Source organism: Anas platyrhynchos, chromosome 8 (assembly GCF_047663525.1).
Source record: "Anas platyrhynchos isolate ZD024472 breed Pekin duck chromosome 8, IASCAAS_PekinDuck_T2T, whole genome shotgun sequence".
In the NCBI taxonomy this organism is placed as follows: Eukaryota; Metazoa; Chordata; class Aves; order Anseriformes; family Anatidae; genus Anas; species Anas platyrhynchos.
The window spans coordinates 23,325,618-23,469,796 of NC_092594.1; the positions used below are offsets into that span (position 1 = coordinate 23,325,618).

Genomic DNA, 144,179 nt, shown 5'->3' on the forward strand with positions numbered 1-144,179 from the left:
TCCACTGATTAAAGTAAGGTTCAGTTTGGCTTTCCTGATCAGCCATGTCTGAAACCATTCCACCGTAAAACATCCAGCATTGTTCCAGAAAGCCTCAAGCACTACAATAAAGCCTGTACCAGTCTCTGGGAAACAAATTGCCATGCTTGGGCATTCGAGGAACTTGTTCAGTCAATAAGGCTGAATAAAGTAAGAACTTGGGCAATTACTGATCTCTGGAAATAGCCAGAGCTCCATAAAATCTTTGATATGCAATCCATAGGATGCCATGCACTGCCTTCTGATTTCAGGATTTGGGATCAGGTGCTTACTAGTAGATTCTACTTCAGTTGGTCCCATATTGCCCTCTATAATCCCAGCATTTATTGGGGTGGAAAGGGAAGAGGGAAAGATTTAATTGTAAGTGATTACAGAGAGAATTTCGACTTTCATTCTGAAGATGGAAAGTCTATATACCAATGATGACACAGGTCTACCAAAGGCATTAGAATACATATAAATTCCCATGAAGACAGAATATATGGATCCGAAGAATCCTGAAACAACAGCTGAAAGAAGATTTGCCTGATTTTAGTAACGCTACCACCATCCAAGAAAGTAAGCTGTGTGTCATTTTTTATTAGTTATTTAATTTGACCTCTAAGAAGAAATAGAGGTAAGTCTGTAAAACTGGCTCGGAAGGTTCTTATTTTGAAAGATACACAGCTAGCACTTGAACATGTAACATCACCTGCATAGTTTGTTTATTTTTGCCTCCTTCTTTTCAAAACAGAAGAGCCAAACCATGGTTTACCACCACCAAAAAAAAACAAACAAACAAAAAAAACACTATCAGGTACCATCTTGTGTTTCAAGAGATGCTAGAACCTCAAACTCACAGAATATACAATACTTAAAACATATGCATGGATCACTACACACAGCATTTTTTGGGAGGGGGGAGAAAAAAACAAGCTGGGAAGAGAATCATTGCTTTCCCACTTCTGTCAGTACAAGTCCAGGCTGCATTCTGTATTTACCCAGCTCCCCAAAAATCAAACTGGGAGACCTGCAGTGATTCTGTGATTAAGACAAAAGTTTAGTTCTAATTCACACAAGAGTTTCTCTCCTGGCCCAGAACATGAGAACTGCATTGAAAATGGAAGAGCAGAGCATCCATTTTTTCCACACCTTCCTGAAGCAGACATGCCTACTATGCACATTGATACAGATAGCTGGAAGCAAACTCCTGAGCTTTGCATTAAATGCAACATCTCATTTAGGAAATAAAAGAACAGTTCATAGAATTGTAATGCAAAAAAATTTAATTTTTTAAAAAAAAACATTCGCGATACGGAAGGGCACAATACAAAGTTCTCAAACAACACAACACAAACAACTTGAAAAGCCTTTTTTCGATTGGAAGCGATTGTTTAATACAAAGACTAGATGCCAGTACCGCTTATTGTGTAAAGCTTATGACAATGGATTCAGATTGATTCCCTGAAAACCTCCTCTCTTTGAAGAAATACTGAATATTAAGGTCACGGCTGAAATAAATGCAAGAAATTCAGGGTTGTATTTGTCTCTGTCCTCACTTCTAAACATTGGGATTGGGCTTAATGGTAGAAAACAGATAATAAAGGCACACTGTGGATTGAAAGCAAGGCTAGAGATTCTAGCCTTTAAGCTTTCTGGCTTTTCTCTGGGTGTCTTGTAAACAAACATACAGTGAAAAAATCCAACCCTCTTAAAGTGGTGCACATTGAAAAAGATGTCTGAATGAAAAAATGTAAACTACTTAAATTATAAAACATTGTATACTTATGCATTTTTTTTCTTCTACCATTTCCTTAAAGGATTTGAGATTACACATTAGAGAAATGAAGTACCTTTCAAAGTCTGGTGTTATTTCAGTCTGGCAGAACTATCATAAAATGCATACTTAAGATCATTGCTCACCTATCAGTTGTGTTGATTGTGGCAAAGGGCAGATTCACTGCTAAAAAAATGAAGTTATTGGCCAAAACCATGTGTAGAGTTTCCTTGCTTATTCAACTTTTTCAATACAACTTGCCAATTTCAAAAAACCTTTAAAGAAAATACTTGCCTATTTAAAAAAAAAAAAATACTAAGCCGCAAGTCTCAGGTGTCAAATTATGGCATGAAGCATTCCCCAGTGTTAATTTATCAAGTTCTAACAGATCTATTGCAATTATTAACAAAGCTCCAGCCACAGGGGTGCAAATCAGCATACTCCAGTTTAATCGATCACATCTACCATGACTGGCTCCATTTGTGAACCATGTCAATTCCCGTGAACTATTACACAACTCAGATTTAGATGGAAATGGAGCCTGGGAGAGCTACATATGGTTGCTATGAAAGACTATTCCAACTGTACTGATCTGCACATAAAAACAACTAATCAGCTTACACTATTTCTAGAACTACATAAAACATAATTACATATTTTGGTTCCCTGAGAAGAACAGTGCTCTAACTACAGAGGTCTTTGGAATGCCATCAGTACAGTGAATAAAGAGGTACCTCTTGCACTGCTACTGCAGAGACATCTCCTAGTTCCATGTTGATCAGACTCACTTTTGGTATTTTCCTTCAAAATAAACCTTACTCTCCATAGAAGTGTCACTGAAATGGAAGCAAGAGATGACTAGAAACAGTCTAATACTAAAATTGGCTTATCTGTGATTATTTGTTATTGCAAACTGGAATGTATAGTTAGCACACTTGATGACAATGAAGTCTTTAAGAACACAATTTACCACATTTATTTTACTATAATTAAGATTGTTTTTGAAAACTTTAATGTACTACAAGAAGTTTTCAAACCTGTGTTTTTTGGAAAGCATGCTCTTTTTTTTTTTTTTTCTCCAGGGGCAGAACTTCTTAAGTGAGCATAATAAATGTCTGCAGAGTTAAGTCTTCAAGTACAATAAAACAGCGCACAGCAGAAAAATTAATAAAGTCAGGAACCATTTTATTTCCATCCAGCTTTGCAAGTATTAAGGATGGCATGAGAACTTATTTCACCACTGTTAATTATGAAATTATTCCATCCCTTGAAGAGACAAAGTTTATAATGCTTTCCTGGTTTTCCCTCCCAGGTACTTATGAACTGTGTGACTATTTGGTTTGTTTTAACTTTGTTTTTCAGTTCCTATCTAACACATACCTCTTTCTTCCTCTCCTCAGCCACCAAAATACCATAACTGGGCATGGAGAAGCACTGAGGCAGTCAGTAAGTGAGAGGTTATAAAAAACATTAAATAACAACACACATTACACTGACACCTGGGATGCTCACAACACACAGAAGACAGCTTTATAACCTTATCGTGTTCTGTTTGCCATCATTATCTACGAAAATCAGTACTGTAAAATTTGACTAGTACACGTGCACAACAGTTATTCCAGATTCTTCTGGTTCCTCCCAATTTCTAGGCAACATTTTGTACTTACTATATAAGACAAAAATACTGAAACTGATTTCAGATATTATTGCCCAGCTGGTTTTACTAGCAAGACATAAATGGCATCTTCCACAATTATAAAATTAATGCTTAGTACTTGTCAAAAATCTTCAAAAATTAAGGTATCTTGAAAAATGATTTTCAGTATATCCCATGCAACTGAACTGCTCAAATAGCTTAAATTCTCAATTTAAGATATTCTAAGTTAGTGAAGAGTTCACATTTAAAAACTAATTCCAGACAGTTTTTAGGCCTCATATGGCAGGAGATGAAACTGTTTAAAATTGTCACTACCAACAGAAATAAATTCCCCATAAGAAAAAAAAAAAGTATATACACACACTCACTATAACCAGGCAATCAACTCTTCCATTCCAGTACTATCATAAACATTTAACTAAGTTATTTCAAATAGTAGAATCAAACTGGCAATTCATATTTCAGACTTTCCACATATATGATTACCTGTTAAAGGCTGTATTTTTTTGTTCAAGTCCAAACAAATTTTTCTTTTCCAATACAATCAACTCTGTTCAATGCATTTATGTTTAAGACTAATCTGTAAACTGCTATTCTCTCCATCTATACAGATCTTTAGAGAGTATTAAGTGAAAAGGCTTACAGGATGCACTGACGTAGAGTTTCATTTCAAGCTTAGCACTTATCTGAGCATGTCTGCAAACGCTCTCTTACACGAGGTGGAAGCGTTTTTAACAACCTTTCTTCTACGATTAGACTATTCCGTTTTAGGAACTGACATTCTTCTAGCTCAGCGGGAAGTGATTCAAGATAGTTTCCAACGAGCTCTAATTGAACAAGATTCAGTAGCTGACCCACGCAAGGGGACAAATTCATCAGACTGTTATTTCCCAGAAGAAGAAATTGCAGCTTTTTGCACTGAAATAATCCATCAGGCAGCATTTCAATCTAGAAAAAGGAAAAAACAAAAATAACCTATGTTAAAATATGTTAACTTGCACTTAAGCTGCAAGTTTTCACATTTCCCGACTTCATTTTAGGGTAAGAAAGCTCTTAGTTCATGGAGGTACATGGAAAGGATAACTAATGCTTTTATCATTAGATAAGAAAGTGCTTGAGAACGCTACAACGTTTTATATACACTTTTTTGTTAAGGAAATGCTTAGTTACTGGCAGAAGTCAAGGCAGAAGCATGGCATGGGTGAGCATATGCATGTGTGCACACGCAGAATTGTGTACAAACATGTGCATGTGCAGGTGATAGGGGAGATAAATAGACCACCATCTCCTAAGAACAATTTAACGAAGACAAAGCACAGATTCTGTGGAGACACATTAGCAGCTCCAGTGTTGTGAAACCTGTACAAGCAGCACAGTGGTAATTAATCCTGGTCCACACTATTAACATATAAAAACAACCTTACAAGTGAAAGCAATTTGAAACCTGAACAGAAGTCCTCAGGTCATAAACCCTACAATAACAAGCCTCTCAGTTTAGCACTGCTGCTGAGGTTACCAGCTATTTCCCTCCTCCCAGTCAGACAGCTGCGCTGCTCATGAGCTAGCTGCTGATTCACTAAAGCTTTCACTTTGGCCACTTCGGGTAAAAATTTAACACAGATTATTGCCATTATTATACTACATAGGATAGACAGGCACAGGGAAATGGAAGTTACATTTTAGCACCCATCCCAGCCTATGCTATCTGTGATTATGGAACGGAGCCCTGAAGACACTTTAGGACCAAGATAGCACTTAGTATCAAACAAGCTTTCATGATACCGAAGTTCTAGCAAATAAACAAGTACCACATTCTCTCAGCTCCACCTTGTTTACTTCAATCATGAGCACTACAAAAACATTTTGAATCAGGACTGCTCCAGAAGGAACAGGAGGCTAAAGTCAGTATTTGATTTTCTTTTTTTAAGTAGTAATTCAAAGTTCTACTTACATGGTTTTTTGTCAAAGCCAAGTACTGCAGATTGGTCAGATAACTGATTTCTTCAGGTATAGAGGTTAGCTTATTATAGCTAAGATCCAAATATTGCAACTTTTTGCAAAGAAATAGCTGCAATGGAACATTTTTAATATTATTGTAATTTAGATACAGTTGTTCCAGGTTTGATAACGCACCAATCTGCACTGGAACATATGAAATGCTGTTGTGCCACAGTTTTAAGCAAGAAAGGTTCTTAAGATGCTGAAAACTAATTATTTCTTCCACTGTTCTGAGATTATTTTCTTTTAAGTCAATTTCATGCAAATTGTTTAGGGTAAAAATGGAATGGGGTATGCGCTCTAGATCACAGCAGATTAATTCCAAGGTTCTCAGGTTTACCAGCTTCTTCAAGTTATTTAGCACTATCAATTTATTTCCCTCGTTGTTGATAGACAAGTGTTGCAAAGAAGGCAGAAGATCTGTAACCACTTGAGGTATACGGGAAAGGTTGGTTTTTAAGTGAATTGATCTCAGATTTTTTAGTCCCTGAAAGCTTTCATTGTAAATGGAGTTGTGATGATCTAGCACAAAATATCCCGTTAAGCACAATTCTTTAAGGTTTTTCAGATGAAAGACCCAAAAGGGAATTCTTCCCATCTCACTCGATTTCAGACGCAATGTTTTCAGATTTTCTTCTAAAAAGCTCACTGCTGGATAATCCATAGTTAGTGATGAATGATAAACGTTGAGTTCTTTGAGATTGACTAGCTGGGTCACAGCTGAAGGAAGTTTGGCTTCGGGAATAAGTTCCAAGCTTAGGACTTCTATTTCTGTCAGTTCAAATACACTGTCTGGAAGACCGTTTAACATAAAAAGGTTAAGTTCAATATTGTCCTGGGCATTTCTTACTAGTTTATTTTTCAGTTTTTCCACTGACCATTCATTGTTCAGATTAATCTGTTTCAGTTTGTTTTCACTCAAATCAGACAGGAATATTGAGAATCGTTGGGAATAAAGAGGATCATACTGATCTGCCAAGTGGAGAATAAATGCAAAGTCATTCTTTACATCAGGTATATCGCTGTAGTTACTTTTCTCTCTCAGCTTCTCAAAAGAATATTGCTTAAGTGAACTTCTTAACATCCACCACAAACTGTATGTACAAGTTAAGCCATAGAAGATCACTAAAACAACATAAAACGAAGCCAGAACTTTAAAGATTTCTGCTAGTGAATAAACACACTGGTACCTTTTGTAGCCTGTAAAGGCTTGAACATTAACTACACAATCTATTTCAAGTGTAATGAAAGATAAATAATAGGGAACATAAATTATTATTATTACAAACACAATGACTTTGACTATGATCTGTTTCATATACACTTTATATATGACATCCTTCTCTTCAACGTGTACTCTGAATTTCTTCACTTTTTCAAATATAGCTTTAGCTTGTTCCCCTTCTTTTTTGTCAAGAACACTTGAGGAATTTTCTCTTCCAGTTGTTTCCAAGCCAGGCTGCGTATATGGCAGGGACTGTCTGCTAGCCCCTATATCTACTGAACTCCCAGGTGATGAAATCACTGCTTTGGATTTGGATATTGGCAACTTCCTCACAGACTGCTCGGCAACTGTTTCTGAGAGGGCACGCGTTGTCCATGGAGAATCAAAACACTTCTGAAGAATTGCTACGAAGTGCTCAAGCCTGGAACTTGTACTAGGATAGTAAAGCCAGAAATTACTGCAAGCTGCAAAAATAAAGGTATGCAGAAGCACTAGGTATGGAAAAAATTTGGCAAACCAATGAAGCTCTCTCTCATAACATACTGCGTCAATATAGGAATACTGCTGCCGATGGAGATCATTCTGGATTTTAAGCGGGATGATTATCTGTGCTGTAGAGCTAGCAGACATGTTAAGGTTGGTTTTAACTAAATCCCAAGGCACGGCACAATGATTGTCAAATTCTAGCTTGCAAGGAAGACAACACAACACTCTGGTTTGAGTAAGCTGGAGAGCCCCAGCAAGCACAGCAACTAGCAGCATTATCATGGTGAGGTAATACCAGAAGACATCCCACCATGGTTTTAGTATGTGGTAGGATGACTGGGCATCTGCTAAGTATTTGAGTTCTGTTAGCGTGATCATGACTTTCACCTGTGAGAGAACAGCAGCTGGTAGAGGAAAAAAGAAAAGACATCCTTAGAGAATGGTTAAAAACAATTTATTTCACTATTAAACACCTGAAGCTTATCACTGTTTTCATTATTTGTAGATCTAATATGAAATATTGGCCTAGTATTCAAAGTACAGCAAAAGGATCCAAGAATTCCTGGTACTTAACACCATAGCCATGATTTCATTTTATTTTTTATTTTATATTAAAATAGCATCAGAAATTAGGAGAAATGCTTTTTTGCATTTGGGTACTAGTCAAGTAAGAACAAGCAGGTACGAGTTGAGTGCCTGAGATATTACTAGCAGTCCTTGACCTCTATCCTAAGTTTATGTAACTAAAGTTATTTCTCTTTTATTAAGAATGCCAAAAATCAGAGCAGTACGGTAGGTAACAGGACTGCTCTTGTAATTTAGAATTTTCTACTGAATTAAATCATTCCACCCAATTCGTAAAGCATAAAGAGTGAACAAAATTTCTTGAAAGAACAGTTCTGCATTACATATACTTACATATAATTCCCCTTCTCCTACCAAGAGATTTGAAAATGTAGCTTTTCTAACATTTTTATTGTGCATTATTGTCATTCTCATGCACACACATGTATGTAACTGTCAAATTTAACCCCTAGCAGCATACATTTGATTAATACTTACTTTATTAAAGAGAATGAAATATACAGCACCTCTCAGTCAGGAGGTCTACACCTTTTAAAATTCCTTGGACATGCCATCTTTACATTTGTCTTCATTCTGCATGGAAAAATATTGAATATACTTACTTGGGTGAAGCCATTAAAATACAGAGCAAATATTCAGCTTTCAGCACAACTACTGCCTTACTGCAGACATCAGGAGCTGTTAAGCTCTGCACTGCTACAGCTACACAAAATGGAACAGAGCACACTTGGACATGAACATCTTGAGCGTAAAGTCAAAGTTTTACAGCATCATATCAACACAAGAAAAAAGAGCAAACAGCCTACAGCTAACTATTTCACTGGAAAGTATTTTTTTTTTTCAGCCAAACAGCTCTGTGAAAATAAAATACGCAACATACATTACTCTGAGAAATAGTTCAGTCAGTTTTGATACACCAAAGTTTGGCAGAAAGGTAGGTTTCTCAAAAATTGAGGGCCATATTTTACTTAAAACAAATTATCCACTGTCAAAAGCAATACCACAGACACTACCAGTTTTGAAGCAAACTTACTACAAAATTTTGTTAAGCACTACAGATAACAAGGACTGATGATGTTCTGTATTTTTCCTGATGTACTCTTACTGCACTTTTAATTTCCAACACAAGTGACAAGCTGCTATAAAAATACAAATAGCATGACTGAGGCAGAACCCTATTCTTATCCTACATTCACGTTTGAAGAGAGAGGAATGGCTAAAATTAAATTAGCATTTCTTCATTTGACAAGGCCGCTTTTAACAAAATGCAGAAACTTACCAGGCCTGCTCAAGGTAAAACAGCTGAAGAAGGACAGGATGGTTGTAATATGCTCCTGGAGAGAAAAAAGGTTTCATCAGATCATGAAACATTTGGTTCTCCACAACTGACTAATTCAACAGCACTTCAGTAGTCTTTCCACAGCAGTGTTTTAAAAATCTAACATTTAATAAGCCAAAGTTCTAGTTAGAATCCTTTAAGATACCATCCCTGTGAAATATTTACTGGGTCACTAACCAAGCATTGCTTTCCCTGAAGTAGAGATGGAGTAACAGCCCTTGTCATTGTCACCTAAGTGCTAAAAGCCATTTAAGCACAAATGGTTTTGCATTTACATAAGAAGTTGCTACTCCTGCAGCTGAGGTGTTATAACCACAGCTGAGAAATAGCAATTTCTTCATTCACTGCAGCTCAACTTGCAAAAACAGATCTGTAAGTATCTCTAAAATCAGCTCTTTTGGAATAATTCTTTGGCGCTTGGACATAAATTCACAGGTGTAAAAACACAGAAAGGTACTAAACACATCAAATTAAGTCTCTCATTTCACTAAAAGTATCTGGATACTGTCTCTACTCAAGCCATAAGTGCTTGATTTGAATAATGTTCAAAAAAAAAAAACAAAAGTTTTTTTTTTTCCCCATTTCTAACCTAGAATTAAAACAGAACTTTATAATAAAAAGAAGTATTTAGGACCCCTGTTAAAGTTGTAAAGAACACACCAAGAGATTAATATGTTGAAGATGAAACAGAAGTGCAAAAACCATAAGTAGTATATATTTAACAAAGAAAATTTGAAAAGTTAAGGTGATAGCAGAATTGGCTGAGAGTTTGGAATAATGTGAAAAATCATTTGCAGAAGGATGGAAGTATGTTTTTCCTTGCAAACGCATGGACCTTGTCAAGGGCACGGGCGCATACTAACATTTTAAGAAATTGCTTTTATAACTAAGCACCCAGAGAAAGCTACAAGTAATACAACTTAATAATGCATGTGTATTTTGATACATGGAAGAAAACTCTCCTGGTAACAGACTTGTCTTGGGGAATAATCAAGGCACAGAATTCAGAGTATGAAAAAATATTAACTTATACTACAACAATTAACACTGGTTGGTTTTGTTATTTTAGCTTTGTATTTAAATTACAAAGAAAACCAGAAAAACTGAACTTAAGTCAATTCTGCTAAAAACATACTGTCTGTATTTGGGTATATGCATAACCTAGTACATCATCTTCAAGCAATGCTTTAATGCTCAAAGTGGTTTGTGCTTATGTAGTCAGAGAACTCGGAGTGAGACTGAGCCATGTAATTCCGTCAGGTCTGCTTCCTACAAAAATGCTTTGTCATCTCCCTGCCTCACACTAGAAAATTTTTAGTCCCTATCGCATATCCTAGAAAAGAAAAGTTCCTACTGGGGTTTTAGAACAGTTTCTAGCAGAAATTGAGTGTCACAGTATTAAGTGCTTAGATACTTAAACTCCAGTTATCCTAATGACCACTTTTGAAACCACCTGATGAAACGTGTATTTATTACAATTCCATGTATGCAAAATAAACTCCCCTATTGGAGAAATACACAGTATATACAAGTATATCATTAATAATTCACATGTTTATATTAATTTTGCTCAAGACAGTTTTCTTTCAGATCTTATCTGTATGCCAAGACTGACTAATCAAATGGAAAGAAGCTGAAGTGTAATGGGCTTGATGACTCTCATCTCCAGCTGCTTTCAACCCATATCAGAGCCATAAAAGCTTTTCAAAGTGGCCTAATTCAATTGGCACTCTTTCTCAGAAGATGAGAGAAAGAAATTTAGCTCCAAGCTAAGTGATGACTTCAGGAGTTACCCCAGGCTGGAACCATGTCTCAGGCCAGAAAAATAAAATAGTAACATTCACTACTAACTAGGCAATTTTTAATTACTTACAACTTCAATAGAAACAAATCCAGCATATTAATAAGAGGCTATCATTCTGAAAAAATATTACCTATTACCACTAGAAACTCTCTCTTCCCCCAAAAGGTTGCTTAATATTGCATTACTCCACCCCTTGGTCGATGCTTATATAACTGTAGGCACACTTGGTTGGGGTGGCTCTGACACTTGACACTTGTCCCCAGATGATGATGGGCTACAAAAGCCAATACCTGACAGGAGGTTTTGTTTTACACAACTCAAAAAATAATCTTAAGTATTGAACAGATGTTTCTGACACTTAATCAAAATATATTTTATACAACTAAAGCATACTTTGACAGGTATCCCAGTGACACTGGAATAGATAAATAAATAAATCCTCATGAATATTACAAAAGGAGAAGGTGGCACAAACCTTGCTCATTCACCCCCAACATGTCTTTTCTGGTTAGAACTTCCCCATCTATAGGCATGCCACCATCTCCTTTTTTAAGTATCCCAAAACAACAAAAAGCCCAGGTACTGCAAGTGTTCTAGGGCAGCTCAGAATTCATGAAGAACGCGACTGCTGCACAGCCTCAGCAGATGCCTTCACACACCTACTGCTTTTTGTTTCAGCTTTCTACTGAGAAGTGATAGAATACTCAATCCAAGTGATAGAATACTCAATCCAATCCATTTGATATATGGTCTTCCAAAACCTGTACTTTGGCCACTTGCATGCACAGAGATGTAGTTTTAGGATCTTTTAGATGGGGACTGTATTTTTGCATCTGCGTTCCACTGAATGCCAAACAACATGCAAACAAGATTAGAGAAAGCTTCTTTCTAGCTCCTTCTGAAGAAGGTCACAAGTGATGATTAAACTTAAGTGATTATTCTTCTGTATTCAAAATAAGCCTCAAGACACTCCCAAACTCTACAATAAATGTTGCTCAAGCACTGGATGTTCAAGACTACAGTAACAATAGTGTTCAAAGTTTTACAAACTTTCAAACCATTGAATACCTGAAGACCTTTCAAACAGTCTAGGATCTTAACCACAAGTAGGCAACCTCAACTCTCTGCATACAGACCAGCTAGTCCTTAAGCACTGCTGTACTCAGGACAGTACTGCTGAACATAAAATGTGGACCAGTAATTGCAAAGTCTTCCACTGTTTAAGGTAGTCCTTTCTCTCTAGAGAAGGCTACTTATATCAAGCTATTTAGACATTCATTTCTGGGAAGTCAAACATGTTTTTAGTACAAAAATTTAGTAAATTAGGCTATGCTTACACTTTCACTTTACATGGGTTGCCCTCCTTCCCTGCTACTGCTTCAAAGTTAACTGCCTAGCACACAAGCTGATAAAAGAAAAAAAAACCTTGCAAAATTAAACTACTATCTAACACTGCCACTACCAAAACTTCCGTAAGCTGAGAAACTAGATTAGCATGTAACTTGGCAAGGATATAATAAGTAGTTTTCCCAAGTACCCAATAGCTTGAACATTCCTAGGCTCAACACAGAAGGCCTTTGAGCAGGTGAAAAAGGGGGTCTTGAAGGCAGCTTCACCTAAACACAGAATATCAGTGTTGATTTTTATTACTTCCTTTCTCTGCTATGCTTAATTCAAGGGAAATACTTTATCTTGCCACCTAATCTAAATTAGAAGTAAGCTTTATTCCAAATTGACTTGCTTTACAAGCACAAGCCTTATTCTTGAAATCTGACTGAGCAGGATTACCTACATGACATTATACGTTTCCAAGCTATGCTGCAACACTCCTGAAAACACCAATCTTCCTCAAACCATAGGTAGCTAACTTCTCCTTAAATGCCATCAATATGCAAGGATTTAATCTGTTCTGTGTTTAAGAAAGTCCAGTAAAGAATTAGTCTGTGGTATTAAAACAGGTCCCTGGTCAAACACTCACTAGGAGGTGGATCACCTCCCAAAAGTCTGGTCGCACAGCCAGTTCCCGTTACCTGCCCGTAGCCACATGACAATGGATTGCATCAGTGAGGTCTGCCCAAGTGCATGGGGTTACTTGGGCTTAATTCTCGATACTGGATGGGTGGGAGAAACCAAGTTAAATATTTTGAGGGTTAAACTTTCTAATGAAGTCATATTACAAGTCATCAAGATACATACATTTAGGGAAAAACAGTACTTTTAGTGTCATACTAAGTTAGCTTGGAGAACAATTCTAAATACATGCTTCAGCTTTACTAAAAGCACTTCTCCAGCCCTCTCCTCAAGATGTTGCCTTCTAGCCAAACCAGAAGGTCACAACCTATGCTCCTAGAAAGGACTGTACTGCTGAGAAACATTTATGCACGCAAGCTAAAAATAAAAACAAACTACCCAGTTTAAGTCCAAGTTTAAGGCTAGACAGACAGTAGTTGAGAGCTTACAGAAAAATCACTGCAAAACAGAAGAGGCAAGTAGGCACAAAGCTACATTTCTGGATGGGCACGTTTGAGCTGAACAGCAACCTGATGGTAAAGAACATGCAAGGAAATTGAGACGTAGACCTGCTTTGTCTGTCTTGCAAGTCACTGCATCATGACTGACCTCTCTGAAAGTAAGCTTTCTACATTCTGGGCAGTGATCCTCACAGGGATGCTTTCTTACCACGCAGGGTGCTTTCTGAGATCCCTACCAACCCACGCAAAATCTGGACTCTGCATCAATTCTGATTTACTTTTCTAGTGAGTAGTAGTTTGTATAGGTTCAGTGGCCCAGCAATATTTTCAAACTCAGACACATATATTTAAAAATCTATAAATTAAGGTTATATCAGATGGTGATGGTAGTATAACAGAGGAAGGGTTTTCACTAAACTGACAAATGTTAGTGTTGTGGCCTCCACCTTCCTTAAGGAGGCAATGTAAATCTTCAGCCAAGCTGTATGCAGTAACTGCCTTGGACTATGGATTTATTTTCAGCTTGTGCTCTCATCTTTAATTAACAATATAAATACATTAGCTTAAAATTAATAAAATACATATTAGCATCTAAAATATTGATTACAGTCAATATGGAAAAAGCAAAGAAGCCAAATGGTAAATTCACCTAGAGACATGTTTTGTTTCACCCTAATATTTAATTAGTGATTCAACCAACTTATTTAGTTTGTATTCTCACAGGAAACCTGCACTTTTTCCATAGAAAACAGAGTGGGGTTTTTGCACTCCATTAGTCTCCATTTCTTCAGACACTTGTATGTTTCACTTATTTCCCTGTAAAAGGAAATTATAAGTAGCGCACCAAAAGCTTCACATTGGTATTCCAAACTTAAAAGTATCAGCCACTTGAAGATCTACCATCAAGAGTCTGCTTGGCAATTGCTGAAGGAACAGCAAAACCTATTAACGCATGACAAGTAACTGCAGAGTTCCATGGGGCTTTAAATTCTTATTATTTTTATAAATAAATATATATATATATATATATATATATTTAAGTGAGCATAACAAAGTGTAGCACTGCTGACTGGAAGAGAAGGGCATTGGGGAGCCTAGGACCACCCAACAAAAAACAAGTCCCAAATATTTGTTGTGCAGCACCATGCAGTCTAGTCACATTCATTCATTTTCAACACAAAGAGGTCAGTATCCACAGTGAAGCACTGTCTTCCAGCAGCTTCTTTTTCGGCCGTAACATTTTCAAGTAAACAAAATTTTCAGTATTAAGAAAAACATAGGAGAAGGGCATGGATTCTTGCTAGCAAGAGATCTGCTATTTCTGAAGACATACACACTTTTAAGAACCCAAAGAAGTCTATTCTTTTAAGCTTGGCATTAGCCCATAATGACGTACACAACAGAAAAGTCAGTTCACATTAGTCTCAAAAAGGGGACGCAGATACATAAGCAGGATCAGCACCCAAACTGTACACAAGACTCATTTAAATATAAATTTGAAGCCAAGAATGTTCAAAGAATGTATGAAAGATCCCTTTGTAGACAAGCTACCTTTTTGTAAATTGGTAATGGATTTGTGGAATAGGATTGACAGCACTGAGGTACCAGATTGCATTAACCACATCTATGTACTCTCATTATCAACATCACCCTAGAACAGCTCATGCTATCACCCAAGCATACAATCATGAACTTCACATAAACTTTAATAAGTCCACTTAAAAAAACAAACAAAAAACAAACAAACAAACAAAAAACCTCTGAACTATGGTAGTCAACATTGTAGATGTGGAAGCAAGAATTAAATGGAGCTTGCCAGTCCAGCTAGGTGCATTTCTTTGATAAAGTAAATGTTTTTCTAAACAAGCCAAACATAAGAGATTGAATTGAAACAGGCGAAGAACTACATATTTTTGCTGTGACTTGAGCCATGTGTTGGAAGCAACCAGAAGAGAGGAAAAATCCTGCCTGGACTGATCTTTGGTAGGAAAGACACACACCACCAAGGATGCAGCCCTAGGAGCAGGAAAGGCTGTCCTACATTAGTACCAAAGAAAACACTTCCACCATAGAAGGGTAACATCCCTGTACAAACCTCAGTTGCATTATGAAAGATCATTAGCATCTCATTTAGGAAAAAAATACAAAAAAACACAATCAGGACTGCAAGACTAAGAACGCTCAGAGGACTGGTGGTTCTTAAGCAAGTAGATTACAGGAAGCTGTCTTTCTAGTATAGAAGAGATGAGTGAGAAATTACTGGGGGTGAAGAGGCGAGAACAGAACAGCCTGGGAAACACATCTGCCTTCTCAGGACAGATGCACACAGCCCGTCTGTGCTCAGTTAATGCTTATTCCAACCAGCGTGGGAGGAGACCACTCTCTCCAGGGATGACTGCAGGCATGTCAAGCAGTCAGACATTCCAGCCCAAGCGTGCCATGGAAGGTACCAGGGAAGCAGCACAGATTACGCTCTCAAGTGGTGCCTAAAAAGAGGTAAGAATGGGCCTCCTTTGCTGTCCCCTCAAGTCCCAGCTTTGAAATCAGTACTGCAATGCTGAAGACAGAAATTATTTGCCAATACTACAAGCAGTCCGTGATTCTGAGTTCCAAAGAAACATCTGAGCAAGTTTGAAGCAGTAAGTACGAAAAGTCTCCTTGGCTCTTCACCCATGCCTTTGGTGTAATCTTGCTTAGGGAAGAAATCTCAACATGTCTAGACTGGGACCAGTATCTGTGGCATGCTGTACCTTTTATAACTTTCTCAGAAACCATCTTATAGAACAGTACACCAAGTCTTTCATCCCAATACTGACATGGCTAGCACAGTCAGACATCTCCCAACTGCACGGAACTAGATTTTCAAGCTCACTTTTAATGCCTTTTTATTCTTGTATCCACATCCCCGAGTCTTCCTCATGCTGAGAAATATGAATACATAACTGTAAAACAATGGTATCAGCAGGATCCCTCCAGCATACTAAAGGAAGTCTCAATAGTATCTACTTAATTCTGCATACCAAGATAAGTGCTACAATAGAAAATTAATTCTTATCCTCTTAGTTTCCAGAAATCAGACAGATACTCACCATGTCCACTCATTGTGCTGCTATGCTCAGGACATCAGAAAGCAAAGCATACCAAGATAACACTAGAGAATAGTAATTACTTAAATGCTACAAGGTTCCTCTACCAGCAGATTCTTTAATTATAATATAGTTTATTATCTTCAGTCTTCAAGAGCAGTAGAAGTACAAGAGAGGCCAGCTGCATAAAAAAGTTAAGAATACTTAACAAAAGACCATCCTCCCCTGGGAAAAGGCAGGGAATTATGCGTACGTGCCCTTCCATTTTCAGTGTACTTTCCAATAAACTGACTCTTGAAAAAACTATAAATGGCTAGAAAACCTAGTAATATCCAAGATGTTCCCAGTGAGTGTACAGAAATCAAGTCTAAGTAAAGAAGTATTCTGAGAAGGAGGAACCATAGAGTATGTACACACACCTGAGCTAGCTCTGAATTAGTTTTCCAACCAGCACCAGCAGTGCTGCTGTCACAGCACAACAGAGTGGACTACAAATCCTGGTAAGCATTGGGCTAGTTTTGCAATCCACAAGGATATTGTGGTGCTACGGCTAGGCAGCACAGCAGCATACATGCTGCTGTAAATCAGCACTGTGGGTACGGATGCATTCACTAAGCACGGTCATGTTCTGATTTGGTACTTCTGGATAAAGGGCCTAGGAGGAATTCAGCAGCACTGAGAGCTGAGATCAAGAACGAAGTGGCCAACGTGCTACATATGATGGGAAATCTTGCCTGTTTTGCTGAGAGCAGAGTATTGAAATTCAATGTATTTAAGTAATTATTTTATGTTGGGAAAGCTTTTAGTTAGGGAAACTGATGATTTTTCAATAGTTATAGACTGCCAAGACCAAACATGTCCTATCAGGATAACAGATGTTAAAAAAACAGAAGCATCAAGTTAACAAATGAAAAATAAATACAGTCTGCCTGTGCAAGATAATTATTACCACACTTAAACATAAATACGAGACTTAAGAACAAATTTATAAAATGGTGTTTTAGTTTAAAGTTTTCCTGATACTGCGTAAGTTTCAAAAAGAATTTAATTGCATCTAGGAAAACATAATTATCAGGGCAGTCATACAGAAATGCATCTGATTTCACTCCGTTACTTGACATTGGAAAGTTGATTCACATTTTCAGCATGGCTACTATCTCTTCTTAGAAGAAAAAGCATTTCTTCTTGTTTAATTGGAAAGACAGTTACTGCCAAAAGCCAGATGACAAGCTGAAACACTCGATTCTAGATATTCCATCTAAATACCTATAAAAATTAACAAGAACAGATAAATATCCAACATACATCTGATTCAAACTCAGCTACTCTTTGTACTCGAATTCTCCCCAAACCCATCTTGCTAACATTTTATAGAACCTCCACACCTCAAAGTTAAAATTAAAAAAAACAAAACAAAAAAAAAAACAACTTGTGAAGCTCTAATAAAAAACTCCCCTGAAATGGAAGCGGAATAGGTTTTACTAACCATCCAGCAGGGTGCATGCTGACTGCACAATCCCCTCAATCTCCTAAGCATCTTTTCCATCGCTATATTTCTCTGTTATTATCTATTCAACCAAGCAGCCTTTTTTCTTTAATGAAATTAAAGGACTGAAGGACAAGTTTGAAGGACAAGTTTCCACGTTGCATGTCCTATGCAATACTACATTTTCTGAGAACACGTTTGCATGCGATCACTAGAGCTAAAAGCACTATTACAGTTACCTACCAGAAGCATCTCCTAGAACAATGCTCTTTCAGAACAAGGTACAAGTGATCAGTATTGAGCACTACAGTAAATCTGCAGTAATCCTGCTTTGATACCTTGACAGACAGTTAGCTTAGTACTTAAACTTTCTCTTCATACTTCTGTCAAGTTGAAGCGTGCTGCACAACAGTCGTCCACCACACCAAATCCCCTTTATGAGCAGGCTGTCTGAGCAAACCTAACAACTGGCAAGTTTGCTGTTGTTTTTTTTTTTTTTTTTTTTTTTTCCTCCTTCCAGGCAGCATTACTACAAGAACAAATGCCACTTTTCAGTATGAAGCCAAGTGTAGTAACTTCAAAAACAAAAGTCAAGGTTTTACCACTGCTTGAGTCAATTAAGAGCTTTGAAGTGAAAAACAAAACAAAACAAAAAAAAAACTCCACAAACCTCCACCCCCCAGTTTATACGAAACCGAGTTAACAGCTCCAAGCAAAGCCAATGTTACTGAACTCCTGTTTGAAAATGCACTTGAACTGAGCCAGGATGTGCCCGGAGTCAACTAGACGATGTTTTGGTGCTTTCCTGACTTTGAGCCAGTGTCATTGTAAAATTAAACAGCGTTAATGTTTAATAAAAGACATTTACTTAGAAAACAAGTGCCTTTACTTGCAAGGACACTGGCTGAGTAATAATCACTTTCACACTTCCATTTGTTGTGGGTGGAAAGCAATAGATTATCACCCCTGTTAATAATTTAAACAGCCCAGAAACAGGCAGTTTCTGTTGAAGGTTTTCAAGCACCTCCCTTCAAGTATTTCGGATTACACTAGAACTGCATATCAAGATTTTGCCTTCATTCACAAGAAAGAATTTTAAGGATAAATACATTAACAACAGAATCTAAGCTTGCAGTTCTCAAATTCCAGCTCAGTAGACATCTACGTCTGCATGCAGGAGAATTTAACCTACCATAAAATATCTAGATAAATATCTGAAAGCCTCAACTACTCACAAAATACCAATGTTTTCCCCAGCAAACTATAGCAGTAAAGTCTGGGAAACCATGGGTTATATTTCCTAGGTTTTTAAGTGAGAGCATTAAAATTGATGTCACTAATTATTGTTAAATGAACTACATGACCATAGCTTTGTAGTTGTGGCTTTTGTTTAATATGGAAGACAAATTTCAGTTTTATGCAGTAACAACTAAAGTATCTCCCAAGCAAGCAAATAGTGTTTGCAACACAACAACCCAAAACAACTCCTAAGCCCACTAACAATTAGCAACAACAAAAATAGATTGCTTTGCTAACATTTTTTATTGATATCACTGGATTCCTTATTGAAGAGATCAAAAAGGCCAGTTTCCTACACTGAAAGTCCACAATTTATTTATGAGAAACTGCATTCCAGCTTACAATACTAGAATACAATGAAAAGTTGAACACTTCTCATGGAAGTGCACTCACATCATCTAATGCAGACGTGTTACTTTGACACAGAATTGCACCAGTAGGAATTAAATGGAAGACACTCCGTTAGGTGTTCTCTCCGCAATTCCTTTCTGATTGTTGGAAGACCATAGAACCCTCTCTGGTGTACACTGGAGGAGAGCATGCCTGTGTCATGCACCAAACTGCATTTGCAATGGCTTCCTTGATAGCTGTACTGTCTACCTTTCTTGCAAAGTACTACACCAATAGAAACTAGTCTTCTCATACCAATTAACTGGGGAAACTATTCATGTGTATTCTAAAGCTTTAGTTCAACACAGAACACAATTTGATTTCAACAAGTTCAAACCTGAATCCAGAACCAGCACACAGCATGCTAGCATCTCTTGGTGAAAAGCAACAACAAATCCAAGCATAACTATGATGAAATGAAGTCTGCATACCAAGTCTGCTACAACTCTAACTGGGACATAGACACTATATATATATATATATATATATATATATATATATATATATATAGGGAGAGAGAGCACACAAATATGCAATTTAGTTATCAATAAGTTAAGACCACATGATTCATAACAACCTGACATTAATGAGACTGAACATCCACATGGTAACAGGGGTGTGAATATAAAGCTACTTTTATCAGCTACAACAAAGCTGAGTTACGAGCTCCTAGTACGTGGCTCTGAACTCACTCCATACAGAACACAAACCTTTGTCAGATAGGACTTGCCATAGCTTGTCACCAGTTAAGAAGAATCAAGCAAATGTTTCATTAGTTAATTAGCAAATTAAGAATAGATTCCTCTGTTCCTAAAGTAACATAGCCTATCCCACTCAAACATTAACATTCCAGCATATTTAAAGATTCAAATATTAATTCCACTTTACATTCCCTCTCCTTTTACGTAGCTACCCTAGTGATCTAACCAATTATCTCCATAATCATAGCACAGGCTTCTAACTTCTTAAAAAGAAAAAAAGACTGCAACTGGCAGAATAATGCTATTTGCAAGACAACAGCTGAACAGCTGTTGTGAGGATGCCTACAGGAAGAATAAATACAGCCCACAGGTTAGAAGAGGAAATAAAGGCAACACTGTGAAACAGGCAGCTGAGACCAGTACAAACCATGCTGTATCCCCCTTAGTCACATGAAATATCCGTTTCTAATCACAGCAGAGTAAAGCTTTATGGCTTTAGCAGCCTGTAGTAATATTACTAGAGCTACAGCCTCCTTCGCTACCTCTAGTGTGGCAGGCAGGGCAAGTGCAAAAGCAACTTAAAGAAACCCAAGACTTTCTTCCTCCCTCCTCTCATTCAAGAAATCCATTATAAGAATGCTTCTTTGGCAGTGATATACTGCTCTGCGAGGCTCATTTTATAATGCTGAATTACAGATAGATGCCTCTTTAGTATTACTGCTCTGTCTAAAATTTATTCAACATGCTGTCACCAACTTCAAAGAGCACTTGTACAGGTACCTTGTGAGAAACAACAGGAAATTAATTTTACTTTTGTCCCCATGATAATACTATCTTCCTTAAAGAAAAAAGAAAAAAATAATAAATAGTGGTCAGACCAACAACTTTTTTTCTCTCAAGAACATAAGAGAACAAACATGCAAATTTCAATGAATTACGTGAAACCTACTGAAATTGAAATGGTTACTACGTAAAATACATGCTAGCATGAAACTCTGCGATAAGCACTGTTACCTAGCTACAACAGGATGTTTTAAAAACACTAGGGAAAACCCTTAAGAGAACTTGCAGCCTATCCTAACTCCTGGTTCTACACTGCAGCCCTTCTCCCTCCTGCTCTCTCTCCTACCACATCCCTCGCTGTGGTCAGCACCGCAGCTGCTGAAGAAAAGTCCTACTTGGGAGAACTCTTCCATTCCTCCCAGGGCCTGCTGAGCGAAGAAAATGCATACAATTTACGGAGACAATACATAATAAATTATATGAGTGATATATTGTAATGTTACATTACTTAAGCCTTGTGAGCTCTCTCCCTTCCCCCCCAAAAAAACTTTATGAGCGCAGACAAAACAGATAAGCAATCCTTTGACCAGTCGCCCTCCCTGCTAAGCAGGTACAGAGAGGAGACTTGTGAGACACGGGGAAGGGAGCGACGCCTTATCTTATCGCTTCAGCTAGCAGGCAGGGGAAGCCAGGAGTCAGCAGAACACGCCGCTGAAACGCCTGAAAACGCAAGTGAGCACGGAGCTCCCGGCTCGCTGCAGCGTTACCCAGGGCTGCTGCTTGACAGGACCGCACCAGGTGCTAAGGCGAGCACGGCGAGCGGAGCAGCACGGTTAACGGCAGCCTCCACGTAGACCCGAGCCCCGGGGAAGCCCGGTTCGGTGCTTTACCCCCCAGGCCCCGCAGCACGGGCTGACCGTCCCCCGGACACGCCGCCACCGGGCGCCAGGAGGGTTCCCCGGAGCAGCCGGGCCGGGCGGCAGCGCGGAGGCCGCGGCCAGGGCCCAGCGGAGCCCGGGGCGGGGCGGGGCAGGGGCAGGGGCAGGTGCCGCCGCCACACCTGGCCCTGGAGGCGGGCGCGCAGCGGTACCGGCACCGGGCGCGGCGCCTCCTCCCGGCCCCACCCGCACGGCGCCAGCCCCAGCCCCAGCCCCAGCCCCATTCCCCTGGGGCGAGCGGGAGGGCGCGGGGCCGCTCCCCGCAGGCCGTGGCGATGCGGCACCTGCCGGCGGCGGCTGCCCCGCGCTTACCTGGCCGCGCCGCCGAGCCTCGCCTCGCCTGGTCTCTCCTCTCCCCGAGCCGAGCCGCCCCGAGCCGTGCCCACCGCCAGCGCCCGTCAGCCCGCAGCGCAGCGCGAGGCACCGGCTGCAACCGGCGCTCCTCGGCTCCGGACCCGCCCCGCCGCGCGTCACCGCCCGCGCCGCCCAATGGGGCTTGCGGTCGGCGGGCCCGCTGACAGGCCGCGGGGCGGCGGCGGCCCGGGCGGACAAAGGCGGCGCCGCGCACCTGCGGCCCGGCCCGGCCTGAGGGCGGCTCGGCAGGCACCGGGCGGGAGGCTCGGCCGAGGGAAGGGCCCAGCCCCGGAGACCTCCCCGGGGCCCTGTGGGAGCACCCAGGCTCGTCCGGCACCGGTCCTGTCAGCGGGTCGGGTGCGCGCGGTGCCCGTCCTCCTGCTGAGCGGCACAGCCCAGCGCCGCGCTGCTGCGGAGCCAGACCCTACCGCGGCCGGTCAGGTCCAGCCCAAAGCAGGTAACGTTGTACAGAACTCCACAAGTATACACGCTTAAAAAAACAACCCACGCACCATAAGTTTTTTGACTTTCCTGCCTCACTTCCTCTTTCTCCAGCTGACAGTGCTATTCCCACCTTCAGCCCTGTCTGAAAAGCTGCTTCTGCAGGGCTAAATGCGAGAAAGCCTGCAAAAAGGGGCTGATTTCTACCCATATTCCTCTCAATACCTCAGCAAATGGGGTGTTTCTGCCTCTTCTTAGTCACACGCACAAACATCTCGATCTGCTCAAGAAATTTTCCTGCAATATTTTCATTCTTAGCCACCCCACTGCAAAAAATCTATTCAGAAACATATTTACAACATAATTATACTCCTTACATTCATTCTGCTACAATAATGTTTGTTAATTGTCTAGTCACCAGCTAGGAAAAAGGATCTATTTTCAAAATACTGCTTTTCCCCCATAAAATACCAAAACCCTTTTCCTCACAGGTATACAACCCCCCCTTCGTTTAAGCAGCACAGACTCTAGATTTTGTGGAAATAAATTGCAAATTGTATGGAGCACACAATTATCTATTATTATTCAACTTAAGGAAACTATTAAAATACAACATATTTCTGTGCAAAACAAGTTTTGGAACACAAACATTGCCGTTGAGCCAAAACTGAAACTACTTACAAATAAAAGTGAAACTGGTGTTTTAACCCAAACGTACAGACCTGCTAATGCAAATATGTATGTTGTAAAAAAAGCACACATTTGTTTTTCCAGTTTGCAGCCATATTGGTAGCTTAGTAGAGAATGTGTTTGTTTTGCATTTGTTTCAGGCTGATTGGTGTTACTTATGATGATACAATTTGATGAATAGTAATTTAATGTCAGAGGTGACAGTAGCGAGACATTTTCTGCAATTTATTCTCTAAGAAGCATTCTTAAAGTTTGGTAAGCATTAGCTAGGCCAGCCGTCTTCCTAAGAGACCCTTCTGTTTCTTGACCTGCCACCTTCATACCCTTCATGTATCTTGATTTCCACCATCAAGATAAATCATCTGCTCTGCTAGCATTTCCCTGATTAATGATTTCATCCATTTTCCCTTCTTGGAACTGTTTACCCTTTCTGTAAGCAAACTAAATAAAAGTATATCTTATTCTATAATTTTTATTTCTACTTACTTAAAATGAAATGTCTGTCTCTATGATCTGCCACGCTTTTCTTTTTTTGTCAGCAATAGGCTAGGAAGACAAATTAATATTTCATTAAATTATAAAACCAGGAACACTTTGTTGTGCTAAAAATAAAAGGAAAATATTAAGTCAGAACACAGAACCTAATGGCTATAAGGCTCATAATTGCTTGAGTAACAGACTGAAACCTAACTTTCTAGGTTTGGTTTTTATTTACTCCACTGCTGAGTGGCTCCTGGGGATCCACAAGGGGAGCACTCCTCTCACTGATCACTCTCCACAAATCTCCCAGTGATGATACCTGAGCAAAGGCAATATTCTGTTACCCACCTACTCAAAAACAACACTGTTTTTAGCTATGCAGCTCCTGACTGTAAATCCAGCAGATCAAGTTCATCTTCAGAGTTATTTTAGTGCTATTACATTAGGATTAATTTCTTCCAGTCTTTTTCAAGCAGCAGTATCCAGAAAACATTCTTCAAGTTCTAACACCCTTTCTAGTTTTTCGTCACAGACATTTATAAGATACTGAAAAACAACAGCTTGACAATCCAAGAAAAGTTGAGTTTCATTTCACACATCATGCCATCCCTTCATCTTTTTTAACTTGATATTTAGATGTTACAAAACCAGCTTTGAATCTCAAAAGAATTAAGTTTCAAATGCTATGCTCAGTGTGACTAAGGGGTGTCTTGAGCATGTACTTCAGTCCCTCCACATGCACAACTCTGGGAAATATGATGCAGTATGAAAGGGAAAGCTACATGGCAGCGTCCTGTATACTTAAGAGGGTAATATTTGGAATTGAAATATCACTTTAAAATATCTCTAAATAAATATTCTTTCTCAAATCAGACAGGTGATTTTATACTTGACTTTTAACCCTCCAGCACTGCTTGGATTTGCAGGAGCAAAAGCATCGTGATTGACAATTGCTCTGGAAGCAGTTATCTGAAACTGGGCCAGTCCTTTTGAATAGAGCACTCTGTGATGACTTGCCTTGTGATCACCAAGTGGACTCCTGACCATCTGTTTTTCAAGATCCCATCTTTTCATATGAAAGGCTACAGCTTCAAAGTTAGCTGAAGCATGAACCAACACATCATAACCCTTCAACCTCTAAAATGTCATACAAACATTTGTTTTCTTGAAGGGAATAAATACATTTAAGCTCCATAGATCTAAAGATAATTTCATATCAGTCCTTGGCACATCCCAATTGTTACCATGCTTACTGTTTCTGGCATTGCTAAAGCTTTGTCTCCTGCTGAGAATTTATATATCACATATTACACAGGCTCCAGATCACTGATCTCCTGGAGCAGTACTGTGACTTGCAGCTTGTAAATAAGGCATTCACCGCAGGGGTGGGTATTTTAGAACAACACTTCCCTCTGCTGGATCTGTGGGCAGCGACAGCTGTCCCTGCGCTGGAGGGATCTGCCCAAATCCTGTGCCACTAGCTTAGGCAGGATCCCTGCTCCTTCCAGACAGCTTTGGACAGTAAGGCACTAATAAGGGTATTCTTAATTTATCAAATAAATATGATAACAGTTTAATCCAGCATCAGCTGATCAGGAATATAAATTTAATTTCTGTTCAACACAGAACTATCTCAAAGCTGTAGATCAGGAGTCCTAGGGCCTGTCATTTTTTATTCACACTAAAACCCAGACACATTGGATCTTGAGCTGCAATAGTTTATAGAATAAAGAGAGACCAGATAAACTCTGATAATACAAAAACATTTAAGCATAAGAGAACTGGAATAGAAGATGTACCCTTGGCTGGATGTACTTCAATGAAACAGCATTAGGATCTTAGGGCATCCCAAGAAAGACACCATACACAGGACATCCTGCAAAATACAGGGTATTTGAGAAGAAAGCTTGTTCTTCTTCATTCCCTGTTATGTGCTGCTACCTTTTCATCTGTGAGGAAGTGAGCACAGACAAAGCGACAGCAGCGTGTTAACATAATTTTTTGTCCTGTTAGAAAGCCAGCAGCATAAAAAACAGAAACATGTAACATACAGGGCTGTTAGCATGAACCCTGCTTGGTAGACAATGCCTACATATGGATCCATTGTCTGCAAAGACTTTCTTATGCAGCCAGTGCTGATTTTAATTGACAAATTAAGGAGTTTTCATTCTTAAGTGACAAAGGGAGCCTCAGGCCAGATAAAACTAAGTGAAAATACCTTTTACTCAGACAAACAGACATTCTTTTGTAGAGTGTATGTATATACAGCACTACAAGAAAAGGTTAACTTTTTTCAGAGAGAAATATTGGCCGCAGTTTTTATGACTCTGATAGAAACCGAGAAAGAGTGGTACACTGAATTTTAATTGGGTGCTATACTTCCTATCTGGCCATCTGTTCAAAACTGCTAGTAATAACCAGAGTATGACATTTTATGGTAGTTTTTGATGGAAACTACCATATTCAGACACAGCCTGAGTTTGAATCTTACTATTACAGGAACAGTGTCCACAACTGAGGGAGGAGGGAGAGTCAGAAAGAGGGGAGAAAGACGATTGTGGAGACAACTGACTAAAGTTGTGCTTCATTCATGTTCTCCGTGGACAGGAACTGGTCCCAGTGCAATAGTACATGTGCTCCTAACTCACTTGTACAAGCACAACTTAAACTCATAACTAAGCATTCTGCTGCACAAAGATTCCATTCACATACTCTGCCGAATGAAGGATTTTGGTGGATGTCAAAACATAGGAAGATGATGAATAAATGAAACATGGAGGAAGGGGAGTAGACAATACAGATATAATCCTAAAACAATATTCCCAGTCAGAGAAATTTACTTTGAAACAGGAAGCAGAGAAGTTCCCCAGAAAATATCGTCAAAAGATTGGATCAAAGTAGTACTCAGTGTTAAAACGTAGAAGAGGTAACAGTGCTTAAGGCTGAGGTTAAATGGAATAAACGTTCACAAGAAGGCAGGAAACAGGTGATTATACAGTAATTTCTGATTTGTGTTCAGAACAAAGCCTGTACTAAGCATACTGAAGGTCTAGTTAGAAAAGATTGGATAAGAAATATTTTTCATTAAATAAATGTTTTCAAAGAGCGTGGAGAGGAAACAAAAGGCTTGAATAAGGAAGAAACCATAATGGTGGAACCCAGGTGAAATCCTAAGTAACAGCAAGAAGTAAAGGAAATAAAAAAATGTACAGCATAATGTAGCACAGACAATGCTTTTCTAAGCAGGATGTTCTCCAGTCATCACTTATGTTTTAAATGCTGATGAATAAGGATTGCTTTCTGCTTCTCTTCAACAGTATTGCATTCTTGTCTCCTGCTATCTTATTCTTACTGACTAATCGTGAAGTCTTTTCTGATGATTTTCAAGAAAACATATATGAGATGGACTCCTAGTAAACAGAGCAACTAATGATGAGTACTTGCCCCCTAATTGCTTTCAACACAAAGTAAACATTTATTAGCTCTACAAACCCTATAGGCATAAACAGTTCACACATGACACAATACTGCATTACTAATCATTGATGAGTGCCTACTAGATAGTTACTAACAAAATTTTTTTTTTTTTTTTTTTTTTCCCAGTGCTTAGGGATTCCCCTGCCATTCACTTCTGTTGTTTACAAATGCTTTGACTCTACTGTACATTGCAACTACAAGTCAATAAAAATACAATTACGATTCTAGCTCTTGAAACTCTACATCACTTACTTTTCTGCAGAAAACACAGGAAATTCTTATGTAGACTCAGATTTCTCACAAGCATACTAGATCTTACCTTCTTTTACTCTATGCTAGTTTTTGTATTTCACTTTCCTTGTACAGAGATGAAAGAATTTTACACTGAGTAACTATTTCATTAATGTCAGTTTCTGTTTGCTCAGCCCTCTTGCGAAGTCTTGTGTTTCTAGTTAATCCAGAACTTGTCTGGAGACAGCTTTATGCTTACTGTAGAAGTTCACAGACTAGAAATCGGAAATTCTCCAGTAGGAAACTACTTGTTGTGCTGTTTTACGAAATCACTGTTGCTTTAATTGTTAGGCTGCAGACATGCAGCTCTGATTTCAGTTGAGACAACTCAAGACGGTCACCTCCTTCAACTAACTTCCTGCTGCTGCTGGTAGTCCCCGACTATTTTTTCACCAAAAGTTACTTTCAGAACTGCAGTTTTGTTTATGTGTGATGTCACTCCCCAATTTGGTTTGACCAAAACTGATCTGATCAATTAAAGAAACAATTTGGGATCAACCAATATAACATTTTTCCCATTTAACTTGCTCTTACAATAGAGAAGGACTTGCTCTGCACTCTGCAGCCTCAGATCCTCAGAGATCTTGGATCAAATGACCAAAACCAATATCTTTGTCTTTCAGCACACTTTCATTCTGGGCCTTTATTTCTCGGTCATTTCAGTGTGGTTTGGTCAGTGATTTATCTGAAAAATATATTCCCAATGCCCCTACAGAAAGTGAAAACATCAGTTCTGTGCTATTTGCAGCCCCTGACAACAAAAATGCCACAGACTTACTTTCTGGTAGATGATCAGATCCTACATCTCCAGCAGAAACTCCCCTTTTTCTTTCTGGAGAATATGAAAAGGAAAACATGAAAAGGTTGACTTAAGCATCTCTTTCCAAATTTATAAGCAGAGAAGGCACCTGTGGAATTTGTCAGCACATAATCAGCCTTGGCAGTGTGAACAATATACAAATAAATGAATATTAATTTGGATATAGATAATGATAAGAAATGCCAGAATTACCCACCACCTGCTTCACTCTGCAATTGTATTCAATTTTCTCTGAGATATACAAAATGTATGAGGTCATTTAGAATTGAAGCATTCTCAGCACCTGCTAAGATTAGATCTTTAGAGGCAATAAAGCCAGCATAATCTGAACTCCAGGATCAAGCTAATTGGCTATGATGCCTTTTTTAAAACAGTGCCAAGCATATACTGTAGCCACTATCTGATAAGTAAATTGTTCCAGTGCAGCCTACCAGACAAAATAAATAAATAAATAAAAGCACACACAAATCCCAAATATTATTTTTGAATGAGAATCAAAGTAAATAATAAATGCATAAAGCACAGTGTGATATGAGGAGTTCCTTGGCACATAATTGGAATGTTTAATCGTAAAAAAATGTAGTTAGACACGAGTCATACAGCTCACCCCAAATGACTGAAAAGTCTTATGCATTTAATACTGCGTACTGTGAGTAATACAGGAAATTCTCCCTGAAGTATTTCCAGCTTAGTAGAGTCCCCTGATGCAATCCAGTGTTAGTCACACCGTGTGGGAGCACTCAGATAGCCACATCCTCTTCCCTGATTCAGATGCTGGCTGGATTCAGCCTTTAGCAATAAAGCTGTGAGATATTTGGGCTGTATTCCTTCATCTGCCTTATCATACATTTTATTTAAAATAGCTCACTGATTTCTCAGAACATCTCTTTAATAAACAGTTCCTGAAGAAAAGATTCATACTATTTTTCTTGAACAGGGCTTACAACCACAAGGCAAACTGTAAAGTATCAGCTTAGCAATGGGCTGGGAATAAGGAAGGTACCTCCCAGCTGAGAGACTCCAAGTTATTTGTGGTTAAAAGGCATGGGGATGTCCTGCCTAACCTACTGCAGAAGCATGGGTATAGGACTGGGCAATAAACTTCTGCAGACATCAGCATGTCTTCCTGTGCTTTTGCTTGAAAAGCAGGACTGGTAGTACAACATAGTTGTGCAGTCCTGAGGAAGAAGAGGAATAGAAGAAAACACTAAGAACAGAAATGATGAGCAAAGAAAGTCTCTCATCTGCTGTCCAGCTGCTTTTAGGAACAGAAAAACAGGATTATCTTGTTAGCATTCTTGTTATCATTTCTTGTTAGCAAAAAAAAAAAAACGTCAAAGACCTCAATGCCCCATTGGTAATTTAATACTTTTTCCTTTTGTCAAAAAACAAAACAAAACCACAAACTCACAACCTTGGGGTCCCAAATTCACATAAAAAGGAAATTACAACACATATGTGCCTTTTTGAACCATGAAATGAAAAGTTTTATTTTTATGATTTGCATAACACCACCTTGGAAAGCACTGGCAATATCCCAAGGGAAAGCTGATCTACTTTTTTTTTTTTCATCTCTACCTTGATTTGACCAATATCCAGGTTCATTAAAAACTTACGTACTGCAGCTAGGCTAGAAAACTCTAACAGACAAAACTTAGCTGAAATCAGATGATTTTCTATGGACTCTCAGTAGCATTTGTGCATCCAAGTCCTGCCAAGGAATTTTTTCCTTTTCAACTGGGATGCCTCTCACTAATCTTTTTTGAAGTGTAGAGATTCCTGGCCACTGTTCCTCCTTTATAAATAAGACTTACTTGAGTTATATTAAAACAAATTAATCTAAAAATGCACAAATTCTCACTTTCAAAGAATGAGAATGTGTTAAACAGCTAGACCATCCATGCAAGACTTTTATATATATATATATATATATATATATATATATATAAAGAATAGGTCATACAATGCAGTGACAAAATGAATGAGATGACTCTAAATTGAAAGTCAGTATGAGGTAGTTGGGATGCTTAAATAAAGCCAGAACAATTTAATGAGGGTGCTGGGAAAAATAATTATTATTTTAAATATGATGATAAATATTACTTCAAATTCACTTAGGTGAATTTGAAAATGCAAATACCTCACTATGCCTAAATTTATTACTTCAGCTGAGTCTTGTGATGCTGGACAATTTTCATTTTATGAACACTATTGAACGCTGAATTTAAAAGATTTAATGTATTTAATCATTAGGCTCACTCAGTGTCCCCATTTTCCCTGCCATGACAGAACTTGGAAGAGCCTTTAGAGTTAGCAGTCTTTGAAACAGAAGCTTTAGGCCCTCACACTGATGACGCTGTCAAGACTGAACTATTCAATGCATTTCTTTAACACCAGGAAACAGGCCCCTTCAAGACCTGATTGAGATATGAAGTGAGACTTTCCCACTTAAAGCACAAAGTTCCATTAAGTTAAATTAAATTGTAAATTTTGGGTGATAACTTGAAAAAACACTACTCAGTATAGAAGCAACTAAGATTTTCATAGTTGTCTATCATTACAGCAGGCTTTGTTTGTTGCTTAAGTCAGAACTGCTATGATTTTTTCTTATTATTTCAACTGAAATTTAAACCAAAACTGTTGCACCAGATACTACAAAATTAAAACTAAAAAAGCAGACAATATTGCCTTTGCCACATTAATTAACTACGGTGAGTTCTATTAACTCATGTTCTCTTAAGATTCCATTTAATAGATGTGTTGTTTGTTAAAGTCAAATAATCAGATGTCTTGCAAGAGATTAAATGTCAGAATCAGAGAGGAGATGGGGCAGACGAGCCTTTAAAACCCCCTTTATTCTTCACTATATCAGCTGATCTGGTAGACACTAATCATCACTTAAAGGGAGAAAGAATAAAGTAGTGCTTGTTTCATCAGCTGAGGATGAATCAGCAGTATCTTAATAACATCTCTTCAACTATCTGCATCACGGACCTAGAGTAGTGCTGTTGTGCAGAGGTTACCCCAGAGAATATGTCATTGTACGGATTTCCCAATTATGTCTGCTTTGTACAACAAATTAAGTGAAAAATCTGGGCATTAATGTCATGAATGGCCAATGGAAGGCTGAATTTTTCTTGCTTCATTTTTTTTGGAACCTCCTTGTGGTGCGACAAGGTTTGTGATCTGCTGCCCTCCGATGGATACTTACAGAGGTTACGTCTAGAAGAGCAGGACTGTGCAGGCACGGCAGGAGCACCATGCTTGAGACCATTAAACTTCTTTAAAAAGCACTACAGGAAAAAAAAAAAGAAAAAAAAAAAAGTAATAAAGTGCTAATTATATTATATTGGTACATATTATATATATTATATATTGGTACATATTATATGTGGTACATATTGTGTACCACATTTAGCATCAAAAATCATATCTGGGTCTCATTTCTTAATATTGCTATTTATTTATTTATTTATTTTGTCAGGGTACTTTTACATCCAAGTAGACATTTTCTAGTTCATTCTATGACACATCGACCCTTTTCAATCAGCTCTCACTCTTTCATGATTACATATGTAACATAACACATTCAGTAATGATATCCCAGTATTGCATCTGATAATGCAATTAATCTGCCTGCTAATCATCTCTTCATGATTATTATTGATATCCTAGACCTCAGTTTAGCATTAATGTTTAAAAATAAAACCATGAAGACTTGCTAGGTTAAGCGTTTTCTTTCTGTCATGCACAATTCCTCTAAAAATATTTATCTGTATTACCGGATATTTTAGAACAAGAGATGAATTTGACATGTAATGTCTTGCCACTTCCACAGGGCCCCACAGAAATCCGGTGTGTGAGGCTCCCTCAGCTCTGCAGTGATCTAAGACACTGGATGTTAAGATCACCACGTTAAAGAATGCATATGTCCTTTCTTAAAACTCTCTATGGTGATGCTGGTATTAAGGCAAAATGGTTTTGTGAGGGTTATAAAAGCGTAAAAAGGTTGCAAAGAGACATTTGAAACACATTTTCCCTCACTAATTTAGCGATGATGAGGTGCTGATTAAAGGGAACCACATACACCTATTTGGAGCAAGATTCAGGAACAATCTGGGTGTGCCCCAACACGGGTACCAACAGCTCTTTTTCTCCTCTGACCTCAGCCTTCAGTTAAAAATGAAGTAAGTTTCTATTTGCCCTATGTGGATGTGAAAATAATCTTAAAAATGTAAATCCTGTGAATTCGTGGAATACCTTGAGAATCCCGCAAACCCCTTGTTTTCTCAGTAAGGGGTGAACTCTCATATGATACCGTTGTTAACGAGTTAGACGTTTCATTCCTTCCTGACAGAATGTCCCAAGAAGGTACCGAGTTGGGTAACCCGGCCCAGTTTACACCAGCCTAGCACCAATTCTTACATTTTTCGGGACACTGCATGCGTGTGGGTTCACATCAAGAAGTATTGTGCACAAGTTGATTGGGAAAATTATAAATCAAGCTTTGGCCAAAAAAATAAATAAAAAAATCCACCATGTTATATATGGAGTGGTAATTCGTGTCGATAAGATGATTGATATTAATAAAGAAGGGGGAGATGTGGGAGTGTGGCCATGGGAGTCGGAAAGCCCCGTGGTTGATGGTAACATCAGACTCTTAACGATGAGGCCATCAGGAATGTAAAAGAGTTTAGAGGGAACAAAGAAGGGTGATTCAGGAGACTCCATGCAGTCTCGGGTTGCTTGTTCTCTGTTCTCCGGCCGTTGAGGCGTGGAAGTTTCTGGGTGTTTGCTGTTGTTGTTGTATGCAAAGTTGTTTGACCAATGAGAAGTTGTTTTTGAAAAGCATTGCTGTGGGGAGAAGGGTATAAGAGGGGAGCCTGTCCTCGAGATAAAAAAAAAAAAAAAAAAAGGGAAACACGATGAAGTTGCGTCATCAGTAAAGAAGTAGAAAGAAGGAATGAAAAGGAACAGGCTGGCAGAACGGAACGGAGACCAGGACGGGAACAGACACATTGATCGCCTCATGAAGATGGGTTTGGCCACACTCAGCAAACCGCTCAGAGAAGCTCGTACTGAAAGTTGCTGGAAACAGGCGCACCGGAGCTGGGAAGAAGCTCAAGCTGAGAGAAGCGGAGCCGCGCACACAACTGCCCCTCGCTGGTAAGCAGCCGGGCATTATGGGGAATCATACGTCCTTAGGAACAAAGACTGTCCTGGTAGCCTCACAGCTTATTCTCTTTATTAACAATCGGACAGTTAATGATCCTGAAATATGGGACCAAATTGAGGTCAAGGTGTGCGACTCCGCAACTGAAAACGACAAGGTTGCAGTGGGATTTCTTGGCACCTGGCGAGCAGTCCCTGAGGCCTTAAAAGAGCCCTGTGGGACCGCAGTCACAAACGTGTGGTTTGCCAGACAGTGAGGGAGCTGCGGGCTCCTTTACTGATCCTTCTGCTACGCCATGGGGCCCTCTGCCGCTACAGCCACCGAAGGCTTTTGCTGTTACGCCCCCTGGTGACCTGGACGTGCCTTTTGACCCAGGCCCTATTGGCCTTGAAAAGGAGATGGATATGCTTTTCTTCGATCTATGAAGAACGGGATACATAAGGCCTGAAGACCGAGTTGCTTGACAACTTAAAGCAAGACATACTGTTCAAAAGGAATGGAAAATGGAGACTGTTAAGTCATGGAACTTAAAGGATTGTTTGTTACCTTTCCTGATTTTACGTATGTGTAGGCATACTCGGGTTTAGTATGTAAAAGCAATGTTCTGTACATTTAGAATGTTTGATGTTCATGTGTGCGTGTTGGTGGAGTGTAGACTCCCCGCGCACCCAGCGCTGTTTAGTTGCCTTTTATACCTTTTATAAATATTCTTTTATAAATATTCCTAAATTCAGACTGAGTTGAGACTTCATTTATAACAAATTTGTGACCCCGACGTGATCTTCTTGGACTTTGGATCTGCGACCGGTAAAGAGAGGCGCCCCACATAGCGGCCCTTGCCGATAGTGGTGCTACAGTCCAACAAGATTTCGAACATAAGAGGCAAGCAAAGAACCAAGAGCTCTCCCTTTGTGACCCATAATTCTGCGTGCGAAGACCCGAACAAAGATGCTGTTCAGTTGGGTGGGATTTGGTTGTGTGACTGTGTGTAAGGGTGTGACTGAGACAGTACTTAGTTCCAATCGAGCGCGGAGGTCTTCTAACCGCGGTTCTGATCTCCTGTGAGGGCCTCAGTCAGTGAAGGACCTAAGCGATTGCTCTAGGAATTCGTGGGTGGGCTAACCACTTGCAAGGCACCTCTAGACACAGGCACAGCCAGGGATTCGAAACCTCTTTGAGGGTTCCAGGGACTCGGAACTTATTTGAAAGTTCCAGGATGGGTCAGGTGAAAAGGGACCCATAACAGGAACTTGGAAGATTGAGTCTACTCCTGGAGATTTGAAAGTTAGGCTTAAAAGAACTTGAAGTATATCGGGGCATAGCTCCCCCCGTTGGATGCTAATTGTAGTGATCGAAGTAATAGGTGGGAAGTATACCTAGAGGATTGGTTATTTATTTTGATCAATCGAATTTGATGTGTATGGTGCTGCTAGTGATGATTATTATACACTCCATGGAATGAGTTGGGTGAAATATTATTCCAACCATTGCTAAAAACTTGTTTCTAAATCTTGCTGAGAATATTGTGAAAGCATTCTTTTATGGTTCAATTGGACTTGGCCAAATTTGAAGCCAAGACACGAATTAATGATATTCAAAAGAAGAGGGATTGTTATATATGGAGTATACTCCCTATATAGCACTCCTGATTTGTATGTATGTATAGGCATACTCGGTTTTAGTATGTAAAGCAATGTTCTGTATATTTAGAATGTTTGATGTTCGTGTGTGTGTGTTGGTGGAGCGTAGACTCCCCGCACACCCAGCGCTGTTTAGTTGCCTTTTATACCTTTTATAAATATTCTTTTATAAATATTCCTAAATTCAGACTGAGTTGAGACTTCATTTACAACAACCAGAACTTGAAAATTCAGATCCTTTTCTAAAAGGTTCAGCCAAGCTGATTGCGTCTTTGCGAGCCTTTCCCCAGCCTTTCACCCGCTATTTCACCACACACCGCTGAGCCCCGTGTGCAGTCCCACTCAGTTGCCTGTCGCCACGTCCCGAGCCATTGCGCGCTCCCCGCCCACCTTCTCCTCGGGAGGGAAACCTCCGGCCCCACAGCCCCCGCTTCCCCGGCTCCTCAGGGCCGTGCCGGTGACCGGCTCCGCCCTGGCGGCTCCGCGCCCTCCCCTAGCGGGCGGGAGCGCGGCGGCTACGGGCGGTGAGTTGTGGCGGCGGGCTGCGGCCCGGCCCGGCGGGGGAAGGGGCCCCGGAGCGAGCTGGGCCTCGTAGTCCGCTCCCGGCCGGGTGGGGTGGCGGCCGGCTGCTGCCCCGTGCAGGGAGCGGGGCTTGGAGCCCTCGGGGCGGCTTCGGTCCGTCCTGAGTCGTGTCGCTGCGCCGGGCGCGTGCCTTTTCCCCAAAGCCCAGCCGGAGCCGATGGAGCAGGGCCCGTCAGGGAGGGAGGGAGGTCCGCTAGTGGCTGGCGCTTTGTGGCCTTTCAGACTTCGTACTGTGAACGCGGAGTGCTCCGAGCTGCCAGTGAAAGCATGCCAAGTGCCGTGTAAAATGTCCGAGTGCCACAGCTGCAGCATGAGGGAGAAGAGTAAAACAAAACCTGATCCATTTCCTCCCTTTACATTGTAAAGTTTGTTTTTCCATGCTTGGTTGTCTCTATTTCGTGGAGGCTACAGAAGGTGAAGTGACGAAATACCGTAGTGTGGCAAATCTCCGCATACGGCACTTTTTAAGTTCAGTGTCCTTAGTAAGAATAAGCAGCTTCCCTCAGGCCAGCGTGATTAACAAGTTCTGTTGGCTTGTCCTGTCAGGAATTAGTTTTATGTGGCACAAAAAGCTGTGGAGAAGGGCCGGTGAGATGGCACCATTTCCTTCTCTGAAGCTTTTGCACTCTGGGCACGTATGAAGATGCAGTCCTTCAAAGACTTCACAAAGTTTGGCTGAGAAACTTCTACGTTTGCATATCCAATGGGTATTAAATCCAACACAAGCATAATAGTGATTGCATTTAGATTACTGTGGTGGCTGAAGGACTGGTGCTGGTTTTAATACCTTGATTGTTACTGAGAGTGCAGAGTAAATGAGACTACGTTCTGCATGGAGAAAATGCACCAGCTGAAGAGAGCTGACAAGTTTTTCAAACTCAAAGGCATTATTATAGAGATGGTATAACTGAAGTTCAAAAATTAAGGGACAGTGGCATTTGGTACAGTTTCAACAGGGAAAAAAATGACTTAATCAGAAACATGTAACTTCACAAAAGATTTTCCAGTGCTACAGCAGCATCACAGGTTAGGGCACTGTATGGCCAGGAACCTGTGCAGCTGCTGTAAAGTGAGTTAGAGACCCTACAACTCTGAGGCTGTCTCTATTTGAGTGCTTATAAAGCGCAGCATGAGCTAAATGGTTGTTAATGCACAGATATATTCTCAGAGTTCACATGACAAAGTCTTCTTGCATATTCTAGGTTGGTTGAAATCACCAAATCTCCTGAGTTTAAACCAGATTGACAACCAGAATCAAAACCACATGTATCTTCCTCCCAGCCCCACTAAAAACATCATGTTGGTCTTTCTAATAGCCTTCTTAGCTTCTCAACCCTGAATAAATAAATAAATAAAAATAAAGGAAGCTGCAGGAATAGTCATTTTTTATCCTTCTTTCCCTAGTATGTTGACTTTCCTGTTTTCTGTACGACTATGCAAGCCTAAATTCCAGAAGGACTGACTATGACTAAAAGCATGAAGGCTTTAGAGCACTGAAAATTAGAATGGGATGAAAAGTATTCCTAAACGTTAATTTCTGAATTTCAGACATGACTCTTGGTCAAAAAGTTTGTGTCTGGTTCCAAGATTGAAAAAGGAAACATTCAGAAAGAAAAAATTAATACCTTTCCCCACAAAGACCAGTGTGTTGTCTGTGTTTGAAGAACCTTACAAATTTTTAGAAGAGTTGAATAGGATTTGCAACACCCTTGTAGCAGTCACGCACTGTGTAACTTTCCTGAAGTGGAAGAAACTTTCTGTTTGGATGAGAAAAACTTACCATAGGACATTATAAAACATCCCATTGACAAAACGCGTCGAGGTAATAATTAAGCATGCAATCATCCTAAAAGTAACAATAATTCTCTTGACCCTGTAGTATGTGTTAATATGTCATATAAAATAATAGTGTGAATGTGTGTGCGTGGAAAAAAAGAGCGGGTCGTGCTTGCTTTTTGACATCAGTGTGGGTAATTGTCTGGGTATATTAAGGAGGCCTTTGCCTTTACTTCCTTGAGTAGCTTAAATGGAAGCATTCAGTGTTGCAGAACTGCAGAGAGAAGAGTATTTCCTGGAAAAGCATCATAAAGATTTAAATGCAGCAGGACAAATTTTCCATACTGGGGCCTGGACTTGGCTTTTTGAGGTTGTTCTACAAAATATTTTTTCCATTATGTTCCTTATAAAGTTTTGACAATTTCTACAGTTCTGTGGAGTTAAACGTGGATATCAGTTTTTAGCTCAGGTGTTCCAGGTACCTTCAGAGATTGGCGTGATACGGATCTGGTGCCCCTCATGCAATGTGGTTTTGTGTGATTGCCTCACATGAAACAATGACCTGTCACATACCATATTTTCATGCAGCAATAATGTGAGAAATATTTACAGATTTTTATTTTTATTTTTTAATTAAGGTTGCAAGTTAGTTTTGTTTGGAAAATTCTGATTTCATTTTGCTACTCCTCAGTACAAAATGAAAGAGGTAAAGATACGCATGTTTGTCACACTGCAGTAACTACTGCAGTTATTTGCAGTACAAGTAAGGCTGACTCTTGGAAGAACAGCACTGTTGCAGTTACATTATAAGATAAGATAATATCCATACATTATGCAAGTAGTTTTTGTCAAAATATGCAGTGAGAAAGGCTTCACTCTGTACTTGTGAGAGATTATGTCAAATATACCAAGTGCATATTGGTGTATTATTAAAACTGTATTATTAAAAGTGACCTAAAATGTATTTGCAGGTCTTATAAAACATATATTTATTTTGTTTCTTTCAGAGTATCTGCTGACTAGTGTAAAATATTCAATTCTTGTTTATTTTTGCTACTCGTTAGGCCAGCAGAGTTGAGGAAAATAATAGTGTTTCTCCTTTTGAAGGAAATGTCAGTGAATTGCATACTTGCAGGTCACTAAGTGGGCATACACTGATATTACTGAGGATCTAATTGAGTTAGCTACAACTCAGTAGTGTGTGGGAAAGCCTGTATTTTCAGAGCTGAGGCTGAGTTTGTAGCACTGGTGTAAAAGAGGCAAAATGAACATACTTTTACAACTTAACTCATTCAATGAGGCACCTTTAAAAGGAATATTTGTGGACCTTTTATGTTAGCTTACATTTAAAATAGAAGGAACACTTTCTTGTTGTAATAAATCAATTCTTCATGAAAAAGTAATGCTGTACTATTATATTTAATTACCCTCTCAGCTTCTCTCTGCAAAGCTTGCATGGTATTGTTTTACAGGTGACAATGTTAATATTTTCTAATAAAAGTAGTGTATTATTTTTTCTTTTTTAATTTTCTTTCTGTTTTCAGGTAGCAAAGTCTGGAGGGAAGTGGGGGCTGCCTATTCCTAAATAAGTAAGCTTTGGAAAACAAATTTAATAATCGTATATCTGTGCCTACTGTATTTCTAATTTAGGTGTATGGGTTATATATTTTTCTCTTACAAATTCCAGTCATTTTGACAACATCATCCAATGCACATGTTTAAACATACATCCTGAAAGCAGTTAACTTAAGTCCTAGCTCTTACTTCTTTTTTATGGTTATTGATTAACAGGGTTCGTTTTCTGTAGTCCGTGAATGACCCATTACACCACATGGAACATCTTTCGTAGCTCTCTGTTTTCTCCCTTTTGATGTTTGCCCAGTCATTGAGGCAAAACTTAGAATAGTTACATAAATTGTGTAGGCCTGCATCTGCAGTGTGATCTTGAGTATCTCAGTTGCAAAGTGCATGATTTTAAACACTTGAAAATTGAGACCAGTTTTAATGGGGTGTGACTTAAAAAAAAAAAAAAAGATTCTTTTTATTTCGCGTCTTAACTGGCAACTCGGATAACAAATTTTATTACACAAACATATTTTCACAATTCTAACAGAGACTTTGAAATGCATTTAGTCTTAATTTTCATCCAAAGGAAAACAATGACAACAACAAAACAGCATTTTCAGATAGAGGAAACTTTTCCTTTGTATGACATTCAGAAACATTTTTAAGCCCTGGTAATAATTTACTAGAACTGATTTCAATGAAAGAAAATTTCTGAAAGGAGGAAAAGAAGGTCTTATCTTTTAAAATTACTTAGTGATTCTTTAGTTTACTTAGGTTTCCTTAGTTTAGGAAACTTGTTCCTGGAATCTGTAAGTTTTTTTCAGGTTATATACTTATTATACAGGCATGCTATGTGCTTCACGAAGCTTCAGTTACCTTGGCATTAGAACATACCAGCTACGAGCAGATTTGCTTTCTAGATCTATCAAGCTTTCAGCCTCTGATGTAAGTATTCCATCAACTTCATAGATAAAACTATTTAACGCAATATTTTAGAGATGCACTGATTTTGTAATGTTGCCAATAAACATATATTAGCTGTACTTTCTTTACTTCTTGTTACATTGACTCAAACTTTTAACATTAAGACTACAGTAAGTTATTCCTACCAGTGAAATATTTAGCCACACTAGCACAACAGTTCGGCAATCATGGCTTTGTGTATCCTTTTCAGTCTTTAAAGTCAGAGCTGCAGGTACCAGGCCAGGAGGATCGCCTAGTTGTTAGGGCACTAGCCTGAAATATAGGAGACTGATTCGATCCCACCTTTATCACAGACTCTTGGTAAGTCAGTTAATTCTTTTGTCAGTTTTCTGCTAATGAAACGCAAGTAGTATTGCTTCTTGATGCTGCAATAACAAGGGATGTATAAGTACCTCAAACTTAATTTTATACAGAATCTTCTTCATTTCCCAGCTTAACTGCTTATGAGGTTGTGTAACTCCAGTTTAAGTCTTTCAGTTTTGTTGAGAGAAAAAAGCATTGCAACACGATGGGTGGCTGCAGGTCATGCTCTGCATTGCATGTAGAAGACTGGATTGTAAATTGTCCTCTGAGGTCAGAACAGGAGTTCATCTAGTCAGCAGCTTGGGTCAACCAACGCACATGTGAGATTGTCCAAAACAGGTGTTGAAACTATTATGCAGACAACCGTAGAATAGTTGGCTTATATGAGAGGCTTCTTTTAACATACAAGCCACTTTGGGGGCTGGATTTTACCTGAGTCAGTTTTTCGTTTTCTGTAAGTATTTGTATTCTACTTAATGTACCTGGATATTCTTACTGACTATGCTGAAATCTAATCCTGTTTTTCTTTTTGAATTTACTTAAGATTTTGGCTTCAGCTGTAGTTTTCAACATTGAATTTCACAGTTTAATTATATACCATGTAAAAGTATTTACTTTTGTCATTAAACATATTCCCATTCAATTTAATCATGAGTTTCTTTGTATTATGAGGAAAGATAAATACAAGTAGCATCTGACTTTCCATCTAAAGCAATCAGTGATAGGGAAAGCAGGAGGTCAGAATTAGAACTTGATGAGGACATGCCTGTCTTGTTTAATGCTGATCTTAAAGTCATGGAAATCCTATCCTTGTGCCTAAAAATGGCTTGAAGACGATCAAGCTATGATGTAACAAGGTTAAAGCAAAAAAGATTCTTAAGGAGAGAATCTCTTCTGGGAGAAAGAATGCTTCTTAGGGTATCATTTATAAATGCAAGGTATTTTGCTTACTTTCTCAAGGTAATGGGTGGCTCTGAAGTCTGCTGTATGTTGAACCCCTGATGACTAATGCAGGTCCAGCTATTCCATTTTAAAGCTAGTTTCAAGGAACAAGAAAAACTAAATAGGAAGACATAAAATACTAAGTATTTAAACTTAAAATAGTATGAGGGCTGTAACACTCAAAGGCTTTTTTTCTTAACTACTTTTTTGGCAAGGGAAAGTTAGTTACTGCAATTAAAATTTCTGTTACATTTAAGGATAAAATCCTACAGTGTGGATAAGTCTTTAGCTTTCAGTAGATTGAAACAATTTCAAGAAGAGTTTGTCAACAGAACAAATTTCCCATGGTACTATACAGAATTCTCATTTTTTAACTGTGAAGATTCAAGGTGAGATTTCCTTTTCCTTGTAGTGTGAGTAGTGATCTGGTATGTGGAAAAAAAAAAAGTGTGCGTTAGAGAGGCTCAGACTAATACTTGTGTTACTGATACTTACATAATACAGCCAGGGGTTAATTTACTAAGACAAACGTTGGAAAATTGGATTCATCTTTTAAACCATGTGTTTTTCAATAGATGCAGTACAGATCACCTACTCAGAACTCTCTCTTAACTGTGTTGTATGTTCCATATCAGGAAGTACAACTTCACCTGTCTAGTTACTTCAAATATATATTTTTTCTTCCTGAGGATAAATGAAAGATGTCACTGTTTGGTTCCTCTGGTACTTACGTATTACGGATGAGGTCAGAATTAAATCTGTACAGAAGACGTACAGTAAGTAGAGAAATATCTGTTAGCTTAGTAATATGATTTTCCGTTTTTCAAAACATTCCATATGTGGTAGTTTTTTTATTTTTATTTTTACTGTAAACAGGTTGAGCACAAATGTGTGCCTGTGTAATACTTCAACTACGAGTTAATTCCATCGATTCAAAGTTGAAACTTTGAGTGTAATGGCAACTTAGACATCTCACAGTGTGCTAGCTGGAGTATGCTTTTTTAAAATTTCTCACAGCATAATAGCAAGCAGTCTTACATGAAAGCCACTAAAACGAGTAGTCTGACTAAAAGAAACAGCAGTATTCTGGAGTTTTGGGGGACTTGTTTTCTGTGTGATTTTTTTTTTTTTTTTTCTCCTCAGTATCTAGCTGGTTTACAGATAGAAACGGGCATGCACTGCTTTTTTGTTGTTGTTGTTTGTACATACAAATAAATCTGTTGATTTTATATTCATTTTTTCTTTCTTAGCTTAAATATACCTGAACTGTCAGTAAGTTTTGCTCTGCCTTTATAGGGAGGACTCAGTAAAAGGCTATTCTAATGATGTTTTCTAAGGCCTTAGCTAAAGTTCAGAATATACAGCAAAAAAAACATGCTCTAATGTGATTTTGCTGTGTTGTAATTAAATACTTAAAAGTGTTGAAAGTCTGAATGAAAACATGAAATGTCTCTCCTATTTTCTTGTTAGCTACCAATTTAACAAATAAAATTGCATAGAAAACACACTTCCCAAACTGGATTGGGCTAGAAATAAATTAGTCTTTAAATCCTTAGTGTATCATACAAAAGAAGAAGAACGAATGTATCCTTTTTTAATTATTTTATTTTTAGGTCATCTTCTCAAGTTATTGACCTACATTATGCCTCTGCTCCATTCTTGCTGCAAGTTCAGTGGGTTTAGATGATAATGAATGAGAATTTAGGACATTTTTGTGTATTTTCTTCTTAGTCCGTATTCAAGCTATTATAGAAGCTTTAATGAAAGACTATGTCTATAATTCTGTGTAACAACTGAATGCAACTGGCAATGCTGTATTTGAGAAAGCATGAAAGAGGGTTTGTCCTGCATAATCCAACAATAAAGTATTTTGTCTTTCTTAACAAAACCCTTATGTCTGTATATCTCGATCTTGCAGACAATGGCCTTCAGACACAAAAACACAAGACGAATTGAAGGCCTTGACAGCAATGTGTGGTAAGTAAAAGGAAAATATCAGCAAATTCAGAAAATATCTTTGGTGGATATATTTTCTTTCCAAATTCATAGTTACTACTAATAAGAACATGCATAGCACTTGCTGTCTCTGCTGAAATATATTTGGCATCTGTTTAAGACAGAAGCAATTAATTAAATTCTGTTAAAGCTCAAAAATAATAATTTAATTTACCTTTTAACATTAGGCTTAGGATTCTGTGTATTTAGTAAACCATATGAGAGAAGGATGGCTCTTGGGTGTGGTAGTATTTCTGGCTTTCAAATTTAAATGCGAGTATTGTTGAGTAATTATTTCACTTACACTCGCTTTTTGTTTCCCAAATTAATCTGATTTTATTTTTAAACCATTATAATTGCCTTGATAATTTAAATCATTCATTTCAATACGCTTTTTTTTTTGTAGGTATTAAATTGGTCTCAAAGCACTATTGCCATCACTGGTAAAGATGGGATTTTGTTAGATGATGATAATGATGTTTTGGGCTTACATTAGTGTGTATGTATGTGTGCGTATGTTACACATGTAAGGTATTTTGTCATCTGTCCTCAAACTCATTTTTAGCAGTTTGTTTTTGATTGAACTGTGATGCATTTTTTGTTGTTGTTGTTTTTTTCTTTTTTTTACTAGTCTTTAATGTGTATAAGGGTGAAATGTAAGACTCCTTCATGAAACGAGGAAAAAAGTAGTTGTTCAAGAATCCTAACATTAGTTTCTGGCAGGGAACTAGTAACAGTTAATAAAGAGCTTGCAGCAGTTTGTTCTCTAAAATCACACACAAAATTATAGTGCTCTGAGATGACTCGACAGTTTAAGTGACACCTTCACTTGACGGTATCTAACCTTTAAATCATTTAACATACCTGTTCTAATTGGGTCTACTTCATTTTGCGAAGAGGGTAGTATTTCATTTCTGCCCATGTCCAGAGATACCACGCATCCAAGCACAGTTCTGCTGGCAAGAAAGTTATTCTGTGGAGGCAGGAAATAAACCGTTTACTGGGTTCCTGTGTGACTCCTCTGCTTACTTAACATTGTCCCAACACCCATCTTGCACTCTACATAAAGATGTTTACACTGCTGTGAGTTTGGCAAAGCAAAATATTTTTTTTGTCTTCTAATGTTGATGAAGGAGAAGATAATTCTGTTTGGTATGTTAAATTTAAGCTGTTTTTTTCCCTTTAGGGTTGAATTTACAAAGGTGGCAGCAGATCCCTCAATTGTTAATCTTGGTCAAGGCCTTCCTGATATATCCCCTCCCAGCTATGTTAAAGAAGAGCTGGCAAATGTAGCAGCAGTTGACAGACTGAACCAGTACACACGAGGCTTTGTAAGTACTGTGGAACTGGAGGATCCAAGTTCAGGGAGAAAATTTAAGACTTTAACTTGGTTTTACCAGTAGTTTGTACTCTTATGCCCCTAGTTTTCTTAACAGATTTATCAGTTACTAACCAGCGTCCTCTGTGTAGGCTTCTTCAAGGCAGAAACTTTTAGCAAGAGCAAAATGGTAGAGCATGAAATTGCATGACCCTTCAAAGATGATATAAATCAATGCAAAGGTTAAAGATCGTAAATTACACATTTACTGCTGATTATGGTCAGTGTAAACATGAGTTAGATAGGCTAAACCTAGAATGAGACAGAAGTACTTGATATCAGCTGAGACAACCTCCTGGATCAAGAAAAGATTCACCCATAACATTAGTAGAAATGAGGAAGTGATTGAAAGAGTAAGGTTTTGCCTCTGGAGGACAGTCACTACACGTTGGATAAGTTGTCTTGTAGCATTTAAGTCCTGAGCTGGGTGTGAATGTGTGGCATTTGTCATTGTCCAAGGCAGGGCAATGCCTGTTACTCTCTTTTAGTGTGATTGTTTTCTTGTTCCTGTTTGGTTTGTCTTTCTCACTTTTTGTGGTAAAGATAAACCATACTGCCCAACTGAGAATCATGTGTTAGGGTTGCTACAAGATCCTAAGGAGTCAATCTAATGTTTTTCTAGATGATCACATGATGTAGCAGTGGGAGGAAAGCATTGTACAGACTGGTAAGCCAGTGATTGAGTTGGTACTTGTAGCGTCATTGCTCATATATTCCAATATAACCTGTTGCCTGTTTTCTGAGGATCTGCATGTATTAGAACTGGGAGGGAGCAGCAATGGCCAGCAGCTCCCTCAGGGACAAACTATCACAACGAGCGGAGTAGAGGCTGCATCAGCCAGGGCCCAGTGCTGTGGTACCTGAGCAAGGCAGGCCAGGAGGTGGTAGCTGAGGTGAGGTGAGCCCAGATGGCCAGGAAGCTTGTGGTGGTGAGATGGTCTGAGGTCAAGCCAGGGGGTCAGCACACAAACCAGGCCCAGCAGTGTTAACCACGGTTAGACACAACCCAGTGGTTGCTGGGCAGGTCTAGAGGAAGAAGGCAGGTGCAAGTTCAAGCCACGAGATCAGCCCGCAGGTAGGGGCCTAGGATCAACAGGGGCTGTGGACAGGTACAGGCATGGCTGTAACAATTGCAGGCCAGCAAATGCAAAAGCATAGCACTTACATGGAGCCTTTGGACCAGGAGCAGTTGTTTGGGTAGAGGATACAGGTGAGGCTGGTGAGGGTCATTAAGGGATATTAGGGCACTTGGAACTCTGATAAGAATAGAACAAAAAATTCTGTACTTAATACAGTCTCATTGTCATCCCTATTTGGGTCACTTTGTTTAGTCACCTTTAGCTGATGGCAAGTGTGTGTGTGTGTGTGTGTATGTGTAAATCTCAAAAGTGTAAAGCCATTGTTTCATGGCACTCAGAAGACAGCTGGAATTTAGTGACCTTCTGGACTAAACGTGAATATGTTTACCAGCCACAATAAGTTAACTGAAAAGTCTATGCTTGCCAGCCAGACTGCGTTATGGAGGAGCCGTGGCACAGAATTGTTACAGACAGAATGGGCTACGGTCCCCTGTTGAGCAAATAACCACAGAACAATTCCCTAAAACAATTAGTGAGTTAAGCATAAATATAATTTTTCCACTGTGTGCAATTATTCAGTATTTAGTTGTATTTAGTTCTGTCCTTTTGCTCCTTACTTCTAAATTCCCTTGATATTTATGAACATTTGCAGTTGTTATACTGTGAATAGTAATTAAAGAGGATTTTTTAACCAATATTCTCATCTTCTGCTTTTGTGCATTCTCTACAAACTCCTGCAATTCTAAGTTTTTTTTGAACACAAGTATTTGTGGATAGCAAACGTGGGAGGGATGAATATGAATGATGCACATCCATCTGATAATTGAGACATTGTCCCAAGTGTCTGCAGCACTTGGGCCTCTTGTTGCCTGTGGGGCTGTGACCTAATGTGAGCTGGGTGGTGCAGCATTCCTGTGCAGTTGACACGCTCATGGGAAGAAATGGCTGTCATTTGAATCAGCAATGATTTGCAAGCCTTAATTCGTGGTAATGTTTTTGTTTACAGAGGGGTTCATGATTTTTTACCTTACATGTGGAGGTACAATATTCAATATTTTAGCGAAGGGCTTTTTTGTTACATAGCTGCATTTTCCTACAGAGCTGTTTTTTCATACTTGGTATAAAGATAGAAAAGATAAGAGATTTTCAGAACAGGAAAACTCTAGTCCTCCTGAGTAAACAGAAGTGTGCCGCCTTATTTATATGTTGTAGGTGGTCTTTGTTTTATTGTTTTCTTGTTCTTTGCACATTTTGGGAAGAATACATTAATGACTGTGTTCCTGCAGGAGACAAATGGTAAATGGTGCTCTGAGGTTTGGAGTATCATTATAGGAATCGTAATTTTGATCACAAGTGCTGTTTATCAGGAGTTTATAAAAAGGTTTAAAAAAATTTCCCTTGCACCAAAAAAAACTTCGTTGAAAGAAAACAAAAGAAACAGAAGGAGCTTCAGATGGAGATATGGTCAGGTAGGAAAAAAAGACTCTAAAAGGAATGAGGATGAACTAGTATTTGCTTCTCTCTTCCTATCTCTTGTTCTAGCTCTTCTGTAGGCTACCTGAAGCTATCCTGAGCTTCAGACAAATAACAAGACAAAAATTCAAAAGAACTAGATAAAAAAAATCCCCAAAGATACAAATAAAATCAAATAACTTTTCTTCCCCATGTATAAAAATTTTAAACCATACCACCTGTTGAAAACTATTAATACTGAGCATCCATCTCTCATTCTTATGCTCCAAAATGTATAATTTCCTTCCATGTTGGGAGGGGAAAAAACAGCAAAAAATGTGTTGCATTCCTGAGAATGTACAAAGCCCATCAGTTGCATTTCTTTGCTTTGGACAGGGGCATCCGTTGCTGGTGAAAGCCTTGTCTCAAGTGTATGAGAGAGTTTGTGGAAGAAAGATTGACCCTCTCACAGATATCCTGGTGACAGTAGGAGGTTATGGATCTCTCTTTAGTACAATACAGGCTTTAATTGAAGAGGGAGATGAAGTAAGTTTTTTATTTAAAATTCTCACTGAAATGACAATTTCTATGCCTTTTTGATAATGATACTGAAATTAATGGGGGGGGGGGATATTTCCTTGTGCCTACAGTGGACAAGAGTTTGTTGTTGCATTTTGCTTTCAGCGTTTCGTCAGTTTCATTTGTATATTGTATTCTCATCTGTATCCTTTATTCCTTTTTTGTTGCTCTGATAGTCACTTTTTTTTTCTTTAACAGTTCTCTGATCTTAGCTCTTCATGTTTGTTTGTTTATCTGCCATCTTTGGTTATCTCCCATCTTTGTCTGGCACTTTCACATCTCTGTGCAAGATCCAAGCAACCCTGATGTTATATGTTGACATCTGTAAAGTAACTAGAGAACAGCCTGTGTCTGTCAAAAAAAAAAAAAAAAAAAAAAAGAGTCGTGCTTATCATACTTAAACTGAGGGCATTTTATATGAAGTTATGTGATGGAAGAGGAACGTTCTGCAATTTTAAAACCAGGCAGGAGTGCCAGAAACATTATCAAGTTATATTACCAAAGCAAATCTGGAAATATGATGGCATCACACACTGAAGATTTTCTGTTTCTGATACTCATGATTATAATTTCAGGTAATAATAATAGAGCCGTTTTATGACTGTTATGAACCAATGGTAAAGATGGCGGGTGCGAAGCCTGTTTTTATTCCTTTGAGAAATGTGAGTAGCTTTTAAAAATATATTTATTATATGCAACTGTTCTTCCATACCTAATACAGTTTGATGAACACCTTGTAGGAGATGCTTTTCTCTATAGTTTTTCATAATATCCAATTATATAAAAATGAGATAGACTCACGCTATAGTGATCTAAAGTGATGATAATCCAAAGCAGGTAAAATATTTTCCTGGTATTAGTAAAAGTAGGACAACATTTCTCATTTAGTGTAATCAGCTTTCAGAACGCACAAGTTAATGTTCCTTTGTTTGGATGTGATCAGAAAATGTTTTCAGTAGAAATACAGGAAGGATGATCATATCAGTGATCATTCTGTATCTGCCACATCTCAAAATGTTCGGTTTCTGATGCCTTCAGCAACTTGTATAGTGATAGAATGTAATTTCTTTTCTAAAATCCACTTACTAAATAAGCATTTATGTGGTAGACATCTTCCTTATTGGCATCTTGGAAGGATTTTTATGGATGCAAAGTGTTGATGCTGTTAATGGAGGAGGGCTGAGGGGCTGTTTATGCAGTACTGGAGGGAGTAGGTGAGACTACTCCTTGTGGTGCCCTCCTTCTTAGGAATGGGGTTCCTCCATGGATTTTCTGTTTCATGCTTTCTTTGTTTGTTTGGCCCTCTCCCAGTAATGCACAGGTGTCAGAAAGTTATTACTGCCAGGCTCATTGTTCTCAGCAGAAGCAGACCCAAACTTTTGTCGTCCTCATGTAATGCCTCAGTGGAATGTATTTTTAACTGTTAGGCTGTTTTCCTGTAGATTAGGAAGGAAAGAGCTGATGTCCTAGTCCAGCAGGCAGTGATAAGTCTTTCCAGCCAAACATACACACACTTGTTCTAGTGTATGAGAAGGCCATAAACTCTCCTGTTGTGTGACTTCCTGCATTACACGCTATATGGTCAGTGTATGGGTAAGACAGACAGTGGCCAGGAGAAGACTGTTGCTGTCATAGAAATGTATCTTGCTCTTGGCCTCACTGCCTGTTCCTGGAGGGTGCCCCCTCCCAGGAGAACAGGACAAGTGGGATAAGTTGTGTGTGGTTAGTAAAGTGTCAGACGGTGATAACTTGAGCATCTCTGTTTAGTCTGTAACATGTTGCATCCCAGTAATGCATGTTAAGTTCTTGTTTATTTATTTTTAAGAAAAATGATGGAAACTCTGCATCTAGTGCTGATTGGGTCTTGGATCCTGCTGAACTTGCAAAGAAATTTAACTCCAAAACAAAAGCGATTATTCTGAATACCCCACACAACCCTATAGGCAAGGTAAGAGTCCTCTTTTAATGCTATTGTAATTTCAGAGCATGTCTTAAAGACTATGATTAATGCATTGCCCTTGCTTTCTTGCATTCTAGGTATTTACTAGAGAAGAGCTCCAGGTAATAGCTGATCTCTGCATTAAACATGATACCCTGTGCATCAGTGATGAGGTGTATGAATGGCTGGTGTACAAAGGAAAAAAGCACATCAAAATAGGTACTGATTTTTTTTTTTGTGTGTGGTATTGTAGAAGTGGCTGTGGAATGGTATTTTCTCCATTTAGTGAGGGCTATAGTAGGAGCATGGCATTACTGTAGAAATTGATTCTTAAAAATAACAAAAAAAAATACATATCTAAATGACCTTGCAGTGCTCAGCTACAGAGCTGCTGATCATACAGCTGTACTATGCTGATTGGATTGGCCATGCATGGGCTGAGTCTGTTTTGAAAGGCCTGTCTTCATGGCTGTTGTGGTGGCTTGATAGAGATACCTTCATGCGATTGTAATCTGAGTTAGTGCATCATACGAAGTTACCACAGTAACTGGTGCTTTATCCTGTCCCAATTACAAAGTAAAATGAGTTAGATTAAAGCTTTCTTGGTGGACTTAGCAGGTGGTTCATGCAAATAGCCGTCTTTAGAACCAAAGTCTCTGTGGGTGGTGCAAGGTAATCCATTTTCCTTTGCCATGGCAGCAGGTTTGAACACTGATGTTGTCAGTTGCACTTTGTCTTAGTAGACAGGTGGTGAATTCTTAAAACACAGTAACTTCATTGTTCATTAGTGTCAGTATTGTCATGTTAATGCTTCAAACCAAAACATTTACAGTTGAACAAAAGACATTCTGTAGTTTAGCAGAAAATGTAAAAATCCCTTGTAATGATAATGCACGTTAAAGCCTGGAAAGTTAGTCAACTTGGTTTTGGTATATACTCTGTAATGGATCCCATGACATTACCTTTTAACTTCATTGTTAAAATGACCGTACAACTTTCAGGATAAAACTGTGAAAAATAGCATTATTTCAGTAAAAGAAACAAGATCTATTAACTTCAGTTTCTTAGGCTTCTTTAAATCTACAAAAAGATAATACAAGAAAAAAATGAATGTTATGTCTCTAAAAGCTCCTGTTTCCATATTAACCTTTACATGTTCCATCAAATGCAATGACATTTCCTTTGTGAGATGCAAAATGGTTATTGCATCAATTTAGTGTCTGATTTGTTAAGTTATATTAAGAAATCATGGAGTTGCTAGCCACAGGTCATGAAATTAGTGCAGTCTTTGCTGTCACTGAGGCAGTTTTCTGCTGTGCGGAGCACTCAGTCATGTTTCTCATCGTTATCCAACTTCTGTAAAAACAGTGAACCTCCTCTAAGTAATGATTAGTGTTGCACTGGCAGATTTAGGGGTTCCGTGTTGTAACTGAGGATTCAAAACAAGCATCCCAACAAGCTGAGTGCAAGCCCAGGTAACAGACTTATGTGTGTCGGTTTGCGCTTTGTTAGTTATAAATTGTAATCAGAGTTGGTTGTGGTGTCATATAATGATGTGTCATGAAAGAATTTGCCTATTTAAAACCTGCTGCTTGTAAAAGTGATGGAGCTGATCTTTCCCCTGTGCCCTTTTGCTGCAGCTATTGTTCGAAATGATTTCTGTCTCCCAGGTTGAATTCCTATGACTGTGTGGCAAAACAGTATCACTAGAGGGCATTTGCTTTGAAATTCAAGTCTTCTGCAGTTTGTGAGAACTAGTTTGGTCATCTTTGGGAAGTGATGTATATACTCTTGACCTAGCTAGCTAGAAGATGCATCTGTTCAAACTGCCTTTCAGTTTTCAAGGTCACAGAGCAGTTAAGTGAATATGGGTGAGCTAATAAGAATATGAGTCTCTTTCCTGCTAATTGTTTTGGTTCTTTTATTGGCAAGTGTGCTCAAAAGAGTACAATGCATGTTTTCAAATAATTGCGAAGACCTGTACCATGCTAATGAATGTAACTGCTGCAAAAACTTCCTTATGAAAATCAGCGTTTGTGTTTGGAAAAATCTGTGTTCACTGGTTTCCCCAGAGAGGGAATTTAACAATTGACAAATTCACTGGTAGCATTGTAATATACAAGCGTGGTGGAGTCAGGTGGTGTTGAGCACTGTAACTGCAGCTGCAGTAATGTTATGACCTTATTTAGTTTTTTCTCTCAGACTTAAGTGTGTCTTGATTTACCTGTTTCTACTGAAAACAAGTTGAGTTAGAGTCCAAACTGTGAAGCAATATACAAAAGAAAATTGCAAGCTGACAGAAAAGACTTTTGCTCTGTCACCTCCTTTGAAAGAAAGCAGAGGGGTTTAGTCTCCTACAAGATACAAATACAGAGATGGAGATAGGCCTCCATGAATCCCTTAATCCTTGCAGACATCCTTAGCTGGCTTTTATTGCTTGTCAGTCCCAGACCTGTTGAACAAAACGTAATGTCTCTCTGCTGAGTTTCTGATTTTTGTGGCATTTGGTTCTGGGTTAGACGTCTTTAGAAACTTTCTGATTTCTGAGATATCCATTGCTGAACTGTTTGCTAAACAAGTCTGTTAAGATGGCTGTGAGTACTTGAGTTCATGTTGTGTATAGTGTTGTTACCAGGCATCAGAAATAATGCTGTACTGAGATGAATGTGTAGCACTTACTAGATCGTATCTCTTATGAATAATTTTGCATCTTAGCTGAGAAAAACTAAGATAGAAAAATAGAGGCACAGTTAGTGAAAACTTTCTCTTTCTCCTTTCCTTAATTCTGATCTTATTTTTATACCAGAATCATTGGCCCATATGTTCTTTCTCACTTGTTACAGTTGCCGTAATTTTAGAATGTTCTCCCTGCAATGGTGTATGAACATACTGTAGTTCTTAGCTAGGGGCAGTACAGTTTTTCTAATTACATGGAATATGTGAGTGTACATATAACCAATTAATCTTATTTTATATACAGCTACATTGCCGGGTATGTGGGAAAGAACAATAACTATAGGAAGTGCTGGAAAAACTTACAGTGTAACTGGCTGGAAGGTAAGAAGAATCAATAGAAAAGAATTATGTTATATGAATTACAAAATGCATCTATCATGCTCTGTTTTTGTTACCTGTCTTTTGAAAGCGTTTGGCAAATATTTGTGTCTCCAAAAAGTGAAGATAACATTCAATTGGAACAACTGTCTACTTAGAACATCCATGTTTTAAGTCTATTCTTACCTCTTGATTAATATTTTATTGTGAGAAAATAATAATTTAAAAAAAACACTGCATGGTTTGTTCAAAATCAATCAAAATTAATGGAGAACACTCTCATATTTTAATATTCCAGTTTTGTGGAATTTCAGATTGAGGTAGTATTTTCAGATTGAAAAGGTAGCTATTTTCAGATTGAGGTAGTATTTTAGAATGGTTTATATTTCTGTAAATATTTAATAATAATGTTTTGCTTGACTTTAAAATACGTATCAGAAAGTAAACAAAATATTTAAACGTTTGGCGGCTAAATTCTTTCTTTATCACCACCTGTGGTCCAACTGACATGATATTTGAGTTATATCTGGTTAAGAGTTTGATTCAATAGCAAGCTCTTGTTTTAAGCTCAAAATACCCTGGATGTGGACCCCTGTGAGATGGAAAGATCCTAAACCAATAAGGAATAGTTCCTAATGAAAACTTTGTTTTAATTCTTCGTATAGCAGGGTTTAGAAATCAAAGTTTGCTTAGTACCATTTGAGAGATGTGGGTAGGTGAAGCTGTAACTGTTGCCTCACATTTAGACTTTCTTAATGGCATCATTCAGCAAAGTTTGGGTAAGCTAGCCCTTTTCTGGATTCTTTATCAAAACTATTTTATGACTAATTCTGAAAAAAAGAAAAACTCAAGATGTTTGTTAACTTTAATGTTAATTTGAAGTAACAGCATTGCTGTAAGTATAACTTAAGCATGTTTTCTTCCCTTAGCTTGGTTGGTCTATTGGTCCCCAGAACCTGATTAAGCATTTGCAAGTTGTTCATCAAAATACACTGTATACTTGCCCAACTCCATTACAGGTAGGTACAGATGAAGCCGAGGAGGTTATTTTTCTGAGCATAGCAAATCTGTAGGCCTATGGTAAAACAATCTATGGTAAAACAATCTATGGTAAAACAATCACAGCGATTAATTTTCTGGGGTGCTAAAAGAGGAAGATAAACTCAATCAGCTCACCAAATGTTTTAAAGAACAACAGAACTTTCAGTTACAAACTGCTGCTTGTTGCATAAGACAAACATGACAATCTTTGTAGTTTTCTACCAAATAGAAGTAAAAGTGGTTGCAATAAGGTCTTGTTTTACTGAGCATTGTCTCTACCTGCTAGATCACATTTTTTTATTAGTATTATGTATATGATTACTGACTAGTGAGTACTTGGGTGCTTGGGATGTTGCCACAGTATAAAGAGACAAACAAATGATGCTACTGGATGTAGCTTGTCTAATTTGCTGATTTGCTTAATAAGGGCCAGATCCTGCTACAGGATCAGGGAAAAATCTGTATGATTTCAGTAGGAGGCGTGTGTGTCTGAGTGTTTTTGAACATTTGTGTTTCCAGGAGGCTTTGGCACGAGCATTTTGGATAGACTATAAACGCATGGATGACCCAGACTGCTATTTTTACTCACTGTCTCGAGAGCTGGAAAGCAAGCGTGATCGGATGGCTCAGCTACTTCAAGAAGTTGGACTGAAGCCTGTCATTCCAGATGGAGGATACTTTATGATTGCCGATGTTTCTACATTAAGTTAGTAAAAAGCTTATTAAAAAATGTGTGGAAAGCAATTGGGTAGTTAGTTCAAAATGAAAGCTGCATTTTCAGCTTAACTTCTCTTTTCATATTCACATAACGCTTGTCAGAAATACTAACTGAGACTGGAATTTTCTATTTGACTTCAGCCAGGAGCTAGATTTTACAAGCTTTAGCAAAACATTTGTGATTCTAACTACTGTCCTTGTTTTGCAAAGCTTAGGTAAAGTTTTAGGAAGGGCAAAGGAGATCGATTAAAAACAATTTCTATTTTTTTAGAAGTCTGTGATTATGAAAAGTTTGGGAGCCAAGCACCTGGCTTTATATCCTGAGTTTGTACTCAATTAATTGTTATATGATTTTATTTAAAAATATTATTAAATTATATCTTTACTCTGTAGCATTAACTGTAAGAGTGCCTTCCCACCGGAGTCTAGGAAATCTTACAATACAATGTCTGTTTTAAACTTATTTTTTTTTAGATGTGGATCTCTCTGATGAAGATGGGAATCAACCTTATGATTATAAATTTGTCAGATGGATGATAAAATCTAAGGTAAGGTATCCTAGTTGTACTCTGTTTTTAGAAATGCTTTTCTAATGAAACCAAGAGCAGTGCAACCATGCTTACTCAATAACATAGTAGGGATACTACATCCAAAATATTGTTTGTTTATACTAACTGCTGGAAATGTTGTGGCTAAAATATTGCTAAGCATGCTTTGTGTTAAGTCCCAGCACTTGTTCTTTCTCCGGGCTTAGATGCTAGTTGTAGAAAAGTACCTTTAATCTGTTTTGCCTAAGAAAAGTAATTTGAATTTAGTTAAGCCTAGTTAGTAAATACAAAATCCAACCTTGTATTTCCTTTTAATGTTTGGAGAGTTACAGAAATGAAATAGTAAAGTCATGCTTAAAACTATTTTTAAGTATGTATGTATAAACAAATAATATTTCTGTTTTATTTTCCAGAAACTCTCAGCGATTCCTCTTTCAGCGTTCTGTGGTCCTGAGACAAAAGGGAAGTTTGAAAAATATATACGTTTTTGCTTCATTAAGGTAAATATGTGTTGTGGGAAGACCTGAGGCTCAAAAATCAGTGCAGTACCAAAACTGTAAGAGGCTATTTGTTACGTTTTTGCCCAGGATCTGAGTTGGATGGTTTTTGAGGCAGAAAGTTAGTTTGGTGTAAAATTCAGCACAAATTAGCTTCAGCTTCCCCCCCCCCCCCTCCAAGAGACTTGAAACCATAAATATGGGCAGCATGGTTAAGAAGGGCAGCTGCCAGAAAACAACTTGGTGGTTAGTCTTTTAGCTTTTTCTACTGATTTGTAAAACATTCTTGACTTATGGTGACCGTGAAAATGTATGAGGCAGGTATGCTATCAATTAAGGTGGATTCTCTAATCTAGAACGAATAACAATGCATAAGAGATCTGTATACCGCATGTCCATTCAGTTTCCAAAAACAAAAATAGTAAGTAGGTCACCTTCAAGTTTAGCTCACTTACCTGAAAATACCAAGGATTTTTCAGAGGCTGCAAATTACAAAAAAAACACAAAGACACAGGGAGGAATCTCACCCATTTTTGTTTTTGAAGAAAACAGAAATTGTGACTTGGCTGACATCTGCCATTTTGTGAGCACTTGCTTTTCACATTTTCTTAACTCCTGTTTCACCTGCTTCTGTTCTTGAAAAGAAAGACTTTGGGGATGTGCATAAGCTTTGATAAACTGACTGCCCTAAGAGATGTTTCTCCTATTGCTTTGTCACAGACTTAACATGATGGAATGTGTGCAGACTCTTTTACTTCTACTAGTATAGACTTGTAGCTATAACTGTTAATGGGAAAACTGACTGGGATATTTACAGGATATAAGTGACACTGCCAAATACTGATTTGGGATCATGTAATTGTGACTGCTACTTTGTTTTCAAGAACTCTGTACTTGTAGTAATAGTGGTATTCCATTTTTTTGCAGGAAGACAGCACACTGGATGCAGCTGAAGTGATCCTGAAGAACTGGACTAAACAGAAAAATTGATATATGTATATATATACATTAATTAACTCTTCCATCTGGTATAATTATCTTACACTAGAGTTTTTTTATTGCAAATTTAAGATTTAATTATTAAATAATTTACAGTATAGAATTAATGATATTGCAAATAACTGTGTTACCACCTGCTGAGGAGTTAAAATGCGGATTTACTGAAATGTATAATGCAGCTGTCCTGGTTTCAGTTAGGATAGAGTTAATTTTCCTCCTAGTAGCTGGTAGGGTGTTCTGTTTTGGCTTAGGATGAGAAGAGTGCTGATAACACACTGATGTTTTAGTTGTTGCAGAGCAGTGCTTACATCAAGCTAAGGACTTTTCACCTTCTTGCTCTGTCCTTCCAGTGGCAGGCTGGGGGTGCGGCAGGAGCTGGGAGGGGACAGACCCAGGACAGAAACTCAAGTTATTTTCAGTCTTTTCAAAATTATTTTTTCCTTAATAAAAAAAAAAAAAAAAGTAATATTCACATCGTTTACTGAAATACAAAGATTTCTGGGATCATGTAAGAATAAATACATGATACAGGTATTCTAAAATTTTGGTATGGGGTTATATATAGGAATTATGGGTGAGACTTCAACATTGTGATTTGTGAAACCCTATAGCTTGCAGTGGAGGAAAACTAAGACATCACAAATAAGGTAATTGCAGTACCTTTCGGCAATTTCTGCAAAGTACCTGCCTACCATATCTGTGCACAAAAGGCATCAGTTTAGGTAAAGTGATTGAGTTAAATCAATATAGTGTTTATATATAGGCAAGATATAAAATGCTAAGTTGCATAATCACTATTTCATTTTCTCTCAGTAGTCGTGCTGTTCGGAAGGTATTCATTCCTCAATAAAATTACAAAAGTGACATCTAGAATAGGAATTTTTTTCTTTATGTCTACCCTCTTGTTTACTATGTGGATGAACCTACAAAGAGAAATAAAAGAACTTGCTATAGAGGCTCCTTCACAATCAGATGTACAGTGAGAAAATTAATCCTGTAATCTCTTTTCCGCTCTTTGCATGTTCACAAAAGCTATTGGTAACTTCACACCAAATTTATTTTAAACAGTTAAGATCTAGGAACATGGAGATGAACCTAATATTGTGCTATGGAGATCCATTTTTGACTATTTCAATCTGAGTGGATAAAGGACTGATTCAAAAGAGATCAATGTGGAGAATTCTTTCATTGTTCCCTCCTGTCCGATCTTCTTAATCTCTGGATGGTTTCCCACTAGCAGAAGCAATCCAGGTAGGTAAGCTTTTAAGTCTGTGTTAATGTTCTTCACGTTATTTTACATTGTTCCCACAGGCCTTATGGTAGAAAGTCTAAACAAACTCAATAGCTAGTTTTTGCAGCTATTCTGTGGTCACAGAGCTGGAATCTAGTGGAATTCCATTAGTCTGTGACTATGGCAAGGCCTAAAAATAAAGGATGGAAACTGGGCTGCGAGAACAGCTGCTAGGCTGCTTTGTTGGGAGTTCTTTGACTTTTTGAGGCCAGGAGCTGGGAGTTCTGTAGTCTTTTTTCATTTGTCTTGCACTGCCATTCCCCAGATCTCACCAGAAAATTGTTACCTGATATTTTCAAGGGAGCCTGTAGTCTTTGTGTAGAAAAATAAATATAGTAATTAAAATGACTTGAATGAAATTTCAGCATGAATTTCACATGGAAATTACTATACAAAATCCCAGAAATTCCAGGAAGAATATGTTGTTTTAAGATACTGCATTTCTGTGAAATTTACACTGTTTTACCGGGCCTTTAAAATCCATTTGTATAAGTTGCACTAGAGAGTTGTGGTGTTGCAAGAACTAAGGGGGTAGCCCAAGTCCGTTGAGCTGCATGATGATTTGGGCAAAGAAAATGTAAGGTGGACTACCATTTTAATTGAAAAGTGAATACTCATAACATTAAACAAATCTTTGCTAGCATAAATGCAAATTTAAAACGTAGGTCTTTTATGAAATGTTTTCAGTTATGATCATGTGAATCAAAACTTCCCAGCTGATTAGCCTCTCATTTGATACAAAATAATAAATATTTGAATTTTGTTTTCTTGTCTATGGAAGCAGTGCTTTGCAATGCAATTAAATCTTATGCCAGTAATGTTATTTTTGTCATTATGCTTGTCTTAAATATAGCAGCTACAGAACACAGTTCTCTAAGTATTTTTAAAACCCCATTTGTGCTATCTAAGGTTTCCCAGAAAGAGATAGTTGTTAGCGTGTGAGCACCCATAAAAACTAGGTTATGTATCCTCACAAAAGTAGAAAGGTACCAAGGGTTCTTCTAGTCACCTCTTCACTGTGTTTTCATTGCCCTTTAAACAAAAGCCCCTCTGCTTCCAAAAGACTTAATCCAACAAGACTATTAATATCTCTGCTTATATTACTCTCATTGGCAAATGGGATATCGTGTAAAATCAGTCTAGAATATGCATGAAAGAAAAATGACATGCAGGGCTCAAGAGGAAATTAAGGAAAGTACAGCAAAATGATTGGTTTTCTACTGCTACATCTTACTGTGTTTCAAACACTTCATTGGTATGCTAATAACTCGTATGCTAAAGCACCAAATCTGAGTGGGGACACACAGGTGGCTGATATTTGAAGATACCTCTGCATTTTGTACGGGTCCAGAGACTTTCTCACGCTATGGGACCCATTGTATTAGTCTTCAGTTAGTTTTATTTTTTTCCCATGTTGTCCAGGTGCTGTTAATGTGCTAATCTTTTTGTTTCATCAAAGGTTTGAACATGTAAGATAGAGTACAGAGATGAATTAATGTACCAAGCATAATTCAGCTGCTCTGGCTGTCTATTGTTTTCTTCGTTTGTTCCTTTGAGACATTTGACTGACATCTGCTATTTGAACAAAATGAACATCAGATAACTCAACAAACCAATTTCAAAGGACTTTTAGATAAACAAGTAAGATCTGATGACTTATTTTCATTAATGTACTATTCATTGTGTTCACAAAGGCAGCTGAATATCTTGTTGCATTCTTGATGGAATGATGCTGGTATTGTTAGTAATGTAAGAATTGCAATTTAATTACGCTGACAGTAGCCACCATGAGATAACTTTGGATGAAATTTTAAGAAACCCCAGAATGACCAGTGAAGTAGAATGGTTTAAAAATAGGATTATTGTTGCGACTACAGCAATGAGAAACAACAGAAACAGCTGGGGATAGCAAGGTGAACTTTCCAGAAGCTATGAAAACAGTCTGTTGTTGAGACTGTCAATAGTGCTGTTCTGATCTGCCATATCAACCACTATTTTTGGCTGCTTGGGGACAAAGCACTTGAAAAATTGCTGCAGACAGGAAATACAGAAGTGCTGAGATATGATCTATTGTATTTTTTGCAACAGTTCTAAAACTGATTGTCTTTCTGTACTGGAAATTAAACTCTTTCAATTCTCGTTAATGACAATATGGTCAGGAAGGACCTGCTGTTGACAGTGGTTGTCAGCAGAAGACCTTTTTCAAAGAGCAGATTATATGAAAAGCCATGACAAACCTTGAAAGCTTGATGGGACTGACAGTGCTGATGTGGTACAGCTGTTGGAGACAGCTACACCCAAATTTCAGAAGTTACAGGGAAATGTAATATAGGAAGACGTGTTTAGCAGGGGAGATGAGGTGGAAACGGAACACAACTTCTTAAGTACTATTTAATCTTTTGGTTTTATCGAGGATTTGTGAAAAGGGTCATTGCAAAGGGGAAGAAGTAAATTTTAAATTTGTCTAAGTGTCCGTATCTTCTAGTAGTTCATCTTCTTTTTATCCTAAAGCTTCTGTTTATTTATCTAAAGTAAAAAGAGGCTCTTGGCAAATCCACCCTGAGCTCAGTGTGTGCACACTACCGTGCAGTCTGGGGCAGGGGTGTTCTCCAAACGGAAGCCCTGCTGTCCAGTTTTAAAATGAAAACTGAAAGTGTGTGTTTGGGTGTGGTTGCTGTTTGGGGGCTCTGTTCTGCGTTAAACTGATCTCAGAGTTGTATCAGGTCTTTAATTTAGTAAGGCATTTAAGTTAACGTTGAATACGAGCTTCAGGAAGTATTTACCCCTCACACCAAGAATAAAAAGAAGTGCAATTTTATTACACACTTATAATTTCTACCTCTTTGTTTCTATTAGTGAAATATATGTTGGTAAGCACAATAAAGCTCTGTTTAGGGCTAAGTGAAGGTTCTTCCTCTGTCTTCTTTACCACAGGACTTTGCCGCACCTGGACAGAGCCCTAAGCAGAAGGGTGCCCAGCAGTTGTGTGAATAGTGGTGGTAGCAGCAGGGCTTTCCAGCCTTGCTGCATTTCCTTTGAGCTACCCACGGGCAAAATACTCCACTTCGACCTCCTCAGGGCTGTGAGCAGCCCCCTGGGGTATCCCCCGGCCCCCCCCGGCTGTCTCAGCCCCGCCGCGGCCCTGTCACCGAGCCCCCCCCCGCGGTGTGTGCCCTGGCGCGGCCCGTAGCGAGCGGGCTGGCCCCGCCCCCCGGCGGCGCTACATAAGGGGCAGCGCTGCGCGGCCGCCTGACTCCACGCACCGCTGCGGCCGGGCGCTGACATGGCGTCCACCAGCCGGTGAGCGCCGGGACGGGCGGGGGGGGCCATTTGGGAAGGGGGGGGGCGCTGCGCCACGTCCCCGCGGCACAAAATGGCCGCAGCGCCCCGCTGAGCCGAGGAGCCGCGGGGCCGGCTTGGGGCCGCTCCGGCTGGCGGCCGGCCGGGCCTCCGCGGCCTTGACCCTGCGAAACGGGCTGGGGGGGGGGGTGCCGGAGGGGGGGCGCGGTGTGAGGGGCATCGCTCCCGGCGGCTGGGCCCAGGCCTCTCCCTGCGGGCTCGCCGCTGCCCTCCCGCGCCAGGAGCGGGCCCAGGCCGCGTCTCGCCGGGAGCCGGCCTGCGGAGGCGGCGCCGCGCTGAGCGGCTGCTGGGCCCCCGGCCTGGTCTGTCCCGGTAACGCGGTTACTGCTCGCACAGGAAAGCCCCTTTGTGGCAGCAGTTTGCGGAGGTGAAGCCTCAACGCAGCGCTCTTCGGGCTCCCTGAAGCTGTTTAGGGTTTCTTCTCCCCCTTATCGCGTCGCTGATATTTTGCATGACGCCGAGCGCCAGGTGCCGGGCACGGCGCTTTGTCAGCAGCGCTGTGTGTGTGGTGTGTGTGTGTGTGTGTCTGTGTGTGTGACCCGGCCGCCCGGAGAGGAGCAGCGAAGTGAGGGGGTGCAGGCGGGTTTGGTGCGCTGCTTCCAGCGCAGTTTGCATCGGAGTGGCCTGCACGAACACGTCCTTTCCGCAGGTTTTTAATATTAATGCTGCTGCTGCTGTTCTTCGGTTTTGGTTGGAGTTTTCTGAAGAGCCATTGGGTTAAAATGTTAGAGTGTTGTTTTTCTCTTTTTGACATATCAGAAATACCTAAAACACAAAAACTAAGATGGGGCTGTACACGGATTAGGCTGAAGTAACGAGCTACTGGGAAGGGGGAAGCTCAGATTAACCAAATTTTTTAATAGGACATTTTCTACAGTTTAAAAGATGAGTAGACATTTTATGACACAGTCACGTTTAGGTTGGCAAGTACCTGTGAGAAGTTTTCTTGTGCGATTGCTCTCTGTATCCGGTGTTTTCAGCTCAAGGAGAATGGCTTTGTTGAATGTAATTGTAAATGATTACACCTGGAAGCAGAGATGGTTTTATTTTTTTAAAGGAGACATTTCTAGTGGAATTACTGAGGGGTCACTATTAATTTGAAGGAGCCATTTGCTGTTAAAACATCTGACTAGAAACAATTGGTCACTGATCTAGCCAGTAACTAAAGTTGTTGTGTTTATGCATGCGTTAAATAATGCTAATGTTTTATGGGAACGTTTTTATATCTGCTGTAGCTCTTGAATGTGCATGGGTGTGCAAGAAGCAGTTCCCTGTTCTCAGAATTTGTTTTCATGCAGTCCCTTTTGTGAGCTGATGGTTTTTCTGTGAAGATCTCACAAGTAATGGCTTGCCTAGTTTGCATGATCTAGTTCTAATTTTATTTAAAATGGATGTTTTTCTTTAAATGTTTAAAAAAATAAGGTCAGAATCATGTATTCTCTTTTTGTCTTAAAAAAAAAAAAAAAAAAAAGTTGTATGTGTGCGTTACTTGCTGATTAGAGAACCTGATAAGTAATATTGGTCTGATAAGGATGAGTAGGAACACTCATTTAGAGTGAAGCAATCACCACTGACTTCCTGGGGACCTTTATTTAGTGGTAGACTGTGAGTTAGACTACACTTAATCATGTCTGTATTTAAGTTTTTGATGTTCTATTTGGAGGCATTTTGTTTCTGATACGAGTTTCATTGCAAAAATTCTGGAATTTAAGATGACCTGAAGTCTTGATTGTCAAATGTAGTGCTACAGCCTTTGAATAGAAGGTGAAGTTCAGGTGTTTGGGTTAACATACTATGATTCAAAACATAGTAAATCCAATATTACTAAATCATTCTTTTTTGCGGAGGAACTCATACTTTGGATATGCAACCTGCTCGATTAAACATGATTAAGAATTAATTTTTTTTTTTTTTTTTCTTAGTTTGGATGTGCTTCCACGAGTGACTTGTCCCAACCATCCGGACTCCATTTTGGTAGAGGATTACAGAGCCGGTGATATGATCTGTTCTGAGTGTGGGCTAGTAGTAGGTAAGTAGGTATTCATGTTTTCATGACTTACCATGTAACTTAAATTTCGCATGTAGATCTGTTTTTTCCCCAAGATTGGTGTATAGTTTCAGTATTAAAAGCTTTTTTTCTTGATACCTAAATGTTTGCTTTTATGATGTTGTGTTGACTAAGAGCGTGCTATTTTGAATTGTCCATCTTCTAGTAACTTGCATTATGGTGAAAAAAACACTTGCTTTAAAGATTGAAAACTTGAAGTATTTTGCAATTTGAGCTAGAATATTGTGCTGTCTAGTCCAGTACTTGGTCTTTAATCACGACTGCCGTTTTCAGATAGGAAAGTAAAAGAACTGTAATCAAAGCTCTTAGTCAAATACCTTGCTTATAAAATAAAAAAAAAAATATGTTCCTAGGTTATCTTCTGCCCTGAAGGATGATTCTTTATATCATTGCTTGTTTTTGTTAATTACTTCTCCAAAGGCTTTTAACGCTATCCGAAGTAAATATCCAGTTTTTCTCCTGGAATTTTGCTCATCTCTTTTACTTAATTCATGTGGCAGCAACTTTCACAGGCTAAACTGTATTTATAAGTATAACACATATTTAAAATGAAAGGCTTTTCAGGCATTGTCTTTATTTGAATGATAGAGAAAATTGTATCATAAAATATGTTGTATATTCATTTTTATGCATCTCTCTTTGTGGGAAAACTGTTTGTGCTTGTGTTATAGTCATTCTTTAAACATCGTTTATGTCTATTAAGTTTTATTTAGAGATGCGGTGACCAAAAGAAAGTACTCTGTCTTTGGGGGTGTGTGTTCAATAATTAATGTTCAATCAATTCAATAGTACAAAAATTTTCTGATAGCATCATAACCCTTTCTCCTAGACTGTAATGATTTTATGCTGGTTCTACTCTTGCAATGAAGTTCTTGTACAGCTTCTAGCATGAAGCTAAAGGCTTAATAAATTGCAACAAATGCAGCACTAACTTAGCCAGGTGACTAAAATACACATTTTTGTTCACGCAGAAAATAATATATTTTATTAAAACAGTTGTTAAAATATTTTAACTTGGGTACCAGTTTTATTTAAAATGATGAACCCATATAAAAGGTTGAAAAAGCCCCACTGTTACTTGCATTATTACAGAAAGGCTGGTTTAGATTGCGTGAATTCTGATGAAAATGTATGAACTATGATAAATCTGCTGTTAGAAAACACAAATATCCACAACAGTATTTCCTGTTAAAACATAGTATCATGTTCTTAAGCTGTTGTTTACAATAATTTGGTCTGTGTTAAGCTCTTGGCACAGCCACTCTGGAAGTTGAACCGAAGTTTAGAAGTCCATCTCGATCGGTTCATAACTTCTAAGATAATACTTGCTTTAGAAGAAGAGGGGGAAAGGTTTTGCTTGCCTGTTGTTACATTTCTTTTTCAGGAACTTTTGAAATATGAGAAACCTTGCTTTCACATATTTTCTTGTTATCTAGTCACAAGGTTTTTGTGCTTTAGAGATTTGCTCTTTGTTCTCTTCTGATTCAGTAGCTTTGCAGCTTTTCTTAGTTGAAATGCTCGGTATTCTTGGACAAAATCCTTAGACTAGTAATGCAGCCTTTCACTAAGCTGAATTATCAAAATGTGTTTAAAGAAGACTAGGTTCAGTTTAGAGCTAACGTTGCTGGTAGGGCAAAAAAAGTGTTTGTTTTTTTTTTTTTTTTCTGTAAGCATGGAGGTTTTTTTAAGCAGGTCTTTGTATGGATTTATCATTAAAATGTTTTAACATTTTCTCTTGTCCTGATTGCTCTTGTTTAGTTTTCCATCCTTGAGTAATTGAGTCTTCCTGCATATGTCCAATTCATGAGCTGGTGTATCTAGCAGCTAGTTTGGAAAACTAATTAAAGGAGATGAAGGTAAATAATTGAAGAGTGCATGACTAAACAGAGGTGTGAACATTGCACATTTCTTCTGGTTTGTTAGCAAATTCAGTGAAGGAGAAGAACAGCTCCTACTGTTGATGCCTGTTTTTCTTGAGGTTCATGGTATAGCGATGTTTTCTAGGATGTGTAAAGTGAAGACAAAATTTTGTTTCAAAATGGTAAAACTTCTATACATTTGTTGCAGGTTCCCCTTAGAGAGTTGTGATTTCACTTCCTGTTCCTACACAGTGAAGTCATGTATTTGTGTTCAGATTTCTTCAGACTTGTGGTCAGGATGTGTAGCTGATGGGAGTTAAGTCTGCCTCGTATGTTTGGATGGAGGTGGGTTCAGAGTTGGGGAGATCACTGGAAGGGATCTGTTAGAAAGGTTAAAGAAAGGGAAAGATCTGATACACTCTGTGTTCAAAGAAATGTTCCAGTTTCACTTAAAAATACTCTGGTTTTGGTGCCTGGGGAGTGCTGCCAGTGTACTGGTGTGGCAGAAGGGTACATACTAAACGTGTGCGTATTCTACTGCCATAAAGTATGTAGTATGTGACTTGACTGATTTTTAGTACAGTTTGGCTGGAAATGAGATCAAAGAATCTTTTGACTAAACTAAGTGTGTTTCCACTTGATGTTTTTCTTGCTTGTTGTGGTGAGATGATCATTTTTCACATATTTGAGGAAAAAGTTGGGTTGTTGTTGTTATTTAAAACAGTGTGTCCGTGGTTAAAGCAGCTGGTACATCAATTCCAAAGTTTGAAAACTCTCTTTTCTGGGAGTGTGAGGTGAAATCAGTACTACTAGTGTTATGGCTGAGGTTACATTTATGGGGTATGTAGCTGAAAGGGAGTAGTGAAGCAACAGGAGAAGGTTTTTTACCTGGTGTTGTTATGTACTCATCAGGTGGTCTTAGTGTCTTAATGAGAGTGCAAATTTAAGTTAAATCTTGTATGGTGCTTTTTCTTTGCACAGTAATTTTCACTTGTTCTAAATAAACCGTACTGCTTCACTGTGCAGCATTAAAGTAATCAAATTGTTTAAGAACATTTTAAGTGAAGCTGATGGTTGTTTTATTGTGGCTTCAAAATATAGCTTCTGTCTATGAAAAACTTCCATCTACCTTCTTACTGCAGCTTTTTTTCTGCCATAGCATGTGTTCTGTCTTTTCCTGGTAACTGTTTTGAACTTGCTAACTTCCCCCATTAGATACTTTGTTTTTTTGCATGAAAATCAATCAGAGATTAAATTGCAATTATCTGTGGTGTTTTTGCATTCTGGATTGACATAAATCTGAATTGTGACAAGTGTGTGTCCTAGATTATTTGCTGTTGTGTGTCTGGTGTTTCATTAAATTTCTCAAATCATTCTGGGATGTGTAGTACAGTAATTGTTAATGTGCTGGCTCAACAGCTCACAAACACAGTTCTTAGGCTTTGGAGGAATAAATAGCTCTGTGTTAATTTAGAAATATTGACCCTATGTCATTCTTCAGGTACACTTTGTGGGGGGGAAGTCTTTTGTTCAAGAACAAAGGCTAGTAAACTAGTAAATCCTCTTCCTTGACAGGTAAATATTTTGCTTGCTACCTTTTAGGCAGTAAAAAGGCTGGAAGTCAGCTGACACCAGAAGGGGTGGAAGAAAGCAGAACAGAAGTGGAATATGAAGCACTGACTTCTTGCTGCAGGGAAGTGATGAGCTGGCTTTCAGAGGGTGATTAAGTCTGGTAGCCTGTGCAGCTGTGTAGCTTCTCGGGTAGGTAGGAGTACTTCTGAGGACTTTCCTTAAACTACTGTGTCAAAGTTTGCAGGAGTTGCAGCTGTGAGCAGTAAGTTGTTCTTGAACTGGTTAGCTCCTTCTGCTTCAGGAGGCAGGTATGGCATAGAGAAGAACAAGCTCGTGTATGGAGTCTTCCTGGATAACCTTCTTAAAATTAAAAAAAAAAAAAAAAGCTGAAGCCTGTCTTCACCTGATGGGAATCTTTGGATGCATAGCAACTTGTTAAAGGTTTGAATCAGATTATGACCTATATTCAGACATTTGTGCCTGAATACTTAGTTTTGAGGAAAAAGGTTCAATGGCTTTTGGTCAGAGAGGTAATGCTGTTATAAAATTGACACGTTATTAGTTGGCTAACGTTGGTCAAGAGTTCAAGATCTAAATGGTGTGTCTTAAGTTCAGGTGTAGTCTGTGTGGTAAACGTAAGATTTAACTTTGCCACAGATATTTTTTCTTCACAATATAGGATGAAATGGGTTTCATGATTGTCTGGTGGCCTGACTGTTACTCTGTTATGATGTCTATTGTCAGGGATAAGATTGATTGCATATGTACATAGATGCTGCTTTTCTAAAATAAACCAAATAACTTTTTATTATTTATATAATTATTTTTTTTTTGGAGCAACCTGTGAAGGAACGTAAGTACTTCTGACTTAGGTCCAGTAGATGGCACTTATGGCTATTCTAATACCTTTATACCTCAAAATGGTGAGAGTCTTTTTCATATCTCTGTGTTTTTTATGGCTACCTCTTTCTGTAAGTATTATTAACATTTAAAAATGAAGATTTTAATTTAAGATTTAACATGTTACATGAACAGTCAAAAACATTTAGTTATGGATGCTGCGTTAGCGTCTGGTTACTGCTTTTGCACTTGGTGTCCAGAGCACTAAAAAGTGTTTGACAAGTTTGTGCGTGCAAGTAAACTGCTTTGCATCCACAGAAAAGCTCATTATAAGGTATGCTTATACTTGCAGAAATTCTGAGTAGTTGAATGCATGGGTATTCGTGGCTGCCTAATTTACATAGGTGATTTGTATTACCAAAAGAACCATCCATTACCCTTTAGCAGTAAGCATTTCAAATAGTTTGTCTTAAGTCTAACCCATTTCAGCTGTGTGTCTGCTGGAAGCAGGGTAAGTTTCCACAAATCTCTTCACAAGTCTCTTGGCACTCTTGAAAGTCTTCACAATTCTCCTTGGCTTGTAGTCTGCCACCTAAGTTTTAAATTGTACTCTGTCTCAGCATGTCAGTACTTTCCTTAATAAGGAGCTGACAGAAATTAATTATAATTCTTATATATTTTTAAATTTAACATTGTAAAATGTGTTTCCATATATATGTTCACTAGATGGCAGCAGATTCCTTAACTAACTGTAAGAATGAAACAAACATTCTGTTCAAGTGGTGTAGGTATTTTAAAGTGCAAATAAATATAATACTGTATTTAAGATTGAAGTACTAATTGTTAATGTTTGTAACTTGATTTAATGTACAGCTAATGTTATAGTCCTCTTCAGAAGACTTAAGGCATACTTCTCAGAACTGCTTCGAGACTGAATATGGAGGATAACATTGGAGGCTTGAATTTCATCCCACTTGTTTTGGTTAAGCATCTTCAGATGGCAGCTTTATTTTATTTATATAAAAAAATGCGAAATGCAAATAGAGAATAAAATACATATGTATCATGAGTGGAGTGTGACACTAAAATAGCTTTTATTATTTCTCTGAAAATATGTAACTGAGTTTAGAGCTTGTTGAGTGAAAATGCTTCCCTTTCATACAGCACTTTCTATTGGGGGAGGAAGTAAACAAACATAATTGGTGATGTGTACACATTTAAAACTAATTATTAAAATCTGTTCAAAATGACATTTAAATTTTTGATACTGGTCTGAATTTACTCTTGCACTTCTGTGGCAGTTGCTTGTTGCATCTGGCAGTTATAAAGAAAAGTAACTTTGGTCTGAGGTCTTCTCTTCTGAGTAACAGCAGCTTTGTGTTTCACTAACTGGTTTTTTCAATGGTGGGTAACTCCAGTCACTGAAGGTTGCTGTGGTTATTTCCAGTACGGTTCACATGTTAGTCAACCAGACTGTAATTTTAAAGAGTAGCTCTATACTGGAAGAACAGCATACAAAATGAAATGAGATGGGGCAGTGAAGAAAAACTCACATGTTCGTAAAGATGCTTCATGCTGTTAGTCTGGAGGTGGGTTTCCACAAGGATTCAGTCCTGTACACTGTGTTTTTGTCCCTTCAGGAGAGGAAAGGATGAACTCATCTCTTTTTTGAAAATTAAGAAAAGATATGTGTAATATCACCATATCTGGTGGATTTTATTTCTGTTCAAAAGGAAGCAGTGAAGGGAATATTCAACCACTCCCATCCTTAATCATAGCTGGATACAGTTGCCAAAACCCATATAATAGTAATGGGAGAAAGCAGAAAATTTAGGTGGTGGTTCTGGGGAGCTTTTGTTACTCTGGCGTTTGCCACTCCAGACCCATTTTCCAGGTGCTTTGGGACAGCCAGTCGGTAGGGTATGACCCAGGAAATGCAGCTCAGAGCTTGAAATGACAGCTTAGTGAGCAGTGTGTAAGGCTCATTCTCTGAACGCTACTGTTTTGCACTACTTCTGAGAGGACTGACTTTAGTATATTAAGGTTTTGTTTTTGTCACTTACAGGTGGGCCTTAAGTGCATCTATACTAACAGGACAGTTCCAAAGTGAATTTTATTTTTTGAAAAGTTAAAAATAGTAAATGCCGTGCTTTTTTGAGCGTGTAGAATTGGATAATTAGTTGCTTGTAGTTGAATATGTTTTCCATTTGTGGAAATATTTGGCGTATTTGTTGCATTTTTGTTGGTATTTCTAGCTTGTGTCACACTTTTATAGAAGCCTTCTGAAAGGTGGAATGCAATCCCTAGGATCTCTGTATATTTTAAGTAAAACAGAATATACAGAAGAACCATTTTTCTGCAATATTAGATGTCTTGGCAAAGTAAAGGTATTTGCATACCTCATCCTCACACATGTTTTGTACCCAGCGATTTGTTCTGCTTAATCTTTTCTCACTCTGAAATAGTAGTCTCAATCCTCTGTTTGTAATACATTTGCCAAAGCAGGCAGTGATATAACACTTTTTTGTTAGAGCAGGAATGGTTCATAACTCACAAGAGGCAGATCCTTGAGTGAGTCATTTAGGTCATTCCCACTTGTGTGGAAAAAATATTACATCATTGCTCTGTACTCAGTGTTCTATTTATACCATGCCAGAATTTTAAGTACATTTTGCTTTTTTTAGATGCTGTAAACAGTATTGGGGGGTTGTCTTAAAGTAAAGTTACTGCTAGGCCATAGAAGGAGCATTACTGAATCAAATATTTACAGAGAGTCTGGGAGCCAGAGGAGCATGCCGTCTGCTAATTTAACCTTGCAAGGCAGAGACCTTCATGGTGGAAAGAATGGATCTGTGCCCCCTTGCTATCTTCTTGATCTTCTAGCTTTTGGTATTTCCACAACCTCTCTTGGTCTTCATTAGAGCATTAAATAAATAAAGTTGGAACATAGCTGTGGGTATAGTGGACAAACACTGGTGAGAACACTTCTAATCTGAATTTATTCTTTTTAGTCTGTGGTGATCTCTTACGGTTCAGTCACGCTTTTCAATTTCAAACATACTCCTTGCATCATCATTTGTTATGAATAATATTCCTCAGATTCAGATATTTATTTTTCCACCAGTAATTTTGCAGTTACACTGCTCTGTCCATTGCTCTTGCATTTTTTCCCCACTTCATATCTTTTATATTATCATTGTTTGGTGGAGAGTTCTTTTGTCTGACGGCTTATGTTTTCACTAGGATAAACCAGCCTTTGTGGGTTCATATTTGGACTTCATACCAGAAGTTTTTCTTGCTGTCAGTGCTATTTATTTCTTGCAAATGTTCCCTTCATGACACACTTAAGCATTGATGAAGGTAGTGAATTTTCCCTCAGGTTTAGCAAAGCAGAGGTGACAATTACATTGAAGTTTCTACTGATATCCTTTCCTTCACAGAGCTGTAATCTGTTTAACTGCGAAACACACACCAAAAAAAAAGTGTTCTTTTAGTGCTTTTTTGTACATGCATTCCTAAAAACTCTGTAGTATTGTAATACTGCTCTGGAGACCTCACCTTTGAGATGCAGGTTTTACCAGACCTGTGGATAGAATGAATAGAATGAACTGATTTTTTTTTTAAATTAGTCATTGTGATTTTTTTTTTTTTTTTGTGCTGGTATCAGAGTGTTGATTAGAGACATTTGTCAACGTGAATAGCTGCTGCTGGGAACGTTTAGATGAATCGGAGAGGACTTGAGGAAAGTTTTCATTCATTCAGAGACTGGGGCTTTAGTGCTTTTTCTGCTTGTTCTGAATTTGTATTTAAACTCTTCCAGATACAATTCTAGGGGTAGCTCAAGTTTAAGAAAGGGTTGTGTGTATGGATTTTGAGTTCATTCTGTCAAGTATCATAAATGGAGTTGGGCAGGGTAAGAACTCCCTTAAGGAACAAAATTGAGCTACAAAATGGTATCGTGGGTTAGAGGTGGCGCATACGTTTTGGAGTACCAAGGACCTGGAGCTCACGCACAGAACTGATTTGCTACAGCTTGATGACGTGGTGCTTGGTAATTCACAAGCACTTGTATCACTTGGAAAATGTAAGATAACTTACTCACTTGTGTAAGCGCTGAGGATGTCCATAGGCAACTGTAAGCTGCAGCTGGAAATCAAGGTCTTGATTCTTATTTTGTATTGAAGATAACCTGTTGTATTCGTCAGGTATGGCTGTAACTCCTGGTGTTCTGGATGCATCTCTCTAGATATTTAATTTTTTCTATACAGCTCCTGTTGCATATTTTTTTTTCTATTGCCTTCTACTTAACTTGGAAAGCCTAAACATTTTGGTACATTGTCCTGCAAGTTACTGTTCTGTTTGCAAATGACAAAGGCTGCGTTTTTATAACTGAGGGATCAGATGCTTGACTTGATGTTTCAGAATAATACATTAATGCAAACTATTGCTTTCTGTGATCTCAGGTGACCGGGTCATAGACGTTGGGTCAGAATGGAGAACTTTCAGCAATGACAAAGCGACAAAAGACCCATCTCGAGTTGGGGATACCCAGAATCCTTTGTTGAGTGATGGTGACTTGAGTACAATGATTGGCAAGGTAAAATTTCAAATACAGAATTCTACTGAGTTTGAACATTTTAATGTCAAGTACGTATTTGTATGTCCATACCGAAACTATTCAGAGAATGTATTTACAGAAGCGTTCTGTCTAAATGGTACACTTGCATTTCAGTGGTGTGTAACAGGGGCTGGCTCTGGCTGGTAGCAGGAAGGGGCTGAACACTTCAAGAAGAGTTTTAAGTGCTGTGGTGTTAGTTGCCACCCGTTGATATGCTGCTATAAATAGAAGAGCTGATGTTGTAATGTTTAATTACAACCAACAAAACAACAAATACTGTGACTTAGCATTCTAATACTTGGTGTATTTGAGGTAATTGTGAATTAACAGAGACATAGTTTTGAGGTCTCAATGGCTTGTACTGCCAACTCGAGCTATCTTTTTGTAATTAAATCTATATTGGATGAGAACCTGAGAGCTACATGCATGTTGTACCTTCTCTCTCAGTTAATATTAAAGCACTAAATGTAGAATTTTCTATAGCATAACTGCTGCAGAAGAAAGTACTCGATGCATGTTTCGCTTGAAGTTTTGTGATACAGCCTTATCCTGATGTTTCCCATAAGAAAGAGAGAGCAAGATTAATAGCACAAATACACTGCCCTTAATGAAATAGTGACCCAGATAAGCTTTCATTGTTGTACTTTGTTATATTTCCTACTGCAAGTTGCAAATTCATATTTATGCATTTCTTGAATGTTTCTTTCTGTCTAATCTTTACAGATGTCATCTGATATCTTTCCCAATAACTTAATGAAATGAGCATATGCAATTCTAGCCTGTTTTTAGTAGAGTATTTCCATTTAATTTTAAGTAAGTGTCCATTTCGTAGATATTCCTACATGTCAGGGAGATGGTCTTCAGCCATTAATTGGGATCCTGTAATACTTAATGATTACCAAAGAAACACAGTTATTTTCTTAAAACTGTGCAAAGTTTGGGTAATCTTCTAGTAACTGAGTGAATTTCCTGCAGTCCTAGAAAGAATCAGATAATTGTGCAATACATATACGTATTGACCACTCTGGTAGCAGTCAGGTGGGTGCTTACAGAGAGTCATTACCACCTTTATGAATGATGTTAGTTCTCTTTTCAATAAATCCTAATGGAAAAATGAGTCATTGGAGTTTTAATGGTTCCTTAATAGATCCACGAAGATTATAATCCTCAGGACTTGGATTTCTGTCATAGATTTGGTGGGCTATGGTAAAGATCAGAAATGCACCTTTATAAACAGGCAGAGAAAGAGACAGTTTGCTCTGGGTTCACACAGGGTTGTCTTATTTCTGGGACTGTGCCAATACAGGGTTTGTTTCTGGGAACTTGGTTTGATTCGTTAGGTAGGATGACCTTCTCAGAACCTGCATGTTGGAGAAGACAAAAAATGTTTCCACTAGAGAGCATTCATATCCGTATCACTAACAGTAATAGTAGCCTCAATGAGAGAATTAAAGACCTAGAGAAACACCTGTGAAAGTTTGTTTTTTCAATAAAAAAATAAAAATGATCAGAGATGAAGATTGAATGAATGAAACAGCTTTGCCATTAAACCAGAACAGCCCAGGACAGACGTGACTAAACTAGCAACCTATGAGACATACAACCTATGAGAACTGTGAGTGAAAGTGTCCAAGCACTAGAACTGCCATGGAGAATTTTGGGGTACAGTCTGTCTTGCTGTGCGTATTTCATTTAGAAGGGGAGGAACCAAAGAAGAGTCGTTGTTTTCTACAGGAAATTGTGACAAACCAGGATATGTTCTGGACAAGAGTTCCTGTCTTTGTGTTGCCACTGAACCAGGAGCTCTGGAATGTCAGCTCACTGATGTGAACTTTGTATCAGGAGCTGCCTTCTTCATCAGTTATTTGGAAGGAAGAGGATGGTTCATCAGAAGATGCTGAAGATTTCTGTCAGTGCAGGAAGAGTGAATTTTGCAGCAAAAATAACTAAACCAAGCAAGTAGCACACTTTTAAAGCAGTCTTCCGGAGTCTGCACCAGCAGTAGTCTGGTGTGAGGATTGACCTGAATGTGTAGAGTGGTCAAGCAATGAAATTGGTTTAATCAAGAGGAAGGTAAATACTATCCGAAAGAAGAAAGAACAGCCTTCAGGAATTCCAGGCAATGAAGCAGGATGAGATCCTGTTTTCTTGGTTAATAACAATTCCTAGAATGGCTTGGAGTGGACTTCAGATGTCTGTGTCTGAAATCCCTTTAGCCTTTCACATGAGGCAGGAAACAGCTATTTCTGTCTGCTTGGGGTAGAGCTGTTGGCAATGGAATTGTCAAAACAAGCGAATAAAACAACAGCAACAGAAATAAAAACTGTGTTATGGAAAAGCCAGAAGTGAAGATTAATTATTTTATATGTAGCAAATAACAAAACACATCCATTGCAAACTTCTGAGGATATAGGGGAAAATGGAGTCTGAACCACTTGCCAGTTACAATGGAACTTGAAATAGTAAAAGAAGGGGGTCAGTTCTGTTTCTCAGAATGGTTTGCTAGTCCTTTCTCTTTGGAGCCAGGAGGTCCTGCTCTGGGACTCCTGCTGCGGGAGTGTGGTCTGTGTCTGCTAGCAGCAGGAGAGAGGCTGTTCTGCCCGTACAAATGGATTAATTCCTAATTGGTTTTAGTACTTATGGGACCCATCTGTCTGAAGTAGCAAAAGCCTGTGCTGGAAGAAAGATTAATTTGTCTGTGAAGAGGAGGATGAATAGCATAGCTGGCTGTGGTGGAAGTGGCTGGCATTCTTCAGACAGATCTTTAGGGTATTGACACAGAACTGTATGCCTCTGAAGCAGTGTGCTGCGATTGATTCTGTGACACTGCAGATCAATTGGAGGCGTGGTGAGGTCTGGTGTCGTGACTCGATTGCCAGGATATCGTGGTTATTTCTAAAATCTTCATGCAAAATTCAAGAGCAGTAACTGAGCAAACAGCTTAAATACATCAGCCTCTTTTCCCCGAGTCTAAAAAGAAAACTTGCAGTTTTGCTACCGATCTTGTGGGAGAAGTTGTCTTTTGTCATGCTTTGTTATTAATTTAGTCCTTTTTGTAGTGACTGCAGGTACAAGAGAATGTAGGTTGGCTGAACAGGAAACTAATGCATTCTCTTAGTATAGAATTCCTATCCTTTGATCAGGTGCCTCTGAAAGGAAGCTGGATGTTGTCAGACGGCGTGGCCTGGATCTCAAAGTGTCGTATTGATAAGCAGTGGCAAGATATCAAGGGCTGATGAATGTGAAAGAAGAAAGGATCCATGGTTACCTCCAGACTGTATAATGAGCTGGTTATACTGGGCAAGCAGACTGCCTGATATGGGTGCATTCCTTGGTGCTGTGGATAGCCTCAAGTCAGTGATGCTGGAGATACTTCTCCCTTCTGCTCTTAAAGGGGATGTACTAGGCTGCAAAGCTGTTGGATGCCAGTGCTGTAAACCTAACCTCCACTGAGCGTCTCCAGAGATCACCGCTGTTTACTGAACTGGTTTTTGACTCCAGCTGTCTTAGAGGCAGTTTTCAGGACAGAAAAATAGTGCATGAAGGTTTCAGCTCTGTTTGAAAGCCAAAAAGTTGGAACTCCTGACTTTCACACCTTTCTTGCTGAGGTTTGAGTAGACATCTTATAAAGGACATGGCCAAAAGATGCTTAATTCTTAAAGCTTATTGGATTTCAGTTAAAACTCTATGGCTTCTGGTTTTGCCCATGTAGGGGAAGGGACTCCTAACATGGTTGTCAGGAGCTGAAGCCAATGAAGCATTGTCCCTCAATTGAAGGATTCAGAAGGAAAGTAGATGATGCATTTAAATAGCAAATGCAGGGAGAATTGCTGTGGTTTAACTTAAGCGGTTGAAATGGAAGAGTATTTTCCAACCCTTTTATAGTTGCGAGCTGTATGTTGGGGATTGCTCTTGGAATCACTCTTGGAAGGTGTTGATGCAGTCAGGGCGAAGTCCTCTGGCTAGCAGTACTTGCATGTGGCTGCACTGGTGGTTTGGTACGTGTAAGCAGACATTCAAAGGAAAAAGTAACTAACCAGAAAGTTAAAAATGGGGAGGTTAACAAGAACATTAAAAAAAAAAGCAAACAACAACGTATATATATTTCATGTGCTGTATGGCGGACTGGTGAAAATCCCTGTGGTGACAGGATGTACTTCATGGCACGAGAACAGAGCACTATTTCCTAAGGGTTACCTGGTGTGAGGTCTGAATGAACAGGGACTAGGGACCTTTGGCTGTGGCCATTACTCTATTATTCACAAGATTTTGAGCAAATGCCATTCCGGTAAGTATTTCTGCATAGCACTAGGCCAGGAGGCTGTGATGCATGGGAATGTTGTAGGGAGCAGGGACGTGAGCAATGACCAGGAAGGAGTCTTTTGACCAGAGACGTGTTCTGGGCCAAGGAGTGTTGTTCTGGCATGGGTTCTAAAAGAAAGGGCTAGTGCTGCAGATGTGTTTGTAAAGCTCTTTAAAGGCCTGAACAGGCCTGAAGGCTGTTGTGCCCTCTTTGTGCTCATTGTTTACCTTTAAACCTTTCTGGGAACCTTTGCGTAGCTGGAGGTATTCACCCAGTCAGGGAAGTAGGATTGCCTTTGGAGCTCCCTCTGCTGTGTTGGTGCCAGGATTGTTTCTCTGTGGTTCTTTAATTGGCAAGGATGTTTGAAGGAGTAGGAAAAAAGCCAAGAACAGTCTCGGGATCTAACAGCTGTCATAGAAGGCCTGTTCAAGGGGCTAACCTATAGGGAAACTTGAGAAAGAGGTTTCTTAGCTAGAGCCCTAGCTTTCCACCGTATGTGTGCACCAGAGATGTGGGTCTTGATGACAGAGGGATGAGCTGAGCTTGCTGAGAATGGAATGTAGCTGGAGTCCTCAGTATAGCGAAGTGGAACAGCGTAAGTGAATGTAAGGAGCAAGCATTGTTAGTGTCAGCCAAAGAACGTATATTATGTGCAGATATACCAAGGGGAGAGGACGGAATTAGAGGCTGCTTTAAAATAGAGCAGCAGCTCCAGAGAGCTTGGGTTGGGAAAGAAGACATGAGTGCTCTGGTTCTGCCTGGGCAGCTCAGGGGAGTAAGGTGGTGCCAGGGTGTGGTGCAATTACGGAGATTGCTCCCCTGAACTCACAGGCCGCATTGTTGTTATCAGCCATTGCTAATCTGACATGGCTTTATTTGTTAAAGGCATATTTCAGCACGATAAGTAATTGAACACCTTAAACATTTTAAACCCTCTTAGCTGGATAGAGTTGGGAGTTTTCAGAAGTATGTGATTTGCACTGTCAGTTACAAGGTACAAGACAATGCCTGTCGGAACCTTGTTTTGAAGCTCCTGGGTTGAGTTGGTGGCTTTTACTTCTCCTAAGACTTGAAGCTTTTCTTTTAAGAAGTCCTTCGGTTGTATTGTAAAGGCAGAATATATGGGTTTTTACATTTGCCACAACGAACACTTGCTACTGCTTGTAGGCAAAGCCTCAAATTAGTTTTGAATTGGTCATTGATTTGGATGTTCTCTTGGGTCACGCCTTCACTACCATATTTGAGTTGTCATTGTAACAAGTGGTCTCCGGTTGGCCATAAAGTTTTGTTTTTCTCAATTGCCAGTCTGCCATGCTGCAGATGTAGCCCAGTGACACATGGGTTGCATAAAACTGAGTCTTGGACCTCAGCGTTGGTGATTGGAGTATTGAAATGCGTATGCTGGCTATGCGTTGCTCATATTTTAAGCCATTGTTACATTAGGAAAGAAAAATACTTGCATAATTGGTAGTCCTTGGAAATCAATTCATGATTCGAGACTTGTGCATCGTATAGAGCGTGATGGTTGGCACAGTGCTCAATTGTATGATTTACTTCAGTCGTGTATTTGTGCAGTTGTTCCAACCGAATGTCATGAATTGGGATTTATAAAGCTGGAACTTGTTCGTTCTTGAAATGAGGAGGAAGTTGATTATGTTTTACTGACAATAAAATTTTTCTTTTCAGGGCACAGGTGCAGCAAGTTTTGATGAATTTGGGAATTCAAAGTACCAGAATCGTAGAACTATGAGTAGCTCTGATCGTGCAATGATGAACGCTTTTAAAGAAATCACGAATATGGCAGACAGAATCAACCTCCCTAGAAATATAGTTGTAAGTTCATGTCTCTCTTTCTTTAATTGTTCTGGCATTGACTTAGTTAGCATAATATAATGAGCACATGAATTTTTGATATTGCTGCTAATTAAATGGCCTAGAGTTAATTAAATTTTGTCTTTTTGCTTTGAAGGATAGAACAAATAATTTATTCAAGCAAGTGTATGAGCAGAAGAGCCTGAAGGGAAGGAGTAATGATGCTATTGCTTCTGCTTGTCTCTACATAGCCTGTAGGCAAGAGGGTGTTCCAAGAACATTTAAAGGTAAGCTTTCAGTGATACAGATTCAATTTTGCTGTGAACTATCCAGTCATTGTTACTGAAGCAAGGTAATTCTCTTATTTCTGGACTTTGCTGAATTGGTTGTTCTCCACTGTAGTACACCTTGTTTGAGGGGGGGGGGGGGCAGTCTAGAAAAAAATTGCTATGTTCATAAGGCTTTCAGGCACGGGATTTTTGGTGATAATGCATTTAAAAATTGGCACCTGAGGGTCACTCTGATTGTCGGTGAAATTTAAGATATTGCTTGATCTGAGGACATTGGGGACTTTTCCAACTGAATTTGAACCAACAGCTCTGCAGTAAGTATGTGCAAGCTGTCAAGCTAAAGTTCATTTTTTTTTCTTTGTTTAGAAATATGTGCAGTGTCCCGGATTTCAAAGAAGGAAATAGGCCGGTGTTTTAAACTCATTTTGAAAGCTCTGGAAACCAGTGTTGATCTGATTACAACTGGAGACTTCATGTCAAGATTCTGTTCAAATCTGGGTCTTCCGAAACAAGTGCAAATGGCAGCCACGCACATTGCCCGTAAGGCCGTAGAATTAGATTTGGTTCCTGGGAGAAGCCCTATCTCCGTAGCAGCTGCAGCGATTTATATGGCATCGCAAGCTTCTGCAGAGAAAAGGACACAAAAAGGTAAAACTTCACTGTATTCAATGTCTTACGGCTCAAAAGAGAATTTGAGGTTACTGTAGAACTTGAGTGAAGTCACTGGAGGTAGTGGTAAGCTGGTGTTATAGCAGCATGAGGCAGAGACCAAACCAGAATGTCTCTTCTGCCCTCCCCCCAATAAAAATGGAACGGTGAGCTGTGCTTAGTGAAACTGAATTCACATTATCTGGCACTAGGAGTTGGATTCTTACTGCTCTGCTGCATTTCAGTATGTTCACATGAGCATAACTTGTAACTTCACCCATGCTAACGTTGGTATGTGTGCATTCTGCTGCTCCAAAATACTCCAAATGCAAACTCTGTGGCAGTTGTAGCTAGTAGTGAGGCCTTAGCTTACACTCCTGGTCTCAAATCACTCTGGCAGCCCCAGATCACCTAGATTGTGGGGCAGCTTGGCCATAGATCACCTCAGCATTATCCTCTTCTGGTAGGGTAGCCCTTAGAAAGCCAGTGAAGAGCTCAGGCCTGTTCCTGAGCTTCAGAACAGCAGCGATTGGACTGTGGCTTGCAAGAGAACTGGGCCCGTGTGGGGAGGGAAGGGAACAACGGCTGCCTTGGTTAGGACTTGGTGTGGTGCATGGATAGAAGCTCTGTCACTTTGTCTGGTCCAGTTCAGATCAGAGATGTTAAAAACTTAGCAATCCTTTAGAGGAGAGATTCTTTTAGGTAAGTAATAGTCTTTATCTGTTGGTTTGTGATGTTCTGTTCTGTGTTGAGTGCTGTTCATTCTGTCCCTGGGACTTTCACTGTGTTGACAGTTTCCTGGGCATGGGAGTAATCTAGAACCCAAGCAGTACTGTGCCTTCATCCTTGCTCACCTCGAGCTATTTGATTATCTCTTAAGAGTCTTTGTTAAATGAGAATAAATCTGTCTGCAGTTGACACATACGTGCCTCATATTCCTGCAGAGTCCTGGGATGATGCTGGGGCTTTCAGTCATCTCAAGGTTTGAAATTTCAACCCTTGTTAAATCTTGAATCAATTTAAGTTCCTTTTGTAAATGGTGGTGTTTGCTGTTTTCTTCAATAAAAATGGCAACAAAATAAAAACTGTTAATCATTTTTTTGCTTTTTGTCTTAGAAATTGGTGATATAGCTGGTGTGGCTGATGTTACGATCAGACAGTCGTACAGGCTGATCTATCCTCGGGCTCCTGATCTCTTCCCAGCAGACTTCAAGTTCGATACCCCAGTAGACAAGCTACCACAGCTGTGAGATTGCTGAAGGCTCCTTTAATTTCTATTAACAAAAAGAAAAACTTCTGATTTTTTTTTTTTTTTTTTGCCTATAATAAAGGATGTACAAAGTGTTAATATTGAGTCTTCATGTTGTGGAACTGGAGGATACTGCCAGAACGCAGCACACATTCCAAGGGTAAACAAGCTCGTTGTGTGGCATTTTGTATGTATATATTAGTGGAAGTAAATATTTAATGACTTGCAACAAACTTAATTTCATATTGTTGTACTTACTTAGATTTCTTTTGTAGGGATCTAGTAAAATGTATTTTGGAAAATTGAAAATATTCTGTAATTCCTGAATAAACTGTTTTCCAAAAACACTTACATCTTGTGAATATCACTCCAAGTGGACGTGCACGTGCTGTTCTGCATACTGAGAACTGGAATGCAGGCCAGAGAATGGTTGAGCTAGCTTCATGCTTACAGACTTAGTCACAAGGCTCACCTTCCTCACAATTTTAAATGTCTGCAGTGGCTTTAATATTTGTAGTGAGCTACAATTTATGGGAGACTTAACCCAGAGTGCAAACAGTTGGTGAAAAGCAGTTTGAATATTTGCACAACTGCTGCTGAAGGTCTCTAACCTTGTATTGAAATATCAGTCACATCCTGGCACACTCTCCTTGACTTTCACTGATGTCTTGGTGCTTTGCTTCTCTGAATTTGTAATGACAAAACAGGCTTAGTTTTCGTTGAATTCCTGGCAATTTTGTGGTGCTTCATTTCATACAAAGGAAGATCCAAAATATTTTTGATACTGCTGTTCAGTGTTCTGACATGTCTTTTTGCCTTGTGGTCTGGCTGGCCAGTGGTTAAGCTTTGGCACTGTTACGTTCTACTTGAGCACTTGACTCTTGTGAAATAATGCACCAGATGCGAAAAAGCAAAGGCCAGAAATTGTTCAGCCCTTCCCAAACTGTAATAGCTCTGAAAACTGGCTGCTTCTTGACAGTGTTCCTTTTGTGTGCAAAGCAACAAATGTCCTTAACTGGGAGTCTTCTGGTTCCTGAACTAATTTTGCCTCACAGGTGCAAATTCATTTTAATTTCCAAACTGAACAGCTGAGGGGTCAGCTTGCTTCACATCTGGTCCTGAGCCATCCAGAGGGAGGGCTTTGTGTCCAAAGCTAACAGCACTGACTGTCAACAGGCCGTGCTGTTTTCCTGATGGTTTGGTTTTAATCCTGTTCTGCCAAGCGAGACTACTGAAACGTGGCAGCTCACCATTTTTTCTTAAATCACAAAGGCTGTGCAGTTGTTTTACAGCACCGAGGTGGTTGGTTGCAGTCATGAAAAATGATTGTGGTGCAGATGTGAAAGGTGGCATTCCTGTTGTTGGGAGGGTTCTAATGTCATCTATTTCCTTAACCTTGGTTGCAGCTTTTTCTGTTACCTGGGCTTTCCTGGTCTTGGTTAGTGATGCTTCTGCTGCCTCCTTTGTGGGATCAGGCGTGATGCTTTGAGTGGACAGGGTCCTGCCTTAAGTGCCCTGTTAGAGCTTGGAAATGCAGAGGTGAAAGGCCTCTTACATGGAGTACTTTTCCTGAAACCTTATGTTTATGATAATGCTCTTACTAGAAATGCTTTCAGGTATTATGAATGATCAGTTGACACGTGAGGGGTGAGTGCAGTTTGTTACATACAGCAGAAGCTGTCTGGATTGAAATTTAAAAGGGAATATAGTAGATAGAGGCAGGGATATGCTGTCCTGGCTGGGCCCTGCCTCCTCCTGCACTTGTGCAGGCAGTTCAGGTGCTGCCTGTGCTGTGGAGATGGCACTGACTGCAGCCTGAAGAGGTGTAATGAGGAATATGCTTGAAGGGGCTGTATGCTCTGGGAAAACAGTTACTTCTTATCCCAATAGACTAAACTTAATGTATAGCATTTTAGGGGAAAAAAATAATACAACTTTGAATTCATTTTGGAGCAGTTATGACCACTTTAGTAAGCTGCTTTAATGAAGGTAAGAAATTTGTCTTTTCTCACAGAAGCCTTTCCTTCAGGAATGAGCTCTTTGTGTTCCTGGATGTTCCCCCTCAGCAGTTCTCAGTGCAGGGAAAGGTGCAAGCTGCTGGAGGCAAGGTTTTTGTTCTGTAAGTAAGCTCTGTGGCTTCTGGGAGCTCTGCTGCACTCTTGTAGCTGTTGTAATTGCCTCTGACCTCTGGAGCTGTGACACCTTGTCTTGTAGTTGAAGGCCCTGTGCTGAAGGGTGACATCCTTCCTCTTCTGGGTTTTGGGCAATGCAGCGCTTTGGGATGCTCTGTGGGCAGGTTCTTCCAAGGCCTTCAGCTGGAGAAGATGCAAATGTTGCATCTTCTGGTTGAAAGGGAGGTGTGTTCTTACCTTGTGTCAATTGGAAATTGTATAAAGGAAGAGATGATTGAGGCTATAGCAACAGAAACTGAGAGCAGCTTTGGTCCAGCAGAGACTGCTGTTAATAGTCACAAATTGGAAGCCTCCAATCACTCAAAGGCAGCTTTGGTCTGGGCAGTAGTCATAGCTCCTTGAAAAAACACTCTAAGCATCTGTTGGCATCTTAAATCTCCTTAAAGCCACAAGCGATAGCTGTGTATCTTCAGATTGAGTTTAAACTTTACACATGTCCCTGAGGCAAGCTACCATACTTTCTCATATGTGTTTTATCTAGGTCAGACACTTCTTGCCTTTGAAGAGAGACTCAGTTGCTGTGAACTGGACTGGTGGTAGCTGGACGTGAGGCTGAAGAGATGCTGTTCTGTGAGAACCTTTCTACTGGGACTCGAGCTGTCCTGGTAGGCTCAGTGTGGCACGGGAGCCAGCTGGCTCTGTGTGGTCACTCGATAGATGGAGAACAGGCACACGTGCTTGCTTGTCTGCGTTTTGCTATTAAGGACACGGCCCCAGACTGTCTTCCTCCAGGAACTGCAAGCAGTGAGTAATGCTGTTTTTTTAGGAACAGCAAAAAGAGCCCATTATTGGGGTGCCAGACTTCCTGGTGGACAATCTGAGTACTGAGCTAAACACAGAAGGCGACCACTTGCTAGATGATGAGGCTGCTCTCTTCCTATTTCCCAAATAAAAGCAGCAAGGGAAAAGGCTAGTGGGGGTGGATGGCAGGAAGAGCCACTCTATGATGGCGTAGCAGGAGCCGTGCCTTCTTGGTGGTGTGCTTCTGAGCTGGGTGTTTACTGTTAGTGGGAAGAATCATGGCACCTCAGCAGCCTGATTTGGGGTGCGTTCCCAGGTTCAAAGAGGTCTCTGAGCACTTCCAGGCTGCTAGCTAACTACCTTGTATTACTGAAGCCAAGCTGCCACCAAGCCTGTATGATGAGCAGAGTCTAAAGAGCATGGCAAGGAGGCCAGCAGCAGGTAGGGGTGGTGGTAGGCTTTGGGTACTCCGCTAAGAAGTACAGGTGGTAGCTGTGGGGAGCCTGCTACCACCTTGGTAGGGACAAGACAGGTGAGCTGAAGGATTGCATTCTGCACAGACAACAAAGGACATGGCATGGTATCTTTAGGTGCTTCCTATGTTAATTTAACTGTAATTCAGACTATTTAAAACTCCCTGTAATCTTCTATTTGTATCCAGCCCTTTCGGGAATGACTGCTTAGCTAAGTACTGAAGGTAGGTGGCTCTAAGCAATAGCCTTATGAAACCTTAGCTTGTTATTAAAAGTTGTAGAAAAGATTTATTGTCTAAATGAACTCAGAAAATAAAGTTTTGTTCTTGCTTAAAGAAGAGGTTTACTGGGGGTTCTGTGCAGGCTTTTGTTTGTTTACAGAGCTGCCTTCTATAACGGGGGGAAAATAATGAAGAAATACCCAGGAGGGAGGGTTGTCTCCCCTTTTGAGGGAAGAAGGCCAAGTCAAACTGGCTAATCTAACGTATGGGATCTTATGCTCCCTTCAGCACTGCTCACCCAAACAAGAGAAGAGGGCTTTCCTTCAGTTTCAAAGAAGGTATGTTCAGAGCTGGTCACTTACTCAGACTGAAAAAAAAAAGGGGGGGGGAGGAATGTAGAGGGGGGGCCAGAGGACACTGAACTAGCCCTAGGAGACTGGTTTTCTGTCAGTCCCTTCCTGAGTGCAAATTCTTTTCTGAAGTTACCTGTAGAAAAAAACAGGACTTGTCACTTCAAGAAAGAGCAAAATCATGTTTGGGACACAATTTACAAATTACTCTATTTAAAACTTTAATTTGTGATATTAATGACTGCAAAACACTTAAAATGACGTTGTTAAAGGCACATTTCATTTTAATGCATAGTGTACCATTCTAAAATATCCTAATTTCCTTACAAAGTGCTTGAGCAGCCACATACAGATAAAGTATAGCAAAATATATTTACAATCTAGGGTTTAAAATCTTAATCTGCCTAAAAATATTTAAAAAACTACAGAGATAAAATTAGTGCTTTCTTTCAGCTTAACTGGGTGAACATACCCTGCCATCTAATTTTTTTTTTTTTAGTGATTTACTTAGATTAAAAAAAAAAAAGATTTCTGTACAAGATGTAGTTACAAAAAAAGGTATTTTTCAGGATACTTTCATAAGAGTTAAGCACCCTGTTAGATGCTCATATGTATACTTGGGAACAAAAAAGGGGTAAGCTGACTGTACCTCAAAAGTATTTAGCATTTAGTTTCCACTTGATATAGGAACACAATTTGTTTCTTATTTATTGTAATTCGGAAAGAAGTAATGCTGAAAAGTTCATTCCCTCTTCCTGACATGATTTGTAGAGCTGGTGAAGATGCCTTCCTGCTTTCTAGGGTGGGGCAAGCCTGATTTAGAACTACTACCCCTTTTTCTTAAGCCTTTCTTCTGCCTGACCCTGCAGGTCTGTCCAGCATCAGAATTTTAAACAACCACCTTAGTGTTGCACACTCAAGTGGTTTCCATTTTTTCTTTGAATGAACAGAATTTGGGATTTTGAATTCATTTGAGTGCTCATTCTCACTGTCTTAGCCCACCAACAGCAAACTCCAGGCTAGGATGCACCTGTGAGATTGAATACACAAACTCTGAATGGTGTGAGAGCTAAGGACATCATGAAAATTTATTTTCTAACAATTCATGGTTGCCTGCGGAACACCAGGTGCCAAAAACAGGTCTTGGTTTCCAAGTACACACAGTGTCTGGTCTAAACTGTTTTCCAACTTTTGAGGTACAGCTTTAGTGTTAGGAAGTTTATAAAATATACAGTTTTTATCAAAAATATTTATACATTCTGTTACAACATATTGCTTTTACCCTTGGTAACTGCCAATCTAAGTTCTGGAGTTCAGTGGCCTAAAGGTATATGAGCATTTTTTTCACTTGAGTTCTATGTTTTTCAGATGGCCACTGTGCAAAATTAATGAAGTGGTATAATTAAATTACTTGCCTGGACATAAGAATACATTACAACTTCCAAATATACATGTTCACAGCATGTATACATTGAAAATCCTTATGTTTTCTAAAGGTGATATGATTTGTACAGCAGATACAGGATGATTTAGGTGGTTAAATACAGAATGGTTAACTTATCTGTCCACTCCAGGAGTGGAAAAGGCCTAAGTTTGAGTATAGAAGTGGATGGGCTTGGGAAATGCATATGCTTTGCTCTTTGTGGTTAGACTGAGCAACATCCTCGTTACATTCTTCATTTCAACCAGGGTTTTAAGCCGTGCTTAAAAAGCTTGAAGGCAAAACTGTTTGGCAAGTGGCTTTGGTAAACTTCCTGGGTCTTTCCTCAATTTTTCTTTTCAGTGGAAGCACTTACACTGTTGTTATCTCAGAGGCAAGGCATTTAACATTTTTCCTAATAAATACCATAGAAAATTTATAAAACAAGGCATAGCTGTTCTCAATACCGTTATTTTAAGAACACAAGAGGAAGGTGTACATAGAAATGTGTAGTTTTATAGACTGCACAAGATAATATTTAACTGAAATCGTTTGCCTTCTCCAGATAGAACCATGTTCTGTGAGAGTGTCATCAGTATCCCAAACTTCTATTTCAATGTGGCTGAGTAGAGTTAAGTGATTACCTAGCTCAAAGTCTGCTTTTCCCACTTCAGGCAGATACTTAAAAACAATGTAATCTGCCGTAGAAGAGTGAGAGAAAGTACAGATCCAAGGGTGCCCATGTGCGGGAAGCTCAATACAGCCTGAATTCACCCACTCAGCTTAAGAACTCCATAGAACTGCTTTCCAGTGCTCAGATAAAAAACAATATACAAAGAGGCCACTCTTCACAAGAGTGTTAAAACAGTACTTAAAAGGGTCTTCATGTGATTTAAAAAAAAAAAAGCTACAGGTGGCACAGAGAGCAATTGAAGGGTTGGTATTCTTCTGAGAGAGGCATTCTTGTGAGCCAGTCAGCTAGGATTTCACAGTGTCTAGAAGTTAACACCAATCAGCAATGTAATCAAAATCTCTGAACATCTCCTGCTCTTCTTCTGAAAGTATCCTTGGTTCCCGAGGTGGAGTGAGGATAGGTGCTTCAGAGGTAAATTCATCATCGAAATTACTAACATCTTCTCGTCCTCTAATGGTAGGTACAAAAGGAGGTTTCACTTTCTTGGCCAGTAAAGCATTCCAATCTATTAGCTGTAAAATAATCCAATTGATGTTTAGTTTCCCATCTCTACTCATTAATGTCCTCAGAAATAACACTAGCTTGGACTTACCCGGAAGAAGTGATGCTTTTTCACATCCTCAGCATCTTTCTCTCCAGCTCCAAGACGCCGCTCTGGATTTCTTCGTAGCAGCTGACAAAATACGTGATATTTTAGTGTGAAAATTCATGGGTAGTGCTACTGTGTAAGAGTCAACACTAAGACTGGATGGACAGTGCTGTTCATACTGCCTGACCGATGAAAAACTCTTAGTCCTCAAAAGAAAGGTAAGAACAAAGCTGTACACAGAGACAGCAGTATTCTTTTAGAGACACCTGGATCGCAGCAAGATTCCACAAGCAGCCTAGCTCTGAATGTGTACTGAGCAGACTCACCTGTCTTACTCTGCAAATATGCACTGCATCTTAGAACCTGCGGTAATCTGTGGGGCTCGCATTCAGCACAGAGAGATTAAGTGTGATTTCTGCTGGAGAGGACAGAGAATCTATATAAGCTGGTATTTCAGCTTGCTTGGCTCAAGAGAGACTAGGCTGTTGTCTGCTGTGTTCAGCTATTTCACAGCAGTTGATTTACCAGGAGAGGGGTGGATACTGCTTTGTACACCCAAATACAACAGTTTTCTGGGTAGCCTCTAGTTGAGGCTACCTCATCACTGCAGACTTTTTCTACAATGGAATCAAAGTAACATGAAATTGTAGACGAAGGGCCCCATGAAAGCCCACTATTTGAGAGTATAGGATTGGCTCAGATGGAAACAGTACACAGAGATAAAACTAGCAAACTGTAAACGCAAAGTTCCCTTTGTGCACATTCTGGGTGCAGTATAGCAGTATGTTCTCCACCTGCCAATATAGAGAGAGGCACTTCACGATAAAACTACCTTTTTCCAGTACTGCCTTAAAGCTGTATTATTTTTCCTTACTCTAGAAAAACAATCTGAAAGGAAGCACGCATTTTGAACTATATTTATGCTCTAACTTAAATAGTAAGTAACAGTAGTTACTGTGACATGCTTTAACTTTCATGCTGTTTCATGTTGCTGAACCGGGTGCTAGACTGACAATATTCAGTGGCTTAAGCAAAAAGACTGCTTCCCAAGACTTGGAACCCTCCCCAGGAAATGCCTTTCCATCAACTGAGATAAGCCTCTGAGACATTTAAAGATGATGTCTGAAGCTAATAGAGACATTACAATAAGGAATAGCACTAATAAAAATCAAAATCAGCCTTTCTTTGCCAAGAACAGAGCTGTAGATGCCACGTGTATAAAGTTCCCTACCCTAGTTGGAATGAAACCAAAAAGAGTTCTAAAGTCTTTGAATTAAAATGTTCATGTGACTACGTTAATCTACCAAGCAGGTCAATGCAGCAGTATTCTGCTAGAAGACGAAACTGGAACTTCTCTAGTTAGATATGACGTTGAAACTTAGTTCAGGGAGAAAATTGATCTTAGTGTTTCATATTTCAAAAAGAAAAACTGGTTCCTGAATAATCAAGTGAAATGGCACTGAGATTACATTTAAGGCAAAAAAAAAAAAGTAAAATGGTGATAGGCAGCATGGCACAGCATAAATGAAGCAAGTCTGAAATTTAATTGTAGCAAAGATTGTTGCATATAGGTTCTTAAGAGTACTTTGTTCTTCATAAAAGCGATTAATTTTCTTAAGGTAGGAGACAAAACAGGGTAATAGGGGAATAATGTAATATATTTTATTATTTTCTTACCCGTCTCATTATAGAGATGGCTTCTGTGGACAGAAAGCGTGGATATCTTACTTCATCATTTACAATACTGTCAAACACCTCTTCTTCATCATCTCCAGGGAAAGGAGACTATAACGTAAGTAATAAAAAACACACAACTATTAAACAGGCTTAAAAATCATTTACAATTTAAAACAAGATATTCAGATGACAACTTGGAGTTAGACTCCCTAAAATTAAACTTTCCTTTGTCCCAGAAATATACAGTCCTTTTCCATACAGAAAAGAGCAAAGTCATTATCCTCATCCCTTCTTTTTTTAAGTAAAGGACTATGCTTTAAAGTGTGCTTGTAAAAGTAGTAAAACCTATAAGTAGTATATTTTTTGAACTCTGACACAAGATACACAGGAAATATGGAAGGCCTCTATTAGCTTTTCTGTGAGACGAGTAACATGTGGAAGACTTTATTTTTGTAATACCTCTAGCACGTTATAGCTTAAGAACAGAAACTACTATAAGGTAGCTTGAAAGATGCAGCGCACACTCTTTTTCTCCTTCTCCCCTCCCCCCCCCAGACCTGAAAAGAGGTGTGGGTAACCAAGACCAAATGTCTTGGTTATCATCAAAGACAAAAATGGAGATACCGTGGAGATAACTCCATGATATCAGGAGGCCAGGTTATGTACGCAGTAGCAGTAAACAATTGAGTAGTTATTTATCATCTCATTTACACGGAACAGGGGCATTCTGTTTTAGTGCATGTGCAATTCTAATCGTAAGTAACTTTGCATTCAGCATAGTCTTTCACAACTATCCAGTTCTATGAATTAAGGTTTATGTGCATTCAAGCTGCACAAGTTAAGGAGTTGGTTTTCTTCCCTAGAACATTTAAAAGCAGAAGCCTGCTATAAACTGTGCGCATCCAAATTTGCCAATAACAGACAAGGAAACTGAAATCAAAGTTAGGATTGCTGTGCCCTGCATGCAAGAAACTGAGCTCCCCCATCCAGATGTGCTGTTTTCTTGTTTAGATTCACTGGCATTAATATACTATTACCATCATATGATTTTAAGGTGTAATGACGTAATTAAAAGCAAAACAAAAAAATCTAGAGATCAAGTCTTAGACCAACTATGACTAATCCACTTCCACAGCAGCTGGTAACTCAAGCCCCTGACATGACTGATCGATTTCTATAGCATTATAGTAGCTAGTATCAGATAAAGAGCTGCTCAGAATTTATTCCTACTTAATGAAAATAGAATGTTCATGATAAAACTAGGTATGCCTACACATACTGTTATGACATATAGGGGCATATTAGATGTTGACAGGATGATAGTTTTGTAACATTTTTAACATATATTTGTCTTATGACTGTGTTGTATCTTTACTAGAACTTACCTCACCCACTAGCATCTCATAGATAAGTACACCAAGACCCCACCAGTCTACAGCTCTTGTATAGGAAGTTTCTGTCAGCACTTCTGGAGCAAGAAATTCTGGTGTGCCACAGAATGTGCTTGTTCTGTCTCCAAATCCCATTCCTGAAAGGTTACAATTAATGAAAAGCAAGCAGCATTTTCTGTAAGTCCACAAACTATTCCTTCAGCAAGTAAAACCTCTAACACAACTTCACCGAAGTAATACTGAGGTTCCATGGTCTGTCTCAGTTACCTCACTCTAAACAAGGAAAATAAAACATTTTCCCCAACCCTTCTCTCTCATGTCCTTGTTCCAAGTGTACTTCAGTATAAGCTTTTCTATCCCTATACAAGGAGCCAAATCAAGCTTCCAATTACAGTTTTGTCACCCAGTTATCTTTGCTTTGAAATATACAAACAATTTTATGCTATGTTTTTATTAGCTTGTACAGGAAAATGTGGTACCCTAGTTCAGTCAAACATGCATACTGCAGATCCTTCTGCAATGGCAAGACTACACACAGTAAAGTAAACCAGGGAGTGCAGTGAAACAACCTTGAGCAAAATGAGCCCTGTGCAAGAGAGGCACAGTTAGAAACAGCAGCACAAGCACTGATGTGCCACTATGTGAGTGGAAATGTTACGGAGAGCTTAAGATAGCCAGTTATAGCAGCAGTCAGTAAACTAAAGAGCTTTTTTGGTCCTCATCTCCTTTCATCATTTATGGAATTTTATGGAATTTGTAGCTGAACTCACAACTTGCCCTATGATATTAAAAGCAATAATCATGTTTGACCACCAACCAAATTTACAAAATTCCTCTCCCTCTTAGGCTAACTAAAAGAGGAACATTTGGGAGACAGGCTATACAAACTGGAGAAGGAAGTATACCTTGTCAGATCTTCTCTCCCCATATCCGCCAATGGGATTTGACAAAGGCACTTTCCTCAATGCAGAAAAATAATTTATTTTGTCGTATTTGAAAGGTAGTTGCCAGTAGCTGGATGCTTGAGAGTTACTTTCTAGCATCTAAGCTTCCCTTTTGGAGTAAGTTTCTCATTTTTAGCTATAGTATATTTAGCCTGTCATTTCTATATACTTATATGCAACTATTTGAGAGTAAAGAAAAACAAACCACTGTAAAAGTTGAGGTGTGGTTTGATTTCATTGTCAACTTAGCTTTAGAATGAAGAAAATTATTTAAGAGTCAGAATAGCTGTTTGTCACAACTGAGATAAAAAAAGCTATGCTCCGATGTTCTTGGTATTTTCCCACTAAGGAACTTCCTTCTATCTCCCCCTGTGTACAATCAGAGGTGATGTATTTTTCCTTCTGTATACATTTGGCAGTTCACAAATCTCACAGAACAGTCAACAGCAAGTAAGATGACAGAACTTTCCTAGGAATAAAGAAAGAAATTTAAGAGCCATTACCTTCTTTGCAAAGACCAAAGTCAGCGATTTTCACAAAGCCTTCTGTGTCCAGCAATAAGTTATCCAACTTCAGATCTCTAAATGAACATTCAAGAAAGAATCTTTTAGTAGTATTCTGAATAGCTGAAACTCATCTGTTAGAAATGCATCAATCACTACTTACCTATATACTATTTTGTGCTCATGTAAATACTGAAGTCCAAGAACAACACATGCAGCATAGAATCTGTTGAAAAAGTTTAAAGTTTTAATGAATTCTAGCCCTGTTTTTCAGAATGTGAAGGTCATCATAATTTATCTTTTATTAGCCATCCTCTGAAGATTATACGTTTTGCCTTTTCAGCTACAGCTTAGAATTAGAGAATCATAGAATCATTAAGGTTGGAAAAGACCTTCAAGATCATCTGATTTAACCGTCCCCCTACCACTACTACCCACTACATTAGCTTTATAGAGGGTCAGGATTCTGAAGTCAAATATTGAAAATATTTAAACTTGCAGCTTTCAAGTTGGAAGGTAAGTTTTCCTGTAGTGTTCATTGCCACGCCACTGAAGAATTTTTAATTTGTCTCACTTTTTTTGCCTGTTATTTTAATTATTGTTTTAAGTTTTTAATATAATCTTTGCCAAAAGAAGTATTATAAACATTAATTATATACCATTTTTGCATTCAACTTAGCTTCAGGAACATTAAACCTGCATATGTATTTTTCTAATAAAATCAGTTAGAATCTTTGCCCTTTTTAAAAACTGAACAGTATTTTCTGAAGTGACGTAACACAGAGGTGCATGGTGATGTACATTTCAGTTCTTGTTCGCTGAAACAAGAAAATGCCCTTCCATTAATTCCACAAAAATGGAATACTCACACTGCTCTTGGTTCAGAGAAGACATCAGTATGAATGTGCATCATCAGATCCCCACCAGCAGCATATTCCATTACAAAGCAAACATGGTCTTTGGTTTGGAAACAAGCAAAAAGGTTTACCAGGAAGGGATGCCTTACACTATTCACAGTTTCAAATATTCGCTTTTCACACATCAAGCTGCAAACAGAAAAATCAGTAAAATTTAAAGCTGAATCCCAAACCACAGATCTTATGCTTTTTCCTCTATTCCTCAAAGATAAGAATATTTTCCCTTTTAGGAGAGAACTCTTAATATTTCCACACATAGTAAGTTGCTGCTAGGATATTCAAGAAGTTGCATTTGTCTTTCACAAATGAAGTAGGCAACCCAGTGTTCCACAAAGACTAAATCCTGCTAGTTTTCCTTCCAAATCAGTATGCATCAATGTCGTGTGGCATTAGTATTTAATTTTATTTGAACTGCATATATATATATATATATATATATATATATATATATATATATATATATATATATATAATAATATAGTCAAAAAAGTAATGATATTACAGATATCTGTAATAATAATTCAATAATCAATAATAAAATCATTCCTGATTATTTCTCTGTAAGCCAATTGGTTAATTTGTAGCTTATTCTTAATACTGTTATCTGTCTTCCTACAATTCAAATTAAAACAGTGATTATTAAACAGTTGTAAAAGCATCTACTTGCAATGAACCTAGACCGTTTTCTAACTGCCATTTCATTCCAGACAGAGAAGGATTATATTTCTTGGGCAAAGAGATTAAAAACATAATAGTGGAATATACATGGGACTTAAGGCAAAATATGATGGACAGAGTATGACAGTATGTTACAGGTTGAGAAATACCATCATATGTTTCTGCCAGCAAAGAAAACATAGTCACTGTCCTCCTGGAATGTGATGGAAGTCTATAAAACAAGTAATTAGAAGTAATGATTACAAGAGAATCTGAATGGATGAAAAAATTAAAGATACAGGCATGGTAAGAGGGGTACTAAAGTAATCAGCACTACTTGCCCCAGAACAAGGGCTAAGGGTCTGTAACAGCGAACTATGCAGGAAGATGACTTGTTTTGCTCTTTCATGGAATTTAACTACCGTTTGGTAGGGCTTATACTTGTGTTGCATGCAGAAAGAAAGCAATTGATTCAGGTAATCCACGTATTAAATTTTACAAACTGACCTGTCTACTTCATCACGAGCGACAATATCTCCTTTCTTTAAGGCTTTAATAGCGAACATCTCATTTGTGTTTTTGTACTCTGCCAGCAGCACCTAAAACAAAAGATAAGTGATTTATTTAAGTCTTATATCTAGTTTTTGATATAATCTTGACATTTGATACAGCCTTTTGACATTTACCTTTCCAAAATGTCCTCTACCCAGTACAGCACAACACCTGAAATCCTTCAGACTGAACTGAAACCGTTGTTGTGTTCTGTATAAATAAATAAATAAGCGTTAAAAAAAAAAGTCTTCTAGTTTGTTAACTTTAACAAACGTTCATAATCAACACTAAAAATATTGTATTTTTACCTTCTATCTTCAGGCTCTCGGACGTTGCTGTATTTTATGTCTGAATGTGGAACATCAGGCTCACAGATTATTTCAGGCTGGAGTTTTGGAACGATACTATTTCTGCCATTTTCAAAATCAAAAGCTGTTACTTCATCCTGGAAAGGAAAATAAGTCTGAAGATTACTAAAGTAAACAGATAAAGAAATTCTTAACTCAAGAATTATCTAAGCTAAAACGTTGTACCACAAGATGATATAGGTAAACAAGGTTTTCACAGAATGATGAAACCTGTTCCTCCAATTATTCTGCCCTTTGTTAATAAAACCGCTTTTTCCCTGAATACTCTGATGGATTTAATATTTTTTTTCCCTGATGGAAAAAAATGGCATGGAAAGTTAAACACACCAACCATGGAAACAAGTAATCAGGGCATCCATAACTTGCACATACAGAATTCTCTCAACAGGGAGCATAACAATGAAGTGCACAGGAAAAAGTCCATCATAAAGATACCAATATTACAATTTTGTTAAACTATATAGCCCCAAATTCTTAAATTGACTTACCTGAGCTGGCATATCAGGAGCCTTCATCTCAGAGGAAGATTCACATATTTCACCAAGGGAAGATGCACGGGGTGGAGCAGGTGGAGGCTCGGGCTCAAGTTCGAAGTCCAATTTAGCTACAGGAGAGTCACTGGCAAGAAAATAAATAAATCCTCACTATACAGCAAGGAAAGTTTTAGTAATATGAAAACCAACTTAAAAACATGTTACTTGTATTTCTCCTAGAGCACATCCTGTGTGTGTATGTCTGTAGAATGGGTTTTAAGATGTATTTTACATACATCAGTGTGTAAACATTTCACCATTACTCTTACTCATAAAAGTACTTTAAAATGGCAGATATGCCTACCTGGCTGGCAGTGCTAGTTCAGGAATGCGTACATCAACCACTGGCACTGTAGCAGGCACTGGTGCTTGAGGGCTGAAGGTGCCAGAGTGATTTACTGTAGGAATAGCTCTTCTCACCAGCCTTCCCCAAGTGGCTATATTAATATTCATTTGAGGAGCTCTGAGAAATGTTTTGCCTGTGGATATTGTGAAAAAAGAAAGAGTGCAAGTAATTTCCTTACTTATTACAAAAAGCTATAATTAAAAACAAAAATTCATATTCATTAGTTTATAGTTTATGAAGAACCAACTGAATGTCATATTCCTTAGCAATTCCTAATTATTCAGTATTAAATGCTAATGCATAATAAGGAATTCTAAACCAAAACATTTCTAAGTGCAATACGAAATACTTGATTATCAGCCATTTTATTCACAGACAAACATTAAGTCTCCCTAAAAAAAAATCATTAATTTATATTAAACAATTACCTTGCTGTTTTGAAAAAATTTTCTTCTGCCTCTGGAGTTTCGGTCTTCTTTCAATAACTGGATTAAAAAATGTAACCTGCAGTTCAAATAATGCACATCATAATTTAAGTTTTAGAACAAAACGTGTTCTTAAGTGTTTAAGAAAAATGCTTGCACTATTTTGCAAGGTAATAGCTGCACGTATACCCAAGTGTTTCAATGAAATGTTCTTACCTCTGCAAACAGAGTGCCCTGGGGTTCGAGATAGAGACACATGCCATGTCGTTGGTTATCCAGAAAGTCTTCCAACCTCAGAAACTTCACTGCACACAGAGATCTCCAGTCACGCCAATAAACGGAGATTTCCAGTTCACGTGACTATGACAGTAAACACACACAGGAAATTACTTATTAGTAATTGTTCTGCTATAGTTACCTCTCCACAGTCATAAGATATAGTACCTCAAGGATCAAGATGCAGAGTTTTTACTTTGGAAAAAAAGTGTCAAGGCTAACTAACTGTACAGAGCAAACTCTCACTTTGCTTCAGTTCAAATGTGATACCCAGTTTACAAATAAGAATCGTAAGTGTAATACTCCCAAAAATAGAAGGAGAGAGGCACAAACACACACACTTTTTCAGTCAAAAGTGCTAATTGAATGCATCTTAGCTTAAGCTCCAGGAAGAGATTTTTAAATGTGTTTAGAAAGGTCAGCTTTTCTAGTTTTCCATCTAATTAACAAGTATAAATTGTATTTCATGGTTGTACAGTGGCACTTTTGTATCTGGATATACATCATGATGCAAGACTACACAGTATCTGTAGAAACAAATGCTTTTTTTTTTTTTTTTTAACCTGGTCATGAAGAGGGGCCAAAAACTTTAAGAAGAACTGCTTCTGTATCTTGCTGTTGAGATTATATGTTCTTAAGAGCGTCATAGGCTTGTTACAAAAGCTGCTACAAACTGCAAGAACTCCTACAGCACCATACATCAGCATTGCATAGTACTAATATCAGTTAGCATAACTTAATTTCATCACAATGCATCAACTTACTATCCTATGTGCTAGGTGTAGGTTTTCAAAGAAACGAAAGTTAAAAGGAAGCAACAGATACAAACATGATGCAGTTGGGAACATGGGTCTCAACCATGGGAAGATACGTTGCCATGCCCAACAAGAAGATTCTTTTCCAGCACCAAAAAGCCACTTCATATTTAGAGTTCTTAGATAGAGGACCCATATGAGGCTCGTAAGAGCAACTACTAAACTTTAACTAGTTCTAGTCTTAAACTGAAAATAAATCAAGACTTCAGGACTCCACAACTGCTACTTTTGTTCTGCAGTACTAACAGGAAACTGAACGTCACTAGCTACAGGTCTAAATCTGCTTCCTTCCTACATGGAAGGAGTTTGGTCTGGGGCTCAGAGTGGTGGGGTGAGTTGGGTTGTGGAGAGAGAAATACTGGTCAATATATAACCAGGGAGAGGTAGGGATGATTTTTTGTTGCTGTTGTTCACTTGTTCTAAATATATTCCTGAGGCACATATCTTAATATTCAGCCTACTTTAAACACTGATGAAAAAAAGTCCTTGTATTCCCTTATGATAGCATAAGTATCAGGTATCTATAAAAAAATACTTAAACCTACGTGACAGAAATTCTCTTCTAAAGGTGTGTCAAGAAGAGCATCATTCTATATACTTAAGTCCATACAAATAACATTTAAAGTTGTAGGAAACCAAATTCACTAATAGTGTTTATTACTCCTGAAAAAGGAATCGATCTGCCTCACATGAGAACATGTTTAGTATTTATGGATAAATACTAAAAAAAATCTATGATACAACTTTCCCAAAATATCTAAACTCCATCAAATATAAGAAGTTCCTGATGAACAAAGAAAAGTTGATGATGATGATCTGATTAAAAATTTAAGCACCTTCATTACAGACTAAAAAGATCTCAAGTGTTACGTCTTAGACAAAAATATTATGTCTCTTCACATTTCAGAAGAGGTAAAAAATGTAGAATGGCAACCCAGCAAATCAGCTTATCTCCAGGGAACTCATTCTGTTAAGCACAGGAATACTTGCACATGTGAAATTTGCACATAATCACAACAACAGGAAAAAATGATAGAAAGCAACATGACGCTAATCTACATAATCAACTATAGCTGTCAATGAAGTAAGACCACATCTTTACCCTGTCTAGTTCCAGTGTAAATTTCTGATCCCATGACTGATTGGAAATAGGTTTCCAGCTGGTTTGACCAACCACAGTGTTATCCAGCTTCAGTACAGCACAGACTTCATCTGTAAGTAAAGTACACAAATTCAGATTAAAGTTATAAGAGGATTTTCTTCAAACAAAAATCTTCAGTAAGTTTCCTTCAAAAAGAAAAAAAAAGAAAAAGAAAAAAGTACTCATATTTAATTGGTTCTTATGGGCATAATAGCGTGGGCTTTCGTTGCTTTTTTTTTTTTTTAAATCCATCACAACATGACAGCTGAAGGAACAGCTATGTTTGAAGTCTCAAAACAACTTAGTATTTTTAATTAAAGAATACAGCATGTACATTAAAGTGTAAATAAAAGATAAGCATAAAAATACGAGAAGTAAGAGTATACTGAACTGGACAAGTCGTCAGTTTTCAGAAGGTTTCTACTACTCCCACTTTTACTTTTACTGGTTCTGCTCATGAAAGATGATCTGGCTTCATTTGGACTCCAACCAGGTAGTGTAATCGAGGTGGCTTTTGATCGACCAGGGACATTTTCTAAAATGTCTTGGCAACCCATTAGCCTAACTTCCAGGGTACCTAGGACAAGACACACAATTATTTGTCAAAAAACAAAAACAAATCTTTGCTCAAGTGTGCAAAGTGAATGATTAATGATTGATTTTAGAGCAATAGCTCATATTCTAACCCCTGCTGGGTATAACGGAAATATCAGACAAAATCAAGAGATAGACTCAAGAAAGACAAACCTACTGAAAATAAGCATTAAAAAAGGTCAAACGTGGAAGTCAACCTTCTAAAAGGAGCGACAGTTTACTACAACGCCACACAATAAATTTTTGTCCTACAATGTTAGCCTCTGAAATACTTCTCTTCGGAATCTAACTGACACCGGTTCAAGTTGTAAGTGATGTCATTTTTTAAAATGAGAAGTTAAAGTGATGGGTCTCCTTGCTGATGGGAGAATATTAGTTTTTCCATGAGCCTTACATAACCACGTAATATTGGATAAATCACTTAGATAATTAAAATGAACATATTGACTACGCATTTGTTTAAAACAAATAAATCAAATTTGCTTGCTTAATGCTGAAGTCAAATAGGAGTTAGTACGTAATTTCCAATCATTGAATTGTTCTAACATGACTGAATCTGGCTTTATAAAAGCTGAGACAGGAAGCTACTCTTCAACTTTTTCAAACAGATGAGGTATAGAGCCTCAGTTTTAATTTGAAAGAGCTTCCTCCAGCAGTACAGAAGCATCTGAACATAACAGATGGTTTCAAGAATGGTAGGCTTACCTCATCATGCAAAGACATTATCTGTACAACTATGACACCACTAACAGGAATAAAACTGATCAAAAAAGGTGAAATTAGTCAGTTCAAAATCATATAGTCATCTAGAAACACAGCTACTAGGGTAATGCAGCTCCTGTGCTAGACGTACGTAACTGCAAAACCTAGAAGTAATCTTTTGTAACAGAAACTTAAGTTGGGCCTGACCTACAAATGGCCTGGCAACACTAAAGTGCACAGAACAGACACTGACAAACCAGTTCGAGAAGAAATCCAATCTTGTAAGGAACTAACAATCATAAGTGACAGCTCTAAATATTATGCTATGAGGACATAATAAAAGACATAGCAAAAGAGATTCTACTGGCTCTCAAAACAGGCTAAAAGGCAAAAGAAAACTTCATTCCAAATCTCTGCTTATTTTCCTAAGAATTTAATAAACAGAAAGGTTGTAATCTTGTAAAAGGAGTGGATACATATCAGAAAGTCCTGTTAGCGCATTTTAAAAAGTATGACAGTAGCATTGATCTATTTTTCACAATATGTTAGACACAAAATACCAAGACACTTTTCATTTAAATCCAGTTCAATACAAATGTATTTTTGTCTAGCTAATAGGAAAGTGAAACCATTAAGAACTTTACAAGCATGTAGCTCTGTTCTGATAGTTCTGATTAGAAAGTGCTAATATATATCCTAATATGTATCAGTTGATCCACTTTCAAGAGGAATTATTTGTTACTATGATTATGTATTACAAGAAAAGACAAAAAAAAAAAGCTGTTTTAAAACAAAGGCATGATACTTTGTGCCTGCCCATGGTTACTGATCATCTGAGGGGATTTTTTTTTTTTTTTTGTTAGATGGTATTTCCCCACTCTGCATCTTCACAAGGGCTCTTGTCTGAGGTTCTGATATTTTTACCCTGTGTTACTCATCTTACTGAACCAAAATGTAAGACAGGTAGACTTCCTCCGTTGTATTATTGTTGCAGCTTGGCAGAAGAGTTCCTCTTTTTTCTTTTAAAATATAACCTTACTTCAGAACTAAATTCTGATGTCAGTTATACACATGTAAAGAGAGTTAACATCTAAATTAGAGATTTTAGCAAACTTTCTCTGTTGGCAGTTGGTGTAAGAGTTGCATACACAACTTTTTAGGACACAAAACAAAACGAACACTACTGGTACAAGCGATTCCTATGTGAACACTTATTAAATAAATTTAGTAAACCAACATACTCTCAAAGCGGTCCAAAGTATTGCTTTTTCTTTAAGAACATCAGAAGGTAAATATTTAAAAAATTTGTTAAAGTATGGCTCATCTTTTAAAATCGTTTACTTCTAATGAAGGACAATTCCAGGTGAACCCAACTATGAAAAATTGTGTTACATCTTGTAAATATGTTCCCTTGCAGTAAATTAAATCTATCCCTAAACCAAGCAGGTTGATAGCTCTGTGCACTTTTGTTAATTATATTTATAAACCAAAGAGGGAGATCCTAAGTTTCTAGTAGCATAAATCACCTTCTAGGAAGCCAGTATGGTCCAGGGGGTAAAATAGGGAGTGGAAGGACATATGGTACTTATTTCCAGCTCTGCCATACTAGGTGTATGACCAGGGACTAGTCATTTAACCCTTTTGCGCCAGTTACCCCACCTGTAAAATGGGGTTAATGATACTTATTCACCTTTTAAAGTCCTTGATAATCGAAAGATAAAAAAAAAAAAAAAGTCAACACTATTTAATATTATTCCCTACTGACCTAACTGAAGGGCAGAACCTCACTTTTTTCCAACAAGATCATAAAACAGTCAACAAGTAAATCTAGGAAACTTTTCTGCATTTTTTGGTTCATAGATGCTTGAAAATTCTAAATGCCTTAGTCTAGAAAAAGAACAATGAAGAATATCCAGAAAGACATCAAAGTTGGCACTAAAGACTTCTTCTAAATCCTCTAACAAAAACAAAGAACTCCATAAATCATACCTGTTAAAGCTGCTGGCTTGGACAGTGTACTGTATTGGTTCTGAGTAGATATTACACTTTGACGGGGACTTAATGTGGGCGAAGAGACCAATGAAAGTTCCTCGATAATTATACCGCTTTTGGGATGGTTTTTAGGAAGTTCATTCAATCTCTGTTCCAGTGAATACTTTAAGAGGTCCAACTTCTGACTTGATTCATTAAATCTTGCTTGTGCCTTTTTAAAATACAAAAATTAAAAAATATATTTTTTTCCTTTCTTGAAAGAACATTTTAAGTAAATTTTCAGAAATTGTAATGACATAAATTACTTCTGAAAGTGCCTTTCTGTCGGTAACCTTCCCAGATCCAAGTAATTTCATCACATTTTTTGCACCTTCTGCTACAGCATACTCTATCCTAAAATGATGCCGTAATTCTTCCATTCGGAGTTCAAGAGGGCTTATTACAGGTTTTGCTGCAAAGAAATAGAAACAGACTTCATTGAAGACCATGACCTTGTTTAATTTGTATGTACTAACCCCTCCCCCATGCACAAAGAGGGGAAAATAATGCAGATTTGGTAGATCAAGTAAAAGTATGCCATAAAAGCAATAGTAAAATGTTAAGCATCTGCATTTTGAAGAAATAAAGAAGTAATCAAGATTCAGTCCAAAAACCAGATACTACTCCTTGCAGGGCTATAATTGCTAGAAGATGCAAGAAATAGAAGATGTCATTAGGGGAGTTATGGGGCAAATGCCTTTGTATAAAGCCAAACCTCCCTTACATCACTCATCTGGCAAAAGAGAGGTTTTGAGACTTACACATTTCCAAATCATGTTCTGAGGATTTCTCTCTCACACTACTCTGTAGCTACTTATATTCCTGATATATGTATACTTACACATACATCTAAATCTCAGGCTATCTGGTTGTGCAAGCAGGGAGGATGTAAGGTCTCATACAATGCCTTACCCAAACAGTTTGGGTTAAGAACTTAAATATCCACTTTTAATGGTGTTAATATTTAAAAACAGAATTAGAAAAGATTTCCTATCTCTTACTGTTTGTGTTCCTACTGTTCTTAGAACAGGCATTTGAAAGCCCTTTCTAGCTGTAACGCATAATACAGATACAACAATATACAGCTTCATTGATGCACACTTTGTCCTGCTCATGCTGCTAATTTTCTTGCAAGTCTGTGTTGAAAAGAGGGCTATACGTTTTGAGGATTTTTTGTTTTTCTCTTGAACAAATGACATGCATAATCCATGTACTAACATGGGGTGTTACAAAGGCCAGAAGCCTCATAAGTGTGAAAACAAATGAAACAAAGCCAACTCCACAAAACAAAACAAACACACGCATTTCAGTACCTAGGACACATTGAGGCCCTGATTACAAGCATCATTATACAACTTCAGTACTCAGAGATGCATACAAATGAAGTTCAAAACATAGAGATGTACCAATATGCCCACAACTTTTAGTACACTCATGCTATTATAGCTCAAGGTTAGTTTTTGTTTGCCTTTTTTAAAATAAAGATAAGCAATTTTAAAAATATTTTTGAATGCAGTATACCTGTTTCAAATCAGACATCTTTTTAGAAAAATATTTTTTTTGAGAAGGTGAATATTTCTCAGTCAAGCCTAAATACTAATATAAAGATAGTAAAAGTTTCCCTGTAACTGTGTTCCCACTAGTAGAAGCAAGGTCAACCTATTCAAGTATGACAGGCTTTATACCTGTGTCAGAACTTATTTTTAGGACAGTGAAAAAATTAAATAAAAACTTTAAATAAACTTTAAATAAAATTGCTAGTTATTGTCAAGACAAAAGAAGACATACATAGAGCAAGAATGAAGACCACAAAGCAAGATTGGACTGTGTAAGGTATAAAGAAGATGAAGAGAAATTGTATTTCTGGTCCTTAAGCTTCAAGGTATTTTGCTTTAAGTCTGATGCATTTAGCATCCTAACACTGGTATGCCTGGTCTCTGATTACTTTCGGTTCATGCAAGTTTTGTCTAACCTTCCCACTAGAAATTTATCATTGCTCTGTGTGCATATGGGTACATATCTATGTGGCATTTGACATTAACAAGATTAATATTTCTTCTCTACTCCATCACCATTATCAAAAGCCAATTCATTGGTCTGAACTGCCTGAAGAATCTGCATCCTTATAACTTCTATTTTTGTCTTGCTGTCTTGGAGCATCTGTTGAGCTGTGGCAAGAAGTTTTCGATCCTATTAAAACAAAAAAGTTAAAACTGTAAACTCTTCATGTAACAAAACCCATCAAAAGCTTTAAAACCCACATGCTTAGGGAATAGGAACTAAGTCTATGTACTTCATGAGGTATAGCAGACCAATTTAACTAACCACACTGAGATACTAGACGAAATTAAGTTAGGACAGATGCATTTTCAGATTGATTAAAGACTACAAACCACTCCTATGGAGACTGTATCTGTTTAAAGCTGAATAAAAGAGGCATGATCTAGAAACGCCACGTGCGTAGATGAATATTTTGTAAGCTGATTCTAAAGACAGAACATGATACTAAGTGCAAAATACCTCCTCCATGCTATGGAGGATGACTCAAGTGTACAGTGAAGATGATGAGAACTCTTCTAATAACTCTTCCAACAGACACATTTGCTAGACTGAATCCATAAAAAAGTAACTGTACTAATAATTTTGAGATTGAAATTAAACTCAAGTGAATAAATATGAAATCAGCTCACAATTTAACTACACAGAGCTCCACTATGACCTTGTACCTGATGTATTTTACTCACTCTGTTATTTTTAAGCTATCCTATGTTCTGCAGGGTACATACACCACCACAAGATACATGGGAAGAAGCTTTGACTGCATTGGAAGAAATTATGCACCACTGCATATGGTAGTATAAGAACTCTCATTTTTAGGTTTTAATATTAATCAATATTTCATAATAATACTCTGCTAGCTTTCATATTTAGGCCTTTAGAGTCCTTATGCTGAGGATTCCATATTAGCTATCTAATTATTTAATCAGTACACTGAATTTCTTAAAGCAATGGCTTCTCAAATACAAATATCAACTTTTGAAATAAACACTGCCTACAGCAGAGTATAGGATCTAACTAACAGATTAGAAAGAACTCTGGAATACTGTTTTAAACCTTATTTATGCATCATTCCGATGCACACAAACTCTAAGCGTTTCTTGCCTGTGTCTTCATTTTAATTTTTATCTTATTTTTCATCTTGCTGCACTTGATCACCTCCCACATCCTGTCACTCAAATTGATTTGCTTGCTTGGGGCAACTTCAATGTGTAAAATGGAGGTAATTCAGGATTATAGAGATATCCCTACACAAGAAAAAGAAAATCCTATCCACATCATCAGAACGGATGCATTATACTTAGCAGCTCTTTCAGTTGGGGCCTGAAAAAAAATATTTCAAGGCATCTTCTTTGCACAGAAGAACTGACAGTGCCTGTTACATTGGTAAGTTAAACATTTACCAATTGCAAGTACTAGATTCAATCAAGAATTTTAATTACATACCTCAATCATAAAGCAAGCTAGAATTTATCTCTTCTACCTAGTCTGATCAAAGCTTGCTAACCATGTCTAATATTATAGCCTGAGTGTTTAGTTAATTTTTTTCAGGATGTTATAAGGTTACGTACTGAGGGCTTATTAGGGATATAATGCATGTATGCCTTTTGATCCATTTGGATCAGCTGATTATTATTTTTAAGCGTACCTGATGTTAAGTATACTGCCCCAGAGGATGCAGACTCCAGGTTTTCCAGGATCTGGGGACTGCAGTGCAAGGACAGCATTCCCAGGCCATTAGTCATAAGGTGCACTCCAGATTATTTCTTCCACCTGCCCCAGGCTAGTAGGTGACAGGTCACTTTCAACTAAGACTACCAGCATACCAGCTGGCTCAGAAGTGCTGCTGGGACAGAATGAACTTGATGGTACTTATGATCCATCTAGTCTAAAATGATTTTTTGGGGAGTGAGCATAGCAGTGCCTGTGGTTTTTGAAAGGTACAAGCAGGCAGGTACAAAGTCATCTGCCTCTCCGCCAGTCCCTGGCAGAAATTCATCCAGAAACATGAAGTTCCTTGCCAATACTTTTTGGTTAGTATCAATTAACAGCTGGTAGCAATACAATTTACAGATGTCTGCTCTTCTAATTAAAGATTTCTTTTGAATAAGTTCACTGACTCAGCGACATGTTGGGCCTGCCAGTTAGGAACTTCCAATGTCTCAATTGTATTTGCTGTCTTCTGGACAGAAATAGCTAACCAAGCCACTGTGTATTATTTGCTATACCTATGTTTGTTTTTCCCCCTTAGTTTGAGGATGCACTTCATCTCCTTAAAGATCTAATAAAAGTAAATGGAAAAAAAAGGTAATGAGTAACTAATGAAGACAGAAGGGTCTGTAAGTAGGGACCCCCTCAACACATATACAGTTTTACTCATTTGAGAACTGTGACTCCCTCATACTCAGAAAGTACGTCTCTCCCTCCTGCCCCCATTTAAAATGTTTGGTTAGTCTTTCAGAGTGGAGTTAAAGGACTCTTTTAGTGTCTGATGAATTTTATTACCTAGGTCAGACTGTGTAACAAGTCAGACCCATTTAGGAGTTAGCAAGCCCCTTTTCCCTGTATTCTTCCCCGCCCCTTGGAGAACTCATAGTTTCACTTTGATGCTATCAGATACTACTTCTAGAATACCCTCTTCTGTTAAAAAAAAAAAAAAAAAAGGGGAGAGGGAAAGTGTATTTTAACAAAGTATTTTATGCATCTGTGTTCTAATGGTGATTATAATAACTATCTGAATATTATGCATTTCTTATTACAAGGGATTTTTGGTACAAGTCTTTTTACTGCCAACTAAAACTAGACAACCATTTCAGAAGCATATTTGGCAGTGCCACCTTTTATGTAATTGTCATGCACATTACAGCTTTAAATTAATGGATCTTTTTTTCAGTTGAGCTAGAAAAAGCATCAGCCTCCATGCCATGTCACACTGAGCTTTGCTGCTTTGTAAATCACACATGATCAAAGATTACTAGAGGTACTAAATTTAGTAAGCCGGATTTATCACTTAAGTTGAACTGCATGTGGACAAATTGATAAAAACAACCACATTTAACAAGCATCCTGAGTGGGTATCAAAGGACAACAAAAACAGTGTAACAATTTGTAGCTGACTTTACAGTGCTACTTAACAACAAAGAATAAACCAACTCTAAAACACCAACACTGCATACAGTTTATACATCGTATGTTCACACCACAGCAATATGAAAATCCACAATTATTTTCATGTTCCTTAAGCGTTCCAAAGCCTTACCTTTGAAGAGCCATTTGAGTACATCTGTATCATATTTTCTGCTCCTTGTTTTACCTTCAGTTCTATATCCAATTGCTTCTTTAAGGCCATCAATCTGTTGTTAGTAGAAAAACGAGGATCGCTATTTGGAGTATCAGGAGTCCTAGGACAATCTGTGAATTAAATGCAATATGTAATGTGTGCAGCAAGGAAAAAAAGAAAAAAAAAACAAACAAAACCACCACCACCACTGCTCAAAACAAAAGAAAAAGCCAACAAAAACGTATCTATTCTATTAAGTTATAGATTAAACAAAGCTGGAACATCACACTTAAGACTGACCGTCCTGTCCTGAGCTACTTTGCAAATGCGCCTTAGCATGAAAAGCCTGGCAAAGGCAGAGCGACTCCCACACCCGTCCCAGTTCCCATGAATCACTTCCGGGAGCAGTAATGCAGGCAGCCTGGCTGCGAGGTCTGCTCTTCGTTCACACATTCATTTCTTCTGCCATGTCTCAAGTCACTTAAAGATTCAGTTTACCATTGACCTTTCTTACACTCCTGATTTGAAATATATAACAAACCAACTTGGACGATGATATTCAGTACCAGTAAACACAGCCTAAATAAAGATTCATTTCCTCATTGATTTGAATGTATTATTTCAGCTAGCACCACTGCAGACGGAGCTTATGACAGAATTAAGAATAATGTATTTTCTTTTCCTTAAAGAATGCAGACATAGGACTGAACGATTTTTGCTCTGCAATCCTAACCAAATCACAGGGTAATTGGATATACAGGCAGTTAATTGAACGGCTATGATTTGCGGGAAGGTGTTTTTTTTTTTTGTTTGAGACTACCCATCTTGCTGATGGATCTCCATCTTGCTGGATTAAACAGAATGCAAGCTAGCTTTCAATCAAATTGCATACTCAAAATCCTTAACTTTGCTACTGTCCTCCAGAAAAGTCTGTTAATCACTGGTTCATATTTCAGCTTCTGCATCATGACCTGTTAATGAACTGAGAATAAGTGGTCACCAGACTGTTTCCTAGTGGTTAACTATTCTGTAATTTCCAACAAAACCAGCCTTTCAGCTATAGCTGATTATCTTCCCGAACAGCCCCAATGGCATCTCCTTCAAACTTTTACAAAAAGGAGGATAAATTATGTCCAACTACAGTAATGTTTTTTTGTTGTTGTTGTTGTTGTTCATGATTTCTTTTACCCTAACAATTGAGAGAATACCTTCGCTACACACAAAGGACATTAGTTGGTCTCCTGGAAGATAATATTTATCTGACATCAACAGTATGGTCTTTTTAAATTTTAATTAATTTTCTTTGAATTAAAACTAGGATAATAGATCAAGTTCCTGAAATCCTCAATTATTAGAAAACACAGGCATTGCACCAATAACTTACAAATTATTAATGGTGAGTTATCAGGGGGATGGGGGTGTCTTATCTGCCATTTCATATTTCTTCTACAGAAGCTTCTAATAACTAATTTTTGAGATTTAATACATTTTACTTTCAAGTTTGCCATGTAATTTCCTTCTTTTAATTTGCAGTCTTTGACAAGGCTGAACACTGATTTCATGTAAGGAGAACTTTTAATTTCCTCTGCTGTTAATTCACTCTTCAGTTCAAGCTACTTTAAGACTCTTCCTGCACACTCACTACTTAACGGTAGTACAGAAAACTCCAAATGTTTTAAAGAAACACCCGCCTATGCTATTCTGCATCTGTTTTCTCATTCTTCCTCTCTGCATTTTGGCATGGTTTGTGAAACACTGCACTTGCACAGATTTAGCTTAAATCTGTTATTAATAAAACAAAGATTAACAACACACTTTTCCCCCATTTATGTCTTCACATTTAACCAATCCTTACCTAATAATCTGTTCAAAATTAAAACAAACATGAAACTTGAAAGTCACAGTGTCAGGTCTCCTTATAAAGTAAATTAATTGTGTAAATGAATATTTACCAACTTTAGATTTATGATGCAGGCCTCCGCCATTTAAAGATCCCAGTCCTCTGATGATGCATGTGGAAGATTGTGGTGCTCCTGAAGTCTGTTTTCATAGCTTTTAAAGATGCAAACCAGCACTCTTCCTTTGCATTAAAACAACACCCAGTTGCAAGTCAAGCACTAATTAGAGATACCACGATTCAGGCTGCCCATGCAGCTGTTATTATCTCCCTTTGCCTGTCTGCACTGTGAAGGTCTAACCACATCACTTACCTGGGTCATCTAAAGAGTGGGTCTGCACTTGTGGACCTAAATTCCCCTCTATCATTTACTTTAAATGGAGCTACTGAATGTTTTGTTAGTAACCAGCAGCAATTTTTTTTTTTTTTAAACGCATTTGCAGACCTAATAGCTGCTCGCCAAACTCCTAAATATGGAAAAATATATTTATTTGTAAATTTATTTACTATAATTTTTCAGAAATGGCTTCCAAGTGACTCCTCCTCTCCCCCCCCACCTCTCCGACCCCATTACAATAAACAGCCTGAGGCTGAATTCAGATTAAAGTTTAAGTCAGCCAGTCTAACTGGTCCTATTATGGAAAGTGTTGACAATCTTAGTAGCAGCACTACAAGCTACATCTGTTCCCCTCTCTTTGTATGTCTGCTTCGGTTGTAAGAGATAACTAGCCATACCAAAGCGATTATCTATTTGTGTAAAGCACCATACAGAGGGTCTTGAATCTCATCTGGAGACATTTAGTCATCATCCTAATACAAACAAGCAATACATTCATCCAGGTTAAGCGCAAGCAATGGGATTTTATGTACATGCTTAAAAGTTCAACGAGAGTTAAGTACTCACAGCAGATTGATACTTCACACTAGCAGGTATGTAGGGAATAGGGAAAATGACAGATCCTTTAGTTTGCCAAGCTTGTTGGTCAGTAAGAACAGTATAGGACTAGTCACTTTGGATGTGACATTCAAGTCTAACTTTGTATAAAACAGTAATAGCTTTGCTGGGCTATGGATTAGTGCCCCTAGGCATTTTCTGCTTGACACTGTGAATATGAAATGAAATAACATGTATTTCAAGTGAACTAGACTTCATTTCATAGAACTAGGTTACTTTTGCTGAACAGCTATGAATATTGCTGCTTAATACTAAGGGTTTTTTTTTTGCAGCCTGGTAACGCACATCCAGGCTGCTGGAAGAGCAGTGATGCTACATCCCTAGCACCTGTGATATCCTATTTTCATGGAAATATAAGACTTAACTTAAAAGTGATGCTTAATATGCTTAATGGATTTATTTATTTATTTATTTTTAAGTGTCTGGACTGCATCAGGATAATGGCAGTTCTCAGTTTGAAATGTTTATCTTGCTCTTCTGAAAACCTCTTCAGTTTGACTGAGTCTATGCATAATGCTTACTAGCATATACTCCTTGCTTCTAAATTGCCTTTTACCAACATTCCCATCTAAACTATATTTATTAGAGTAGTGACAACCGTATTTTTTCTAGACTGCTTCTCATTTCTCTAGGGACTCTTCCCCACATGGTAGGTACACGATTTTTGTTTGACAAGCTCAGTGTGAAATCCAGGATCCCATGTAACTGAGTTTTGGTTCCCACACTGCTATGCTATTCAATTAGCAGCAAGTTGGTAAATAGTTAATTTTAATTTATTTGAGGACTTTTAATTGTAGTGTCTTAACCAACAGGAATACCTGTGATGCATTCAGGCATTGCTAGGGAAAAACAAACAAACAAGCAAACCACCAAAAAAAAAAAACAACAAAAACATCTTCAGCATGCATGTCTCAGGGAGTCAGATGGTTTCAACAGCACTTGAACTAAGCTGTCTGTAAGTCCAAGATGACGTACACACACAGAGAACATTAGCACTGACCTGAAAACAGCTGAAGTCAAACTGAATTTTGATTGGGTAACAGTAAATTTTAACAACTGAGAAAGCAACAGCTGATTGACTCACACTCCTTCAAGAACATTATCCCACACTAAGGTTTCCAGGAATTACCGTGACATTTCTATGGTTATCAGCATTGTAGGTAGCATCTTCTGTCTAAGTAAGTCACTACCCTGACCAACTTGCTTGCTACCTCATCAATTTTCAAGAACTGGTCTTTTATATGGGCTTTTTGGATAAAAAAAAAAAAAAAAAGTCTCTCTTCTGTTAGCTACTCATTGAATCATATTCAAAAGCCCAGTCTCTACTGTTATTTTTTAGACATATGAAAATAATATCAATTTAATCCATGCTACTCTGTAGAAGTACATTTTCAAGATATGAAATGCCTTCATGTCTAGTGTGAAGTAATCATCCCCATGTTATATATTCAAATAAGTCTCAGATACTCAGCAGTAGTGGTCACTAGGCTTGTCCTACTTTGTTATTGTTGCACTCTGCTTCCCTTTTAAGTGGTGACCTACAAATTCTAAAGCCCTGCATCCTAGTATGACTAATGCACTGCATGATAAGGACAGGCCTGGGTACAAAGACTCACTTCTAAAACATATCTAGATTTACCAACAACCCCATAATGGAAAGTAAACCTACATTATGGTCATAGTTGTTTCTGAATCATACATCAGTAATACAGCTTTTTTGGCATATTGAACTTTAAACAAAAAGTACAGTACCAATTCAAGTGGTTGTGAAAATAATTTCCTATGGCATTAGGACATGGGAAGCTTTCAATTCTGGGCAAGCTACCACCAAAATATCTTAACTTACTTGAAATGGGCTGATATTAACACATTTTTCTACAGCAGATTATTTAAGATTACATTTAATGGTTTTAACATACGTTGATAACACTGTAGTGATTACAAAATAGTCGGACTACAAATTAGTGGTTTGTTTTAAAAAAAAAAAAAAAAAAAAAAAAAAAAGTAATGTAAGCCACCGCCTGATACCCTAAGCAACATTAAGAGTCACAATAGCTTGTCTGACACTTCCCAGCTCTAAATCTGGAGTACTTCACAAACATGTTCACACCTACTTTTCAAATACTGGAGCTGGAAAAGAATAAATGACTTCTCCAAGCTGGCACTAATTGTCATTGAAAACAACTGAAACAGTCCAAGAATCTTCAAAGGTCAGGCCTGACAGGTCAAAAGGATCATCATCTTACAGGCATTCTCAGTGTTACTTATCAATGGATTTCAGTCCTGACCTCACTACTTAGAGCCCTCCATAACCTACCTAACATACTGCAGAAGACTAGGAAAACCTAGGACCACACACACACACACACACACAAAATTATAACTATATAAAGACAATACAAGCCTTGACTCCCAGAGTTCTTGAACCCTTTTTACCTTATTTTCATATTACCATATTTTCAGTATTTATGCTTTGCACAGTCTAGAAGTTTCCCATATACGTCCTTATCTTTTAAAAAAGATTTTAACTGAATCAGAAGAAGGTCAAATACAAGCTAAAGTGAAAAGCTGTAACTCAAAATAGAGCTAACCTCTGGAAATAACTCACTTATACTTGGGAAACTCACATATTCAGCAATAAACGGTTTTTAAATTCACTGTATCACTCTGGAGGAAAAGCAACAATTACCAGACAGAAAGCTGTGACCTCTCCACAGAGCTGTACTGACAGATGACAGGGATGTTTAGGGCCATATCTCTGTATTTGTTGAATATTGTATAAATATTTTATACTTAAGCCAACTCTGCATGTGTATCATAAATCTTATGCTACTAAACTTATTTTATAAGGGCCTATCTCACTAATATCTCAAGTCAAAACTAGGATTTCAGTATTAAAATCAGAATATCACCTAGATGACATGCAGACATTAGTTTGAAATTAGATCAAATGTTTAGTGATAGCATACCTCCCCCACGAGTTAGTGACCACGAATGAAGAAGGAGACAGGCAATTAAATTATAAAGCAAACGGTACACAAAATCTCAATCATTTCTACTTTGGAGGTTTTAGATCATTGATCTAAAAAAAGATATATATGTATTTTTTAAGTAGGTTGTGAAGTATATTGTATTAAAATGGGTCTTATATAGGAATACCTGATCTGATACTAAATAATTAATACAAAGATCTCCACAAAGTTTTAAGTTTCTTTTTAATAAATTTGTAACCTGCAATAATTGAAGTATTAAAGAAATAATGTACTTTTCTCAGGGCACATTTTAATAATTAAGGTTGTAAAGACTTTCTGCCAACAATGCTTTGAACAGAATACAAGTTAAAATATAGTATTAAGGGGCTTAGTATGCATCAAAAGCACTTAGAAGCACGTAAGATTATCATCTTTGATCTCTTCCATAAGCCCTTCACGAAGGCTCTGGTTGTTGAGCACAAGGCTGGCTGAGCCTGGCTGCTGCTGTTTTCCCAAAAGCCATGGGCACTGCCGGCTTTTTCAGCCACGTACTGCAGCTCTGAACAGCATCATTTAATTATTTATTTGCACCCAAAGACCTCAATCTCTTTAGAACTAAGTGCTTTCTTAGGGTCTATTGTATTTCCTGAGCCATGTACATGGACAATATTGCTGATTAACTCATTGGGGCAAATTTTAAAATGCTGCACTGAAAGGGGTGCTCCAATGTGCCATCATCCTGTGCCATCTACTTTTCAAATTCCACTACTACAGTAACTTCACACATTTATATCCATACAGACTTTTATATTTGTTTCTACAGAAATTGCACCCAATTTTATTTCTTCTCCCTTTTTCCTGTTCGTTTAAAGGCCCCACTACTTTCAACACCAAAGATGACTTTCATAAACCTCGGCCAATATGAAACCAAATGCTTCATGTCTACTAAAAAAAAACAAACCATGTGGCTATCTATGAAGCATGTTATCTGTATTCCTATCTCATGCTGCAGCAACTACTCTGCCTCACTAGTTCCATTCCCTCCTGAATTGTCTCTCTCAAACCTCAAAAGCAACAAATGCAGAGAACACTGTGCAAGTCTACCATAGACACTTCAACACTTCTGTAGCATGTCACAGGGCCAGATTATATGAATTCCTGATACTATGTGCCAATACTTTCCTAATTTCTCACTGTATCCAAGCTTACTTCAAAAATAATGATCATGCAGTCTATTAACTCTATTGTCCAAGCTTCTTAAGGCTTGGCATTCACTTTACAAACGCCTTCAATGGCATGTGTACATTTATTAAGTTTTTGCCAAGAAGAGTCTGTGTAATGTGAAATCAGCAGGCTGGCAACACCTCCTAAGTCATTCCGTAAAACTTAAAAAAGGACTGTTTACTTTTACAACATTCCATCTTAAAACACCAGGACTGGTATGTAAAAAAAAAAAGTCTATTCAAAATTAATATCAAGCCATCATCAAGCCACAGAAAATACTAATTAAAACAACTGTAAAATATTTGAAAAATGGCAACCCCACAGTGGTTATTTCACACCAAAATTTGTTCTTACATAGTGAAAAGCTACTAGAAAATACTACAAAGATTGAGAAAATATTTTAATATGGTAATAGCCAAAGTGAAGAACTAGCACAGGTTAAGTTAGTCTTTAGAGCACCATCAAATAGCCTGTGAACACTGCTCCCCCCAAAAAATATGTAAAACTGAAAGAGACTAGGCATTTCTGTGTGAGTCAAAATAAATAAGCACACATTGGTGAACAAACTCTCCACCTTATTTGCTTATTCCCCGAGCAGCTTTTTCAAGTGAAATGGGCTACAGTTTATCTAAGCTAAGAAAAAACAATTTCACTGTGACTTACAGTACCTGTAACATCTTCTGGATCCGTTACAACAATGTGTGCATTTAACTCCTGTAACTTATGATGCAAGTCTTCTAACTTCTTATTTGATTTTTTCAAAATGTTGTCCACATATGCCAAGTTCTTTTTATCCGTTGTGACCTTCCTGAGGTTCTCAGCTCCCTCCTTGATTTTAAGTTCCTTCCTTATTTCCCGTTTGATTTGGTCCTTTATTTCATCCAGCTTCTGCTGTACCATTGTATCTGAAAAGTCCAACTTTTGGCCAGTGCTCAGATTCTCAGAGACTAGAAGACTCTTGGCATCCCCCTAGAAAGAAAAACATTAATATAACTACCAGAAAATGTGGTTACTTGACAACACATGCTGAAAAATGGAAGTGACTAGACTTTTGGCCTCTGTATATTAAATGCTCACTTTGTTAAGACCATTTATTGACCATGGGTCTCCATTCATGTTGCCCTAAAGCAACATTATCAAAAGACATTACAAGTTAACTGGAGTTACATTTTACACCAGATTTATTTTAAATTTAGTGACATCTTTACTGTGCCTATTTTTAACAGCAAGAGATTTAAATACTTCTGGATTTGTCGTGGCTGCCTGCCTGGCATTTATATGCCTCAGAGCTAATGACTCACATTTGTAATTTTCTAGATTTAATTGTGTGCTTTAATAGAGCAATGGATATAGGAATTAAGACTAAATTCTAACAATTATTAACTACAATGAATTTCTATACATTCATTAGAATGTATTTCTTTAGTAAGAAAAGGAAAAAGGAAAAAAACTTTCATGATGCTTACAAATGTTTAAGTACTGGCATCTTTATAGACAATAAAGATATATCAAGATGTTACTTGAAAGTAAGCTTGCTAAGCTTTTTCTTTAAACACTCAAATAAAGCCTTTCACTTAAAAACAATAATTAAAAAAATACTTCTTTTCTTTGTGCAGGCAAACTAGGCTGAAATAATATCAATAATAATAAATCCAATGATGAGTAGGAGTTGCTGTAATAAGAGAATAGGGAATGAAGTGCCCGGTACCGCTGGAGGTCATGCTTGTGCCTCACAAGTACGAAGAGCGTGATTATAGAACCTACACAGAGACAACGACACGTAGTAATTCTTCCTGTGTGTCGTCTTCTACACGGAGTCTGTACAACAAGCAGACACTAGGTCCCACCCACAGCCATAGCGAAGGCTAGCTAAGTGAGTGATGATCAACGTGTCTCTCTCCTGAACTCTGAATGTGATCCACTGTTGATTCAGGATGTATTTAGTGTACATGTGGCCTGATCTGCAAGCTCACTAACTGAAAGACCAAAATTCCTGTAGATTTTCCTAGACACGATAAAGGAATCGCCTAGATACTTGGACAGACAGTGAGGTATATGAAGGGATAATTAGAAAAGTTTTTGGTGTAAATTATTTGTCATCACTACTTGCTGCCAGAAATACCACCATTTAGAAAGGAATTCAAAAAGAACAGCATCAGTATAATAAACCATAATGAGGTCCCAGAACACATGATCTCTAGATATAGTTTACAGCTATTTGTATCTTTTAGACTACAGACATGCATCTTTCTTCAAAAAAAACAAAGCAAAACCCATCCAAAACAAATAAACCCCACATGAATAATTAAGAAATATTTATAAAAGTCATCATTATAAAAGTCACATTTGTATGTTGATAGAAAGTCAGAATGGTATTCAGTGATTTCAAGCACTGATAGATTCATTTCAAAAAATGAAAGAAGTGGGAAAGCTCTGAGGTTCTGGTTCTATGACTAACAGCCATAAGGAACCCCCTGCAGCTTTGTGTTATGTACTTCAGGGTTTGCTTTTGTAATAATCTGGGGAAATGAAGGTCGTGAAGGTTCTGCCTGGGCCATGCATGTCAACAGATAATGCTAGTCAAAATATTTAGATCTGCGCATATTCCACTGATAATGCCTTCTGCAAGTAAGATCCAATCTACTAATCTGTAAGCATAGTTATAGAAGTTTACTAACTCATCTTTAGACCCCCTGTTATTAAGACATCTACAGCTGTCACTTTTAATACGAAGTTAGTAATTGAAAGATTCTTAACTATTAAAAGTAGCTGGAATCACTACCTTGCCATGGGATTTGTCTGTTTGTGAAAGAGACAGCAAACAAGCCATTTAGAAATGACAAACCAAGTGAGACATGCAAAGGGCAAAAAATCATGCAAATATATATTTAAAGGGCACTCGTGATTCCTGCAAGTACACTTTTGTCAGTGCAGATTAAAATAAATAATTTATTATGCATATGTAGAGAGGCTATTAATAGCTGTACTGGGAAATACATGACATTGCTTCCATATATAGTCATATGGAGATTGTTATTTTTTAGAATAATCAATAGCAATTAGCAACTAGTACAAAGGTTTGCATCAATCACAAAGAAAACCAACAACCACATGTTGAACGGTGCATGTTGAGAAACAACTGAAACTGAAAATAAATGTGTATAGCAATTGTTACATAATGTGTTGGTATTTAAATGAGTACGTCCAAATTAGATTGCTATCTCTGATTTCCCTGTTTGCTCTAACAGATAAAAACTTAGGGATGTAAAATAAACAAAAAAGATTAAAGACTGGCATACCACTATTTAGCCTTTACAAACCAGAATCAAAACTGCTTGTAAATACGAAAACTGTATTTTTTAAGTCATGACAGTTTACACTTGCTCTGCAAGAATCCTAGATATAAACTTATCATCTTACTGCCTTCAAAGCATGATATCCCACTTTTCAAAGCTCACAGGAAGAAAGGTACATGTAAGACAAAACTAAAAACCTTTTTCCCATAGTAGCACCTAAAGTATGCTAAGAATATGCCAAGAACATGCACTTCTCAAACAGAACAATGTAATTAAAATATAAATAATTCACAAATATTCTAGACTAGGGTTTCCCAAAGTGACTTGAGTTAATTGTTTATCTATCGAACAATAAGATATTTTGTTACAGGGCAGGTTTTTAATCCCTCTTTGGCCCCACATCCCACCTGTTAAAGAGGTTATGCTCTTCAGTAAAGAGGTTTATGCAGCCCCTGTTCCAGATGCTTAGTGTCTCTAACAAGTCTTCAATTCAATTCACTCTTCACGTTCATCAGGAATTTGCATTCCAGATTTCTAGTACCTAACATAAAGTTTTCCTCAGTTTGAGCAGTCTCAGCACACCCTCTATTCCTAGACTTGGATTTTCAGGACGCAGAAGCTTTAAAGCTTTAACCTGCTTCAGAGACACCAGCAGCATGGATGTGGACACAGGTAGCAGGTCACAGTCTGTGCATTTGAGCTGATCCCACAGCAACGACTTTCAACAAGCTTTATGAGCTGAGGCTATTTCAATGTTGTTACAAAATTTTATAAGGAACTAAGTATTTATACATATCTATATATAATATTGCTTATCTCTATACATATCTATTATATATACATCTCTATTGCTTATCCATATACACAGACACTACCACCACGTGCCTGCCAATGCCTCGGGATGCAGTGTTTCAAGCAAAGTCCAACAAGCTTGCTATGCTACAAGACCATAAACTTTTTAGAGCTACTACGAGAAAACCCCAAGCAAAACCATGGATGATACTGTCTTGTCATCCTGAGTTAACAGCACTTTTGAACTGAAAGCATCCTGTCACCTAGTTATCTAGACATCTCACTGGGCACAAAGGTCACTGGGAAGCAAACAGGCTTCAGAGGAGGAAAGCACGGACTCAGCAACACTGAACAGAGCAGGAGGGCGTTCTGCAAGTAAAGTCACACCACTGCTGCTCCAACACGTTTTGCTGTGAGGTGCAACAAGGGCTGGAGACAGGACCTTGTTCCAGAGGGATGAGCACCCTCAGCAGTGCTCCATCTCAAAATGGAGCTGATACCGAGATGAACACCACTGGGCAGAACATCTCAGAGTTGAGAAAGAGCAGTAAGATTTTTTCCTTTGAGGAAGGCATCTGCCCAACCCCCCAGCTGAAACTCTATTAAACTGAGAAATTACTTAAAACACAGGGTTCTCCAGCATTATTTGATGGTACCTGAATTAACCTATTACAAAAGCTTCTTGTTAGAGTTGAATTATTTTATTTTATTCTATTTTTAAATTCTTTCTCCCCATTTGGATGAATTCCCTCCCAGGCTGAGCCTCACATCCTTCAGAAGACAGCTGTTCTGTGCTCTCAGCCTGAAAATTCAGTAATTGGAAAGAAAGATCAGCTGGGGGTGGGGACCAGCTCCTTTCCTTTGCACTGTTCAGATAGGCAGGGGTGCAAAGATGAAAAAAAATCATTCACATTTTCTACACCAAGAAGCCATCTTTTTTTTTTTTTTTTTTTTTTTTTTTTTTATGGCTACTTCCTTTACTCTCCCTCCCAGAATCACTTAATGTGAAACATCAGAGCATTTCCTCTCTTAAGAGGCAAGTAATGATTAAACCACTCCTGCTGGCCTAACAAAGTTAGATTTTTAAAGCAGTGGGACCTGCTCTAAGACAAAAGAATGGGCAGCCAGTTTTTGATGCTTAGTTTCCTTTCTTGACTTCTGGTCATGCCCTGACTGCTGGCTAGAAGGGAGCAGCCATTCCCCACTGGGTGGTCCCAGGATTGGCCCCCTGGCAGCACACTGTCCTCCCCCCCCCAGTGCCATACCACCTGCCCAGGACCACTGCTTTGCACCAGCAGCAGCGAAGGGCAGCGGTGCTCCGTGCTGCTCCCAACAACCTGCTCCTGGGCTGCTGCAGGGAAAGCAGTTCCAGGCAGCAAGGCACACTTAGCAGTGGGAAAATACATGCTTAGGAGCCAGACTGGAGATTTCTGAAATATTTCGGAGTGTAATAAAACTGAAGCTATGTTTAATGCAATGAACTATCAAGAACCACAAATTAGATATTAGTGCTCTAAAAAGAGGAAGTGTGTGTGAGAGAAACAGACGAGGAAACCACATATGTAGCTGTCCTATTGCAATGGTCTAAGGCTCAACCTCACTTTGATTGCTGGCTCAAAGACCAGCTACTTGCACAGACGAATGCTAGATGCCAGCCTTCAATTTCTGTACTCTTGGGAAATGTTTTAAGTATAGTTGCTGAAAATACTGGGTAGTGGTCTGGGCACGTCTTCTAATAATACACAAAGTCTGTTTTGGCTGATGTGGTGAGAGACACCAGCAATGCTTACAAAAATCCATCAAGTCCCTGCACTTTTTCTCAGGTCAACTCTTAACCAAATAACGGATGAGGCAACTGCCTTGACAAACTGAATTTGTCTCAATGATGGAACTTGATACCGCTGAACAGAAGAAATTACCACGAAGGTGAATATATGCAACTGAAAGGGATTGTCTGATAAACTGAATGACTTCCAATTTAAAAGGAGATCCTCAAATTGCCACAACTTAGGAAAAGATAACCCTAAAATCCTGGGCATTAATAACTGCCGAAGACTTGCTTCTAACAGCACTGTACAGCGGCACTGGGTGATCCGGTGTTCACCTGAGAAAATACCAGACAGGGTAAGAATTCAGATTGCTCAATTTTGGTAGGAATTCTTATGAAACCTAAGTGGGGCCTTAAACTACAGCATGCTTGACACCTGCTGAGTACTTATGCACAATATTATTTACACTTCACGATGACTTGCTACTAACATGCACCCAATCTGCCTTCAGGAAAAAAAAAAAGCCATATCAGAACTCACAGTAAAACTGAGTACATTTTTCCTAAAAGTATTACCATTCATTTTTATATACCTTTGAATTATAGGTTCCATTTTTTTTGTCTATTACAGTCTGTTGAAAGAATAAGAAATCCTGTTTGACATGTACAGTCAAAAATGTTTGGTTGTTTAATGCAAGCATATTCATTTCAAACAAAGATGAAAATAATCTCATGTATAATTTAAAAAGTTACCATAATCCAGAAAGACTAAATGTTTATTCATTTTTCATTTCATTTTGAGGAGCTGGAAATACAGATTTAGAACTATTAGGTCTCTTAGTATAATTTTCTGAATAATCTTTTTTTGAGGGGTGGGGTTGGAGTTGTTTTTCTGAACTAACTGCCAAAGGTCCCTGAAGCCCTCTAAGAGTAATTTCTGAAACTACCGTAGTCTTTGATTTTAAGAACAATGTTAATCAATTGCAAACCTTGTCCTTCCCCCCTTCCCCTAAAGTCATTCAGAAAACCAGATGTGACGGCTTGTCTGGATTACTGGAACTACATGGACTATTTCCTCCTGCCCAGAAGCAAATGTGATTGTGGTCAAGATCTCAGCACTCACCCAATGTCAAGAACAAAAAAACCTTGAAGGCTTAATAGATTTTGGCATTAGTTTGCTGTGCTAACATGTCGCAAATCAGGATTTAAATTTAATCCAAGTCACAGTTCTCTTCTTTGTAACAAGAGGCTGCTTAAGGTACAAATAACTGCAGTGCATTGCATTACACATGGATAAATTCAAGTAGGACATTCATTAAATGGAGTTCAGTTCCTTGGTGCACACAGTGAGGGCCTGGCTGCACCTATCAGAGATGTTATATGTACAAAGCCTGTTTGTTCAAATAGGGATGTCCCACCGACAGCCTTCAATCAGCAGGTCCTGTCTGCCCCTCTCCCATGTTGCCCCCATGAACATCCAGTAGGGAAGCCTGGCAGCGGCAGGGCTGCAGCCAACAGCCTCAGCTTGCACCGACAGTCCTGCCTCAGCCCCACCATCACGCCCAGACAGGTATTAAAGTTCTCTATGATGCTGTTCACCATGTGAACACTACACTTGGAGGGTAAGAAACAACTGCTGGTGCTCCCAAAGCCACCTTCTCAAGTGGTATTTTTTCCTTACCTTCTATGTCTGAAAAACACTCCAAAACAAAACCAAAACTAAACATTCAGCAATTGTTTGTGCAGGGTTCCTTGCTACTGCCTAGGCTGCCAGCCACAAGCGATGTCTGACTAGGCCAAAGCTTACTGACTCGAGAAGTACGCTCCCCAAAAGGTTCGCATGCAGAGCTGGAAGTTGTGCCAGCACCGTGCCAACGGCAATCACAGCAAGCAGCAGAAGAGAGCTTCCTTTCTGTGGCAGGGGAAGGAAACGTTTTAAAAAACATTGCCTTCAGCTGCTTCTCACTGCAGCAGCTCCTGGAGACCTTACACTAAAAGGACCTGCAAGAAGGCTTGCAAAGAAATGACATTAAAAGAACCACCCCCAGTTTCCTTCCTCACGATAGCAAGAACTTGACAAAGGCTCTGGTACAGCACGAACAGTGAGCACCTGAATCTGAAATCTGCAGATGGCCACACTGTCCAAGAAACATGACTGCAAATTCTGCCAACAGGCACGGTACAGATACTCCAGCAGCTTTCCAACTTCTGTCTATAACTTGCAGCTCCCAACAAAGAAGTGCCAGGGAGCCTGGCAGAGTGGAACCGAACCTTACCCTGCCTACTGTCAGATGAAGGGCAGAAATGGCACAAACTTCGGATACAATGAATACAGCCTGCTGTCACAGCTTTCATTACGTGTGTCCAGGAACAAGGTCAGGTTATGAAATTGAGCCTGTAATAACGTCATTCCTCCATTCTGTTATGGGACCTTGCTATCTTAGTTTTAATTTAGCTTCTCATTTTTAGGTGCACGTGAAACACTGATGATATCAGGGGTGCTACTGTAACTGAATCAGCATAACAAGACAAAGAAGCTGAACACATTCAGAGGAAAATTACATTTAGCATACCTAATATGGTTTCAAACAGACCACACACTACTAGAAGCTCTATTAAATGCCAAAAATATAAACTAGTTCTTCCAAGATAAAGGGAAAATGACTTTCTAAACTGTTAATGCCATACTGTATGCTGAAAGTATCTCCAATAATTATTTACCATAGAATTGTGCCCAGGAGACTGAAGTAATTCCCCTGAAATGCAGCCTCACACAGATGCATTCAGTAAAAACATTGAAATAATGATTTTTCATCTAATTCCTGTAACATTATCATAGCATGTATTGATAATTCGATAAATGCACACACTCTGGTTTAAAAGATGAGGAAAAGCAGGTAGATTAAATGACAGTTTGATAAATGAAAGAGAAGCAAGTTCAAACAAGCATATGCATTTTAAGAAGAAAAGAAGTCCCTTCGTCACAGATTCTGAACTACAGCTGGATATTTCACATACTGGACTGGGAAGCAAAAATGGGCTTACATGCATGTCATATCTCCTATGGACAACACATGAATTCCATGCATCTTGCATTTTCCAAATTTAAACTGAAAAATATAATCTTTTTTTCTGACAGAATATGGTAAAAATATATTAATATCTATTTCACAAATAAACTAAAGACTGGTAAGTGGCAGAGAAATCAACATTTCTGTGTGTGTGACAGTGAGGCTACTTTGAAAAGATTTTTCTATTTTAAAACTAATAGTAAAAGTAATCACTGAAAGAAGGTTATTTTTAAAAAAAAAAACACTTTCAGATAAACAGGGAGTCATTGCTTTCTTCACGAGACCATCTGTAATTTCTGTTTTTTATATATATATATATATGTATATAAAATTTTATTTATTTATATATATATATATATATATATATATATATATATATAAAAACACATCTTCATCCTAATGGCCTGGAATTATTTATTGAATATATACTATATGGACTTCTAAAATAAGGTCTGTATTTTAGTATTTTTGCCAGACAAATACAACATACAGGTGTGTATGGCATCTATTTCTTTCAGAAATTAATATGCATTCTGAACAACTGTTAGAGATGAAAAGTTATTTGAGAGAAATTCTTATCACTGGATTTGTCTCAATTTGACATGATTGATTTCCCTATAGTTACATGAAGCTCAGGTTTGGTGCAAGCAGTTATTTTACTGCTCTGAAATGCTTTAAGTTCAAATACAATTCTGAAGTAACAGAACTATTTGATATGAAATTAAGTTAATGCAGATGTTGTACAGAGAATTTGCCTCTAAGTCCATGTAATACAGAAGCTAGTAACCTGTCCACAAAAGATAACCAGTCTCCCCATTCCCCAAATGAGCAATTACTACAGTCAAGTATCTGTTGAAGTAGGTGTTGAAATAAACACCTAAGATAAAGCATTCCTGCTGCTACAGAAAGTTAATAATTGTTTTACTTCACCCCAATATAAATACTCTTATTGATGTTTCAGAGAAAAATATTTATCTAATTTTGTCTAACATTCAAAGCCAAGTAACATTATATATATAGGTCAAGTTGTTAAGAAAAAATAGTAATACTATATCATACAAGCTACAGGATATGATATTTTACTTGGTGGAAGAGATTTTGAAGGGTGAAAAGGTCAGTTAATAGACATGAGTCATAATCATGCCTTATGACTTTGGTAACTCCTCCTCAAATACAATGTACGCTGTACAAAGGTTATACACTTGGGCACGCATCCAAAGCATATACTCACCTTAATGCAAAGTTACCATTGCAACCACCCATTTTCAGTGGCTGGAATGTTAGCATTAAGATAAACATGTAAGCTTAAATTTTTTACTTGTGAGGTTTTAATCACTAAGCAGAAATAACAAAATCGCACAGTATAAAAGCAAAAAAAAAAAAAAAAATCAAAACCCCAGTTATTAGTACTTAATGACAAGCAGGCCTAGTCCCATTTGTAAGGTGGTTTTCTTGTATTATGGTAAAAATGAATTAAATAATTGTAGTTATTATTTAATTAAAACGTATTATTATCTAGCTCAGATAATTCAACACTGACCATTCTGCCCACCCACAAATTACAATATCAACTGTTAACACGTCTTGTAAGTTGCGGTACATAGAAGTGTTCCATGTCCCAACTAAACTGCTGGAGAAGAATGCTATCTGTAATGCCTTACTACAGAAGTCAGTACAATTTAGGACTTCTCTGTATTTTCAGTGCAGGTTAAAAATTTTGTCACTGAAATGATGTAAAAGAAATCCTCAGCTAATAAACAGGAATTTCTCAATAACACATAGAAATGTCAGGACACTGGTAACTGTGATTGGAAAAAAAAAAACAAACACCTTTGTTTCTGGCAATTCCAGCTTCCAGCACTGACAACTGATATGTTAGTCCATTTAACTTCTCTATATTTTAGCAGAGATATTTTTAGCCATTGCAAAACTAATGGAAGAGCTGAGAGCCTACATTCCACTCTAATTGAGCCATCATGTTTAGCGGCCAAGTATTTTGTACATTATAAATGCAGCAATACATATCAGAGATAATACTAACATCTGTTTTAGGAGGCAACAAGCCAGGTGGCTATATAGAAGATTCTAGTGAAGGGACCAGATTTTTTTGCTTTCTAGGATGCTTAGCAGTGCTTTCACCGCAACTTGTGGGTTCCTCAGCTTGGTAGCTGAATCTTTTTTCTGATTTTGAAACAGGAATGGCACGTATACTTTGATTTGTACCAAGAAACCACGCTGTAGGAAACTCAGTCACAGCAGTTTTAGCTATTATCTCTGAAGTAAGTTAAGAGAAAGCTCACAACCTCCACTCCAACCAGCTGAAAGAGCTACTGCTGTTAATCTCCAGCACTAAAAGAAAGATGGAAAAGCCTCCTTTAATCCTTTCCTCATCTTTTCAGGTGGTCAGTGGGAAAACAAACAAACAAAACCCCCAAAACACACAAACCAAAACCCCTCACGTTTCAGGATCAGGATTAAGTATTGTTGCCACACCCAAAATTCCATTTGCAGAGATGCAGGCATCTCATTCCATGCCTTTCCAGTAAGTTTATGGATGAGCCGTGAGTTATTTATAGAAGCATTACTTCACATCCCCATTTGTCTGAGACTTCTACAGAGCATCACTGATGTATGCTGTGATACATTTGAATAGTGTTTTTGCAATCTTCTTCTTTCTCTGACCTTTGAAACATGGTATGAAATTTCTCACTAGCTCCTAATATCCAGTTTGCGTGTAAGAATTCCCTAGGTGTTACAGAAGTCAAGAAGAACCAGAAGCTTCTCATAACCTACAATAAAAGCAAGAAAATTTTCTGACCACTGCTTCATATGCAAAAGCTGTGAGAGGCAGGTGATTTCACTTACCGATTATGTGGACTACACAAAGTCTTAATACATTTACATTTCAAAAACAAATCTGCTTATGGGTTTTGTTTTTAAAGCTTTCTACATTTTCTGTAGTTTTTAGGAGCCCTGATCCCCTACTGACCTACAGCACAGTAATCCAAATCGTCTCTCAAACAATCTGTTCTTCACTTTGCATATACACTTGTGTACGGCTCTTCCATCAACTCATTACCAAGTCCCAGTATCAGCTAAAATGAAAACGGGAAGTAGCAGTTTCCAAATAACCAATGCACCAAGGAGACCTCTAACATAACAGTTATAAAACAGCATAAAACAACATGTATATGCATGCCCTTAAAAGTGAATCTTCCTGGGTATGCTATAAAATTGAGTTAAAGTAACGATGCCCCCCCCCCAAAAAAAATAATCACCTTACAACTACATTAAGCTTGAGAAATTATATATTGTCTTTACACCGTCTAGTATTCAGAAAGCCCACAATGAGGTATACTTGCTAGTGACTTCAATGCACTTCCTTTTTCAGACTGGACGCTAACATGCATACATTTTTGTGTGCTTTCCAGCATCAATCATGTTCAAGAATCCATTCATATGATATTTAACTTCTTTTCACCCTAAATTCACCTCTTTTTAAATATTAAAGACTCATCCTATTTTACAGGGCATATATACACAGTAGTTTTCACACTTCTTTTTTTGTTTTAATGTTCTAGGCATATTTCTTGCCAATATTCCGGTCTAACAAATTTTGACATGCTCATAACTTTTTAAGAATTTCCACATCATTCCAGTTCAGAAGCATTTTAGTTATCATCCCAAGAAAACCTTCAGTTAAAAATCCAAACTGTAGTATGTAAATTTTGTTGAACAGTAGGGGAACATTATGCTTATTAACAACCAGGAGCTATGAAGACTAGATTTGACATTCAGCAAAACCTTCAAGAAGTCCTTCAAGCTAAAGGAAGAAATCTATTTATGGTTGAAGTTTAACCTGCTGCATTCCCCCGAGTCTGTATTTCCCTATAATGAACTATCTAATTTGAAGCATGCCTTCGTTAGCAGACAGAAATATACAAACTAACTTATGACTGAAACACCATCAGGAAGATGACTTCTACTCCATCAGAGCAGCATATTCTGACTCAACACATGGTTTCAGGAGGCTGCATCTCTCAGCTGTATTTGAAAAAAGGGGGAGCACGGGCATGCACCGAGGCTCTCTCAAGGATTCTAATAAAGATGTCAAGACATTAAGACATGTGAGAAAAATAAAGATTAGTCCCAATAGTAATAAAAAAAAAAGATAGAAATAAACACTGGTCTCAATCTGTCTATACCATCATCTGAAATAACATATGCTATTTAGCTCATGCTGTCACCCTCTCAACCGTACATTTTTCTGACCTCTCTGAACACTATTGGTTTCTTTTTCACACCCTTCCCACTGCTTTACCTAGACAGGATGCAATAAACAGATGTTAAATAAATATTCTGGGGTACAGCCAGTGCTTTAGTGCACAGGTTCTCCCCATTTCCTTAATGTGCCAGAACCACACCAGCCCACTCTTTCTTCTGCCAGCCATAAGGGAGGAAGGGCAACTGTCCCCAGTGTATCAGTACATGCCACTGATAGGCTTCTTGCTGCTCTACTTCAGCTTTGTAGGAACCTCCAGTACACATACTTGACTATGTACTAAGTTTCAAGTATATTCATTGCAATAAAGAAACACTTAAATACTTTGAGACAGTAGACAGCTTAATTTATAACAATGGAAAAACTCATAAAAGTAATTAGAACATCTGATGTTTTCAACATATATGGTTAGCAAAGCGCAAGACAGAAATTAGAGACTGAAATCTGCATATAATACTATGTGCTAGATGCCAGTAGTTCAGTTTAAAGTGTGCTTATTTGAACAACTGCACAAACTTTAAACTGACAGTAAATTAATTCAAGTAAACTCAACAGACAGGAAGGCAGAAATGAAAAGGCTGAAGAATTGAAAATCTTACTTTCAAGTCCATAGGCAGTATTATCTACTATAGAAAGGAAAGAGTTGCAAAAATGGGAGGCCACTTATAGCACTTGCATCCCCCTTGTCTTTCTTTCATACCCAAGGTCATCTGGTTCAAGACTCAAATTGGAGTTAAAGAAACCAATTCCCATGCGTGTAGCAGCTGCTGCCCTGCCTGTGTCACTGAGTTACTCCCATCAAGAAGAAACACTTCAGAAAGAACACTTTAATATTAGTGCTGGCTGCTAGCCTGCAAAACAGAAGATGGTACTGAATGCTACTTTACAGCAGACCCACATTCTTTTTCCTTCTGCACTTTAACAAATATTGTTTAAAAATCCTTAGAAGTTTAAGTAGTTTAATCAAAGTTTGAGAATACATTCCCTCTTTTGTACAGGATTCCAGTATAGGTGAACATCAGTTTTGAAGGAATCTAGGTTAACTATCAAATTTGTTGTAACATACGGTAAAATACAGGAACAAAGACAGAGTTCAGCAAAGGAGTTTGCCCCCCAAAACAAAAATAAGCTTTTGTTGAATGGCACACACTTTCTCACAGATGCTCATTTTATATGAAACCTACACATACAATTTGAAAAGGAAAAAATTCAGATTTAGATATTAGTTTGTGAAATGGCTTATGTATTGTGGGGTCATATTTGAACTAACTTGATAAAGACAAAGAGTTAGAACTGATGATATTTTTCTCCCAACTCATAAATACATAGTTTGACTCTGGCTAACTGGTATAAGTTAGGAAGTAGAGAACAAAAATAAAGAAAAACAACAACTATACTAACATTGCATTATTTTGAAAATTAAAATGGTCCTTTAACAAAGTTTCATGTTTCCATCTCTTCAAGAGAAGAGAGACTTAAGACACAAATGATAGCAACTTAAAGAAAATCATTAAATAATGGGTTAAGTTTCAAGAACAAAATTTAAATCATCTTCCTGAGGTTCTCTAATTATACAGATATTTGAATTTGCAAATGATAACTTTCAACATCTAGTCATTCTCAGCCTAAAACACCAGCTTCATATGAGCTTATTTATAAGCAATAAACAAAGTCAAATATTGAAGAAAACATGCTTCCATTAAAGGAGATTGCCGAGTCCTAAATGGGCAGCAGTTCAAGAATGCTACACTAGTAGTCAGGCATGTACGATTTACAGTACTTTTACTTTTCTACTGCTGTCACTAAGTTTAGAACATGCCCTACAAAAAGGCCTTCCTGATCTTAAAGTGCTCTCCAGATCTGTAGTACACTTATTTTTGGTATTTTCAATACAGGCCTTTGAGACCTTGCCTTCAGCCTGACCGTCTTCCATAACCTTTCGCTAGGAGCTAGTGTACCGTGTTCTCCCCCCACGCCATCACGCCCAGGCAGTTACTCATGCACTCCGAGCTGTCAGTAGGATACCTCATCACTAATGCAGAGAGCAATGATGTACTTTTGTCTTTTGTGTTTAAAAAAAGCTGACAGTTCTTTGTCATCATTTCTCTTGTAAGTGTAGCCCACGAAATTGAAGAATTAGGGAAGAAATAATCCTGTCATGTCACATGCAGGCTTATCTATGCAGGGAACATTATCCTACAATGCATTCTACTTCATTGTTTTGCAAAGTTCTACCACAAAAATAAACATATAAAGTTGAAAAGCAATGGATGGCTTTACACACAGTGCTTGTTAAGAAAAAGCCAGGCCACAAAGTCATCCTGCATGTCTTTTAAGTTCTCAAGACAAATTTGAGAGGCTTCTGGATTTGTGTTACTTAAGAATCCAAGTGATAATATGCAGCACAATGATGAAAGAGCAATTTCAATCACACATCTAATAATCTGATGCGAACATGTTGAGTCATAAATCTACCATAACAGGGGCTATGTTTTTCTTACAGGGAAAGAGAAATAAGAAAAGTGGGCAGGAGAACAGAACTAAGCAAGTTTTCTTCTGTTTTATTTTTGGACTGGCAGAAAGTTTCTTGCCCATGTTACACAAATAAGCCAGTTGCTAGCAGAGCACTCCAGAAGATTTTGAAAAACCAAAATCTTTCCTTGTTTATTCCGAAGATAGTGCTTACCCCAACAGCACAACTCACAAAAATCATGTCCTAAATTCTAATGGCACTTCTGAGTTATGACAAAAAAAAAAAAAAAGCAAACTGTTTGCCAATGTGTACAAGGAAGAGGAGAAAACTGATAATTTTACAAATGAATTTGACACTGTAAGAACTTGGAAAACATTTATTTTGCTACCTCAAATTTGTTATTTCTGTACCATATATTCAGGCCTTCCCCCTTCCCAAATTTGGCTACACCTCTCATGCACAGCATTGATCTTATAACACAGGATTTCAAAGTCCTCTAAGTGCTGCTTTAATTGATGCTCATATGACCATTCAGAGGTATTGTTATTGCAATCATTTTTTTTTTCTTACTAAATATTCAAATCCCTCACAGCTATTGAGCTATTTAACAACAAATGTATCCATACCTAACTGTAACACATGCTTCACTTTCTTTATGGATAAGTAATGTTATTTATTTGCACAGTAACTTTTCTTCACTCCAAAATTTGATCCCAACTGTTTTAATTGTATACCTGCTTTTTGTTTCACTTAGTTACAGAAATAACAAAAAGACTGATGATTTTTCAAAACTACTCTTTGCCCCAGGCACATAAAAGCTTTAACATGAACTACTGAAGGCCAATAAATAAAGTCATGGTAATATCCTCACATGCACCTAGCGTACTGCTACAAAACCTTAACACTGTTCTCAACCTTTGACATCAAGCTAGATGAAACTACATCTTCCATCCACGCATGATGCACAAATCAATGCTATTTTCAAGGCTCTCTCAGACAAAGAAGTTCTTACACTCCCATGCAGCATACCATGAGACCTTCTGCCTGAAGAATGCGAAGCTAGAAAAGAATTGCCACTGACAGGGCACGGATGTTCATTATCTGCCTATCCATCTCCAGCAGAATTGGACTGTCTTCATAGTGCCTAGCAAAAGCCACATAAACAGAGTAAATCTGTCTGCATCAAGCCTGTAACCTGATAAACATTTTACTGCATAAACCAGCATTGCTGGGAAAAAAACAGAAAAAAAGAAAAACACACCAAAAAAACACACAACAGAAACCCAACCCTGAAGAACCAGCAGTCCTAACCTTTCCTAGAGGCTTGTCCCTACCCCAGACTACTCCGTGACGCATGCCAGTGCAAACCTTTATAGGGCCACATCGTGAACTGGACTGTGAAACTTATCTAGCTGAAAACTCATTTAGGAAAAACAAAACCAAACCACCAAGTGAACATCAAATCAAAACTAGCAACAAAATCTGTTCGCTCTATAGCTGTTTGTGCAAATGCAAAGCAACACAGCATGGCACAGAACCGCTTTTAGCAGCGGCACCAGCTGACAAAGTCTGACACGTTCTCTGAACAGTCTCAAGTCTGCCTGGGCAAAACTTCCAGTTATAGCAGACAGTGAGGACAATGAACCAACTAGAACTTTTCCATCCTAAATTTATCACAGATTTGCCTTGTGTCTTAGCAATCTACAACAATAAAACAAACTGAATCAACCTTTTTATAGTTTTCAAATATACATATCTTTGAGTTCCTAAGTTCAAAAGCAAACTACAGTGCCAGTGACACGTTAAACCATATCATTAATATTATTTCTTGCTTAATAAAGTTGTTTGTGCTTAGAACCTCAAAACAGAAACAAACACATAACCTTTTTTCTGCTTCCTTCAGCCATCAACTCCCAGTTTCTCCTCAAATTACGAGAATATATAAATACATATTTTAAAAAAATGTACATATATAAGTATATTGTACACTATGGGGATCTTTACATGCTCTGAGTATTAATTTTTAAAATACATCAATAAAACTCTTACATTCTGAGACCTGAACAACATTTTCCATGTTTAACGCCCAGCACTAATTCAGAAAACTATTCCTGCTGTCTAGTGGATTTATAATCCACATAAGAAGTTCTCCTTTCTGACCTGATCTGCTTTTAAGTACTCCTGTCACGTTAACAGCCTCACATCATCCTTGAGATTTATCCTGGAACTCAGTGGAAAGCTGTTCCCTGGTTCCTCTCAACATAAATAAAAAAACAGCCGTTGGTTCTGTTAATTTCATTATCAGGTTCTTCTGTTCAACACAGTTTAAATATCTATGATTCCTTGTACCATGTTGTAGGACTGCAGCCATTTGAAAATCCTCAGCAGAAACACCAGTACTCTGCATACATGAAACAGATAGGCCTTCTATTCAAGCTCTCTGATCTGTATTTATGTAGAGAATGAATGAGGAATTCTCCGTCATTTAAAAACTAACACGTCTCCAATGGTGTAGGAAGGCTTACAGAAACCCACAAGAATTGGAGGCAGAAAAAGCTAGCTAATTTACCCATGGTTGCATTTCTTTTCTTTTAAAGAAGAAAAACAACACAGCCCAGTTTTCTGGATTTACTTAACAGGCCAGAGCACACACTCCCTGGGTCCTGCCACATATTGGCCTTTCTTTATAGCAAAACCCAAACAAACAACCCCCCCTCCACAAAAATAACAAAAACACCCTGAACAGGAAAAGATTGGCATGTATTAATCTTCCATTGCCCAGCCCTTCCCCCAGTCAATTCTTATTTGGTACCTTCGGGTTATTTCTCCTTCTGATCAGGCTGCACTACCATTCTCTATCACCCACAACACACACCCCTCAGTCCTTGGAAGAGCTTTCCAGTCCAATGCCTATGAAGCCACTTCCCTCCAACGCTCCTTCAAGCAATCCCTTGCTACAACACATCCCCAAATGAACAGCTGAGACGCTGATGCTCAGGCACTACCACCTATATCAGTGCTTTCTCTTCCTCCCTGAATTTACATCACCCATTTTTTGCACGTTTGCTTGTGTAAGCTCTTTGAGGACAGACTCTTACTGGCTGTGTGTTAAGTAAAGCCTAGATCCTGACCCAGAATGAGCTCCCAGACACCACAGTAACACAAACAACCATCTATAATGGTGTAACAAAGGCCTTTAGTATAGACACAGTCATCCTAGCAGAACTACGCTTATGGTAATCTTCCTGTTTTCTCCCTGGTTGCCCAGCGGAAGTAAACAGTACACTGACAAGAAGAGCACAGTTTGCCATCACGGTGCACCCACGTCAGAAGCACTCTGTGCACCACTGCAGCAGCGCTCAGGAACAATGACCGAGGCAGCCATGACTTTCACACCCAGCACAGGAACCTGCATCTGTAGCTAGCATCAACAAAAATAGAAGTTGTGGCCACATGCTTAAACGCAATCAAACTACCACTACTTCAGGGTCCAACAAGTGAGCCACAGCAAGTGATCACCCTCCCCCTCTGTGAAGGTAAGTGCCTATCTGGAGCAGCTCGCTTACTGCCTCTTCTGTTACCAACAGCACCGCTCCCAGTGGAGCTGATCCACGTAGGGGAACCAAACTCTGCAGCTGCATGCTGTCCTCTTCAGATTAGTGTCTGCTCACCACAGAGCTCAGCCATATCCCCCATGCCAGCTGCCAGAAGTTGGGCTGGCAAAGTCAAGGGATGCCACAAAACTGCATTGGTCTGACACAGTCACTGGATTCCTGAAGGTTCTGGAAAGCATCCCAAAAAGCACCACGAGAAAACCCACAGAGCAGAACGTCGTTTCATAGGATGCATGCCGAGACTGCCATGCAAATAATTCAAATCACTGGTGAGCTGTCAAACATAGCAAGCAACAAGGAACTGCAAAATGGCAGTAACAAAAGATGGCAGTCTTCTGTCAGTGTGACATAATTATATTGCTGTGCTCCAAATAAACAAACTAATCAGATATAGCATTACTGTAAGGACATGCCCAATGCATTTTGGCTAACGGTGCTATTAGTTCCTGTTTTCATGTAGTACTTCTGAATTGTATCTCAAGGCAGCAGAAGTTTTGGACCTTACAACATAAATCTCATTTCTGTTGTGGGGGGAAAGGTAACAAAAAAAAACCATACCACTAGCAAAAAAGTTATTTTCCTTATGGTAGGAACTGCAGACTCAGTTTTCAAAAAACAAAACAGCAACAACAACAAAAAACAGAATACAAAAATACAAACCAACACACCAATAATTAAAGCTTGCTTCAAAATGCCATATAAATGCCTTGCCTGTGCTACACAGAAACTATTTCATGAGAGAAAAGAAACTCCAGCTCAGTCTGTTCCTGAACTCATTTGCTTACTAGATCCACGAAGGGAGAATATTATACATACATTTTAAAACCAAAAAACCTACCACCAATTTGTAACAGTTGTACAAGTGATCCTGGAAAAAGCAAAAAATCAAAAGCAGGCAGAGCCCCTTGTGCTGCATACAAACCACCATAAGGCTTTACTCCTCTGAATCTAAGCAGAGGCCATGTAATGTCTGAGCCTCTAATTCAGCAAAGCACTGAGACACTGAAGGAAGAGATTCCTAATCCCATTATTAAGCCCTTAAACCACCGTTCCCCAATGTAAAGGACATGTTTATCTAGTTATTCTGCTACAGATTTTAGGTTATGTTATAATGAATGACCATTCAGCGTGTAAAACTTTTCCAGCAGAGCTATTAAGCATACTGTAACTAAATCTACTTTTCTACTACCCGTCACTAATGATTTATTTTCAGTTAAAATAACAGATCAGGGTCCTAGAAAGACATCTGCTCTGACAAAGAAAATTAAGTCAAACGTATACAAGTCCACATCATACATAAACCTGTAACATTAACAGGCAGACCGACAGGATTCAGATGTGGAAGGATAAAAAAAGACAACACAAAACAAAAACCAAACCAAAAGCCCTACCCATGCACCTACCTAAAGGTATTTTAAGGACTGTTTATGTTCCATTGAGGACAGGATGTATATTTTACTAATACAGATTTTGAATACAGTACTGTTTAAAGAGTAATATATATCCACAAATGGAAAAAAACTGAAGTGCTTCCCTAAATCCACTAGTTCTGGAAGCATTTGTAGGGAGCTGAGAAGTTCAAGCAGCTGTACACACATTTTCATGTCTAAACTGCAATAGAACGGTTTAGGATATTTTCACCTGAATGTGACATTTTCTTGTTCTGAAGAAACAAGATAATTCAAAATTACCTGAGGCTAATCTGTCCTAGCTGAACAGTATTTGAAGGTAGTCTTACTGCTGAATATCCATCCTAATTATAATGTCTGTTCAAAACAAATTAATTAGGTTACTTGTACCTTTTTAAAATGTCCTTAGGCACTTGACCACAGCTAATAATAAATACCCAGTACATTTTTATCTCTAAAAAAGCAAGCATCATTATCTCTATTCCAAAGATGGGGAAATTGAGACATGAGCAGGCAAAGTCATCTGCCTAATGTCACCTAGCAGAGACTAGAGCAGCCAGGAAGGAAATGCAGGTCTTCAGAGTTACAACTCGTAGTTTAGTCCTACGCGGCGAGGTACAAGTCCCTCATTTTGTGCACATTTATATGTAAAACGTGGCTGTGTACTCTGAAGCTCAACTGTCCAATTTATTTCAAATAGGCTAACAAAATATCAAGTATTTTTCAAACATGTTCATTTTATGGATATTCTTGTAACGGATATGAAATGGAAAAATAAAAGCAAACAGTCAAAACTATACAGAAGGTGCCATCCAAGTAAGCGTAAACTTCACTTTACCTTTGTTTCAGTCATGGTATTGTTCATCACTCCTTTAGACACAAAATAAGTTAGCAATGGCCTTTGAACACGACTGTTGTGACATAGTTCAAAGAGCTCTGGCTACGGCATCATCATGGATTAGATGAGTAGGGCTTCCATTAAAACAAAATATCAGCGAGGAAAAAATAAAATCCCTTTATTCTGACTAGTCCAGAAATAAAGACATTTTTGCAAACATATTGTATCTTTAGATATACCTATTTTTGACTGAGTTTTAAAAACTCTTTCAAATTTTACACTTCAATTGGAAGCAAGTGAGGCTGTTACATTCGTATTTGCTATATGGTATAGCCCAAGTTCTCTATTTAATCAAGTATTTCATTTTAGTTACAAAATCACATACTTAAAAAAAAAAAGACACAGGAATTGTTTTGGAAACGTAATTTTGAATTAATGAAAAAAAATTCTTATATCCTGTAACATCAACAGTAAAAGTCTGAAAATGAAAACCTTTACATTTCTGTCCTGAAAAGTAGCATTAGAGAACACCTAGAAGCACAGTCACAAACAATAGATGCATTTGAATAGCTTAGTAACTTCTGTTACCCAGGCCATATCAACCCGACAGCTGACAGCTATCACCACTTAAGAAAAAGCACGTATCTTTGGAAATGGAAAACCGATTTTGAAAAAAAATGAAGGCATTTTTCATTTAAAACTGTAAAAATTTTATGTCATATCTGCCTTAAGGACCTACGGCATTGTTAGTTGAAATTGTATTTTATGAGGAAACAGAGTTACCACTTCCGCTAGAAAGCAAAGAGTTAAAGGCTACGTAATTAACCTGCAAGCAAGCATTTGAGAGGCCAGTTTACCTGCTGGACAAAGTTCTAAAAGGATGCAAGCTCAGAGAAGGACAGCAGAGTTTTGGAAGAGAAGACAACATCATCAATACAGGTTCTTACCCAAGCTCCTTCCCCCTCCTACAAAAGAACCTGTACTGGAGATAAAAAGGAAGTAAAAAGGTAAGGTGCCTTTATGTAAGCTCTCAGTCTTTGGTAATCAGGTAATTTTGCTGATGAAGCTACTAAACAAAACCATCTAAAAGGGTGTTTGTTTACTGCCAAGTTTATTTTGCACTACGTGTTTGGTAATTACTGAGGAAAAAGTGTTACATTTTGTGCCTTGAACAAACTTATGTCAAAACTTGCTTAGAAACAGGAGATAGTTCCTACTGTCTGTGAAATGTTTAAGTGAGATATAGAAGAATGGAAAAAATGCCTTGCAGAAATAGCAGGACAGAAATGCTTTGTGGACATTTGCCAGCAGAGGTTTTTAAGAAACTGTTCCATCAGATACGGAGTATTTATATACATTTATATATATAAACCTGTCATTGTGAGGAGAAGTGCAATCTATCTATTTAAGGCCCATTTAATTAAATGGAGTTTGCATTGAAACAAGTGCATATACCACATTTTTTCTTCTCAGTGGGTAGCTATTTTGCCCTTCTGTTTTCTGTATTTCCCCCAAACCCACTTCTCATCCTGTCAGTAGTTGTTGTGGAAGTTTACCAATCTTCATACCAGGGAGTCCAGCTGATTCACAAGAACCAAAACACGTCTATTAACTTCATCTCACAGAAACTACTTGCATCACACTGGAGCTTTCAGGGCTATCATAACCAAATACATATGAAATACATGGTGTCAATAAGCAACATGCCACGTTTATCACTGACTGATACTCACTTTTGATTCAAAGTCGGGATCAAGCCCGGGATTAACACTGTTTTTAGCTTGTTCTCAGTAGGTCTTCAGAGTATTATCGAAACATCTAAACCACACATGGTTCATGATCTAGATCAACCCACTTACATGAGGCTTTCAACTTGTACTGTAGCTATGCATTTTATAACTTCCTCCCCTTTCCACATAAGATTGCGGTCGATGTGCAAGTAAAAGCCTATTTTAAATAAGAACACTATTTAAGTTAGCATCCTTTAGTTTGAGGAAGTTTTCTCCTGAAAAAAAAAAAAAACTTTAGTAAAATGGCGTATTTCATGCTGCACTATGGTTCTCCTTACTTTGGTAACATGCCACTGAAGCAACTTTTATACATAGGTATATGAAGAGTAATATGTTTTGAAAAATTAAAAAGGAAAATGATATCACAATTTTTGCTAGTATTTGCCACTGAAATCAAAACAATACCTTTAAAACATTTCATCCTGATACGGAACTTCCTCTAAAAAAAATACCGGAACATAACAGTTTACAAACTTAAGGCCCACTGGTGTTTCCATGTTAATTTCATGACCTTTCTGTTTTGCTCAAAGACTACAAGTACTGATACAAAAGTTGCACCTTATCTTGTGTTACACTTGGTAACCAAAGGATCTGATCTACTCTCTTTTATTTTTTAAATATGCATCATGAGTCAATCTTCAAAAAAAAAAAAAAAAGATAAAAAGTTAACCTCCAAACCCCCTAAACGAAAAAACACAGCTAATTTCTGTTTAGATAACCCTACTCCTCTTCAGTGCTACTTACAGAACTTCTGCTTCCACTTAGCTCACCTGTAACACTACCATAGTTACTTATTCACGCAGCTTACCACTTCAAACAGGTTTACCAGCTTATATATCATCGTATCAAGTTTGTATTAACATACTGATTCTTCCTAGACACTTACAAGCCACTGATTAAAGTTTAGCGTTTTAGATGGATTCTTAGCCTTCAGCCATCTCATGTGCTCCAATCTGAAGAAGTGCTACACCTCTATTGTGCCTTCTCTTCCTTTGTTACTTGAGCGCTGACATTTAAAACTACAGGAAAATTTGACGGTGTTTATGAAATAAATTCCTCCTTTTTTAAGCACGCTGTTCTAATTTCGATTTGAATGCTAAATTCAATGCTTTCCATTTATGGACTTGTTAGTTTGGCTAATTGTCCAAGGAATAAATTCAGAAAGGCATTCTTTGCCCGATTAACCATAAACTCGCACAGATGAAAAAAAAAAAAAAAAAAAAAAGAACAAAACGAAACAAAAAAACAAACGGAAAAGGAGCTTTCTTTCAGACGAGGAAGCGGAAGAGCTGGCAGGTTGAGCTGACATTTACAGATAAGGGCACAGCAGCGGAGCTCCCGGGTGGTATCCGAGCCCGCAGCTGACAGGCAGGGCAGCGCGACCACGCAGCCCCCGGGTCCCCTGGCCTTCATTTATACACCCCCCCCAGCAGCGACAAACCCCTCGCCTTGTGCCGGACGCCGCCGGCGGGCCCGTTTTCTCCTGCTGCCGGGCGCTGAGCTCGAGGCCTGCACAGCGGCGGCGGGGCCGCGGTCTCGGAGCTGCCCGGCGGGAGGCGGCCCCCTGCGGCCGGGGGGCGCTGCGGGCCGGGCCGTGCCGTGCCGAGCCGTGCCGGAGGGCCGGAGCAGCGGCAGGCAGACAAAAGCGGGTCGCGGCCGGCAGCGGGGTGGGGCCGTGACCGGGCGGCGGCGCCTCCGCTCCCAGGGGAGAGCGGCGGGAAGAGGCCCGGGGTGGGCGCGGGCTGCCCCCGCCTCCTTCCCTTCCCCTCCTTCCCCTCGGCCGGCTCTGCCTCCCCCCTGCCCCCCCAACCCCGGCGGCTTTACCTGGAGCTCGGTGAAGAGGATCTCCCTCTCGGCCGCGTTGGACGCCATCGCGCTGGGGTTTGAAGTCCGCACCTGGCCGCTGCCGCTGCCGGCGGGGAGGGGAGCGAGGGAGGCGGGCCCGGGGCCGGCGCTACGGGCGCATCGGGGGCGGGGGGAGCGCCCCGCGCTCAGGCAGCCAGACGGGGGGGCGCGGGAGGGGCCGCTGCCGCCCCCTCAGCGCTCATGGGGGGCGCGCCGAGGCGCTGCGCTGCCCGCCGGGCCGCCCTGCGCTCCCCCGCCCTGCCGCGGCGCTCGGCCCTGGCGGCGCTCGGCCGCGGCTGCTGCTGGCGCTGGGGCTGCTGCCGGGACCGCTGCGGCTGCTGCTGCTGCTCCTGCGGCCGCCGCCGATGTCGCACCATTTGGCTGTCACCCTGTCGCAAAAGCGCCGCTGCTTTGCGGCTCCCGGAGCACGTGATGGCGGGGAGGGCAGGGCAGGGGGGCGGAAAGGGCTCTCTGCGGGGAGCTGGGGGCGCGCGCAGCCCCCCCCCTGCGGGATGAGTGGCGCGAGCGGGCGGCGGCCGTCGAGGGGGGCGCGTCTCAGCCCCCTGCCCTCGGTCCCTTCAGCGCTCTCGGCGCCCGAAGCCCCCTGACCCCCTCAGTGCTCTGAGCCCCCTCGGCTCCTCAGCTCCCCCCGGCGCTCTCAGCGCCCCCAGCCCCCTCATCACTCTGAGCCCCCTTGCGCCCTCGGCTACCTCGGCTCCCCAGCCCTCTCACGCTCTGAGCCCCCTCGTCTCCCCAGAACCCCTCGGCCCCTCAGCACGCTCAGATCCCCTTGGCCCCCGAGCCCCCTCAGCGCCCTTGCCCCCTTGGCTCCTGAGCCCCCTCAGTGCCCTCAGCCCTCTTGGCTCCTCAGCTCCCTCAGCGCTGTGAGCCCGCTTGCACCCTCGGCTCCCTCACCACTTCAGCCCCCTCAGCTCCTGAGCCTACTCAGATCTCTGAGCCTGCTCGCGCCCTGAGCCCCCTCGGTCCCCTCACGCCTTCGGCGCCCCCAGCCCCCTCGGAACCCCTCACGCCCTTGACGCCCTCAGTGCTCCCAGACCCTCTCATCCTCAGCCCCCTTGGCTCCTTAGCTCCCTCGGCGCTGTGAGGCCGCTCGTGCCCTCAGCCCACTCGTGGCCTCGTCTCCTCAGCCCCCTCAGCGCTCTGAGCCCCGTTGGCTCCTCAGCCCCCTCGCCACCTCAGTGCGCTCAGATCCCCTCAGCCCCCTTGGCGCTGTGAGGCCGCTTGCGCCCTCAGCCCACTTGTGCCCTCAGCTCCTCAGCCCTCACACTCTGAGCCCCCTCGGCCCCTCAGAACCCCTCGGCCCCTCAGCGCTCTCAGATCCCCCTGAGACCCCTCAGTGCCCTCAGCCCCCTTGGCTCCTGAGCCCCCTTGGCGCTGTGAGCATGCTTGCTCCCTCGGCCGCCTCACCGCTTCAGCCCCCTCAGCTCCTCAGCCTACTCAGCGCTCTGAGCCCCCTCAGAACCCCTCTTGCCCTCAGCCCCCTCATCGCTCTGAGCCCCATCGGCACTGTGAGGCCACTTGCGCCCTCAACCCGCTCGTGCCCTCGGCCCCCCAGAACCCCTTGGCTCCTCAGAACCCCTCGGCCCCTCAGCGCGCTCAGATCCCCTTGGCCTCCGAGCCCCCTCGGCTCCTGAGTCCCGTTGGCCCCCTCAGCGCCCTTGCCCCCTTGGCTCCTGAGCCCCCTCAGTGCCCTCAGCCCTCTTGGCTCCTCAGCTCCCTCAGCGCTGTGAGCCTGCTTGCACCCTCAGCTCCCTCACCACTTCAGCCCCCTCAGCCTACTCAGATCTCTGAGCCTGCTCGAGCCCCGAGCCCCCTCACGCCCTCGGCGCCCCCAGCCCCCTCGGAATCCCTCACGCCCTTGACGCCCTCAGTGCTCCCAGACCCTCTCATCCTCAGCCCCCTTGGGTCCTTAGCTCCCTCGGCGCTGTGAGGCCACTCGTGCCCTCAGCCCACTCGTGGCCTCGTCTCCTCAGCCCCCTCAGCACTCTGAGCCCCGTTGGCTCCTCAGCCCCCTTGCCACCTCAGTGCGCTCAGATCCCCTCAGCCCCCTTGGCGCTGTGAGGCCGCTTGCGCCCTCAGCCCACTTGTGCCCTCAGCTCCCTTGGCTCCTCAGCCCTCACACTCTGAGCCCCCTCGGCCCCTCAGAACCCCTCGGCCCCTCAGCGCTCTCAGATTCTTTCGGCTCCTGAGCCCCCTCAGTGCCCTCAGCCCCCTTGGCGCTGTGAGCACGCTTGCTCCCTTGGCCGCCTCACCGCTTCAGCCCCCTCGGCTCCTCAGCCTACTCAGCGCTCTGAGCCCCCTCAGAACCCTTCTTGCCCTCAGCCCCCTCATCGCTCTGAGCCCCCTCGGCACTGTGAGGCCACTCGCACCCTCAACCCGCTTGTGCCCTCGGCCCCCCAGCGCGCTCAGATCCCCTTGGCCTTCGAGCCCCCTTGGCTCCTGAGTCCCGTTGGCCCCCTCAGCGCCCTTGTCCCCTTGGCTCCTTAGCCCCCTCAGTGCCCTCAGCCCTCCTGGCTCCTCAGCTCCCTCAGCACTGTGAGCCTGCTTGCACCCTCAGCTCCCTCACCACTTCAGCCCCCTCAGCTCCTGAGCCTACTCAGATCTCTGAGCCTGCTCGAGCCCTGAGCCCCCTCATGCCCTAGGCACCCCCAGCCCCCTCGGAATCCCTCACGCCCTTGACGCCCTCAGTGCTCCCAGACCCTCTCGCCCTCAGCCCCCTCGGGTCCTTAACTCCCTTGGCGCTGTGAGGCCGCTTGTGCCCTCGGCTCCTCAGCCCCCTCAGCGCTCTGAGCCCCCTTGGCTCCTCAGCCCCCTCGCCACCTCAGTGCACTCAGATCCCCTCAGCCCCCTCGGCACTGCGAGGCCGCTTGCGTCCTCAGCCCACTTGTGCCCTCAGCTCCCTCGGCTCCTCAGCCCTCTCACACTCTGAGCCCCCTCGGCCCCTCAGCGCGCTCAGATCCCCTCAGCTCCTGAGCCCCCTCAGTGCCCTCAGCCCCCTTGGCGCTGTGAGCCCGCTTGCTCCCTCGGCCATCTCACTGCTTCAGCCCCCTCGGCTCCTCAGCCTACTCAGCGCTCTGAGCCCCCTCAGAACCCCTTGCACCCTCAGCCCCCTCTTGCCCTCAGCCCCCTCACCGCTCTGAGCCCCCTTGGCGCTGTGAGGCTGCTTGCGCCCTCAGCTCCTCAGAACCCCTCGGCCCCTCAGAACCCCTCGGCCCCTCAGCGCGCTCAGATCCCCTCGGCCCCCGAGCCCCGTTGGCGCCCTCAGCGCCCTTGCCCCCTCGGCTTCTGAGCCCCCTCAGTGTCCTCAGCCTTCTCGGCTCCTCAGCTCCCTCAGCGCTGTGAGCCCGCTTGCACCCTCGGCTCCCTCGGCCACCTCACCGCTTCCGCCCCCTCAGCTCCTCAGCCTACTCAGATCTCTGAGCCCGCTCATGTCCTGAGCCCCCTCTGCCCCCTCGCACCCTTGACGCCTCCAGCCCCCTCTGAACCCCTCACGCCCTTGGCGCCCTCAGCGCTCCCAGCCCCCTCAGCGCTCTGAGCCCCCTCAGCCCCCTTGGCTCCTTAGCTCCCTCCGCGCTGTGAGGCCGCTTGCGCCCTCAGCTCCTCAGCCCTCTCACACTCTGAGCTTCCTTGGCTCCTCAACCTACTCTGCGCTCTAAGCTTGCTCACGCCCTCAGCCCGCTCAGCCCCTCAGAACCCCTCAGCTCCTCAGCGCGCTCAGATCCCCTCGGCGCCCTTGCCCCCTGGCTCCTGAGCCCCCTCGGCCCCTCAGCCCATCAGCACCCTCAGTGCCTCAGCCCTCCAGACCCCCAGCTCCTCAGCCCCCTCAGCTCCCGCCCCGTTTGCGAAGCTCGGTGTCCCGCCGTTTCCCCTATACTGTGGGGATTCCTCTGGGGTGTGCGTGTGGCAGACCCCCCGGGTCGGCGGGAGCCTCCTCCAGCCGCTTGTAGCCTAGGCAGCTAGCTCGGGAAGGACGGGGCTCGCTCGCCTCAGGCGCCGCGAGTAGGGGCAGCCCCCTGCCGCCCCCGGGAGCTGCAGCGGTGGCCCAGGAGGTCAAGGTGAGTGAGGGGCTGGCAGGGCGGTGCTCGGTAGTCGAATGGGCCGAGCTGCCCTGGGGGTGCTTGGGGGGCCGGGGCGTCTCAGAGCTTCAAAGTGAGCGCCTGTGAGGAAATGGTCTCTCTCCCCCCACCCCCGGCGGCGTGTGGCCCTAGTATTTACTCGTAGTTTCCTGCCTGTGTGTTTTTTCACCTGCCCTTAAGAACACTGCTGCCTGGTCTGTACACACCCGCACGTTCCCATTCCACCGTAATTTCTGATGTCGCATTAGGCTAATTGAGCTCATTCAGGACGCTACGTGAAAGCAATTAAAACTGTTTTTGTCTGTGCAGTTCCTGCCAGGCTCACACAAGCTGGGACATTTTTGCTAGGTACATCTTCCTGCAAGCATTGATATTTGCTCTATTTGTTGTAGTGCATCTCTGCATTGCTGTGGTCTAACCATAGCCTCTGTGCTCTAGAACTGCTGGTTAAATTTTGGAGTTTATTTTTTCTTTTTTTTTTTTTGAAAAAAGCAAAGAAATTAACATTTTAAATGTTCTTAGACTTCCATCGTTGAACACCAAACAAACCCAACAACCTGCAGTACTGTCTGTCTATTGTGTGTTACAAGAGAAGCTTATGGACATATTCACGGAGTTAATTTCACATAAAAGAGATGTTAAGATAGCTGTACAATGACAATGCACATCTTTACACAAATGAGATTTTTTCCACTGACTTATGCATACAAAACTATGTTGATATGGTTCATAAGCTTGCACATATGCAAATTTGCATATAGGCTTAGTTTGCTTGAAGCCAGCGGCTTTAATTTCTGTTTTGAGTGGCCAGACAATTATAGGCTAAGAAGAAAAGGGGAAGGAAGGAGGAAAACTTTACCTGCCATTTGTCTAACAGTCACTGTTTTACAAAGAATATTGAAAGTTCATAAATCACGGGTAACAGTTTTAAGGCAAGGTTTTAGTTATCGTTTGCTGTCACACTGGTACGTGAGAGCAACCAGTGAGGAAAGCACACTAGATATCATAGATGAAGGTGCACCATCCCAGGCTAAATTGTAGATGATATCCGGAATTGCCTTAGCAGCTGGATAAAATTGTTGAGGTGTACACCTTCTGTGGTGAATAGAAGTGCTTCAGGTGTGCTTTGGGCTCCTCAGTGATTTTTATTTAATGTGCTATTTTAAAGTACTGAAAGAATTCTATCTTGGAAGGTCATGGGGGGGGGTCTCTTTTC

At 39.3% G+C, this 144,179-nt stretch overlaps 4 protein-coding genes across 17 annotated transcripts; 2 read left to right on the plus strand and 2 right to left on the minus strand.

Annotated features, from left to right (window-relative positions):
* Positions 1 to 1,281: 1,281 nt before the first annotated feature.
* On the minus strand, positions 1,282 to 28,577 carry LRRC8B (leucine rich repeat containing 8 VRAC subunit B). Of its 4 annotated transcripts, none has more exons than XM_027463024.3 (5): positions 28,555 to 28,577; positions 9,026 to 9,080; positions 8,224 to 8,319; positions 5,404 to 7,565; positions 1,282 to 4,400 (listed from the first exon to the last, which is right to left on the minus strand). In XM_027463024.3, exons 4-5 carry the CDS (start codon positions 7,537 to 7,539, stop codon positions 4,128 to 4,130), a joined length of 2,409 nt encoding a protein of 802 aa, XP_027318825.1. In that variant the 5' UTR covers positions 7,540 to 7,565; positions 8,224 to 8,319; positions 9,026 to 9,080; positions 28,555 to 28,577; the 3' UTR covers positions 1,282 to 4,127. The 4 variants fall into 4 exon arrangements, with proteins under 4 accessions (XP_027318825.1, XP_071898112.1, XP_027318824.1 ...); XM_072042011.1 differs by lacking the exon at positions 28,555 to 28,577 and adding an exon at positions 24,015 to 24,037; XM_027463023.3 differs by lacking the exon at positions 28,555 to 28,577 and adding an exon at positions 22,356 to 22,501.
* Positions 22,639 to 57,796, plus strand: KYAT3 (kynurenine aminotransferase 3). 9 transcript variants are annotated; one of them, XM_027463028.3, is made up of 17 exons: positions 35,781 to 35,933; positions 39,312 to 39,356; positions 40,178 to 40,278; positions 40,508 to 40,617; positions 42,252 to 42,338; positions 43,481 to 43,539; positions 44,744 to 44,888; positions 47,863 to 48,012; positions 48,621 to 48,707; positions 49,871 to 49,993; positions 50,083 to 50,203; positions 52,965 to 53,041; positions 53,968 to 54,057; positions 54,599 to 54,785; positions 55,271 to 55,344; positions 55,758 to 55,844; positions 56,769 to 57,796. In XM_027463028.3, exons 5-17 carry the CDS (start codon positions 42,264 to 42,266, stop codon positions 56,829 to 56,831), a joined length of 1,338 nt encoding a protein of 445 aa, XP_027318829.1. In that variant the 5' UTR covers positions 35,781 to 35,933; positions 39,312 to 39,356; positions 40,178 to 40,278; positions 40,508 to 40,617; positions 42,252 to 42,263; the 3' UTR covers positions 56,832 to 57,796. The 9 variants fall into 9 exon arrangements, with proteins under 9 accessions (XP_005029324.1, XP_038039303.1, XP_021134236.1 ...); XM_072042012.1 differs by lacking the exon at positions 42,252 to 42,338 and having other exon boundaries at positions 40,158 to 40,278; XM_027463030.3 differs by lacking the exon at positions 42,252 to 42,338.
* A 3,482-nt stretch (positions 57,797 to 61,278) lies between these two features.
* On the plus strand, positions 61,279 to 81,097 carry GTF2B (general transcription factor IIB). Of its 2 annotated transcripts, none has more exons than XM_027463034.3 (7): positions 61,279 to 61,431; positions 63,414 to 63,520; positions 72,294 to 72,427; positions 78,438 to 78,584; positions 78,721 to 78,850; positions 79,220 to 79,501; positions 80,618 to 81,097. In XM_027463034.3, the coding sequence occupies exons 1-7, from the start codon at positions 61,415 to 61,417 to the stop codon at positions 80,749 to 80,751; spliced, it is 951 nt and encodes a 316-aa protein (XP_027318835.1). In that variant the 5' UTR covers positions 61,279 to 61,414; the 3' UTR covers positions 80,752 to 81,097. The 2 variants fall into 2 exon arrangements, with proteins under 2 accessions (XP_027318835.1, XP_005029322.1); XM_005029265.5 differs by lacking the exon at positions 61,279 to 61,431 and adding an exon at positions 61,928 to 61,959.
* Positions 81,098 to 84,935: 3,838 nt separating this feature from the next.
* Positions 84,936 to 139,256, minus strand: PKN2 (protein kinase N2). Of its 2 annotated transcripts, none has more exons than XM_072042010.1 (22): positions 138,846 to 139,256; positions 114,357 to 114,657; positions 106,620 to 106,771; positions 103,375 to 103,492; positions 101,569 to 101,714; positions 101,261 to 101,474; positions 98,367 to 98,552; positions 97,937 to 98,046; positions 95,960 to 96,103; positions 95,747 to 95,822; positions 95,277 to 95,451; positions 94,928 to 95,057; positions 94,380 to 94,516; positions 94,206 to 94,281; positions 94,027 to 94,118; positions 92,815 to 92,991; positions 92,109 to 92,171; positions 91,946 to 92,022; positions 90,493 to 90,635; positions 89,108 to 89,215; positions 87,434 to 87,514; positions 84,936 to 87,353 (listed from the first exon to the last, which is right to left on the minus strand). In XM_072042010.1, the coding sequence occupies exons 1-22, from the start codon at positions 138,891 to 138,893 to the stop codon at positions 87,150 to 87,152; spliced, it is 2,958 nt and encodes a 985-aa protein (XP_071898111.1). In that variant the 5' UTR covers positions 138,894 to 139,256; the 3' UTR covers positions 84,936 to 87,149. The 2 variants fall into 2 exon arrangements, with proteins under 2 accessions (XP_071898111.1, XP_027318823.2); XM_027463022.3 differs by lacking the exon at positions 138,846 to 139,256 and adding an exon at positions 136,089 to 136,208.
* Positions 139,257 to 144,179: the final 4,923 nt, after the last annotated feature.

Excerpts from the sequence above, each read along its gene's own strand:
- LRRC8B (XM_027463024.3), bottom strand. The coding sequence starts at position 7,539 with ATGATCACGCTAACAGAACTCAAATACTTAGCAGATGCCCAGTCATCC. Across the intron at positions 4,401-5,403 it reads TGGCTTTGACAAAAAACCAT|ATTGAAATGCTGCCTGATGG; the intron begins GTAAGTAGAACT and ends TCCTTTTTCTAG.
- KYAT3 (XM_005029267.6), top strand. The coding sequence starts at position 40,180 with ATGCTATGTGCTTCACGAAGCTTCAGTTACCTTGGCATTAGAACATAC. Across the intron at positions 48,013-48,620 it reads TAATTGAAGAGGGAGATGAA|GTAATAATAATAGAGCCGTT; the intron begins GTAAGTTTTTTA and ends TTATAATTTCAG. Across the intron at positions 49,994-50,082 it reads CACACAACCCTATAGGCAAG|GTATTTACTAGAGAAGAGCT; the intron begins GTAAGAGTCCTC and ends CTTGCATTCTAG.
- GTF2B (XM_027463034.3), top strand. Across the intron at positions 63,521-72,293 it reads TGAGTGTGGGCTAGTAGTAG|GTGACCGGGTCATAGACGTT; the intron begins GTAAGTAGGTAT and ends CTGTGATCTCAG. Across the intron at positions 78,585-78,720 it reads ACCTCCCTAGAAATATAGTT|GATAGAACAAATAATTTATT; the intron begins GTAAGTTCATGT and ends TTTGCTTTGAAG.
- PKN2 (XM_072042010.1), bottom strand. The coding sequence starts at position 138,893 with ATGGCGTCCAACGCGGCCGAGAGGGAGATCCTCTTCACCGAGCTCCAG. Across the intron at positions 94,282-94,379 it reads CGAGAGCCTGAAGATAGAAG|AACACAACAACGGTTTCAGT; the intron begins GTAAAAATACAA and ends TTATTTATACAG. Across the intron at positions 92,992-94,026 it reads GCTCGTGATGAAGTAGACAG|CTTGATGTGTGAAAAGCGAA; the intron begins GTCAGTTTGTAA and ends TTCTGTTTGCAG.